The 104081-nt window shown below is 39.6% G+C and overlaps 1 protein-coding gene and 2 pseudogenes across 1 annotated transcript; 2 read left to right on the forward strand and 1 right to left on the reverse strand.

The window, feature by feature from the left end:
• The first annotated feature begins 15511 nt into the window (after positions 1-15511).
• Positions 15512-54220, forward strand: LOC118575188. Its single transcript, XM_036175843.1, is given in 12 exon segments — positions 15512-15538; positions 16436-16627; positions 17139-17558; positions 18023-18368; positions 18698-19570; positions 19612-20462; positions 20464-21090; positions 21240-21588; positions 21591-21895; positions 21898-22230; positions 22397-22942; positions 54119-54220. Coding segments are annotated over 12 exon segments (4971 nt in total).
• Positions 54221-54380: 160 nt separating this feature from the next.
• On the forward strand, positions 54381-57321 carry LOC118575189 (annotated as a pseudogene).
• An 11924-nt stretch (positions 57322-69245) lies between these two features.
• LOC118575190 lies at positions 69246-78184 on the reverse strand (annotated as a pseudogene).
• Positions 78185-104081: the final 25897 nt, after the last annotated feature.

Below are 104081 nucleotides of genomic sequence, written 5' to 3' on the forward strand. Positions count from 1 at the left end.
TATTTTTCCAAACCTAGTCTCAACTATTCTTGCTCATACAATCCCTCTTCTTTCTCTCCAATTAGACTCCTGGAGCTCCACCTGGGCCTTGGCCATGGATCTTTGCATCTGCTTCCCTCAGTCATTGGATGAGATTTCTAGCATGACAATTAGGGTGTTTGACTCCCATCACCAGAGTAGGTCAGTTTTTAAGCTTTATCAGGTGAAGATTTTTTATTAAATTTAAATTCTTTGTGAGCAATATGTATATTTTTTGTGTTAGACTTTATCAGATTTTAATTTTGTTTTATTACCTTATTTTTTGGGGGGATCAAAGTGTATATTTTGGATATCAGACTTTATCTAATGAGAATATTTGTTTTATTCAATTTTTTTTCGTTCATTATTTATATTTTAAATATTAGCCCTTTATTGGGATGAGAATTTTGTTTTTATCTAATTTATTTTTTAATATGTTATATTTTTAATTAGACTCTACACATGAAGAATTTTTGTTTTTTCTTTTTCTGATTTTCTGTGTTCCACTCTGTATATTTGGATATTAGACCTTAATATTGTGAGAATTTTTGTTTTATTTCTCGATTTCTTGGTTTATATGTATATTTTGGATATTCGACCTTTATCAGATGAAAAAATTTGTTTAATTTTTTCTATTCAATATTTATATTTTTTGTAAGACATTTGTTGGAGGAAATTTTTGTTTATTTCTTTGGTTTCTTGGGTTCAAATAGGACATTTGGATATTAGACCTTTATCAGATAGAAATTTTGTATTATTTAATCTGATTTTAGTGCTCAATAATGTATTTTTTGATATTAGTCTTTATCAGGTGAAACTTTTGTTTTATCTGTCTAATATTTTGGGATAATGTATATACTTGGGATATTGGACATTATTAGTAAGAATTTTGTGTTTATTTTATTTTTTGTGTTCAATTTGTATATTTTTGGTATTGGATCTTTATCAGATGAGAATTTTCGTGTTATTTATCTGATTCCTTGGGATCAATATGTTTATTTTGGATGTTAGAACTTTATCAGGTGAGAAAATTTGTTAATTCGTTTTCTTGTGTTCAATGTATATGTGTATACACACACACACACACACACACACACACCACACACACACATATATATATATATATATATATATATATATATATATATATATATATCGGTCATTGGATTATAATCAAATGAGAATTTTTTAATTCAAGTTCTTGTGTACAATATGTATGTATTTATATTTGACCTTTAACACATAAGAAATTTGTTTCCTGATTTCTTTTGTTCAGTATGTGTACTTCGGATATTAGACCTTTATCAGAAGAGACTTTTTGTTTTATTTACCTTAGTATGTTCAATATGTATATTTTGGACAATAGACCTCTATCAGATGAGAGTTTTACTTTATTTATCTGATTTTCTTGTGTTCAATATGTATATTTTGTATATTAGACCTTTATTAGGTGAGAATTTGTATTTAACTTAATATTTTGTGTTCAATATGTATGTTTTCTATATGAATTTTATCATATCTAAAAAAAGGTCTAATATCCAAAATAGACATTGAATATAATTAGATAAATTAAACAAAATTTCTCTACTGATACATATCTAATATCCAAAATATACATATTGAACCCAAAATATGAGATAAATAAAAAAATTCTTATCCTTTAAAGGTCTAATATTCAAAATATACATATTGAACATAAGAAACTAGATAAATATGACAAACATTCTCATCTGATAAAGGTCTAATATCCAAAATATAAATCATGGTTGCTAGAAACCAGATAGATGAAACAAATATTCTCACCTGATAAATGTTTAATACCCAAAATATAAATATTAAACTTAAGAAATCAAATAAATAAAACAAAATTCTCATCTGATAAAGGTATAATATCAAAAATATTCTTATTGAACACAAAAAATTAGAAAAAACAGAATTCCAAAAACTAGGCCTATTATCTATCCAAAATATACATTATGAACACATGAAATCAGATAAAACAAACAAAAATTTTCTTTGAAAGATGTCTAATATCCAATATAGACATAGTAAATATAATTAGATAAATAGAACAAAAATTTTCATCTGATAAATTTGTAATATCTAAAGTTACATATTAAAATCAAGAAATTAGAAAACTAAAACAAAAATTTTCTTCAGATACAGGAGTAATATTAAAAATATACATATAGTACATGAGAAATCAGATAAATAAAATGAATAAAACAAAAATGCTGATCTGATATAAGTATATTATCAAAAATTACACTTATTGAACACAAGAAATTAAATGAAACAAAATTCTCATGTGATAAAAATTCTAATTTCCAAAATACACAGATTTAATCCAAGAAATCAGATAAATAAACAAAAATTCTGCTCTGATAAAGTCTAATTTCAAAAACAAGACAAGACATTAGCTATATAAAACAAAATTCCCATCTGATATAGGTCTTATATCCAAAATATACACACTGAACAAAAGAAAGTAAATGAAACAAAAATTCTCAACTGATAAAAGACTACATCCTAAATATAAACACTGAAAACTAGAAATCAGCTGAAAAATAAAAAAATTCTAATCTGACAAAGGACTAAAATCCCAACTATACTCATTGTACCAAAGAAACCATATAAATAAAAAAATTCTCATGTGATAAAAGTCTAATGTCCAAAAAATTCATATTGAACATCATTACATAAATAAAAAATTCTCATCTGATAAATGTCTAATATCAAATATATACATATGGAACCCAAGAAATTAAGAAAATAAAATATTTTTATCTGATAAATGTCTAATATCAAAACCATCCTACTTCACAAATGAGACTCTCTGAAATGTTTGGATATTACACTTTTATTTGTTAGAGTATTTGTTTAATTCATCTAATTTCTTGTTTTCAATGGGAAGATTTGTGATATTAGGCTTTATCAGGTGTGAATTTTTACTTTATTTATTTTTGAGTGTTCATTAAATATATTTTTAAAATTAGACATTTACTAGATGACAATTTTTTGTTTTATTTATGTAATTACTTGTGTTCAATATGTATCTTTTGGATATTAATCCTTTATCAGATGAGAACTTTTATTAATTTATTTAAATTCTTTTGTTCCCTATGTATATTTCTATATTAGACCTTTATCAGGTGTTTTATTAAATTTCTTGTGCACAGTATGTATGTGTTTGTTATTAGACATTTATCAGATGAGAATTTTTGTATTATTTACCTTAGCCTGTTCAATATCTATGTATTGGACATTAGACCTTTATCAGATGAAATTCTTTTATTTACATGATTTCTTGTGTTCAATGTATATATTTGGGATATTCAACTTTTATCAGATGACAATTTTTGTTTACTTATATGATTTCTTGTGTTCAATATGTATATTTTCAATATTAGAGTGTAACTGGTGAAAATTTGGTTTTACCTTATTTCTTGTGATCAATATGTATATTTTGGGTATTAGGCCTGTATCTGATGAGAATTTTTGTTATATTTAATTTCTTGTGTTTAATAAGTATATTTTTTATTATACCTTTGTTTTATTTTTTTAATTATGTTCAAATTGTATAGTTTGGTTATTAGACCTTTATGAGATGAGAAATTTTAGTTTGCTTTTCTGTTTTTTTGTGTTCAATGTGTATATTTTGGATCGTAGAATTTATCAGATGAGAATTTTTCTTTTATTTTCTAATTATGTTCAAAATGAATATATTGGATATTATACCTTCATTAGATGAAAATTTTGTTTTATTTATCAAATTTCTTGTGTTCAATGTGTATACTTTGTTTATTATATTAGACCTTTACCAGGTGAGAATTTTTGTTTTATTTATCTGATTTCTTATATTTAGTAGGTATATTTTGGATATTCCAATTTTATCAGATGAGAATTTTTGTTTTATTTAATTTTTTTCAAGCTTTGTTTATTTATTATGTATACAGTATAATGCCTGCATGTGTCCCTGCAGGTGAGAAGGGAGCACTAGATATCATTACAAGTGGTCGTGATCCACCATGTGTTGCTGGGAATTGAACTCAGGACCTCAGGAAGAGCAGTCAGTGCTCTTAACCACTGAGCCATCTCTTCAGCACTTATTAACTTTTTTATGTTCAAAAAGTATATTTTTGATATTGACCTGTATCACAGGAGGATTTAGTTTTCTTTTTCTGATTTCTTGTGTTCAATATGTATATTCTGGATATTAGAAATTTTTCAGGTGAGAAATTATGTTTTCAATATGAATATATTTGACAGTTGATCTTTATTACATGAGATTTTTTTGTTTTTCTGATTACTTGTGTTTAGTTTGAATACTTTGGATATTAGACGTTTACCAGTTGAGAATTGTTGTATTTTCTTTTTATTTCTAGTGTGCAATAAGTACATTTTGTATATAGAAGTTTTTCAGGTGAAAATTTTTGTTTTATTTAATTTTTCATGTTCAGTCTATATATTTAGGATATTTAAACTTTATCAAATGAGAATTTTTGTTTTATTTAATTTCTATTGCTCAATAAGTATGTTTTACATATTTGACCATTATCAGATGAAAATTTTCTGTACTTTTCCTGATTTCTTGTGTTCCAGATGTATATATTAGATATTAGACCTTCATCATGTGAGAATTTTTGTTTTGTTTATCTAATTTCTTGTGTTCAATAAATATATTCAAACTTTATCACATGAGAATTGTTTTGTGTTTTTGTTTATTTGTATGTGTGTTCAATGTGAATGTTTTTGATATTAGATGTTTATTAGATGATAAATTTGGTTATATTTATCTGATTTCTTGATTTCAATATATATATTCTTGATATTATACCTTTAATATGTGAAAAAATTTGTTTTGTTTATCTAATTATGTTTAATACATATATTTTGGATATTAGACCTCCATGAGATAAGTGTTTTGGTATTATTTATCTGATTTCTTGTGTTCCATATGTATATTTTGGATATGACTTTTATCAAATGAGAATGTGTTTTATTTATATGATATCTTGGGTTCAATGTGTATATTTGAGATACTAGACCATTATCTGATCATAATTTCTGTTTTATTTATCTGATTTCTTATGTTCAGTAAGTATATTCTGAATATTAGAACTTTATTACGTGAGAATTTTTGTTCTGTTTTTCTGATTTCTTGTATTAAATATATATAATTTGGATACTATACCTTTATAAGATGAGAATTTTGTTCCATTTATCTCATTTCTTGGGATTAAAGTGTTTATTTTGGATATTAGAACTTAAAAATTGAGAATTTTTGTCTGTTTAATTGAATTCTAGTGTTCATATATTTTTTATATTAGACCTTTATGAGAGCATAATTTTTAATTTATGTAGTTTCTTGTTTTGGGTATTTTATTTGCATTTTTCATCCTTTTTGTTGTTATTCATTACATTTTTATTTTACTTTTCCATCAGCCATGGGTTCCCTGGTCCATCCCACTCCTGTTCCTACCCACACCTTCCCAAGCCCCTCCCATCCAATCCCATCTCCTCCAGGGACAATCCTGGGGATTCAATTCAATGTGGTGGATTCATTACAGGCAGGTCCAGTCCCCTCCTTCCAGGCGGAGCAATGTGTCACAGTGTAAGCCCAAGGTTCCAAACAGCCAGCTCATGCGTTAAGGACAGGTCCCAGTCCCACAGCCTGGGTGCCTGCCAAACAGTTCAAGCTATTCAATTGTCTCACTTATCCAGAGGCACTGATCCAGCTGGGGGCACCACAGCCTTTGGTTCATAATTCATGTGCTTCCATTCGTTTGGTTATTTGTCCCTGTGATTTTCCAAACTTGGTCTCAATAATTCATGCTCTTACATCCCCTCCTCTTTCTTGACAATTGCACTGCTGGAGCTCCACCTGGGGCCTGGCTGACATTCTCTGCATCCACTTACATCAGTTATTGGATGAGAGTTCCAGCATGCCCATTAGGGTGTTTGATCATCTGATCACCAGACTAGGTCAGATCAGGATTTCTCTCAACCATTGCTAGCAGTCTACAGAGGACATATCATTGTGGATTTCTGGGGAACTCTCAAGCACTCTGCCTCTTCCTGTTCTCATGTGGTCTTCATTTATCATGGTCTGTTATTTCTCGTTCTCCCTTTCTGCTCTTGATCCAGCTGGGATCTCCTGCTCCCCTGAGCTTTCTTGCCCTCAAATCTTGCCCTTCATTACTCCCACTGTCGTCCAGGTTGTTCATGTAGATCTCATCCATTTCTCTGTCATTGGGTGATCCCTGTGTCTTTCCTAGGGTCCCGTTTTCTAGGTAGCCTCCCTGGAGTTGTGTAGCAGTCTAGTCATCTTTGTTTTACATCTAGTATTATCCTATGAGTGAGTATATACCATGTTTGTCTTTCTGAGTCTGGGTTACCTCACTCAGGATGATTTTTTCTAGATCCATTCATTTGCCTGCAAACCTCATGATGCCATTGTTTTTCTGTGCAGAGTAGTACTCCACTGTGTATATGTACCATATTTTCCTTATCCATTCTTCAGTAGAAGGACATCTAGGTTGTTTCCAGGTGCTGGCTATTACAAAGAATGCTGATACGAACATAGCTGAGCAAATGCCCTTGTGGTATGATTGAGCATTCCTTGGGTATATGCCCAAGAGTGCTACAGCTGGGTCTTGGGGGAGAAGGATTCCCAATTTTGTAAGGAAGCGCCATATTGATTTCCAAAGTGGCTGTACAAACTTGCATTTCCACCAGCAGTGGAGGAGAGTTCCCCTTGTTCCACATCCTCTCCTGCATAAGCTGTCTTCTGTGCTTTTGATCTTAGCCGTTCTGACAGATGTAAGGTGGTATCTCAGAGTCATCTTGATTTGCATTTTCTGGATAATTAGGGATGTTGAGCAATTCCTTAAATGTCTTTCAGCCATTTATACTTCCTCTGTTGTGACTTCCCTATTTAGTTCTATAGCCCATTTCTTAATTGGACTGTTGGGCATTTTGATGTCTAATTTTTAATTTGTGTGGTTTCTTGTTTTGAGTAAGTACTTTTTTATTATTAGACGTTTATCAGACTAGAATTTTAGTTTCATATAATTTCTTGTGTTCAATATGTATGTTTAGGATATTAGGATTTTATCAGATGAGAATTTTTATTTATCATTTTTCTTGTGATCAACGTATATATTTTGGATATTGGATTTTAGCTGCAGAAAATTTTTCTTTCATGTAATTTTTTTGTTCAGTAAGTATGTTGTTGATATTTGAACATTATCACATCAGATTTTTTTTTATGATATGCTGGTTTAATATGTATATTTTTATATTAGGTCTTTATCAATTGAGAAATTTTATTTTATTTAATTTCTTTTGATCAGTAAGTATTTTTTTATATTAGATTTTTATCACATGAGAATTTTTGTTTTATTTGAATTCTTGTGTTTAAAATGTGTATTTTGAGTATTAGATTTTTATTAGAGAAAAATTATTTTTTATTTAAATTTTTGTAAGCAGTACATATGTTATGGATATTAGATTTTATCAGATGATAATTTGTTTCATTAACCTAATAATGTTCTATATGTATATTTTTGATATTAGACATTATTTCTCTGATTTCTTGGGTCCTTTATGTATATTTTAGATAGTAGATATTTATCTGATGATAATTTTTGCTTTATTTATATCATTTCTTGTGTTCTATATGTAATATACAGATCTTAGACCTTTATCAGAGGAGAATTGTTGTTTTATTTATCTGATTTCTTGTCTTTACTCTGTATATTACCAATAATAGACCTTTATCTAATGAGAATTTTGGTATATTTATTTGATTTCTTGAGTTCAACATGTATATTTTTGATATTATAACTTTATAAAATGAGAATTTTTTTCTTTATCTGCTTTCTTGCCTGCAATATGTGTTGTGGATATTAGAAATTTATCAAGTGATATTTTGTGTTTTATTTGTCTAGTTCCTTGGGTTTAATATCTATTTTGTATTTGTTCATCTTAGTTTCTTGTTTCAATAACTATATTTTTGGTACTTGATTTTATCACATGAGAATTTTGTTTTCTTTTTATTATTTCATTTTATTTTATTTTATTTTTTTCTTTTTTATTATACTGTGTTTTAATTTTAAACATCAGCCATGAGTTCGGCTGTCCTCCCCCCTCCCGCCCCCACCTCCACCTTAACCTCAGACCCTCCCCTCCATTCCCATTTCCTCCAGGACCAAGACATCCCTGGGGATTCATTTAAACCTGGTGGATTCAGTACAGGCAGGTCCTGTCCCCTCCTTCTAGACTGAGCAAAATGTCTCTGTGTAAGCCCAAGGTTCCAAACAGCCAGCTCATGCACTAAGGACAGGTCCTGGTCCCACAGACTGGGTGCCTCTCAAACAGTTCAAGCTATTCAATTGTCTCACTTATCCAGAGGGCCTGATCTAGCTGAGGGTTCGTGAGCCCTTGATTCACAATTTATGTGCTTCCATTCATTTGGCTATTTGTCTCTGTGCTTTTTGCAATCTTGGATTCAACAATTCACGCTTTTGCAGACCCTCCTCTTTCATGACAGTTGGACACCTGGAGCTCCACCAGAGGCCTGGCTGAGGATCTCTGCATCCACTTCCATCAGTTATTGAATGAGAGTTCCAAGACGGCTGTTAGGGTGTTTAGTCTTCTGATCTCCAGACTAGGTCAGATCAGGCTTTCTCTCGACCATTGCCAGCAGTCTACAGAGGGTATATCATTGTGGATTTCTGGGGAACTCTCAAGCACTCTGCTTATTCCTGTTCTCATGTGGTCTTCATTTATCATGGTCTGTTATTCCTTGTTCTCCCTTTCTGTTCTTGATCCAGCTGGGATCTCCTGCTCCCCTAAGCTTTCTTTTCCTCAGATCTTGCCCTTCATTACTCCCACTGTCGTCCAGGTTGTTCATGTAGATCTCATTCATTTCTCTATCATTGGGTGATCCCTGTGTCTTTCCTAGGGTCCCGTTTTCTAGGTAGCCTCCCTGGAGTTGTGAGTAGCAGTCTAGTCATCTTTGTTTTACATCTAGTATCCTCCTATGAGTGAGTACATACCATGTTTGTCTTTCTGAGTCTGGGTTACCTCACTCAGGATGATTTTTTCTAGATCCATCCATGTGCCTGCAAACCTCATGATGTCATTGTTTTTCTGTGCTGAGTAGTACTCCATTGTGAATATGTACCATATTTTCCTTATCCATTCTTCAGTAGAAGAACATCTAGGTTGTTTCCAGGTTCTGGCTATTACAAAGAATGCTGATATGAACATAGCTGAGCAAATGCCCTTGTGGTATGATTGAGCATTCCTTGGGTGTATGCCCAAGAGTGCTACAGCTGGGTCTTGGGGGAGAAGCATTCCCAATTTTCTAAGGAAGCGCCATATTGATTTCCAAAGTGGATGTAGAAGCTTGCATTCCCAACAGCAGTGGAGGAGAGTTCCCCTTGCTCCACATTCTCTCCAGCATAAGCTGTCTTCTGTGTTTTTGATCTTAGCCATTCTGACAGGTGTAAGTTGGTATCTCAGAGTCATTTTGATTTGCATTTTCTGGATAATTAGGGATGTTGAGCAATTCCTTAAATGTCTTTCACCCATTTGAACTTCCTCTGTGGAGAATTCTCTGTTTAGTTCTATAGCCCATTTCTTAATTGGACTGTTGGGCATTTTGATGTCTAATTTCTTGAGTTCTTTATATATTCTGAATATCAGCACTCTGTCAGATGAAGGGTTGGTGAAGACCTTTTCCCATTCTGTAGGCTGTCGCTTTGTCTTGTTGACCATGTCCTTTGCCCTACAAAAGCTTCTCAGTTTCAACAGGTCCCATTGATTCATTGTTTCTCTCAGTGTCTGTGCTACTGGTGTTATATTCAGAAAGTGATCTCTGGTGCCAATGCATTCAAAAGTACTTCCTACTTTCTCTTCTATCAGGTTCAGAGTAACTGGATTTATGTTGAGGTCTTTGATCCACTTGGACTTAAGTTTTGTGCATGGTGACAGATATGGATCTATTTGCAGCCTTCTACACATTGACATCCAGTTATGCAAGCACCATTTATTGAAGATGCTCTCTTTTTTCCATTTTCCATTTTTGGCTTCTTTGTCAAAAATTATATGTTCATTGGTGTGCAGGTTAATGTCAGGGTCTTCAATTCAATTCCATTGGTCCACATTGATACAAAGATTTGGTTCCTGGAGAAGATCAACAAGAGAGACAAGCCCTTATCCAAACTAACCAAAAGACAGAGAGAGAGCATCCAAATTAACAAAATCAGAAATGAAAAGGGGAACATAACAATAGACAATGAGGAAATACAGAGAATCATCTGGTCATACTTCAAAAACCTCTACTTCACAAAACTGAAAAATCTAAGAGAAATGGATAATTTTCTGGATAGGTACCACATACCTAAGTTAAATCAAGACCAGATAAACCATTTAAGTAGTGCAATAACCCCTAAGGAAATAGAATCAATCATTAAATGTCTCCCAACCAAAAAAAGCCAAGGACCAGATGGTTTCACTGCAGAATTCTACCAGATCTTCAAAGAAGACTCTTTAAATTGTTCCACACAATATAAGCAGAAGTCATATTACCAAACTCCTTCTATGAGGCTACAATTACCCTGATTCCTAAACCAAACAAATATGCAACAAAGAAAGAGAACTACAGACCGATCTCCCTCATGAACATTGATGTAAAAATACTCAATAAAATTCTGGCAAACACACTCCAAGAACACATCAAAACAATTATCCATCATGATCAAATAGGCTTCATCCCAGGGATGCAAGGGTGGTTCAACAGAGCTATAAGTCAAGATAAGGAGATTAAGGGGATATAAATTGGAAAGGAAGAAATCAAGCTCTCCCTATTTGGAGATGACATGATCATATATGTGAGTAACCCCAAAAATTCAACCAAGGAACTGATACAGCTTATAAAAACATTCAGCAACATAGCAAGATACAAGATCAACTCAAATAAATCAGTACCCTCCTATATAAAATAGACGAACAGTCTGAGAAGGAAATCAGAGATACATCACCCTTTACAATAGCCACAAATAATATAAAATACCTTGGGGTTACTCTAACTAAGCATGTGAAGGACCTATATGACAAGAACATTAAGTCCCTGAAAAAAGAAATTGAAGAAGATGTCAGAAAATGGAAAGATCACCCATGCTCATGGATAGGCAGGATTAACGTAGTAAAAATGGCGATCTTATCAAAAGCAATCTACAGATTCACCGCATTTACCAACAAATTACCAACACAATTCTTCACAAATCTGGAAAGAATAATACTCAACTTCATATGGAAAAACAAAAAACCCAGGATAGCTAAAAGAATCCTGTACAATAAAACAACCTCTGGAGGCATCATGATTCCCGACCTCAAGCTCTAATATAGAGCTACTGTCACAAAAACAGCTTGGTACTGTGATAAAAACCGACATGTGGACCTTTTTATGATTTCTTGTGTTCAATATATATATTGTTGATATTAGACCTTTAGCAAATGAGAATATTTGTTTTATTTACCTAATTATGTGCAATATGTATATTTTTGATATTAACATTTTATTAGATGAGAATTTTTTTTTTAATTTTATGTGTTCAATAATTATATTGTTGATATTAGACCTATAGCAGATGAGATTTTTTTGTTTTATTTACTTAATTGTGTTCAATATGTGTATTTTTGATATGAGAACTTTTTGGGAATTTTTATTTATCTGTGTAGCTAGAGTTTTCCTGCCTGGCCCACAGTCAGGACAAATCTCTCTTACCCTCCAGTCCCACAGTTGCTCAGACCCAACCAAGAAAGCACACAGAAACTTGTATTGCTTAGAAACTGTATGACCATGGCAGGCTGCTTGTTATCTACCTTTTCTATCTTAAATTAACCCATTTCTGTTAGTCTATACTTTGCCACATGGCTTGTGGCTTACCAGTGTCTTTACATGTTGCTTTTCATGGCGGCTGCTGGCTGTGTCTCTCTCCAGCCTGCCTTCTACCTCCCAGAATTCTCTTCCCTCTTGTCCCACCTATACTTCCTGCCTGGCCACTGGCCAATCAGAACTTTATTTACACAGAGTGATATCCACAGCATATCTGATTTATTGGCTCCAACATGTATACTGTTGATATTACTTAGCCCTTAATCAGATGAGAATTTTTTTATGTATCTGATTTCTTGTGTTCAATACATATATTTTTCATATTATACCTTTATCTGATGACAATTTTTGTTTATTTGTCTGTTTTCATTATATAATTTTGGATACTAGACCTTTATCAGAAAAGAATTTGTGTTTTTTAAAATTTATTTTGTTCAATATGTATAGTATATTTTTTGTTTCATTATCATATAAGAATTTTTGTTTTATTTATCTGATTTCTTGTTCACTCTATATATTGTGAGTCATAGACCTTTATCAGATCAGATTTTTTTCCTTTAGTTATCTGATTTCTTGTTTTCAATGTATATTTTCGATATTAGGCCTTTATCAGATAAGAATTTTTATTTCAAATTTTATTTTTTACAGATATTTGTGTTTCAATTTTACATATCATTCATGGGTTCCCCTGTCCTCCTCCTTCCCGCCAATGCCCCCCATTCCCATCTCATCTAGGGCAAAGACACCCCTGGTTATTCAATTCAACCTGGTAGATTCAGTACAGGCAAGTCCAGACCCTTCCTTCCAGGCTGAGCAAAGTCTCCCCACATAAGCCCCAGGTACCAAACAGCCAGCTCATGCACTAAGGAGAGGTCCGTGTCCCACTGCCTGGGTGCTTCCCATACAGTTCAAGCTATTCAATTGTCTCACTTATCCAGAAGGCCTGATCCAGTTGGGGGGCTCCACAGCTTCTGCTTCAAAATACATGTGTTTCCATTAGTTTGGCTATTTGTCCTTGACTTTTTCCAATCTTGGTCTCAAAAATTCTCGCTCGTACAATCCCTTCTCTTTCTCACCAATTGGACTCCTGGAGCTCCACCTGGGGCCTGGGCAAGGATCTCTGTACCCACTTCCATCAGTTATTGGATGATAGTTCCAGCATTACCATTAGGGTGTTTTGCCTTTCGATCAAAAGACTAGGTCAGTTTGGGCTTTCTGTCAAACATTGCCAGCACTCTACAGTGGAGGTAACATTGTGAATTTCTGGGGGCCTCTCTAGCATTGTGCTTCTTCCTGTTCTCATGTGGTCTTCATTTATAATGGCCTGTTATTATTTTTCTCCCTTTCTGTTCTTGATCCAGCTGGGATCTCTGGCTCCCTTAAGCTCTCAATCCCTCGAACATTGCCTTCATTACCCCCACTCATGTCCAGGTTGTTCATGTAGATCTCACCCAGTTCTCTGTCATTGGGAAATCCCTGTGTCTTTCATAGTGCCCTGTTTTCTAGGTAGCTTCTCTGGAGTTGTGAGTAGCAATCTAGTCATCTTTGTTTTACATCTAGTAACTTCGAAAGAGTGAGTACATACCATTTTTTGTCTCTATGAGTCTGGGTTACCTCTCTCAGGACGTTTTTTTTTTTTTTCTAGATCCATCCATTTGCCTGCAAACTTCATGATGTCATTGTTTTCTCTGCTGAATACTACTCCATTATTTATATGTACCATATTTTCTTTATCCATTCTTCAGTTGAAGGGCATCTAGGTTGTTTCCAGGTCCTGTCTATTACAAAGAATGCTGATATGAACATAGCTGAGCAAATGCCCTTGTGGTATGATTGAGCATTCCTTGGGTATATGCCCAAGAGTGCTACAGCTGGTTCTTGGGGGAGAAGGACTCCCAATTTTCTAAGAAAGCGCCATATTGATTTCCAAAGTGGCTGTACAAGCTTGCATTCCCACCAGCAATGGAGGAGAGTTCTCCTTGCTCCACATCCTCTCCAGCACAAGCTGTCTTCAGTGTTTTTGTTCTTAACCATTCTGACAGGTATTTGATGGTATCTCAGAGCCATTTTGGTTTGCATTTCCCTGATGCCTAAGGATGTTGAGCAAATCCTTCAATGTCTTTCAGCAATTTGTGCTTCTTCTGTTGAGAAATCTCTGTTTATTTCTATAACCCATTTCTTAATTGGACTGTTGGGTATTTTGATGTCTTCAGGTTTTTTTATATATGTATTCTGTATATCAGCCCTCTGCCAGATGCGGGGTTTGTGAAGAGCTTTTCCCATTCTGTATGATGTTGCTATGTCTTGTTGATCATGTCCTTTGCTCTATAAAAGCTTCTCAGTTTCAACAGGTCCTATTGATTGATTGTTTCCCTCAGTGTCTGTGCTACTGGTGTTATATTTAGAAAGTGATCTCTAGTGCCAATGCATTCAAGACTACTTCCTACTTTCTCTTCTATCAGTTTTAGAGTAACTGCATTTATGTTGAGGTCTTTGATCCACTTGGACTTAATTTTTGTGCATGGTGACTGATATGGATCTACTTGCAGCCTTCTACATGTTGACATCCAGTTATACCTGAACCATTTGTTGAAGATGCTTTCTTTTTTCCATTGTACAGTTTTGGCTTATTTCTTTTTTTATTTTTATTTTATTCTTCTGTCATACAATACATCCCAACTGCAGGTTTTCCTCCCTCCACTCATCTGAGTCCTTTCCATTGCTCCATTCTTCACCAGATCCACTCCTCCTCCACTTCTCTTCAGAATAGAGCAGATATCGCTGTGTTATCAACCAAACCCTGCACAACAAGTGACAATAAGACTATGGAGGAACCCTCATATCAAGCAAGTTAGTAGGAGTTAAAGTATTTCAAAAGCAAGCAAAGGAGTCAGATATACAACCCCGCTTCCTTTGTTAGGAGTTGAACAAAAACACCAATCTATACAATGGTAACACATATTCAGAGGAACAAATGTGGACCCATACAGGAAGTAAATGGTATTTCAATCACTGTGATCCCGTGTGAGCTCTGCTTAGTAGATTCTCTGGGCTATGTTCTCTTCTTTCTTTTTAGTTAGGAAGTTTTTTTTTGAAAATCCTCTTTGGGATTTGAGCTGAGATTTTCCTCCTTCTATTCCTATTATTCCTATGCTTGGTCTTTTAATAGTGTTCCAAGTTTCCTGGATCTTATGTTTCAGGAAAGCTTTCAACTTAACATTTTCTTTCATTAATATAGCCATATCTTCTATCTTATCTTTAAATCCTGAAACTCTCTATTCCATGTCTTCTATTTTCATGGTGACGCTCGGCTCTGTAGTTCCTGTCTGAATACCTACCTAGGTTTTCATTTCTAGAATTTTTTCAGTTTGTATTTTTTAATTGCTTCTATTTCCATTATTAGGTGTTGAAGAGATCATTCATTACCATCAACTGTTTGTTTGTTTTTGGCTTCCTTTAAGGGATTTGTTAATTTTTTCCAATATTACATTTATAGTTTCTCTGCTTTCTTTAAAGGGATTCATTTACTTCCTCTTTAAGAATTCCTCTCTTCTTTATAATGTTTGTCTTAATTGTCCTTCAACTATGATGGAATACCCAGATCTTGCTGTAGTAAGATAGCATGAGTCTGGTAGTGACATATTACTACAGCTCTTGTTGATTATGTTCTTAGCTGGTGTCAAATTATCTGGATTTGAGGCGATTGAGGGTCTTGGTGCTGATTTTTCAGTGTGTCTTTTTGGTAGGGTTTTTTTTTTTAATTTCAAGACAGGGTTTCTCTGTGTAGCTTTATGCCTTTCCTGGAACTCACTTGGTAGCTCAGGCTAACCTGGAACTCACAGAGATCCACCTGGCTCTGCCACCCAAGTGCTGGGTTTAAAGGCATGCACAACCACCGCCCAGCCTTGGATGAGTGTTTTATTCCTTGGTTTCTATTTGTTCTTTGTTCTTCTTATCTTTGTAGTCTATGATTGAACATGGATTCTCATCCCAAGTTGGGGCCCTGAAATCTTGCAGTGTTACCTTTGTTCTAGCAGAGACTATCTGCCCAAGTTTTGGGATGATAAAAGGGAAGAGAGGAGGTGTTAGGGACCAAGATGTCAGGAACCAAACATGAACCATGGAAAGTATTAGCTAAACCAAAGAACAGCTCATAAGCCCCTTCCCAGAGCAGTAACCAGAGGCCTCCCAAGATAAGAGAACATCCCACAGTCAGGTGCCATGACAACTGAACGTAAAGAGCATTCCATGGTCAGGTAGCCTAGCAACAGAATATACTGCCCCTGACCAGTGACCTTAGCAGACATCTCGCAGTTGCACTATCTGCCTCACACGTCTTGCACCCCTTCCATGTTCTACATGCCCCTTTTCCCTTTCCCTCCTTCCTGCCCCTTCCCCCCTTATGCTATATAAGCCTTGTGGAGAAAAATAAAGATTGGCGGCTTGATCAGAATTCTGTCTTGCTGTCCATCTCTTTGTGTCGCCCTGTCTTTTCATTCTCTCCCACAGGTGGGTGGCCCCGTTGACACCCTGCTGGCTGAGGCATCTGGCGCCCAACGTGCGACTCGACCCTTGCCTCGTCGGGAGTTGAACGTCCTTCTCCAGGAAAGTCCAGACGTCTGGTGGAGATTTAAAGCGATCACCCGTCGAGACCACCCGACTCGGCGTCCTGGTGATCTGGGGGAAAGCGAGAAGGACGAGGTGAGTCTGAGCTATAGACTTCGCCATGGGACAGGGAACTTCTTCTCATGACTTGTTCGTAAAGTGTGTTAAAGATGCCCTCCAGACAGGAGGGATAAGGGTTCGTAAAAAAGACCTCAACAAATTCTTTAGTCACTTAGAGGACTGTTGTCCTTGGTTCCCCCAAGAAGGAACAATTGATGAAAACTGTTGGAAAAAGGTGGGCGACTGCCTTAGAGACCACTACCGAGCCTTTGGCCCAGATAAAGTCCCTGTGATAACCTTTTCCTATTGGAACCTTGTTAATGATATTCTCAGGATCCAAAGGACCTCCCCCTCCCCTGACATTGAGTTGGTTATTTCTCAGGGAGAAAAAGTCATGAAAGAACAGTCTCGCCCCCCCTCTCATGCTGATTCACATCCTCCCCACTCCCCCCGACCCCCTTCATGAGCACCCTCTATACAGGAGATTAAAAATATGGAAGAAGGAGTCCAATCACCCCCACCTCAGACTATTTACCCCTCCCTCCAGGGTCTTGATCCGGCCCCCCTTAACGCTGGCGATGAGGCCAGTCTAAAAAAGGAGGCTGCCAACTTGACCCCCTTAACCTCCCTCCCACAAAAGCCACCCCCAACAAAGATAACATATAATCTTACTCAGCCCCCTCCTTATTATGCCTCCCTCACTGCCCCCTTCTGTGCCCCAGTCATTAAGGCCCCTGCAGGTTCACTGCCAGTGCTCCCAATGCCGACCCCCGATGATCCAGAAATCCCCCCTAATCTCATAACAGAGTTACAGTGCCTACAGGGCACACTTCCGGCCCGTAGACAACACCTGGCCCTTCTAAAGGAATTATGCTCCCTTGATCAGGAGCTCTCTGACCTCGCCCTGGGCGCTCCAAATTCTTGGCCACCGCCCATCCCCTCGCTTAAAAAACCTCGGCCACAGCCAGTCTTGGCTTTTCCCATTACCTGAAGCCAGGCGAGTGGATCGGATCCACCAAATCTGCCGAGACAGAGGAGTTGCCTCCCCTTGAAGAGGAGGAGGGAGAGACCCCTCACGAAGAGGAGCCCCTGGTTACAGGCTCTGGGGCCGATCAGGGGCCCCCACCCGGGCAGTCTTACCAAAAACTTAGCTTTCACCTTGTTGAGCGACTTAAATCAGCCTGTGCTCAGTATGGCCCCACCGCTCCCTTTACCCTTGCAATTCTTGAAAACCAGAGTGAGGCTTGGCTTACACCAAATGATTGGTATTTTTTGGCCCGTGCTGCCCTGTCTAGGGGAGATTTTGTCTTATGGAAAACTGACTTTTCAGAAAACTGCCGTGAGACGGCCCAGCGCAACACTGATAACCCTTCCTCATAACATTGGACCATTAATAAACTTCTTGGCAAAACTCCTTATGACAAAAACGAGGTTCAAGCCACTTTTCCACCCAGCTTATTGGCCCAGATTCAGGTTGCTGGCCTTCGAGCCTGGAAGCGGCTTCCCCCAAAAGGCTCTGCTACCACCTCATTGGCCAAGTTGCATCAAGGACCAGATGAGCCCTATAGTGATTTTATATCTCGTCTAAATGACGCTGCTGAGCGCCTCCTGGGCTTAGGAGAAAGTGAGAGTACATTTGTTAAACACCTCGCCTTTGAAAATGCAAACTCAGCCTGTCAGGAGGTCCTTCGCCCCTACAGAGATAGGGCTCCCCTTTCTGAATACATCCGCCTTTGTGCGGGAGTTGGCTCTGCCCACGCCATCAGTCTGGCTATTGGTGCAGCCCTAAAGTCAATGGGCACCTAAGAATTAAGATTCCAACAAGGTCGCCTTTGTTTCTCCTGTAAACAACCGGGACATTTTGCAAGGGAATGCCCCAAGGAGATCCCTGCCACCTCAGGGGGCACAGCCACAGTGCCCCAGCTTGGCGTCACCACTGGGCCACTACCAACCACCCTATGTCCTAGATGTGGCCATGGTTTTCATTGGGCGAGGGAATGTAAATCTAAAACCGATGCTCATGGTCGCCCGCTCCCTCCCCGCCTGCTCCCTCCCCGCCTGTCAGGAAACTTTCTTCAGGGCCAGCCCCTGACCCCTCTGCTCCAGGGAGTGCTCCATGGGGCTTCGAAGGCCACTCCCCAACTGTCTGCTCCCTCCAACGGGAAACTCCAGGCAGCGCAGGACTGGACCTCTGTGCCACCACCAACACAATACTAGATCCATTACAGGGCCCCCAGGTCATCCCTACTGGGATTTGGGGCCCCCTGGCCCCAGATACCCATGCCCTTATCCTTGGCTGTGCCTTGTCCACCTTAAAAGGTGTCCAGATCTACCCCGGAATTATTGATAATGACTATACAGGAGAGATTAAGATTTTGGCCTTTGCACTCCAGGGTCTTGGTGCCAACTCCCGTGGCACCTGCCTTGCTTGCCTGGTTACTTTCCCTGCGCTTTTCTCTGACAACCCCATTCAGTCCACCCAGCCCCGAGGAGCTGCTCAGATTGGCTCATCAGAGGCTTATTGGGTTCAGCCTATTTCTCACTCTCAACCCACACTTACCCTTAAACTAGATGGTAAAAAATTCCAGGGGATTTTGGATACTGGCGCTGATGCCACTGTAATCTCCCAAGACCATTGGCCCACCTCTTGGCCCCTTACGCCCTCCCTCACAGACCTCAAGGGCATAGGTCAATACAGTAACACCCTCCAATCCTCTAAAGTCCTGGCCTGGACAGATGAAGAGGGTAATCAGGGTACTGTCACCCCCTTTGTGGTCCCTGGGCTCCCTGTCAACCTTTGGGGTTGAGATATTCTCTCCCAAATGAAGGTCATCCTCTGTAGCCCAAATGAGGTGGTTACCCAACAAATGTTACGCATGGGCTTCATCCCAGGAAAGGGTCTCAGTAAACTTCAACAGGGCCAAACCCAACCCGTCACTTCCACTAATAAAACAGATAGACTCGGTCTTGGCTTTGAGGGTTTTTAATTGAGGCCACTGCTCCCCCTGTACACCATGCAGATAAAATCACTTGGCTTACCCAAGAACCTGTATGGGTAGACCAGTGGCCTCTGCCACAAGAAAAACTACAGGAGGCAGAGATGTTGGTGTAGGAACAGCTCGCTGCCGGTCATATTGAACCATCCAGTTCCCCCTGGAATACGCCCATCTTTGTCATAAAGAAAAAATCTGGAAGATGGAGACTCCTCCAAGACCTGCGAGCCATTAATAAGGTTATGCAGCCCATGGGCGCCCTCCAACCAGGCATGCCCTCACCCATCACCATTCCGGAGGCCTATCATAAAATGGTTATTGATTTAAAAGATTGCTTCTTTACCATTCCCCTACACCCTGATGATCGAGCTTATTTTGCCTTTAGCCTCCCTCGGGTTAATTTTCAGGGCCCCATGCTCCATTTTCATTTGTGTGTCTTACCCCAGGGGATGGCAAATAGCCCGACTCTCTGCCAAAAGTTCGTGTCCCAGGCAGTCGATCCCATACGCCAAAAATGGCCCTTTACTTATATCTTGCATTACACGGATGACCTTCTTTTGGCCGCCCCTAGCTCCTCCATTCTAGAAGCAACTTTCCAAGATCTGTCACAGGCTCTTTGTGCTGCTGGCTTACAGCTTGCCCCTGATAAGATCCAGTGCTCTGAGCCCTTCAGTTATCTGGGACTTGAATTACATGCCAATCGAGTCTTGGTCCCGCGCATCCAGCTGCGCACAGATAACCTTACCACCCTTAATGATTTTCAAGAACTTCTTGGGGACATTCAATGGCTTTGGCCATACCTAAAACTCCCTACTGCTGATCTTCTACCCCTCTATGACATTCTTCGGGGCCCCAGCGAGCCCACCTCCCCCCCATCAATTGACCCCAGCTGCTCACAAGGCTCTATCTTTAATCACCAAGGCCATTTCCTCCCAAGCCTCTTTTCAGATTGATTATTCCCTCCCGCTGGTTTTTGTTGTCTTATCCACTCCCCATGTGCCCACAGGGGTCCTTTGGCAGAGTTCCCCTTCTACCTTAAGGGCCCAGGATAAACTTAAGGGTCATTCCCTCTTATGGATTCACATGCCTGCCAGTCATACTAAGGTCATTTCCACCTATCCCCAACTTGTTTCTTTCCTAATCATGCGTGGCCGCCAGACCTCACGTCAGATTTTTGGTAAGGACCCTGATTCCATCTTAACCCCCTACACCCGCGAACAAACTCGATTTTTGTTTCAGACACTGGATTGTTGGGGTGTTGCCTTTTCAGGGTTCCTGGGCCTTCTTGACAATCACCTTCCTGATGACCCAGTCCTTCATTTTGCATCCACTCATCCCTTTATTTTCCCAAAAGTCATTTCCCCTAGCCCCTTGCCTGAGGCCCCAACCATTTTTACAGATGGGTCAGCCAATGGCACTGCGGCTTATGCCTTTCAAGGTCACTCGTTTCCCTTCCCTTCACCCTTTCGTTCAGCTCAGCTGGTTGAACTTTTTGCTGTTTTACAGGTTTTTCAGAATTTCCATGATTCCCCCCTTAACATTTACACTGATAGTGCATATATCACTCATTCGATACCCCTTCTTGATACAGCCCCCTTCATTAAGCCCACCTCTAATGCCACTCCCTTTTTCGCTCAAATTCAACAAAAACTTAGAGAACGCTGCCATGCTGTTTTCATTGGCCACATTCATGCTCACGGGGAGCTTCCTGGACCCCTCACGGAGGAAATGCTTTGGCAGATAAAGCCACTCGACAGGTTTTTCCAGTGCTGCAGGAGCCCATCCTGTTGGCTTCTCACGCCCACCGCCTCCACCATCGTAATGCCAAAACCCTTCGATTAAAGTTCAAAATCACAAAAGAACAAACTATTACTAGAGACATAGTAAAACAATGCCCTTCTTGTGTAGTTTCCCATCCTGTCCCCCATGTTGGAGTTAATCCCCGAGGGCTCTTGCCTAATATGATCTGGCAAATGGATGTTACACATGTTCCCGACTTTGGTAGACAAAATATCTCCATGTTTCTGTTGATACATTCAGCGGTTTTATTTTTGCCTCCCCTCATACTGGTGAGGCCATCAAGGATGTTATTGCTCACCTCCTGGTCTGCTTTTCTACTTTGGGTGTCCCAAAACACATAAAAATGGACAATGGCCTGGCCTACACCAGTGGAGGACTTAAACAGTTCCTCCAACAATTTGAGATCTCTCACACTGTTGGTATTCCTTATAACCCTCAAGGTCAGGGCATTGTAGAATGAGCCCACCAGACCTTAAAAACATGGCTCTCTCGATTAAAGATGACCGAGCTTTCCTTTGTCTCCCCCCAGACTGCCTGTGCCATGCTCTCTTTGTCCTTAACTTCCTCACCCTGGATGGTGAAGGTCGATCAGTGGCTGACCGTCATTGGCACCCCTCAGCAGATGCCAGTCACCCTTTGGCCATGTGGCGAGACCCCCTTACAGGCGTTTGGAATGGTCCAGATCCTGTACTTATCTGGGGCCATGGCTCTGCTTGCATCCTTGATCAGGCACATGATGCCCCACGCTGGCTCCCTGAGCGCCTGGTCCGATCTGTAAATTTACCTAACATTCCCAGGGGACAGGCTGCTCCCCCTGAGGACTCTCCTTCTCTTTCAGATGCTAAAGCTACCATCAAAGACTGAGACCTCAAAGAGATGGAGATCACCCATAAAGCTGCCCATTGTGAGTCAGCTGGCTACCTGGGGTCTCATACTCCTCCTCCTGAGCCACAGCCTCTCTAGCCCATCACAAAACACCAATCGCCACCAGCCCCTAAACCATACCTGGCAGGTGCTGAAGGAGCGACAGGATGTCATCTGGCAAACCTCCCTAGTCACGCCTGGCCCTTGGTGGCCAGACCTGTTTCTGGACCTCTGTAAGCTCGCATCAGGCTCTACGGCCCTTTGGGGTCTAGAAAACGACTCCCCGCCTCCCCACACACTGCCTAACCGCCCCCTACAGGCCCATGCCCCGCCTGGATGTAGTAACGCCTTCCATCGCTCCCGCCTCATTAGGCCCACCCTCTATGTCTGCCCTGGTTACCATCGTCCCCGCTTGAGTCATTACACCTGTGGTGGTCGCCCTGAGCGCCATTGCAAGGCCTGGGGCTGTGAAACCACTGGTGATACATACTGGGGCCCTTCCTTGTCCTGGGACCTTATAATTGTTAGGGCCAATTACTCCACCCTAAGAATCCCTGGACTATTAGACCTGAGTGCATTAATTCATGGTGTCATCCTCTTAGGATCCGATTTACTGACCCCAGAAAGAAGGCTACCAATTGGGAGCAGGGCTATGAATGGGGCCTCTTACTCTACCAAGATGGCCATAATTCAGGTGTCATCTTCTTCATCAAACTTTTAAAACAGCCTGTTAATTCCCCTAATGCTGTTGCCATAAGTCCCAACTCTTTTCTTGGCAACAATGATTTTCCTACAACCAATAAATCTCAGACATCCATGGGTTTTTCTCCCACGTTCCCACCTCCCCCACCAACTACCAAAGATATGATTACCACCCTTATCGCAAAAACCTACCAGGTACTTAATACCTCCAAGCCTGATTTGGTTGACTCCTGCTGGCTTTGCTATCATTCTGCCCCACCATTTTATGAAGGAGTGGCTGTTGATTTAGATTTCTCCCTAACCACTGACCCACATGATTGTCTCTGGCAACAGCCACCCACATCTTGCCTTACACTCTCCCAAGTTATGGGCTCAGGCCACTGCCTTGTCACCCAAGGCGCTATCATTTCCCCTGTTTATCAACCACTTTGCAATGTCACAGACAACCTAAGTACTTCCTCCCCCATCGCTCGAAAAGGGAGCCTGTGACTGCAGTCACTTTAGCCATCCTCCTGGGGGTGGGGGCTGCAGGGGCCGGTACGGGCATAGCCTCCCTGGTCTTATCTAACCAACATTATTCAGAGCTTAGAATTTCCATAGATGAAGATATAGCACAGCTTGAGCTAGGCATTTCCACCCTTGAATCCTCCCTCACCTCCCTTTCAGAGGTAGTTCTCCAAAACCGCCAAGGGCTTGACCTCCTCTTTTTACAGCAAGGAGGCCTCTGTGCCGCTCTTAAGGAAGAATGTTGCTTCTATACTGATCACACAGGAGTAGAAAGAGATAGCATGGCTAAGGTCCATGAAGGCTTAGGGGATTGAGGGTGCAGGTGGGACTGCAGAAGGCAGGGAGACTAAAGTGCTCCACCATCCTGGGTGCCTTGGATGACATGCTCTATTGCACGGTGGTTATGCAGACCCTATACTCTTCCCTCCCGGATTAAAACCTGCCCCCTGTAAAAAAACTGCATAGTTCCAGCTTCCTTCAGGACAAAAGAACTCAAACTCAACAGGGATGGAGCCTCTGTCACCCCTCCCCCGTCATGGCAAAAGATTTGGACCTCCTTTCTTTGTTTTGCTATATGTATAGAAGGGGGAGATGTTAGGGACCAAGATATCAGGAACCAAACATGAACCATGGAAAGTATTAGCTAAACCAAAGAACAGCTCATAAGCCCCTTCCCAGAGCAGTAACCAGAGGCCTCCCAAGATAAGAGAACATCCCACAGTCAGGTGCCATGACAACTGAACGTAAAGAGCATTCCATGGTCAGGTAGCCTAGCAACAGAATATACTGCCCCTGACCAGTGACCTTAGCAGACATCTCGCAGTTGCACTATCTGCCTCACACGTCTTGCTCCCCTTCCATGTTCTACATGCCCCTTTTCCCTTTCCCTCCTTCCTGCCCCTTCCCCCCTTATGCTATATAAGCCTTGTGGAGAAAAATAAAGATTGGCGGCTTGATCAGAATTCTGTCTTGCTGTCCATCTCTTTGTGTCGCCCTGTCTTTTCATTCTCTCCCACAGGTGGGTGGCCCCGTTGACACCCCGCTGGCCGGGGCAAGGAGGAAGTTTGGGGATATGGATAAGGGAGCACTGAGAAAGTAGGAGAGGTCTTTGGGTGGGAGGCCTACATAGACCTCTGGCATATTGTGTAGCCTTTGTTAGAGAAAGGATTCAACCCAAGTTGGAGGCAACAACACAGAGAAGAAGAAAGAAGTAGGATTGAGGATAGTGTTGGGGGATTATTGAAAGACTGCTGATGTCCAAAAGTGAGCAGGTTATTTGGATTTCTGGTGGCTGGAATGGCCTCTGGTCCTGCACGTGTTCTTTATTTCAAGGGGTATACCAGTTTTTCTGGATTGTATGGCTGCATTTGAGCAGAATATATTAATCCGATGTGGGGTTGAGGACATGACTTTGGGAGTGACAGCTGTAAGGTGGATGGGGGATTATGTCTTTGGAGAAGTGGGGGTTGTGGAAGTTTCATGGGCTGGTGGCCTGGTTACCTGATTTTTCTGGCTGGTGTGACATGTACATGAGCAGGGGATGTCTGCTTTTCTTGGGCCTTGAACACAGGGAGTATATCCTGTGCCATTGTATGTTGGATATGCTTTATTTGTTTCTTGATTTTTACTAGATGTGACAGTCAAGAGATTGTCTTCAGTGCCATAAGAGACTTTGGATATTTGAGCTTTTTGAGGCTCTTACAGTTTATGAGGATCATTGAACTTAGACTAAATACATTTTCATGTTTCCTTTTCTCTTGGTATTCATTATTCTCTCATTCAATACATGCTAACTTCAGCTTCCCCTTTCTCCACTCTTTCTAGTCAACCTCCCAAATACTCATTCCTCTAAATTCACTGCTACTCTGTTTTCCTTCAGGAAATAGTAGGCCTCCCAGTGATATCAACCAAACACATCATTACAAGGTGCAATAAATCTAGGCAAAAACCTCATATCAAGGCTGGGCAAGTAACCCAATAAGAGGAAAAGTGTCCCAAAAGCAAGCAAAGGAGCCAGACACCAGGACTCCGGTTAGTAGTCTCACAAACATGCCAAGCTAAACATCCATAGCATGCATGCAGAAGACCTGGCACTGAGCCCTGCATGATTCAAAATTGACACTTCTGTTTCTCTGAACCCCTATTACCTTGCTTTGTTGATCCTGTGGGCCAAGTTCTCCTTTTTTTCCTCAACCTTTCTGTATCCTGCCATATTTATTCCCTCCTTCCACAGGATTCTTAGAGTTTATTCTCAAGTTTGGTTAGGGATCTCTGCACGTGCTCTCATCATCTACTGCAAGAAGCCTGTCTGATGACAATTAGGCTAGGACCAAATCTTTGATTATAACAGAATATATTTATAGATCATCTCACTGTATTTTCCTTGGTGAGTTGTACTGTGAAGAAATTATATAATGTCCTGGAAATTTTAACCAAAACCAAAAGTGTAAATTAGTACCACTTAAAGTGCATTGATGATTATTAAATTCTCACAAAACCATACATCTCTATTTCAGGTTGGTGAATGCGTTTGCAAGGCACTCTTTTAAGAACAATGCCAAAAAATAATTCTTTAAAGGATATCACTATTAAAATCTTGAGAGCTATGCTATATAACTGTCAGTCTTTTTATTTCATAACATTCCTATTATAAAAGTTACACGCAGTGAAGAGGTAATAAGTATATTGTCAAAACTTACTATTAAGCAAATAGTCCATAGTAAAGCTACTGTAATTCATATACCTGTTACTGTGCTGTTTAGTGAGTGGGGCAGTTAGAGCCAAAAGTCAAGGAATGTCATTGAGGAAATACCTTATTCCCTATACCACAAGTCTATGAGGACAGAAAGTCAAGCAAAATTCAATGAGGAAATCTTTTATTTGTTATTCTTCTTTTACTAGTTATATCATATGTCATTCTGGAGACAAGCCATATGAGCATAGAGATATGGAAGACATAACACACCTCATTCTCATAACATTGAGAAGATATGTAGCAGTCCGCACATTGACTATACTTGTTGAATTTGATTCAAGTATACAAGCAATTGATTTTTTAGCTTCATTGTGAAGGCATTAACAAACTCACACTACAGAGAATTCCTATGAGTACTAGGACTGCATACATAAAACATGGGTGTAAAATCCTCTTTACAATTAGACAAAATTGAAAATTTAATTCATACAGATATAAAGAGTCAACAGTGTAATGATTATGGTAAAGGTTTGACATGTGTTGGCAGGCATGAAAGTCAAACTGGAGAGAAGACACCTTTGATATATACTGAAAGTGGTAAAAACTGTTGTATATGAGAGTCATCTTCAAAGGCATGAAAGTGTACCTATGGGAAAGTAACACGGTCAGTGTAATCAGTGTCTTAAAGCCTTTTCACATCACTGTAATCTTCAAAGGCATAAAACAACACATACAGGAGAGAAACCCTACATAGGTAATCAATGCGGTAAAGCTATTGTACACCACAATCATCTTCAAATTCATAAAAGTACACATGCTGGAGAAAAACCCTATGAATGAAATCAGTGTGGTAGAGCCTTTGCTTAACATGCTCATCTTCAAAGTCATAAAGCCTTTGTACAACATGGTCATCTTCAGTGTCTTAAAAGAACAGATACAGCAGAGAAACACTATGAATGTGATCAATGTGCTAAAGCTTTTGAACATCACCAAAATCTTCAAATGCATAAAAGAAGACATCCTGGAGATAAATCCTATGAATGTAATCAATGTTGTAAAGTCTATGCTAATCACAGTTTTCTTCAAATACATAAAAGAAGACATGCTGGACCAAAAATGTATGAGCACAGTTAATGTGGTAAAGATTTTTGTCTTCACAGTCATCTTCAAATGCATGAAAGATCACATACTGTAGAGAAACCCCATGAATTTAATCAATGTGGTGATGTCATTTCACACATAGTACTATTCAAATGCATGAAACAACACCTACTGGAGAGAAACCCTGCGAATGTAATCAGTATGATAAAACATTTGTGTGTATCAGTAGTCTTTGAAATCATTAGAAAAAGTCTTACAGCAGAGAAAGAATAAAATATAGTCAGTGTCATACAGTTTTCCTATTTATACATGAATAAACCTATTTCTGTACAGTCAATCTCTTAAAGCTTTTGAATATTACAATAGTCTTTTCGTACCTGAAGAAGTACTGAGGGCTTATTATTATAAAGTATTTGGTAAGATCCATATCCAAAACACTTGCATTCAGTTACACAAAGGGTGTTCCTTCTGTAAAAAACAATTTGACAATGTCAGCAATCTGTTGATGCATTATGATGCCCATTTTTAAAATGTTTGCCCCTGTAAAATCATGGAATAAGTAAATTTAGAAGATTGTGTAAAACACAGCCAAAGAGACACATCAGAAAAACGAAAGCAGAGTCAGTGAAAAACATTCAATTTGGCACTGAAACCAGAGCCAAAGAAATACCCTCTACCTATGACCAATTGTGGACAAAGCTAACCTAATCTCTGAGAATGAGCTTGAAATCCAGCCAATATATGTTCTCAAAATCATTTCCCTGGAAATCTCTACCTCTTTGATGCTCCATATAAGCCCCGTGTTTCCTTCAGCTGGCAGTTGCCCTTTCTCACACTGACACAGGCAGCTACTATTCAGAATCCTCTACCCTATATATATCACTTGAATTAGATTTAGGTGAAGATCTTATGCCAGAGCAGAGCAGAATGTCTGCTAGGAAACTCTCTAGTGGAGTCGCGCAAAGGAGCCAGGGGCATCTCTGCTGGGAGACTCACTAGTGGAGTCGAGCAGAGAAGCAATTGACATCTCTGCTGGGAAACTTGCTAGTGGAGTGGAACAGAGAAATAATGGATAGCTCTACTGGTAAATTATCTTAGGGGAGTGGAGCAGAGTAGCAAAGGGCACCTTTGCTGGAAATCTCTCTTAGCTGAGTGAAGTACAGCTAAGCAATACTATCTCTGTTTTAGAGAGGAGCAGGTTTGCCACATCCTTCAAGTAAACCATCCCACATTGGGATAAATTTTCAGAACTAGGCTAATTTCTAACAGTCAGTATTCCTATCCCCTCACAGCTTTCGGTATTCAGATTCCCTTCACAGCTATTTTTTTGAGAGCTGTAGTATCCTGTAAACATTTCCCCCACAGCTTCAGCTATACCCTGACATCCCAACAGCCAGGATAACTTTCTCCTCTCAATTGTATTTATCCAGGATGCCTTCCACTCCAAACTATAGGTGTTGCCTAACTTTTGATACTCAGGAAAATTTTCCTTCCAGACCTAAACACTTCCACTATGAATTTAAATAATACAGTAGTATTTTTAGATTTTGTACTCCTCTTTAATTACATGAAATAACAAATTCAGGTGTAAAATTATATGGGTTTGGATTAGTTGCTTTTCTCTTCTTGTTGTATAATGTCTATGTCAACTTATAATGAGTTTTATTTGGCCCCACAAGAATACAGGATCACCATGTGAGACATGGCAGCTAAATTGAGATCCTTACCCTGCACAGGAGCAGAGTGGAAACTGAAACTAATGTGTGAATGGAAATTATCAAATCCTTCCCCCAGTGACACATTTCCTCAGCAGAATGCATTTCCTAAACCTACCCAAATGGTACCACCAACTGAAAAGGATGTGTCTGATTTCATGTGTACATGCTTGCTTTCTGATACTTGATCCAATTCACACTGAAGAAAATCTCAGTAAACCTTTAAATTTCTTAATACCTGTGATAGAGGAATGCATGCTTACAAATGAAAAGTTTCATCAGTGTAAAATAGTTTTTCTAAGGAGTTGTTTTAATTTTAATTATGTGATATCAGTTTATGTTCTTGGGGTATGTGAATTTGCATGCTAGTTTCTGAAAATGTTAGGCTGTTGGATCTTCTTGTAGAAAGAACTAAAGGAAGTTGTCAAAATCAAGTCTTATTGCTGGGAATGAACTTTCCTTAACTGCCCAACCATATCTCTAGCCACATAAATATTTTAAAGCCTATTTATATCATGCTAAAGTCAGGAAATAGGGACAAACTCATACAAGAGAAAAATTTTATTCATGTAAACAAATTGGTACAGATTTTAGACATCTCAGTTGTCTTCTGCTTAAGGAAAAAATCTTGGCTGGGCAGTGGTGGCTCATGCCTTTAATCCCAGCACTGGAGAGGCAGATCTCTGTGAGTTTGAGGCCAGCCTGGTCTACCAAGTGAGTTCCAGGAAAGGCACAAAGCTATACAGGGAAACCCTGTCTTGAAAAACCAAAAAAAGGAAAAAAATATTACTTCATTTTCTTTTCATCCTAGCCTTGAAGGAAGTAATTAGTTACTATGTTTAGTGAAGACTGATGGGGGAGATCAATGCATTTTCATTTCTATTTTGAAACCTTCAAGTTGGATACCAAAGTGTGCTATATATGTGGCAAATTCATTTAGTTAAATTTATTTTTATTGACTTTTTATTCATTCTGTAGCTTTTGTTTATGTTCCATTGTGTTTTCATTTAGTGATGTGTAGCTTTCTACTGTAAAACATAAAATGGGAAGCCAGTCATCTTACTAGTCTATTGTTTATTTGAATATCAGGCAATGCATGATCATACTTTCTGAGAAAGAGTGTCTGTGAAAGGGTGGTGGGTTGTGGTGTTTGGTTTATATTTCATGTTTTTACAAATTCCCTTGAGATTTAGTTGTTCATATTAAGCCTGGCATTGGTTTCAGTAATGATTCAAGGAGACATTTAAAGTCATGATCCTCATGTGTCTACCTCCAGAGTAGTCCAAGAGTAGAAAATCTAATCCCAATATATGATGTTTTGTCAACACAACAATGTAAAATTTAAAAGGCTTAATAGAAAAGAATATAAGAAATATTAAATCTTTTATGTGTGTATTCAAGGAAGGATTTTCATGTATCTACTACAAATGTAATAATGTAGGATGATCAGCAATATGTTGTTTATCTTATATAATTAGGGCAGAGCTGTTGTGAGCAGGTTGAGGTGTCCAGGATACCTCACTCCCAGGGTAAAACTGTTTCCTTGCAGTTACAGCCATCAGAGCTGTCCTAAAGAGCTCCAGGTGTCTAGGACACCTTCAGGGCAGAGCTGTTGTTCTGAGGAGGGCAAGGTGTGTGGTATACCATGCAATAAAAGGCTAAACTGTCTTATTGAATTTCCAGCCATCAGATCTGTCCTAAGCAGCTCAAGGGGTTGCCTATCTCCCCAGGTTGTCAGGACACCTATGTGCAGAGTTGCTGCAACAAATTTACTTACATTGTTGATGCCGAAATACGGGACCAAACCCACAGAGTTGCATACAAATTACTTACAGCTATTCTGACCCTAGGCCGGCAGAGGTAGGCTGCTTAGATGATATGAGGTGGAGCTGAATGAACTCTCTCAGTAGTCTTGCTGAAATAGCAGCCTAAGAATTTCCCAAGTGTCTACTGCACAGGTGTGTACCTTCTAGAATCTGTGAAGGTATTTCTGGTGCCTTCAAAAACAAATTCTCAATGATGGTACCTATCACAATGGAGACCAAAAAACATCATGAATAGTTTTGAGAATGGGACTGAATATCATAGCAGCTTTATAAAGTCCCCAAGGGTATATTTATGTGTCACTAAAGTAAGTACACTAGCAGAACTATAATGTTCAAAGTGTTGCTCCCAATTTTCACCAACTGTGAGATATGGAATTGCTCAAGCACAATCACAGATCCCTGATTTCAGGGACTAGGGTGAGATACATGCACAAACACATAGACAAAATGCATAACACATACCCATGTATGTGAGAAACAGAAAGACAAAGAAAGAGGTACTTAGAGAGGCAGAGAAAGAGAGACTGAGGGGAGTGGGAGAACTCTATCACTTTGTTGCTGAACATATGCATGCAGGTGTGTCCTCTCTGAGAGGAACAAAAAGAGCAGGATTCAGTCACAGTCCCTGTATCCACACATTTTGAAGTGTGACCAGGCCTCTCCAACTGCTGCTTGGAGAATCAAACACCCAAGGCCTTTCCAAGCAAGTAACAAAACTATCAACTCAAATGCACAGCAACTAACATCTCACATTAGCCAACACTTGATAGCATGGATTCTGGGAACTCCTATACTACTGCCTCAATCCATGAGTACTATGACTCCTGCCACAGGCTCTGTTTTTGTTTCTTTTTAGAGGAAGCAGAATAGTCTTTGTCCTCATGTCATTCCTGTCCATGTTTGAGGTTCTTCTACCTTTGGAAAGAATTCATAGACACGATTTTGGGCAAAAGCATACCATAAAGATGCAGCCTACAAGAAATACTGACCTTATACAAAATGAATTAATGATGCCAGAGTGGGCCTGAGATTGAAACCACAGGGTATGAAAGAATGAATGCCTATTCTTCATGCTTTCTTCTGTGATAAAGATCAGGTAATCTCACTGCTAATTTCTTTCAATTGTAATTTTCTGTATCTGACAGGACAGTCTTTACACCTTCTGCTTCAACTGCATCTTGGTGAGGAACGTTTTGTGGGATTGTGGCTCCCTGGTGCTCCATGTGGGTAGATGTACACAAATTAACTTGCAGTATGACAAGGCAAAGAGGATGGACAGACCACCCTGTGTCCTAATCAAATGTGTGAGAATTCTTGTTTAACAATGACTCAGTGACACCCCAAATTATTTGTCCCATGCTTCAGATGCCCCCTCTGGAGAAGTCAGCTATCACCTCTATTTGAAGGGAAGTGGTTATCTCAGCTATCTGATTCTCTGTGTCCTCAGAGCACATGCTCCGAGTAACCAAGTAGAGAGAGTCATGAGAAAATTGCCATAGTTCACAATCAACTCTGTCATTTAGAGTTTGCTCAAATATCTTGACAGGTCTCTCTAACCATATAACTATTAATGGAGAAGACATATAAGGGCAGAACATGGTCACCAGACTCAATAAGTCACTTCATAGACAACCTAGGACACACAGAGCAGCTGGGAAGTTCCCAAAGTTAGCCAGTGTGGTTGAAATACAGTGATGTCCTGCCTTGAAATGGGCACACCTCATTAATCCCTCCTGCTGTAATGCTGGTCTCATGTTCACTCCTCAATTCCTAACCTCCAATAGGAAAAAAACTAAGAGTTCCCAGCATAATGCTTTGACCTTACCAGTTCCTGACCTTTGGGGTAAAACAATCAAAATCTTGGAGTTCTTGAGTTTCAGGAGCCATGACACACAGAGATGTTATGTTGGTTCCCAGAGATTGCAGTTTTCTGTGACTCATTATTGGAAGTTTCAGTTGAAGATCACTTGCTCAAAGAAGCTTCTCTTTTCCTGCACAGAACTCATTACCCAATTCTCTTGACCATTTCTTTCTTGATGTTTTACTCTGAAGCTGAAGGTCAGCTTTCTTCTGCAACTCTCTGTTCTCTATACTCTCTCCATTTTCTTTTTGAATTAGACTCTTCAGTATGACAACATGTTCATCAGTAAATGGTGAAGACATTGAATAAACTTCCCAAGGGCAGTTGGTATTGCCGCAACATAGGGGACATCACAGAGGATGCCAGGGATCTTCAGGATACAATAGAATGTCCATAGAAGAACTACTTCCTACTTTCTCTTCTATCAGGTTCTGAGTAACGGGATTTACGTTCAGGCCTTTGATCCACTTGGATTTTGTGCACAGTGACAGATATGGATCTATTTGCAGCCTTCTACACATTGACATCCAGTTATGCCAGCACCATTTGTTGTAGATGCTTTCTTTTTTCCATTGTACATTTTTGGCTTCTTTGTCAAAAATTACATGTTCATAGGTGTGTGGGTTAATGTCAGGGTCTTCAGTTCGATTCCATTGGTCCACATGTTGGTTTTTATGCCAGTACCAAGCTGTTTTTATTACAGTAGCTCTATAGTAGAGCTTTAGGTTGGGGATCATGATGTGTCCAGAGGTTGTTTTATTGTACAGGATTCTTTTGGCTCTCCTGGGTTTTTTTGTTTTTCCATATGAAGTTGAGTATTATTCTCTCCAGGTCTGTGAAGAATTGTGTTGGTAATTTGATGGGGATTGTGTTGAATCTGTAGATTGCTTTTGGTAAGTTCGCCATTTCTACTATGTTAATCCTGCCTATCCATGATGTTGGGAGATCTTTCCATTTCTGATATCTTCTTCAATTAATTTTTTCAGGGACTTAAAGTTCTGGTCATATAGGTCCTTTGCATGCTTAGTTAGAGTAACCCCAATGTATTTTATATGATTTGTGGCTATTGTAAAGGGTGATGTACCTCTGATTTCATTCTCAACCTGTTTGTCTATTGTATATAGGAGGGCTCCTGATTTTTTTGAATTGATCTTGTATCCTGCTATGTTGCTGAAGGTGTTTCTAAGCTATATCAGTTCCTTGGTTGAATTTTTGTGGGCACTCATGTATATTATCATGTCATCTACAAATAGGGAAAGCTTGAGTTCTTCCTTTCCAATTAGTATCCCCTTGATCTCCTTATGTTGTTTTAGGGAAAGACAGCTTAGGGGAACAGGAGATCCCAGCTGGATCAAGAACAGAAAGGGAGAAAAAGGAATTACAGACCATGATAAATGAAGACCACATGAGAACAGGAAGAAACAAAGTGCTAGAGCGGTCCCCAGAAATCCACAATGATACATCCTTTGTAGACTACTGGCAATGGTTGAGAGAAAGGCTGATATGACCTAGTCTGGTGATCAGATGGCAAAACACCCTAACAGCCTTACTAGAACTCTCATCCAATAACTGATGGAAGTTGATGCAGAGATCCTCAGCCTGGACTCAGATTGAGCACCAAGTGTCCAATTGTCGAGAAAGAGAAGGGATTGTATGAGCAAGAATTGTTGAGACCAAGGTTGGAAAAGCACAGAGAGAAATAGCCAAAGTAATAGAAACACATGAATTATGAACTAAAAATTGTGGAGCCCCCAACTGCATCAGGCCCTCTGGATAAGTGAGACAATTGAATAGATTGAACTGTTTGGGAGGCACCCAGGCAGTGGGACCTGGACCTATCCTCAGTGCATGAGCTGGCTGTTTGGAACCTTAGGCCTACACAGGGTCATGTTGCTCAACCTAGAAGGAGGGGACTAGACCTGCCTGTACTGAATCCACCAGGTTTAATTGAATTCCCAGGGAAGTCTTGGCCATGGAGGAAATGGGAATGGAGGGATGGGCTGGTTGGAATTTGGGAGATAGTGTGGGAGGGGGAGGACAGGGGAACCCATGGCTGATGTGTAAAATTAAAACAAAAATATAATAAATAAAAAAGGAGAAAAAATGTACTGGTGAAAAAAATTATATTATGTCCTGGAAAATTTAAACAAAAGCAATAGTGTAAATAAGTACCACTTAAAGTGCATTGATGATTATTATATTCTCACAAAACCATACACCACTATTTCTGATTGGTGAACTGCATATACAAGGCTTTCTTTTAAGAACAATATCAAAGAAACAATTCCTCAAAAGATATTACTATTAAAATCATAGTACCATGAGAGCTCTGCTATAGAACTGTCAGTCTTTTTATTTCATACCATTCCTATTACAAAAGTTACACACAGTGAAGAGGTGATAAGTACATTGTCAAAGCTTTCTATTAAGCAAGTAGTCCATAGTAAAGCTAGTGTATCTCATGTCCTTGTTGTGACTGTGCTTTTTAGTGAGTGAGGCAGTTAGATTCAAAAGTCAAGGGATGTTATCATCGTGGAAATACCTTATTCCCTATACCACAAGTCTATGAGGACAGAAAGTCAAACAAAATTCAATGTGGAAATCTTTTATTTGTTATTCTTCCTTTACTAGTTATATTATATGTCACTCTGGAGACAAGCCATATGAGCATAGGGATATGGAAGACATAACATACCTCATTCTCATTACAATCAGAAGATATGTAGCAGTCCCCACATTGACCATACTTGTTGAATTTGATTCAAGTATACAAATAATTTATTTTCTAGCTACAGTGTTAATACAGTAACCAACTCACACTACAGAGTAAACCCTATGAGTACTAGGACAGCATAAATAAAACATGGGTGTAAAAACAAGCATGAAATCTTAAGATCTGATTCCTCTCTACAATTAGACAAAATAGCAAATTTAATTCGAACATATATAAAGAGTCAACAGTGTAATGATTAAGGCAAAGATTTTATATGTGCCTGGTGGCGTGAAAGTCAAACTGGAGATAAGAAACCTTTCATATATACTGAATGTGGTAAAACCGTTGTATATGAGAGTCATCTCCAAAAGAATGAAAGTACACCCATGGGAAAGAAACACTTTCAATGTTTTTATTTAGTGATATGTATTTTTCTTCTGTAATACATAGAATGGGAAGCCCTTCATCTTACTATTCTATTGTTTATTTAAATATCAAGCAATGTATGATCATACATTCTGAGTAAGAGTGTCTGTGAAAGGGTAGTGGGTTGTGGTGTTTGGTTTTGATTTCATGTTTTCACAAATTCCCTTGAGATTTCATTGTTCATATTAAGCCCGGCATTAATTTCAGTAACAATTCAAGGATTTATTTGAAGTCATGTTCCTCATGTGTTTACCTCCAGAATAGTCCAAGTGTAGAAAATTTAATCCCAATGTATGTTGTTTTGTCAACACAACAATGTTAATTTTAAAACGCATAATAGAAAAGAATATAAAAAACATTAAATCGTTTATGTGTGTATCCAAGGCAGTATTTTCATATATCTGCTAGAAATGTAATAAAGTAGGATGATCAGCAATCTGTTGTTTATCTTATACAATCAGGTGTGAGCAGTTGTGAGCAGCTTGAGGTGTCCAGGATACCTCACCCTCCAGGACTGTTCTGTCTCCTTGCAGTTCCAGCCATCAGAGCTGTCCTAAACATCTCTAGTGTGCAGGACACATTCAGGGCAGAGCTGCTGTTCTGAGGAGCTCAAGGTGTGTAGTATACCTCGCCCTCTAAGGCGAAACTTTCTTCTTGCAGTTTCAGCAATCAGAGCTGTCCTAAGCAGCTCAAGGTGTTGCCTGACTCCCCAGGTAGTCAGGACATCTTTCTCCAGTGTTGTTGCAACAAATTTCCTTACATTGTTGGTGTTGAAATACAGGACCAAACCCACAGAATTGCAAACAATTTACTTACAACTATTCTGACCCTAGGCCAGCAGAGGTAGGCTGTTTAGATGATATAAAGTGGAGTTTGCTGAAATAGCAGTCTAAGAATTTCCCTAGTGTCTACTCCACAGGTGTTTGTCTTCTACAATCTGAAGGTATTTCTGGTGCCTTCAAAAACAAAATCTCAATGATGGAACCTATCACAATGGAGACGAAAATAACATCATGAATAGTTTTGAGAATGGGACTCAATATCATGGCAGATTTATAAACTCCCCAATGGTATATCTATGTGTCCCTAAAGTAAGTACACTGGCAGAACTATAATGTTCAAAGTGTTGCTCCTAATTTTCACCAACTGTGAGATATGGAATTGCTCAAGCCCACTCACAGATCCCTGATTTCAGGGACTAGGATGAGATACATGCACAAACACATAGACAAAATACACAATACATACCCATGTGTGTGAGAGACAGAAAGACAAAGAAAGAGGTGCTTAGCGAGACAGAGATAGAGAGACTAAGTAAGAGTGGGAGAACTCTATCACTTTGTGGCTGAACATATGCATGCAGGTGTTTCCTCTCAGAGAGGAACAAAAAGAGCAGGGATTAGTCTCAGTCCCTGTATCTACACATTTATATGTGTGACCAGGCCACTCCAACTGCTGCTTGGAGAATCAAACACCCAAGGCCTTTCCAAGCAAGTAACAAAACAATCAACTCGAACTTACAAATATAAACATCTCAAACTTGCCAGCATTTGATAGAATGCATTCAGGGAACTCCTATAGTACTGCCTCAATCCATGAGAACTATGACTCCTGCCACTGGCTCTGTTTTTGTTTCTTTTTAGAGGAAGCAGAATTGACTTTTTCCTAACGTCATTCCTGTCCACATTTGAGGTTCTTCTACATTTGGAAAGAATTTAGAGACATGATTTTGGGCAAAAGCATACCATAAAGATGCAGCCTACAAAAAACACAGACCTTATATAAAATGAATTAATGATGACAGAGTGGACCTGAGATTGAAACCACAGGGTTTGAAAGAATGAAAACTTATTCTTAATATTCTCTTCTGTGATAAAGATCAGGCGATCTCCCTGCTAATTTCTTTCAATGGTAATTTTCTGAAGCTGACTGGTCAGTCTCTGCACCTTCTGCTTCATCTGCATCTTGGTGAGGAAGATTTGGTGGGATGGTGGCTCCATGGTGTTCCTTGTGGGTAAATTAAGACAAATTAACTTGCAGTATGACAAGGCAAAGTGAATGGTCAGAACACTCTGAGTCCTAATCAAATGTTTGAGAAAGTTTGTTTACCAATAACTTAGTGACACCCCAAATTATTTGTCCCATGCTTTACTTACCCCCTCTGGGAGTCAGCCATCACCTCTATTTGAAGGGAAGTGGTGATCTCAGCTATTTGATTCTCTCTGTCCTCATAGCACATGCTCCAAGTAACCAAGGAGAGAGAGTCAGGAGCAAATTGCCATAGTTCACAATCACCCCAGTCATTAAGAGGTTGCTCCAATATCTGGACATGTCACTCTAGCCATATAACTATTAAAGGAGAAAACATATAAGGGCAGAACATGGTCACCAGACTCAACAAGTTACCTCACTGACAACCTAGAACAAACAGAGCAGCTGGGAAGTTCCTGAAGTTAACCTGTGTGGTTGAAGCACAGTGGTGGTCTACCTTGAAATTGGCACACTTCATTAATCCCTCCTGCTTGAATGTTGGTCTCATGTTCACTCCTCAATACCTATTCTCCAAAAGGAATGAAATCCAAGAGTTTCCAGCATAAATCTTTGGCCTTAACAGTTCCTGACCTTTGAGGCAAAACAATTAATATTCTGGAATCCTTGAATGTCAAGAGCCATGATAAACAGGGAAGTTCTGTTGGTTCCCAGAGACCCCAACTTTTTGTGCCCCATTAGTGGAAGATTCAGCTCAAGCCCACTTCCTCCAAGAAACTTCCTTTTTTCTGCATAGAACTCATTACACAATCCTCTCGACCATTTGTTTCTTGATGTTTTACTCTGAGGCTGAAGGTCAGCTTTCTTCTGTCACTCTCTGGTCCTTCTATCCTCTCCATTCTCTTTCTGAACTAGACTCTTCAGCATGCCATCATGTTCATCGGTAAATTGTGAAGATATTGAATAAACTTCCCAAGGATTATTGGTGTTGTCACAACATAGTTTACATCACAGAGGTTGCCGGGGCTCTCTGGGATACAAAAGAATGTCCAGGGAAGAGCTGCAGATGTCTTGGGAACTGACATTGCTTCATTGCTATTGAGCTTTCCTCATAATAAACTAGATGTCAAGCTGACCTTTGCAGGAGCCTCTGCTGGGATACAAGGGATGCCCTTCAGCACCCCCTTCATCCAAAGCCAGAAATCTCTCTCTGATTGGACATCCTTTGGTTCTTTCCATGTGTGGAGCTGAATGTTTATCTCCCACTGAAATTTTATGTACACAAGTAATAATATCATAGAAATTTATATATGCTATAGTTCATAATATGTTCCTGCATCTCTTTATCTCCTTATCCACAAGTCATTATTGAATTAATGATGACTGATAAGGACACTTGTTTAATAATTTACTGGTAAGGAGTCTACAGGAAATAGCTAGGCAGAGTTACACTAGAGGAAGAGGCTGGAAGAGCCTAGGAACAAGTACCCATAGGAGTGTGATACAGTCATGGAGCTCTGTGGGCCTAAAATCTGTGTCATTAGCATGTGGGTAGTGGGTGATTTACTCTTTGTTAAGTAGCTCAAAGTGGTCTAGTGTTACTGGGTAGTATAGGTGGCCAGACAGCTGCAGTCTTCCACATTGAAGATGAGTTTCCTATAGAGCAAAGAATATTCAAGAAAATCCTTTGCATGCCCCTTCATATGTAGTAATATAGACACTAGGATTCCACTTGACACTCTAGATCAATGGTTATTAATTTTTCAATACCCTGAAACATTAAATTGCTTTAACAGTAGTTCCTCATGTTGTCATTAACCCAAAACATAACAGTTTTATTGCTTCTTAACTTTAATTTTGCTACTGTTGTGAATCATACTTCAAATATCTGATATGCAACCCCCAATGGCGTGGTGACCCACAGGCTGAGGACCACACATTGGTATGCAGACAGAAATCTACTCAAATCCTGGCAGTGATGCTGGGGCAGTGTGATTCTTAGTATTTATTATCAGAATTAATGAAACTAGTCACCTGGGAAGAGGGACCCTCAATGAGGAATGATATAGATAAGATTTACTTTGAACATGACTCTGTGGGATTTTATTAATTGTTAATTGAGATAAGATTCCCTAAAATGGGCAGAATCATTTCATTGTCTGCCACCTGTACTGTGTAAGTATAAAGAACCTTGAGCATAAGCATTATGAAACAGGCAGCATGGGTTAATTGTTTATCTCTCCTCTTTCTCCTCTTGGCAGTGGACGTAATATGATTATCTGAGTTCATACCTTGATTTCCCAAAAATGGAACTATTACCTGGATTTGTGGGCTATGATCAATTTTTCCCATTCTTAGTTGCTGTGCCTGGTAATTCAATGTAATAGAGATGTTAAGAAAGCACTCTATGACAGAATGGTTTTCACAAGTCAGTGAGATGTGTATTTCATGAAATGCTCATCTCTGTCTCAGAAGAAGAGATCCTACATCCTCCTGAACCCAACCTGTATTTACATGCCAGTTTTTCAAAGACACAGAGACACCCATAGACTCACAAACGACTGTACCCAGTCAACAAATGTCCCCTGATATTGTCTTGCCATATCAAGTACTATACTAAATTCTTTCAATGTGTTATATTCAACAAGTGTCACTTCAATGAATGTATTTTTCTTTGAATTTCCTGACCATGAACCTTTTCTGCTATGGGGAGTTGGATCTAAATTCATTGCCTTGACTATGAATTTCAATCTTATGCTATGAACTTCCTTGAAGGTCAGAAGAAGCTCCTTGAAGCTGAGAGCAAAGTAGCACCTTAAATTTCAGGAGTGTGGGGGTGTAAGTAATGACTGCAAATGTGTCCCACTAAATACCTCAGCTTGGAGATTAACTCCAGGGCTGATGTTCACACATCCCTGTGAAAGCTTCTTGGTTTCCCTCTAACTTCTGTGCCTCTTCATTAAGATTTCTGTAAACAGATCTTTGACAAATTTCCTCCTTCAAAAGTAAATAGACCATATCAGATGTGAAAAGTCACTTTGATTTTCTCCTTAACAGGCTCTTTTGAGCTACATCTGAGGCTATCCAAGAATAATAATGTCTTAGGCTAGGAACTGATATAATCACAGGTGCAGGTTTAGAATGCAGGTCTGAGGAACACAGTGCAAATCAAGGGCAGGACAGCAGGCACACCCAGGAAATTATTGGTTATATCTTTGGCAGTTTAGCCTCTCATCATGTCAGTTTCTTCTACCTAGAAAAAGAGGGTTTGGATGCACCTTGGAGATGTGTGCTGTTACTAGGCATGACTTATAAAATCACTTCCTTTGTAAGTGGGACTTTGTTTGTTTGAATTTGGGGGTGGGGTGGGGTTGATGAGCTAGCATTTATATGAGCTAAGCTGCACACCTCTTTCTGGTGAACACCTCTTTCTGGGAACAAAGGAATCTGATCCTAAACTTACAAAAAATGCTGAAAACAATGCTTTAGAGCAGAGAATTGCTTCACTTGATTGAAAAAAAATTAACACTTCTCTTCATGACTGTTCCCAAATATTGTGCATGGCTCCTGTCCTTTGCCATTTGGAAAGACTCACCAGCTAGCTATTCTTTATTGTTTAACCACTTTCAGATGCTAAAAGCAAAGAAGATGGAGAGAAAAGGTTGAAATGACCATGTTTGATCCTAAATATACAGTTGTGTTTGCCTGTTCCAATCTCAGAATTCTAAGCCTCATCTGGCTAATCTAATAACAAATAAATTCCACCTGTGCCATTTGGTGTATTTTAATAGAAGCACATAAATGATTTTGGTTACTTACTAGAATTCATGTAGTGTATATTGAGTCCAACTATTAATATTTTCTTTTCTATCTTGCTGTTCTTAATTGGATGGTTTGCTTGTTTGGGTGGAATTGAACTGCCCCAATTAAAATGTGGATCCATTTAAAAAAAATAATAAACTACTGTAACAGAATATGTCTGGGAGCTACAAAAGTTTTTCCATTGAAAAAAATCAGTATTTAAGGGGATAGTGTTACACGCTGGGGGCAGAAATCAGTTAGCAAAGCTTGTAAAAACAGATTTTTTTAGCACTTTGATGAGAGCAGCACTGTATTTTTTGTTTATTTTTTAAAATTTTATAAATAATTTAATTTTACATATCAGCATATATTCCCTTGTCCTTCCTCCTCCCATCCACCTCCTCTCCCCTCATTTCACTCCCCACCCTGTTCCCATCTCCTCCAGGGCAAGGACTCCCCTTGGGTTTCAGCTCAGTCTTGTAGATTCTGTGTGGCAGGTCAGGTACCCTCCTCCATTACCCAGGCAGAGCAAAGTATCCCAACATAGTTCCCAGGCTCCAAAAAGCCAGCTCATGCACTAAGGGCAGGTCCCAGTCCCATTGCCTGGGTATCTCCCAAACAATTCAAGCTAATCAACTGTCTCACTTATCCAGAGGGCCTGATCCAGTTAGGGGCGTCTCAGCTATTGGTTCATAGTTCATGTGTTTCCATTAGTTTGGCTATTTGTCCCTGAGCATTTTCCAATCTTGGTCTCAATAATTCTCACTCATCCATCCCTCCTCTTTCTCGCCAATTGGACCCCTGGATCTCCAGCTTGAGCCTGGCCATGGAACTATGCATCTGCTTCCCTCAGTCATTGGATGATATTCCTAGCATGACATTTAGGGTGTTTGGACATGTGATCACCAGACTAGGTCAAGTTTGGGCTTTGTTTCTACCATTGCCAGTAGTCTACATTGGGGGTATCTTGGTCTTCATTTATCCTGGTCTCTTATTCCTTGTTCTCCCTTTCTTTTCTTGATCCAGCTGGGATCTCCTAGTCCTCTAAGCTCTCTTTTCCTGAAACCTTGCCCTTCATTAACCCCACCTACATCCTGGTTGTTCATGTAGATCTCTTCCATTTCTCTGTCATTGGGGCGATCCCTGTGTCTTTCTTAGGGTCCTGTTTTCTAGGTGGCCTCCCTGGAGTTGTGAGTATAAGTCTAGTCATCTTTTGTCCTTCTGAGTCTGGGTTACCTCACTCAGGATGATTTTTACTAGATCCATCCATTTGCCTTCAAACCTCATGATTTTCTCTGCTGAGTAGTACTCCGTGTGTGTGTGTGTGTGTGTGTGTGTGTATGTATTAAACATTAGACATTAAATATGAAAATCTTACATAATTGAGAACTAATATCCAATATATCCATATTGAACACAAGAAATCAAATAGATAAAACAAAAAACAAAATATCTCTTCAGATAAATGTCTAATATCCAAAATATACATATGGATCACAAGAAATAAAGTAAATTATATAAAAATTCCCTTTTGATAACAGTTTAATATTCATAATATACATATTGAACACAAGAAATCAGAAAAACAAAACAAAATTTCTAATATAAAAATATACTTATGACAACAAGAAATCAGATAAATTAAAAAAAATTTCTCATCAGATTTAGGTGTAATAACCAAAATATACATTTTGAACAAAATATACCTATTAAATAAAACAAAAAAACCTCATATCATAAAGGTCCAATATCCATATAATATATATTGAACACAAGAAATCAAATAAATAACACAAAAATTCTCATCTGATATAGGTCAAATATTCAAAATACACATATTGAACTTAATTAGATAAATAACACAAAAAATCCCATATGATAAAGGACTAATAGCAAAAATACACACATTGTACTGAAGAAATCAGAGAACACAAAAATTCTGATCTGATAAAGGTCTAATATCTAAAATATACATTTTGAACACAATTAGCTAAATAAAACAAAAGTTTTAATGTGATAAAGATCTCCTATCAAAAATATGCATATGGTCCCATTTTCTGGCCATTTGGCAGGCTCTGCAAGAAGATTCCCCTTTTTCAAGACTGCAGGCAGTCTGTACTATCTCCACACCCTGCCCCCACAGCCATCTGTGTGAGACTCCAGCCACTTCCTGAGACGCAGAGGGTAGCCCTCATCTCCCATCCCACCCCAGAGCTCCCATATATACAAGATATGGAGATCCCAGCCACTTCCTGAGACTCAAAGATCAGCCTGAGCTTCCATCTGCCCAGGAACTCCCAACTGGACCATAGGTGAGTGCCTGGGATCATACACAGAGAGGCCTGCCCCTAGGTCCCAGCCCTGGGCACCAGCCATTCTAGAAGAAGACCAGCCCAACTTGGCCCCAGGTTCTGGCCATTGGGCAGCACACCCCAACCCCACCAGGAAGGTTGCACTTCTCCAAGACACCCAGCAGACCCTACAATCCCCACACCCTTCCCCCACACCAATTGACTGGGAACCCCAGCCACTTCCTGAGACTTAGAAACCAGCCCCCAGCTTCCATCCTGCCCCAGAACTCCCATCTGGACCAGAGGTGAGTGACTGGGGTCATAGCTAGAGAGGCCCCATGTCTAGGTCCCATCCCTGGGTACCAGCCATCTGGGAAGAAGTTTCCAACTTGGGCCAAGTTTCTGGCCATTTGGAGGGACCTGCAGGAAGGATACCTTTTCCCAGACTGCAGGCAGACCCTGCAAACTCCACAACCTGCCCCAACCATATCTACCTGAGACCCCCGCCACTTCCTGAGACTCAAAGATTGGCCCCAAACTGCCATCCACCAAGGAACACCAATCAGGACCAGAGCTTCCATCCTGCCCCAGAACTCCCATCTGGACTAGAAACCCCAGCTCCAATCCTGCCAGCACTCCCATCTAGACAAAATCTCCCATCCTCTCTAGAGCTTCCAACTGGACCACAGAGAGGCTCCCTAAATCTGTCAGCTCTGTCTGGACAAAGTGTGCTGATAAGACCAAGAATGAATCCTCAAGGAGATGGACAGATGTCAAGGCAGAAGTAAATACAACAAAATAATGAGCAATACAGCATCACCAGAACCTAGCCCTCCTCCAACAGCAGACCTGAATATCACAGAATGGAAGAAACAGAAGAAAACAACCTTATAAACACCATCATGAAGAGGCTAAAGCCTTATAAAGAAGAAATCAAAAATGAAGAGGAGGAACAGACAAACAAAAAATGGGAAGAATGCTATAAAAATCTAGAGGAAAGGACAAATAAAGGAGAAAACAATAAGTGCCTGAAAGAAAATCATGAAAAAGCAATGAAAGAGATTAGGGAAACAGTCCAAGATCTGAAAAGCAAAATAGAAAAAAATGAAGAAGACACAAGCAGAGGGAATGCTGGAAATAGAAAATCTGAGTAAACAAACAGGAACTTCAGATGCAAGTATTACCAACAGAATGCAAGAGATGGAAGACAGGATCTCTGGTGTTGAAGATATGGTAGAAGAAATAGATTCTTCAGACAAAGAAAACACTAAAAGCAACAAAGTCATGACCCAAAATGTCCAAACACTTTGGGACACATGAAAAGACCAAAACTATGAATAATAAGGATAGAGGAAGGAGAAGATTAACAACTCAAAGGCACATAAAATGTATTTAAAAGGATCATAGAAGAAAACTTCCCCAATTTAAAGAAATGTATATGAAGATACAAGAACACCAAACAGACTAGATCCTCAAAAAAAGTCCACTCACCACATAATAATTAAACAACTAAACATACAGAATAAAGAAAGAATATTAAAAGCAGCAAAGGAAAAAAGGCCAAGAGACTTATAAAGGCAAACCCATCAGAATAACACCCAATTTCTCAATGGAGACATTGAAAGCCAGAAGGACCTGGACAGATATAATGCAGACACTAAGAGATCATGGATACCAGCCTAGACTTCTATACCCAGAAAAACATTCAATCATCATAGATGGAGTGAACAAGACAGTCCAAGACAAAGCCAGATTTAAACAATACTTATCCACAAACCAAGCCCTAAAGAAAGCACTGTAAGGAAAATTCCAACCTAAGGAATTCAGATACACCCTTGAAAACACAGGCATTAGATAACACTACAGCAGTAAACTCCAAAGAAGAAAAGTACACACAAACAAACACCAAAAACAAAAACAAAAACAAACAAACAAACCAAAACAGGAATGAACAATCACTGTTCATTAATATCCCTTAATATAAATGGAATTAATTCCCCTATAAAAGGACACAGACTAACATAATGCATACAAAAGCAGTACCCATCTTTCTACTGCATACAATAAACACACCTTAAATTCAAAGATAGACACCTCCTAAGCATAAAAGTTTGGGAAAAGACTTTCCATTCAAATGGTCTTATGAAGCCAGTAGGTGTAGCCATCCTCTTATCCAGCAAAATAATCTTCAAACTAAAATCAATCAAAAGAGATCATGAAAGACATTATATACTCATCACAGGAAAGATCCACCAAGATGAAGTTTCCATTCTGAACATTTATACCCCAAACACAAGGGCAATCACATATTTAAAAGAAACATTACTAAAGCTTAAATCACATATAAAATCCCACACATTAATAGTGGGAGACTTCAACACCCCACTTTTGTAGTTAGAGTTTTCCTGCCTGGCCCAGTCAGGACAAATCTCTCTTACCCGCCAGTCCCACAGTCACTCAGACCCAACCAAGAAAGCACATAGAAACTTATATTGCTTATAAACTGTATGGCCGTGGCAGGCTGCTTGTTATCTACCTTTTCTATCTTAAATTAACCCATTTCTGTTAATCTATACTTTGCCACATGGCTTGTGGCTTACCAGTGTCTTCACATGTTGCTTCTCATGGCGGCGGCTGGCGGTGTCTCCCTCCAGCCTTTTACTTCCCAGAATTCTCTTCTCTCTTGTCCCGCTATCCTTCCTGCCTGGCCACTGGCCAATCAGAACTTTATTTACACAGAGTGATATCCACAGCACACTTTCACCTCCGGACAGATCTGTCAAATTGAAATTTATCAGAGAAATAAAGGACTTAAATGATGTTATGACTCAAATGGACTTAATCGATATATACAGAACATTCCATCTAAACATCAAAGATTATACCTTCTTCTCAGTACCCCATGGAACCTTCTCTAAAATCAACCACATACTTGACCACAAAGCAAATCTTAACAGATACAAAACAATTGGAATAACCTCCTGCATTCTATCAGACCACCATGGTTTAATGTTAGATTTCAAAAACAACAAAAACTACAGAAAACTAAAAATCTCATGGAAACTGAATAATGCTCGACTGAATCATCAATGGCTAAAGGAAGAAATAAATAAAGAAATTAAAGACTTCTTAGAGATCAATGAAAATTATTACACTACATTCCCAAACTTGTGGAACACTATGAAAACAGTGCTAAGAGAAAATACATAGCACTATATGTCCACATAAAGAAGTTGGAGAAATCTCACACTAGTGACTTAACAGCACACCTGAAAGCTCTAGAACAGGAAGAAGCAAATTCTCACAGGAAGAATAGATTCCAGGGAATTATCAAATTGACAGCTGAAGTCAATAAAATAGAAACAAAGAGAACAATACAAAAATTAATGAAACAAAGAGTTTGTTCGTTGAGAAAATCAACAAGATAGACAAGCCCTAACCTAAACTAATCAAAAGACAAAGAGATAGCATCCAGAATCATGAAATCAGAAATGAAAAGGGGGACATAACAACAGACAATGAGAAAATACAGAGAATCATCAAGTCATACTTCAAAAATCTCTTCTCCACAAAACTGGAAAATCTAAAAGAAATAGATTTTTGGTTGTGAGCCTAGCCTTTAACTGCTGAGCCATCTGCCCTTCAACTGAAGAATGGATAAAGAAAATATGGAACATATACACAATGGAATACTGCTCAGCAGAGAAAAACAATGATATCCTGAGATTTGCAGGCAAACGGATGGATCTAGAAAAAAATAATCCTGAGTGAGATAACCCATGTCCCAGAAGGACAAAAATGGTATGTACTCACTCATAGGAGGATACTAGATGTAAAACAAAGATGACTAGACTGCTACACAACTCCAGGGAGGCTACCTAGGAAACAAGACCCTAGGAAAGACCCAGGGATCACCCAATGACAGAGAAATGGATGAGATCTACATGAACAACCTAGATGACAGTGGGAGTAATGAAGGGCAAGATTTGAGGGAAAGAAAGCTTAGTAGAGAAGGAGATGCCAGCTGGATCAAGAACAGAAAAGGAGAATGAGGAATAACAGACCATGATAAATGAAGACCACATGAGAACAAGAATAGGCAGAGTACTCAAGAGGTCCCCAGAAACCCACAATGATATATCCTCTGTAGACTGCTGGCAATGGTCGAGAGAAAGCCTGATCTGACCTAGTCTGGTGATCAGATGACTGAACACCCTAACAGTCATCTTGGAACTCTCATCCAATAACAGATGGAAGTGGATGCAGAGATCCAAGGCCAGGCCCCAGGTGGAGCTCCAGGGGTCTAAATGTGGAGAAGGAAGGGGGACTGCAAGAGCGTGAATTGTTGAATCCACGATTGCAAAAAGCACAGCAACAAATAGCCAATGGAATGGAAGTACATGAATTCTGAACCAACGGCTGTAGAGCCCCCAGCTGGATCAGGACCTCTGGATAAGTGAGACAATTGAATAGCTTGATGTGTTTGGTAGGCATGCAGGCTTTGGGACCGGGACCTGTCCTTGGTGCATGAGCTGGCTGTTTGGAACCTTGGGCTTACACAGGGACACAAGCTCAGCCTGGAAAGAGGTGACTGGACCTGCCTGTACTGAATCCACCAGGTTTAAATGAGTCCCCAGGGGTGTCTTGGTCCTGGAGGACATGGGAATGGAGGGGAGGGGCTGGGGGGAAGGTGGTGGTGAGTGCAGGAGAGGGGAGGACATGAGAACCCATGGCTGATGTATAAAATTAAAACACATAATAATAATAAAAAAAACTTAAAAAAAAACAAAGAAATGGATAATTTTCTGGATAGGTACCACATTCCTAATGTAATTCAAGACCTGATAAACCATTTTAATAGTCCAATAACCTCTAACAAAATAGAATCAGCCATTACAAGTCTCCCAACCAAAAAAAGCCCATGACCAGATGGTTTCAGTGCAGAATTCTACCAGATCATCAAAGAAGACTTAATACCAATACTCTTTAAATTGTTCCATACAATAGAAACAGAAGGAATCATACCAAAAGCAATCTACACATTCAACACGATCCCCATCAAATTACCAACAAAATTCTTCACAGACCTGGAGAGAATAATACTAAACTTCATATGGAAAAACAAAAAACCCAGGATAGCCAAAAGAATCCTGTCCAAAGAAAAACAACCTCTGGAGGCATCATGATCCGTGACCTCAAGCTATACTATACAGCTACCATAATAAAACAGCTTGGTACTGGCATAAAAACTGATATGTGGACCAATGGAATCAAATTGAAGACCCTGACATTAACCTGCACACCTATGAACATACAATTTTTTGACATGAAGCCAAAAGAGGACGCTGAGAAAGACACAGGAATTGCCCAGCAACAGATAAATGGATGAGATCTACATGAGCAAACTGTATGTGACTTGCGGGTGTTAGGAAGTGCAATGGTCAGGGGAAAGATAGCTTAGGGGAGCAAGAGGTCTCAGCTGGATAGGGACAGAAGAAAAAAACACTGAAAGAGATACCATGATAACTGAAGACCCCATGGGAATACAAAGAAGCAAAGTGTAGAGAGGTCCCCAGAAATCCAAAAAGATACTGCCACAATAGACTGCTGACAATGGTAGAGAGAAAGTCCAAACTGACTTACTCTGGTGATTGTATTGCCAAACACCCAAACTGTCATGATAGAATGCTGTGGATATTGCTCTGTATAAATAAAATGTTGTTTGGCCAGTGGCCAGGCAGGAAGTATAGGTAGGACAAGAGAGAAGAGAATTCTGGGAACTGGAAGGCTGGGGGAAAAGATATGGCCAGCTGCTGCCATGACAAGATGTAAGGTACTGGTAAGCCATGAGCCAAGTATCAAAGTATAGATTAATAGAAATGGGCTAAATATAAGAGTAAGAGCTAGACAATGGTAGGCCTGAACTAATGGCTAAGCAGTTTAAATAATATGAATGTTTGTGTGTTTATATTATAAGTGGGATGTTGTACTAATAGGACTTGGCAGGGGCTGGAGAGAAGATCTCCAGCTACAAATGGTGCCCAACATGTTGGCTAGAGCTTCCACTGAAACCCTGAGAAAGAAGATTCTAAAACAGAGCTAAAAACAGCTTTCTAGTTGTTTCTCTCAAGTTATAGGCAGCCTGCTGGTTTGAGCTACTGGAGGGTTCCTGGTGTGTGCCTCTGAACTGCAGTGTGGCGGGAATGAGGAGTCCACAAGCAGCACTTTACTCTGCTGCATGGTGGATTTAGACTTTGCTAGTTAAAAAAAAAAAGGGTTCTGGCCTATGTACTGCTTTGATAGAACTGCTTCTGATAGTTGACGGTACACATGGCTCCAGATCCAGAACTGGCAGGAAACTGTACCACCACCACAATGGGAAGCTGAGGTGGGCAGAGCCAGCAGCCACAGTGGCATTTCAGTCTTACAAAGATGGATATTACACAGAGAATCTGGTTTATGTTTTCTTTGGGATTTTTAACCACAGAAAAAGATTGGATCATAAAAGCTGTTGAGTTAAATAAATGTGCAAATTTTAAAGGTACCATGACTTCAAAATTAGAATATAAGGATATGTTGCTTTGGAAAAGAGTCTCTGCTTTTGTTTCCACAGAAAGGCAGAGGCTATGGGTTTGTTCCAGATTAAGATACATCAGGTTTGATCAGCCTGAAAGGTCTCCAATGACACCATGGCCCAGATGATCCAACATCCAAAATGGTTTCTAGGCAACTGGCTCAGAGCTTTACACTAACAGACTACTCCTTTATGTCCCCATAAGATACAGCACCCCCGTCCAGCAGGAAGTAGCAAGAGAAACTACACCCACATTTCCAAAATTATCAAACTGGCGTTGGAGATGGTATTGGCTCACTCCTTTTCTAAACCCAAACATATTGCTAAAAGAAAAGGGTAAGAGATTTTTGTGTCCCAAATCAGAAGAGCCCTCTGGTGTGGGACAGAAAAAAACAGTATTTTTATTTAAAGCAGGTTGATTATAAATGTAATCTCTTTCTAAAGAAGAAAAGGGGATATGATATAGATACAATAGGGGAAAAAAGGTAGATTAAGAAACTTACTTCTAAAGAGAAACAACTTGTTTAAAATGCCAGAAATTCTACAGGACACTGAGAGAAGTGACTGACAGACTCTAGCCCTGTGGGCTGAAGACAAATGCCCCAGCTTTACAAAGGAACATTAGTTGACTGTCCAGGCTGCCAGCTGAGTCTGTCTACCCTGCAATACTCCTGAAAGTTACTTGCATCCATCCTTCTCCCATTTCTCAGATAATAAAATATCCTTCTGAGGTCTTTGATGTGGGTGAAGACTAGATAGTTATAATTTCCTCAGTTATGATAAAAGATAAGTTAGATATAAAAACCTTAGACTCACAAATATAGGATAGATAAAATATTTTGTTTAATTTTGTCAAAACAAATAGACTAGATATTGTAACTACAATTCTTGCTTCATAATTGTTTTGTAATATGTAATTTTATTATGTAAAAGTTAAAACCTTCCTTTAAAAAAAATAAAAGGGGAAGTACTGTGGATATCGCTTTGTATAAATAAGGTGCTGTTTGGCCAGTGGCCAGGCAGGAAGTATAGGCGGGACAAGAGAGAAGAGAATTCTGGGAACTGGAAGGCTGCGGGAGAGACACTGCCAGTCGCTGCCATGAGAAGCAACATATAAAGACACCGGCAAGCCACAACCCATGTGGCAAAGTATAGACTAACAGAAATGGGTTAATTTAAGATAGAACAAGTAGGTAACAATAAGCCTGCCATGGCCATACAGTTTCTAAACAATGTAACTTTCTGTGTGTTTACTTGGTTGGTTCTGAGTGTCTATGGGCCTGGCAGGTGAGAGACATTTGTCTTGACTGAGGGCCAGACAGGAAAATTCTAACTACAATAGAACTCTCATTCATCTGATGGAAGCAGATGCAGAGATCCACCAAGCCCCAGGTGGAGTTTCAGGAGTCAAGTTGGTGAGAGAGAAGAGGATTATATGAGCAAGAGATATTGAGACCATGGTTGGAAAAGGCACAGGGACAAATAGCCAAAGTAGTGGAAACACATGAACTATGAAACAATAGCTGAGGAGCCCCCAACTGCATCGGACCTCTGGATAAGTAAGACAGTTGATTAGCTTGAACTGTTTGGGAGGCCTACAGGCAGTGGGACTAGGACATGTCCTTTTTGCCTGAGCTGGCTTTTTGGAGCCTGGGGCCTATGCAGGGACACTTTGCTCAGCCTGGGTGAAGGGAAGAGGGTACTGGACATCCATTGACTGAATCTGCCAGTCTGAGCTGAATCCTCAGGGGAGTCCTTACCCTGGAGGAGATGGGAATGGGGGTGGAGAGGGGAGAGGGCAGGGGTACAGCTGGAGGGAAGACCAGGGAATTAGGATTCATAACAGTAGCAAAATTAAAGTTAAGAAGCAATGAAACAATTAGTGTTCATCACATCATGAGCAACTACTGTTAATACAATTTAAAGGGTCAGAGTATTGGACAAATTAAGAACAATTCATCTGGACTGTCCTGTGGAACCATTTTGTCTATGTTCCTATATATGAATGGGCTTGCAAAGGATTTTCCTGAATATCCTTTGCTTTATAGGAAACTCATGTTCTGTGTGGAAGACTCCAGCTGCTGGACACCTTTATTACCCAGTAACAGCAGAACACTTTGAGCTACTCAACAGTGAGTACAACAACCACTATACACATGCTGATAACACAGATTTTTGTCACACTGAGCTGCATGACCATATCACACTCCTATGTGTACTTGTTCCTTGGCTGTGTCAGCCTCTTCCTCTAGTATAATGACTTTTTACCAGTAAAGAATTTAAAAAGTATCCTTCTCAGTCAGCATTAAGACTAAAATGTGTTGTGGCTAAGGAGATAAGGAGATGCAGAAACTTATGATGTATTATAGCATATATAAATTTCTATGATATTTTTACCTTGTGTACATAAAATTTCAATAGGAGATAAACATTCAGCTCCACACATGGAAAGAACTAAAGGGTGTCCAATCAATTAGACAGAGATCTCTGGCTTTGGATAAAAGGGGTTCTGAAGGGTTTCCCTTGTATCCCAGTAAAGGCTCCTGCAAAGGTCAGCTTGACTTCTAGTGTATTATGAGGAAAGCTCATTAGCAGGGAAGCAATGTCAGTTCCCATGGCATATGCAGCTTTCCCCTGGACATTCTTTTGTATCCTGGAGAGCTGTGGCATCCTCTGTGATATCACCTACGTTGTGGCAACACCAACTGCCCTTAGGAAGTCTATTCAACGTCATCACCATTTACTGATGAACATGTTGGCATACTGAAGAGTCTAATTCAGAAAGAGAATGGAGAGGGTAGAGAGAACAGAGAGTGGCAGAATAAAGCTGACCTTCAGCCTCAGAGTAAAACATCAAGAAATAAATGGTCATGCGAATTTGTAATGAGTTATGTGCAGGAAAAGAGAAGCTTCTTGGAGCATGTGGTCTTGAACTGAATCTTCCAATAATGGGTCACAGAATGCTGCAGTCTCTGGGAACCAACAGAACATCCCTGCGTGTCATGGCTCTTGAAATCCAAGGATTCCAAGAAATTAATGGTTTACATCACAGGTCAGGAACTGGTAAGGCACAAACTTTATGAAGGGAACTCTTGGCTTTTGTTGCTTTTGGAGGATAGGCACTGAGGAATGAACATGAGACCAACATTAAATCATTATGGATTAATGAGGTGTGCCCCTTTCAAGGCTGAACATCACTGTACTTCAAGCACACTGGCTAACTTTAGGTACTTCCCAGCTGCACTGTGTGTCCTGCATTGTTAGTGAGGTGACTTATTTAGTCTGGTGACCATGTTCTACTCTTATATGTCTTCTCCATTAATAGTTATATGATTAGAGTAATCTATCAAGATATTTGGGCAACCTCTAAATGACTGGAGTGATTGTAAACTATGGCAGTTTTTTTCTGACTCTCTCTCCTTTGTGTCTTGCTGTATTTGTTTTGACAAGAGAGAACTAGATAGCTGAGATAACCACTATCCTTTCAAATAGAGGAGACAGCTGACTTCCCCAGAGTGGGCATCTGAAGCATGGGACAAAATAATTTGGGGTGTCACTGAGTCATTGTTAAATAAGTTTTCTCAAACATTTGATTAGGACACAAGATGGTCTGTCCATCCTTTTTGCCTTGTCATACTGAAAGTTAATTGGTGTTCATTTACCAACAAGGAGCACCAGGGAGCCACCATCCCACAAAACCTTTCTCACCAAGATGCAGTTGAAGCAGAATGTGCAGAGAATGTCCAGTCAGCTACAGCAAATGACCATTGAAAGAAATTAGCAAAAACATTATGTGAGGAACAAAGATGTACCTCATGAGTGGAGTTGTGTTCTCTGGTAGCAGGAGTCTGGGTTCAGCAGCTAGGTGGGAGCTGGTACTGGAGAAGCAGTGAGGTACACAATGTTCAGACATTGGCTGACTCTCCTTGCCATGTCTCATGAGATCCTTTCTCCACCAGTGGGCTTACTGTCCAATGAGGATGTTGTAGTCTCCCCAATGTTTGAATCAACAGTTGCAGGTCTGAAGTCTGTGATCTGAAAGGACCTTTTGTCAGATTGCTCTGTCATCACCTCTCTGGAGGACAAACAGGCTCCAATTGAGGACACTGTAGAGAGAGAGTGAATGTTAGCCGGGAGGTGGTGGCCCACCCCTTTAATCCCAGCACTCGGGAGGCAGAGCCAGGTGAATCTCTGTGAGATCGAGGCCAGCTTGGTCTCCAAAGCGAATTCCAGGAAAAGGCGCAAAGACAGAAACCCTGTCTCAAGAGAGAGAGACAGAAGAGAGAGAACTCTGTCTCGAAAAAGATAAAGAGAGAGAGTGAAAGTATACCTTCGAATCGGACCCTTCTTAACTTCTGAGTTGGACTGGAAGGAAGATCAGGGCTGTGTCCATATTGAGACTACAGAAACTCTTATGCTGCAAGAGCCCAAAGACTCCCTTGCCTTGAAGAGCAACGAGAGGGGAATTGTTCAGGGCACCCACAAATTTACCTTTTCCCAGATATTTGGGCCAAAAGTGGGGCAAGCATCCTTCTTCAACCTGATGGTGAAGGAGATGGTAAAGGATGTACTCAAATGGCAGAACTGGTTCATATACACATATCGAGTCACCAACTCAGGGAAAGCCCACACAATTCAAGGTACCACTAAGGATGGGGGTTCCTGTCCCAGTCTGGGTCACATCTTTAATAGTCTCTAATGTCATCTTCATCCGACACCTGATCTGAAGCCCTTGCTCTCCAATGAGGTAATCTGGCTAGACAGCAAGCAGATTCACCATGATGAAATGAGGAAGCTGTCCTTGCTAACTGGAGGTCTCCAAGAGGAGGAGCTTTCCACCTCTTTGAAGAAACGTGTCCATCTAGACAGTTGGATAGGTGCCAGCACCAGCTCTGACAGTGGCATTGCTGGGCTCTCTTCCACCAGTCAGCTCACCAGCAGTAGCCAGCTGGATGAAACAAGTACTTCATGGGCACAACCAGATACTGCCTCAGTAAGTGTCCCAGCAGACAATCCCTTCTTTGTCTGGATCTCCTTCTTTGAGAATTACAATGAATTGCTTTATGACCTGTTAGAAACACCTAGCCATCAGCATCAGAGACAGACATTGTGGCTGTGAGAGGATCAAAATGGCAATCCTTATGTGAAAGACCTCAACTGGGTTCATGTTTGAGATGTTGAGGAAGCCTGGAAACTCTTGAAAGTGGGCCATCACAACCAGGTTTGCCAGCACCCACCTGAACCAGAACTCTAGTTGCAGTCACAGCATGTTCTCAATCAGAATCTTGCACCTTCAAGGAGAAGGGGATATAGTGCCCAATATCAGTGAACTGCCACTCTGTGACTTGGCTGGCTCAGAGTGCTGCAAAGATCAATAGAGTGGTAAACGGCTAAAAGAAGTAGGAAACATTAACACTTCTCTGCATACCCTGGGCTGCTGTATTGCTGCCCTGTGACAAAATCATCAGAACAGGTCAAAGCAAAACCTGATTCCTTTCTGTGACAGCAAGTTGACTAATGTGTTCCAAGGCTTTCTCACAGCTAGAGGCCTTTCATTTATGATTGTCAATGTGAATCCCTGTGCCTCTACCTATGATGAGACTCTTCATATGGCCAAGTTCTCAGCCCTTGCCAGCCAGCTTGTGCATGACCCACCTATGCTTTTGGGAATCCCATCCCTGCATTCATTCATCAAGGAGCATAGTCTTCAGGTATCCTCTGGCTTAAAGAAAGAGGGCACAGCTGACTTGGGCCTTGATGACCATCCTGAAAATGAAGCTGACATCTCCATGTATGGCAAGGAGGAGCTCCTGCAGGTGGTGAAAGCAATGAAAACACTGCTTTTGAAAGAATAACAGGCGAAGGTGCAGTTGGGGATGCAGCTCCATGAGGAAATTTTCTATGAGATGATAGAGCAGATGCAGCAGCAGGAGCAGTGGTACAGTGAGCATTGGGAAAACCAGAAGGAACTGTTGGAAGAGATGTATGAAGAGAAGCTAAAGATCCTGAAGGAATTACAGACAAGTTTCTACAAAGAAGAGATTCAGGAACATGATGGAAAAATAGAAGAGCTAGAAACTCTCTTTCAGGAAGCCAAACTCAGCCAGAGGCTCAACAGCCAGGGTCTGGACTGTCCCTAGTACAGTGGTCACAAAGGCTGGAAGCTTGTACCTCCACTCAGCATCTCCAGGAAACTAAAGCTAAACTAGAGCAATGCAAAGCAGAACTATGCTCCACCACTGAAGAGCTGCAGAAGTATCAGCAAATGTTAGAACCACCACCAAAAGCCAAGCCCTTCATCACTGATATGGATAAGAAATTAGAGGAGGGCCAGAAGAATATAAGTATGCTATGGACTGAACTTCAGAAACTAGAGTAGTCTCTCCAGTCAGCAGAAAGGGCCTGCTGCCATAGCACAGGGGCAGGAAAGCTTCAGCAAGCCTTGACCACCTGTGATGACATCCTCATCAAACAGAACCAGACCCTGGCTGAGCTACAGAATAACATGATGCTAGTGAAACTAAACCTTCAGAAAAAGGCAGCCTGCATTGCTGAGCAGTATCACACCATGCTGAAACTCCAACGCCAGGCTTCTTCTGCTAAAAAGTGGCTGGAAAGAAACCAGGAAAACCAGCAACCAAATCATCAAGCCCCAGGAAAAAAACCATTCCTTCAAAACTTACTTCTCCGAACAACCACCTGCCAAAGCTCAAGAGACAGTGGCCCTTATAGTTGGATCTTGTGCTCATGGCACTCTCCTTTTACTCAGATCTCCATTTGGCAAAAAAACAAAACAAAACAAAAAAACTAAAGTTGCAGGGATTATGATGCACTCTTGTTGCCCTAAGGTTGGTCAGCTGATCAGCTTATAAGTCTCTTAAGTTTCAGCATATATATATTATATATATATTATAGTCACACATATAATCTAGGTTTTTTCATGCACAAATATTATTATACTGAATAAAGAAAAAGAAAGAAAGAAATTAGCATTGAGATCTTCTGATCTTTACCACAGAAGAGAGCATGAAGAATAGGTTTTCATTCTTTCAAACTCAGTGGTTTCAATATTAGGTCCACTCTGTCATCATAAATTCATTTTATATAAGGTTTGTGTTTCTGGTAGGCTGCATCTTCATGGTATGCTTTTACGCAAATTCATGTCTCTGAATTCTTCCCAAAGTTATAACCTTAAATGTGAACAAGAATGACATGAGGACAAAGACTATTCTGCTTCCTCTAAAAAGAAACAAAAATGGAGCCTGTGTCATGAGTCATAGTACACATAGGCTGAGGCAGTAGTATGTGAGTTTCCAGAATGCATTCTATCAGTTGCTGGCTAGTGTGAGATGTTAGTTGCTATGAGTTTCACTTGATTGTTTTGTTACTTGCTTAAAAAGGCCTTGTGTTTGATTCTCCAAGAAGCAGTTGGGGAGGCCTAGTCACACATCAAAATGTGTGGATACAGGGACTGAGACTGATCCCTGCTCCTTTTGTTCTGCTCTGAGAGGACTATTCTGCACGCATTTGTTCAGCCACAAATTGATAGAGTTCTCCCACTCTCACTCAGTCTCTTTCTCTGTCTTTGTAAGTACATCTTTCTTTGTGTCTCTGTCTCTAACACACATGTGTATGGGTTGTGTATTTTGTCTATGTGTTTGTGCAAGTATCTCCCCCTAGTCCCTACAATCAGGAGTCTGTTATTGGGCATGACCAGTTCTCTGTCTCACAGTTGGTGAAAATTTGTAGCACCACATTGAACATTATATTTCTGCAAGTGTACTTACTTTAGTGACACATAGATTATACCCCTGGGGAGTTTGCAAATCTACCATGATGTTGAGTCCCATCCTCAAAACTGTTCATGATGTTATTTTGGTCTTCATTGTGAGAGGTACCATCATTGAGAATTTGTTTTTGAAGACAGGAGAAACATCTTCACAGATTCTAGAGGTTACAAACCTGTGGAGTAGACATGAGGGAAATTCTTAGACTGCTATTTCAGCAAGCCTACTGAGAAAGATCATGAAGCTCCACCTCATATCATCTAAACAGCATACCTCTGCTGGCCAAGGGTCATAGTAGCTGTAAGTAAACTGTTTTCAACTCTGTGGTTTTGGTCCTGGGTTTTGGCATCAACAATGTAAGTAAATTTGTTGCAACAACTCTAGGGAAATGTGTCCTGACTACATTGAGAGTCAAGAAACACCTTGAGCTGCTTAGGACAGCTCTGATGGCTGGAACTGCAAGGAGACCGTTGAGCCTTGGACGGCAAGGTATACCACACACCTTGTGCTGCTCAGAACAGCAGCTTTGCCCTGAAAGTGTCCTGCACACCTAGAGCTGTTTAGGACAGCTCTGATGGCTGGAAAAGTAAGGAAAGTGTTCAGCCCTGGAGAGTGAGTTTTCCTGGACACCTCAAGCTGATCACAACAGCTCTCCCCTGTTATGTAAGATAAACAACAGATTGCTGATCATCCTACTTTATTACATTTCTAGTAGATACATGAAAATACCACCTTGAATACACAATAAACAATTTAATGTGTCTTGAATTCCTTTCTATTAAGCATTTTAAAATTAACATTGTTGTATTGACAAAACACCATACATTGGGAGTGGATTTTCTACTTTTTGACTACTCTGGAGGTAGACACATGAGGATCATGAGTTTAAATTTATCCTTCAATCATTACTGAAATCAATGCCATGCTTAACATGATCAACAAAATTCCAAGGGAATTTGTGAAAACATGAAATCAAAACCAAACACCACAACCCACCACCCTTTCACAGACACTCTGTCTCAGAATTTATGATCATACATTGCCTGATATTTAAATAAACAATAGAATGGCAAGATGATGGGCTTCCCATTCTATGTATTACAACAGAAAAATACATATCACTAAATAAAAATACCATGGAAGATTAAAAAAAGCCACAGAAGGAAAATAAACACCATAAAAATAAATTTAATTAAGTGAATTTGCCACACATATAGCACACCTTGGTATCTAACTCAAAGGTTTCAAAATAGAAATGAAAATACATTGATCTCCCCCATCAGTCTTGACTCAATTTAGTAAGTAATTTAATTCCTTCAAAGCCATAATGAAAAGAAAATGGAATAAGATTTTTTTTCTTTAAGCTGAAGACAACTGTGATGTCTAAAATCTCTACCAAGTTGTTTAAGTGAATACAATTATTCTCTTTTATTAGTTTTTCCCTATTTCATGACTTTAGCATGATATAAATAGGCTTTAAAATACTTTTGTGGCTAGAGATATGGTTGGGCAGTTAAGGAAAGTTCATTCCCATAATAAGACTTGGTTTTGACAACTTCCTTTAGTTCTTGCTATAATAAGATCCAAGAGCCTAACATTTTCAAAAACTAGCATGCAAATTCATATACCCCAGAAACATGTACTGACATCACATAATTAAAATTAAAACAACTCTTTAGAAAAACGATTTTTCACTTATGAAACTTTATCATTGTAAGCATGCATTCCTATAACACAGGTATTTAGACATTTAAAGGTTTACAAATATTTTCTTCATTGTGAATTGGTTCATGAAACAGAAAGCAATCATGTATACTTGAAGTCAGAGAAATCCTTTTCAGTTGGTGGTATCCTTTGTAAAGATTTAGGAAATGTTGTTCTGCTGAGGAAATATGTTACTGGGGGAAGGATTTGATAATTTACATCTACACATCATTTTCACTTCCCACTCTCTGCTTCCTGTTGCAGGCTAAGGATGTGAGCTCTCAATTTAGCTGCCATGTCTGACATTTGTTGCCATGCCACTTACATGGTGATCCTGCATCCTTCTGGGGCCAAATAAAACTCATAAGTTGACAAAGTTATATAACAAGAACAGAAAAAGAACTAATACAAAGCAATAGTTTTATACCTGAATTAGTTGTTTCATGTAATTAAAGAGGAGTACAAAATCTAAAATACTACAGTATTATTTAAATTCATAGTGGAAGTGTTTAGGTCTGGAAGGAAAAGTTCCCTGAGTATCAAATTTAGGCAACCCCTATAGTTTGGAGTGGAAGGTATCCTGGATAGATACAATTGAGAGGAAAAAGATATCCTGGCAGTTGGGATGTCAGGCTATAGCTGAAGCTGTGGAGGAAATGTTTCCAAGATACCATTGCTCTCAAAAAATAGCTGTGAAAGGAAGATGGATATCTAAACCTGTGAGGTGATAGGATTTCTGTATATTAGAATGTTAGGCTAGTCCTGAAAGTTTGTCCCAGTATGGGATGGTTTACTTGAAAGATGTGGCAAACCTTCTCCTCTCTAAAACAGAGCCACTACAGCTTAGTTATGCTACACCCAGCTAAGAGATTTACAGCAAAGTTGTCCTTTGGTGCTCTGCTCCACTCCTCTAAGAGAATTTCCCAGCAGAGGTGTCCATTATTTCTCTGTTCCACACCACTAGCAAGTTTCCCAGCAGAGATGTCAATTGCTTCTCTTCTCAACTCCACTAGTGAGTTTCCCAGCAGAGATGGCAATGGCTCTTTGCTTGACTCCACTAGAGAATTTCCCAGCAGAGATTCTGATCTGCTCTGGCAAAAGATCTTCACCCAAACCTAATTCAAGTGATTTATATAGGGGAGAGGAATCCAGAACAGTAGCTGCATGTGTCAGTGTGAGAAAGGGCAACTGCCAGCTGAGGGAAACACAGGGCTTATATGGGGCTTCATAGTGGTGTAGATTTCCAAGGAAAAGATTTTGAGGATAGGTAGTGGTTGGATTTCAATCTCAAGCTCAGAGATTGGGAGGCTACCATGCAAAGTGATTGGTTTGTTGTGTGCACAGGGATTGGTTGGTTTTTCTGCTCATGAATTCATTAGCTTTGTGCTCAGATGCTCAAAGGTAGAGAGTATTTCTTTGTTTCTGGTTTCAGTGCCAAATTGAATGTTTTTAACTAGCTCTGGTTTCAGTTCCCAGGTGTGTTTCTTTGGCTGGGTTTTACCCTACACACACGGTTTTATAAATTACTAAATTTAATTATTCCATGATTTCACAGGGTCAAACATTGTAAAAATGGGCATCATAATGCATCAACAGATAGCTGACATTGTCAAATTGTTTATTAATTATTATTATTATTATTATTATTATTATTATTATTATTAATTTTTATTACTATTATATGTTTTAATTTTATTCATCAGCCATGGGTTCCCATGTCCTCCCCTATCCCGCTCCCACCCCAACATTACCCCAAGTCCCTCCCCTCCATTCTCATGTCCTCCAGGACCAAGACACCCCTGGGGACTCATTTAAACCTAGTGAATTCAGTCCAGACAGGTCCAGTGCCCTCCTTCCAGGCTGAGCATGTGTCTCTGTGTAAGCCCAAGGTTCCAAACAGCCAGCTCATGCACCAAGGACAGGTCCAGGTCCCACAGCCTGGGAGATCCCCAAACAGATTCAATTGTCTCACTTATCCAGACGGCCTGATCCAGTTGGGGGCTCCACAGCCATTGGTTCATAATTCATGAGATTCCATTTGATTGGCTATTTGTCCGTGTGCTTTTTCCAATCTTGGATTCAACAATTCATGCTGTTGCAGTCCCTCCTCCTTCTTGACAGTTGAACACCTGGAGTTCCACCTGGGGCCTGGCCAAGAATCTCTGCATCCACTTCCATCAGTTACTGGATGAGAGTTCCAAGACAACTGCTAGGGTGTTTAGTCATCTGATCACCAGACTAGGTCAGATCAGGCCCTCCCTCAATCACTGCCAGCAGTCTGAAGAGGATGTAACATTGTGGAATTTCTGGGGACCTCTAGAGCACTCTGCCTGTTCCTGTTCTCATGTGGTCTTCATTTATCATGGTCTGTTATTCCTCATTCTCCCTTTCTGTTCTTGTCTCCCATTCTGTTCTTGATACAGCTGGGATCTCCTGTTCCCCTAAGCTTTCTTTCCCTCAAATCTTGCCCTTCATTACTCCCACTGTCGTCTAGGTTGTTCATGTAGATCTCATCCTTTTCTCTGTCATTGGGTGATCCCTGGGTCTTTCCTAGGGTCCCATTTTCTAGGTAGCCTCCTTGGAATTATTTAGCAGTCTAGTCCTCATTGTTTTATACCTAGTATCCTCCTATGAGTGAATACTTACCATGTTTGTCCTTCTCAGTCTGGGTTGCCTCACTCAGGATGATTTTTTTCTAGATCAATGCATTTGCCTGCAAACCTCATGATGTCATTGTTTTTCTCTGCTGAGTAGTACACAATGTGTGTATATGTACCATATTTTCTTTATCCATTCTTCACTTGAACGGCATCTAAGTTTTTTCCAGGTTCTGGCTATTACAAACAATGCTGATATGAACATAGATGAGCAAATGCCCTTGTGGTATGTTTGAGCATTCCTTAGATATATCCCCAAGAGTACTACAGCTGGGTCTTGGGGGAGAAGGATTCCCAATTTTCTAAGGAAGTGCCATATTGATTTCCAAAGTGGATGTAGAAGCTTGCATTCCACCAGCAGTGGAGGAGAGTTCCCCTTGCTCCACTACCTCTCCAGCATAAGCTGTCTTCTGTGTTTTTGATCTTAGCCATTCTGACAGGTGTAAGGTGGTATCTTAGAGTCATTTTGATTTGCATTTCCCAGATAATTAGGGATGTAGAGCAATTCCTTAAATGTCTTTCAGCCATTTAAACTTCCTCTGTGGAGAATACTCTGTTTAGTTCTATAACCCATTTCTTAATTGGAGTTTTGGGCATTTTGATGTCTAATTTCTTGAGTTCTTTATATATTCTGAATATCAGCCCTCTGTCAGATGCAGGGTTGGTGAATACCTTTTCCCATTCTGTAGGCTGTTGCTTTGTCTTGTTGATGGTATCCTTTGCTCTAAAAAAGCTTTTCAGTTTCAAGAGGTCCCATTGATTAATTGTTTCTCTCAGTGTCTGTGCTACTGGTGTTATATTTAGAAAGTAATCTCTGGTGCCAATGCATTCAAGAGTGCTTCCTACTTTCTCTCTATCAGGTTCAGAGTAACTGGATTCATGTTGAGGTCTTTGATCCACTTAGACTTAAGTTTTGTGCATCGTGACAGATATGGACTTATTTGCAGCCTTCTACACATTGACATCCAGTTATGCTAGCACCATTTGTTGAAGATGCTTCCTTTTTTCCATTTTCCATTTTTAGCTTCTTTGTCAAAAATTATATGTTCATAGGTGTGCAGGTTAATGTCAGGGTCTTCAATTCGATTCCATTGGTCCACATGTCAGTTTTTATGCCAGTTCCATCTGATTTTATTATGGTAGCTCTATAGTAGAGCTTGAGGTCAGGGATTGTGATGCCTCCAGAGGTTGTTTTCTTGGACAGGATTCTTTTGGCTATCCTGGGTTTTTTCTCCATATGAAGTTGAGTATTATTCTTTCCAGACATGAGAAGAATTGTGTTGGTAATTTGATGGGAATTGCATTGAATCTGTAGATTGCTTTTGGTAAGATTGCCATTTTTACTATGTTAATCCTGCCTATCCATGAGCATGGGAGATCTTTCCATTTTCTGACATCTTCTTCAATTTATTTTTTCAGGTACTTAAAGTTCTTGTCATATAGGTCCTTCACATGCTTAGTTAGTGTAACCCCAAGGTATTTTATATTATTTGTGGCTATTGTAAAGGGTGATGTATCTCTGATTTCCTTCTCAGTCTGTTTGTCTATTGTATATGGGAGGGTACTGTTTTTTTTAATTGATCTTTTATCCTGCAATGTTGCTGAAGGTTTTTATTAGCTGTAACAGTTCCTTGCTTGAATTTTTGGGGTCACTCATTTATACTATCATGTCATCTGCAAATATGGCGACCTTAACTTCTTCCTTTCCAATTTGCATCCCCTTAATCTCTTTGTGTTGTCTTATAGCTCTGGCTAGAACTTGAAGTACTATATTGAATAAATAGGGGGAGAGGGGATAGCCTTGCCTTGTTCCTGATTTTAGTGGTATTGCTTTGAGTTTCTCTCCATTTAATTTGATGTTGGCTGTTGGCTTGCTGTAGATTGCGTTTAATATGTTTAGGTATGTTCCCTGTATTCCTGATTGCACCAAGACCTTTACCATGAAGGGGTGTTGGATTTTGACAAATGCCTTTTCTGCATCTAGTGAGATGATCATGTGCTTTTTTCTTTGTGTTTGTTTATATGGTGTATTACATTGATTGACTTTCATTTGTTAAAATACCATTGGATCACAGGGATGAAGCCTCCTTTATCAGGGTGGATAATTGTTTTGATGTGTTCTTGGAGTCTGTTTGCCAGAATTTTATTGAGTATTTTTGCATCAATGTTCATGAGGGAGATTGGTCTGTAGTTCTCTTTCTTTGTTGTGTCTTTGTTTGGTTTAGGAATCAGGGTAATTGTAGCCTCATAGAAGGAGTTTGGTAATATTCCTTCTGCTTCTATTGTTTGGAACAAATTAAAGAGTATTGGTATTATGTCTTATTTGAAGATCTGGTAGAATTCTGCAGTGAAACCATCCAGTCCTTGGTTTTTTTTGGTTGGGAGACTTTTAATGACTGATTGTATTTCCTTAGGGGTTATTGAACTTTTTAAATGGTTTTTCTGGTCTTGATGTATCTTAGGTATTTGGTACCTATCCAGAAAATTATCCATTTCTTTTAGATTTTCCACTTTTGTGGAGTAGAGGTTTTTGAACTATGACCTGATGATTCTCTGTATTTCCTCATTGTCTGTTGTTATGTCCCCCTTTTCATTTTTGATTTTGTTAATTTGGATGCTCTCTCTCTGTCTTTTGGTTAGTTTGAATAAGGGTGTGTCTATCTTGTTATGTTCCTTATACATAACATCATGAAGAGGCTAGAGCCTTATATAGAAGAAATCAAAAATAAACTAGAGGAACAGACAAAAAATGGGAAGAACGCTATAAAAAAACTAGAGGAAAGGACAATTAAAGCAGAAGAAAACAATAAGTCCTTGAAAGAAAATCATGAAAAACCAAGGGAGACAATCCAAGACCTGAAGAGGGAAATAAAAAAAATGAAGAAGACACTAGCAGAAGGAATGCTGGAAATAGGAAATCTGGGTAAACACACAGGAACTTCAGATGCAAGTATAACCAACAGAATGCAAGAGATGGAAGAGAGGATCTCTGGTGTTGAAGATACAGTAGAAGAAATAGATTCATCAGCCAAAGAAAACACTAAAACCAACAAAGTCATGAACCAAAATGTCCAAGAAATTTGGGACACCATGAAAAGACCAAACTTTCAAATAATAGGGATAGAGGAAGGATAATACCAACTCAAAGGCACAGAAAATATATTTAACAAGATCATAGAAGAAAACTTTCCCAACTTAAAGAATGAAATACGTATGAAGATACAAGAAGCCTATAGAATACCAAACAGACTAGACCCCCCAAAAAGTCCCCTCACCACAGAATAATTAAACAACTAAACATACAGAATAAAGAAAGAATATTAAGGGCAGCAAAGGAAAAAGGCCAAATGACTTATAATGGCAAACCCTTCAGAATAACACCCGATTTCTGGATGGAGACTTTGAAAGCCAGAAGGACCTGGACAGATATAATGCAGACACTAAGAGACCATGGATGCCAGCCTAGACTAATATACCCAGCAAAACTTTCAATCATCATAGATGGAGTGAACAAGACCTTCTAAGACAAAATCAGATTTAAATAATACTTATCCACAAACCCAGCCCTACAGAAAGTAATAGAAGGAAAATTCCAACCTAAGGAAGGCAGGTACACCCATGCAAACACAGGCAATAGATAACACCACAGCAGTAAACCCCAAAGAAGAGAAGTACACACACACTACCACCAAAAAAATAAAAATAACAACAGGAATGAACAATCACTGGTAATTAATATCCCTTAATATCAATGGTCTTCATTCACCTATAGAAAGACACAGACTAACTGAATCAATATGAAAACAGGACCCATCTTTCTGCTGCATACAAGAAACACACCTCAAATTCAAAGACAGACACCTCCTAAGAATAAAAGGCTGGGAAAGGACTGTCCAATCAAATGTTCTTAAGAAGCAAGCTGGTGTAGCCATCCTACTAATATCCAGCAAAATAGACTTCAATCTAAAATCAATCAAAAGAGATGATGAAGGACATTACATACTTATCGCAGGAAAGATCCACCAAGATGAAGTCTCAATTCTGAACATTTATACCCCAAACACAAGGGCACCCACATATGTAAAAGAAACATTTCTAAAGCTTAAGTCACATATAAAACCACACACATTAATAGTGGGAGACTTCAACACCCCACTTTCACCTCCAGACAGATCTGCCAAATTGAAACTTAACAGAAAAATAATGGTCTTAACTGATGTTATGGCTGCAATGGACTTAATTGATAGCTACAGAACATACCACCCAAACAAAAAAGAATATACCTTCTTCTCAGCACCCCTTGGAACCTTCTCTAAAATCGACCACATACTTGGCCACAAAGCAAATCTCAACAGATACAAAACAATTGGAATAACCCCCCGTGTTCTATCAGACCATCATAGTTTAAAGTTAGATCTCAATAACAGAAAAAACTACAGAAATCCTATAATATCATGGAAACTGAATAATGCTCAGCTGAATCACCAATGGGTTAAGGAAGAAATAAAGAAAGAAATTAACGACTTCCTAGAGATCAATGAAAATGAATACACCACATACCCAAACTCATGGGATACTATGAAAGCAGCGCAAAGAGGGAAATTCATAGCACTGAATGCCCACATAAAGAAGCTGGAGAAATCTCATGCTAGTGACTTGACAGCACACCTGAAAGCCCTTGAACAGGAAGAAGCAAAGTCTCCAAGGAGGAACAGATGCCAGGAAATTATCAAATTGAGAGCTGAAATCAATAAAATAGAAATAAAGAGAACAATACAAAGGATTAATGAAACAAAGAGTTGGTTCTTTGAGATGATCAACTAGATAGACAAATTGATTTTTATAGAAGGAACACCCTTTGTGTAACTGAATAGAAGTGTTTTGGATATGAATATCACCAAATACTTTATAATAATAAGCCCTCAGTACTTTTTGCAGGTACTAAAATACTATAGTAATATGAAAAGTTTTTAAGAGATTGACTGCACAGAAATAGGTTTATTTATGTATACAGAGCAAACCTGTATGACACTGACTATATTTTAGGGTTTCTCTGCACTATGACTTTTTCTAATGATTTCAAAGACTACTGATACACTGTAGTTAGAGTTTTCCTGCCTGGCCCACAGTCAGGACAAATCTCTCTTACCCGCCAGTCCCACAGTCACTCAGACCCAAACAAGTAAACACACAGAAACTTATATTGCTTATAAACTGTATGGCTGTGGCAGGCTGCTTGTTATCTACCTTTTCTATCTTAAATTAACCCATTTTTGTTAATCTATACTTTGCCACATGGCTCGTGGCTTACCAGTGTCTTTACATGTTGCTTCTCATGGCGGCGGCTGGTGGTGTCTCCCCAGCCTTCTACTTCCCAGAATTCTCTTCTCTCTTGTCCCGCCTATACTTCCTGCCTGGCCACTGGCCAATCAGAACTTTATTTACACAGAGCAATATCCACAGCAATACACACAAAGGGTTTATCACACTGATTACATTCACAAGGTTTCTCTCCAGTAGGTGTTCTTTCATGCGTTTGAAGAGTAATGTGTGTGAAAAAACCTCACCACATTGATTAAATTCATGAGGTTTCTCTCCATTATGTGATCCTTCATTAATTTGAAGAGGACTGTGATGACAAAATCTTTACCACAATAATTATGCTCATATGTTATTGCTCCAGCATGCCTTCTTTTTATCTATTTGAAGAGTACTGTGATGAGCATAGACTTTACCACGTTGAATACATTCATAGGGTTTATCTCTTGGATGTCTTATTTTATGTCTTTGAAGAGTGTTGTGATAAGCATAGGCCTCAACACATTGATTACATTCATAGAGTTTATCTCCAGTATGTGTTCTTTTTTGCATTTGAAGAGTATGGTGATGTGCAAAGACTTTACCATATTGATTACATTCATAGTGTTTCTGTCTTGTATGTGTTCTTTATTACTTGAAGATGGCCATGTTGTGCAAAGGCACTACCGCATTGAATACATTCATAGGGATTCTCATCATTGTGGGATCTTGTGTGCCTTTGAAGGTGACTGAATCATGCAAAGGCTTTTCCACACAGATTACATTCATAAGGTTTCTCTCCTGTATGTGATTTTTATGACATTGAAGATGACCATGTTGTACAAAGGCTTTACCACACTGATTACATTCATAGGGTTTCCCTCCAGTATGTGTTCTTTTATGCCTTAGAAATGACTGAATCATACAAATGCTTTACCACACTGATTACATTCATAGGGTTTTTCTCCAGTATGTGTTCTTTCATGCATTTGAAGAGTTTGGTGATATGCAAAGGCTTTTCCACATTGATTACATTAATAAGGTTTCTCTCTGGTATGTGTTCTTAAATGCCTTTTAACTGACCATGGTTTGCAAAGGCTTTACCACATTGAATACATTCATAGGGTTTCTCTCTAGTATGGGTTCTCTCATGTTTTTGAAGAGTACTGTGTTTTGCAAAGACTATATCACACTGATTTCATTCATAGAGCTTTGCACCAATATGTGTTCTTTCATGGTTTTGAAGAGTACTGTGTTGTGCAAAGGCTTTAGCACACTGATTACATTCATAAAGTTTCTCTGGAGTATGTGTTCCTTTATGCATTTGAAAACTTCTGTGCCAAGCAAAGGCTATACCACAGTGATTACATTCATAGTGTTTCTTTCCAGTATGTGTTCTTTTATGCCTTTGAAGATTACTGTAATGTGAAAAGGCTTTAACACACTGATTACATTGAAAGTGTTTCTTTCCTATAGGTGTACTTTCATGCCTTTGAAGATGACTCTCATATACAACAGTTTTACCACATTCAGTATATATGAAAGGTTTCTTCTCTTCAGTTTGTCTTTCATGCCTGCAAACACATGTCAAACCTTTACCATAATCACTACACTGTTGACTCTTCATATCTGTATGAAATAAATTTTCAATTTTGTCTAATTATAAAGAAGAATCAGATATTAAGATTTCATCATTGTTTTTATACTCATGTTTTATTTATGCTGTCCTAGTACTCATAGGGATTCTCTGTAGTGTGAGTTTGTTAATGCATTAACAATGAAGGTAGAAAATAAATTATTTGTATAATTGAATCAAATTCAACAAGTATACTCAATGTGGGGACTGCTACAAATCTTCTTATTGTTATGAGAATGAGGTATGTTATGCCTTCCATATCCCATGTTGATAAGCTTGTCTCCAGAATGACATATGATATAACTAGTAAAGGAAGAATAACAAATAAAAGATTTGTACATTGAATTTGGTTTGACTTTCTGTCCTCATATACTTGTGGTATAGGGAATAAGGTATCTCCACAACGACACCCCTTGACTTTGGACTCTCACTGCCCCACTCACTAAACTGCACAGTCACAACAAGGACATGAGTTACACTAGCATTACTATGGACTATTTGCTTAATAGAAAACTTTGACAATGTACTTATCACCTCTTCACTGTGTGTAACTTTTGTAATAGGAATGGTATGAAATAAAATGACTGACAGTTCTATAGCAGAGCTCTCATGGTGCTATAATTTTAATAGTAACATCTTTTGATGAATTGTTTCTTTCACATTGTTCTTAAAAGAATGCCTTGCAAATGAAAAACACCAACCTGAAATAGAGGTGTATGTTTTGTGAGAATATTACAATAATCAATGAACTTTAAGTGGTACTTATTTACACTATTGCATTTGTTTAAAATTTCCAGGACATAATATAATTTCTTCACAAGATTTTATCTCCTTTTTAAATTTATTATATTTGTGTTTTAATTTTACACATCAGCCATGGCTTCCCCTGTCGTCACCCCTCCTACACCCTATCTCACCTTCCAACAGGTCCCTTGCCTCCATTCCCATCTCCTCCAGGACTAAGACTCCCCTGGGGATTCATCTAAACCTAGTGGATTCAGTACAGACAGGTCCACTCCTCTCCTTTCAGGCTGAGCAATGTGTCCCTCTGTAATTCCAAGGTTCCAAAGAGCCAGCTCATGCACTAAGGATAGGCCCGTGTCTAACTGTCTGGGTGACTCCCCAAAAATTCAAGCTATTGAATTGTCTCACTTATCCAGAGGGCCTGATCCAGTTGGGGGCTCCACAGAGTTTGGTTCATAATACATGTTGTTCTTTTACTTTGGCTATTTGTCACTGTGCTTTTCCAATCTTGGTCTCAACAATTCACACTCTTACATTCCCTCCTCCTTATCAACAATTGGACTGCTGGAGATCCACCTGGTTGTGGCCAAGGATCTCTTCATACACTTCCATCAATTATTGGATGAGAGTTCCAGCACCACAGTAAGGGTGTTTGGCCATGTGATGACCAGACTAGGTCTTATCAGGGTTTCTATAGACTATTGCCAGTAGTCTACAGTGGATATATCATTCTGGATTTCTGGGGACCTCTCTAGCACTTTGCTTCTTCCTGTTCTCATGCAGTCTTCATTTATCATGGTCTTTTATTCCTTGTTCTACCTTTCTGTTCTTGCTCTATGTGGTATCTCCTGCTCCCCTAAGCTCTCTTTCCCTAAGACAACATAAGGAAAATAAGGGGATAAAAATTGGAAAGGAAGAATTCAAGCTTTCCCTATTGGCAGATGACATGATAGTATATATCAGTGACCCCAAAAATTCAACCAAGGAACTGATACAGCTTATAAATACCTCAACAACATAGCAAGATACAAGATCAACTAAAAAAAATTAGTAGCTCTACTATATACAATAGTCAAACAGGCTGAGAAGGAATTCAGAGATACATCACCCTTTACGATAGCCACAAATGATATAAAATAACTTGGGGTTGCTCTAACTAAGCATGTGAAAGACCTATATGACAAGAACTTTAAGTCTCTGAAAAAAGAAATTGAAGAAGATGTCAGAAAATGGAAAGACCTCCCATGCTCATGGATAGGCAGGATTAACATAGTAAAAATGGTGATCTTACCAAAAGCAATCTACAGATTCAATGCAATGCCCATCAAGTTACCAACACAATTCTTCACAGACCCAGAAAGAAAAATACACAACTTCATATGGAAAAAAAAAAAACAAGGATAGCCAAAAGTATCATGTATAATGAAACTACCTCTGGAGGCATCACAATCCCCGACCTCAAGCTACTGTAATAAACCCAGCTTCTTAATGGCATAAAAACCAACAAGTGTACCAATGGAATCGAATTGAAGACCCTGACATTGATCCACACACATAATGAACATATTATTTTTAACAAAGAAGCCAAAAATGTACAATGGAAAAAAGAAAGCATCTGAGAGGTGAGTGCCTGAGGTTATAGTCAGAGAGGCAACTGCCACTGGGCACCATCCTGTGAGGATCTACCCAACTTGGCCCCAATTTCTGGCCAATCGGTGGGCCCTGTTGGAAGGCTCCCCTTTTCCCAAGACTGCAGGCAGACCCTGCAGTCTCCATCCCCTGCCCCCACTCTCATTTGCCAGAGTGGCATTTCCCAGCCACTTCCTGAGACTCAGAGACCAGCCCCCAGTTCCCAACTGCCCCGGAATTCCCATCTGGACCAGAGACCAGAGAGATCCTCTGGTGGACACTACAACCTCAATGCCTTGCCCCCACACCCATCTGCTGGAGATCCCAGCCACTTCCGGAGACTTTGAGACCAGTGTCCAGTATTCCATCCTGTCTCAGATCTCCCATCTGGACCAGAGAGCCCCCAGCTCCCATCTGGCCCAGAACTCCCATCTGGACCAGAGCTTCCATCCTGTCCTGGAACTCCCATCTGGACAAGAGGAGCTCCCATCTGGACAGGATAAGGAGATCACAGGGATTTCCTAAGACTCAGAGTCCAGCCCCTCCCCCCCAGCTCCAATCTTGCTAGGACTGTCATCTGGACCAGAGCTCCCATCTGGGCAGAGCTTCCATCTGGACCAGAGAGAAGCTCCCTAAATCTGTCAGCTCTGTCTGGACCAAGTACACTGATAAGACCAAGAACGAACTCAAGAGGAGATGGGCAGAAATCAAGGCAGAAGTACATACAACAAAATTAAGAGCAATACAGCAACACCAGAACCTAGCCCTTCTCCAACAGCTAGACATGAACATCACAGAATGCAAGAAGAAGAAAAGAAGAAGAAGAAGAAGAAGAAGAAGAAGAAGAAGAAGAAGAAGAAGAAGAAGAGAAGAAAACAACCATATAAGTAACATCCTGAAGAAGGCTAGAGCCCTATATAGAAGAAATCAAAAATAAAGTGGAGGAATAAATAAACAAAAAATGGGAAGAACATTATATAAAACTAGAGGAAAGGACAATTAAAGCAAGAAGAAAACAATAAGTCCCTGAAATAAAATCAGTAAAAAACAAGGGAAACAGTCCAAGACCTGAAGAGGGAAATAGAAAAAATGAAGACACTAGCAGAAGGAATGCTGGAAATAGAAAATCTGAGTAAACAAACAGGAACCTCAGATGCAAGTATAACCAACAAAATGCACGAGATGGAAGAGAGGATCTCTGGTGTTGAAGATACGGTAGAAGAAATAGATTCATCAGTCAAAGAAAACACTAAAACCAACAAAGTCATGACCCAAAATGTCCAAGAAATCTGGGAAACCATGAAAAGGCCAAACATAAAAATATTAGGGATCGAGGAAGGAGAAGAATACCAACTCAAAGGCACAGAAAATATATTTAACAAGCTCATAGAAGAAAACTTTCCCACCTAAAAGAATGATATGCCTAAGAAGATACAAGAAGCCTATAGAACACCAAACAGAGTAGAACCCCCAAAAAAGTCCCCTTGCCACATAATAATTAAAAAACTAAACATACAGAATAAAGAAAGAATATTGAGGGCAGCAAAGGAAAAAGGCCAAGTGACTTCTAAAGGCAAACCCATCAGAATAACATCTGATTTCTCAATGGAGATGTTGAAAGCCAGAAGGACCTGTACAGACACAATGCAGACACTAAGAGGCCATGGATGCCAGCCTAGACTAATATACCCAGCAAAATTCTCAATCATTATAGATGGAGAGAACAAGACCTTCCAAGACAAAACCAGATTTAAACAATACTTATCCACAAACCCAGCCCTTTAGAAACCACTAGAAGGAAAATTCCAACCTAAGTAAGGCAGATACACCCATGAAAACACAGGCAATAGATAACACCACAGCAGTAAACCCCAAAGAAGAGAAGTACACACACACTACCAATAAATAATAAAAATAATAACAAAAACAAACAATCAGTGGTCATTAATATCCCTTAATATCAATGGACTTCATTCACCTATAGAAAGACATAGACTAACAGAATGGATACGAAAACAGGATCCATCTTTCTGCTGCATACAAGAAACAAAACTCAAATTCAAAGACAGACACCTCCTAGAATAAAAGCCTGGGAAAAGACTTTTGAATCAAATGGTCTTAAGAAACAAGCTGGTATAGCCAACTTAATATCCAGCGAAATGGACTTCAAATTAAAATCAATCAAAAGAGATGATGAAGGACATTACATACTCATTGCAGGAAAGATCCACCAAGATGAAGTCTCAATTCTGAACAATTATGCCCCAAACACAAGGGCACCCACTTAGGTAAAAGAAACATTATTAAAGCTTAAATCACATATAAAACCCAACACATTAATAGTGGAAAACTTCAACACAGCACTTTCACCTCTGGACAGATCTGCCAAATTGAAACTTAACAGATACATAATGGACTTAAGTGATGTTATGGCTCAAATGGACTTAATCTATAGCTACAGAACATTCCACCTGAACAAAAAAGAATATACCTTGTTCTCAGCACACCATGGAACCTCCTCTAAAATGGACCACATACTTGGCCACAAAGCAAATCTCAACATATACAAAACAATTAGAATAACCTCCTGTGTTCTATTGGGCCACCATGGTTTAAAGTTAGATTTCAACAACAGAAAAAACTACAGAAATCCTACAATCTCTTGGAAACTGAATAATGCTCAACTGAATCACCAATGGGTTAAGGAAGAAATAAAGAAAGAAATTAAAGACTTCCTAGACAACAACGAAAATGAATACACCACATAACCAAACTTAGGGGACACTATGAAAGCAGTGCTAAGAAGGAAATTCATAACACTAAATGTCCACATAAATAAGCTGGAGAAATCTCACGCTAACACACCTGAAAGCCCTTGAACAGGAAGAAGCAAAGTCTCCCAGGAGGAACAGATGCCAGGAAATTATCAAATTGAGAGCTGAAATCGATAAAATATAAATAAATAAAAAGAACAATACAAAGGATTATTGAAGCAAAGAGTTGGTTCCTTGAGAAGATCAACAACAGAGACAAGCCCTTATACAAACTAACCAAAAGACAGAGAGAGAGCATCCAAATTAACAAAATCAGAAATGAAAAGGAGGACATAACAACAGACAATGAGGAAATCCAGAGAATCATCAGGTCATACTTCAAAAACCTCTACTCCACAAAAGTGAAAAATCTAAAAGAAATGGATAATTTTCTGGATAGGTACCATATACCTAAGATAAATCAAGACCAGATAAACCATTTAAATAGTCCAATAAACCCTAAGAAAATAGAATCAGTCATTAAAAGTCTCCCAACCAAAAAAAGCCAAGGACTGGATGGTTTCACTGCAGAATTCTACCAGATCTTCAAAGAAGACTTAATACCAATACTCTTTAAATTGTTCCAAACAATAGAAGCAGAAGGTATATTACCAAACTCCTTCTATGAGGCTACAATTACCCTGATTCCTAAACCAAACAAAGATGCAACAAAGAAAGAGAACTACAGACCGATCTCCCTCATGAACATTGATGCAAAAATACTCAATAAAATTCTGGCAAACAGACTCCAAGAACACATCAAAACAATTATCCACCATGATCAAGTATGCTTCATCCCAGGGATGCAAGGGTGGTTCAACATACGAAAGTCCGTCAATGTAATACACCATACATACAAACTCAAAGAAAAAACCACATGATCAACTCACTAGATGCTGAAAAGGCATTTGACAAAATCCAACACCTCTTCATGAAAAAGGTCTTGTAGCAATCAGGTACAAAGGGAACATACCTTAACATAATAAAGGCAATCTACAGCAAGCCAACAGCCAACATCAAACGAAATGGAGAGAAATTCAAAGCAATACCACTAAAATCAGGAACAAGGCAAGGCTATCCCCTCTCCCCATACTTATTCAATGTAGTACTTGAAGTTCTAGCCAGAGCTATAAGACAAGATAAGGAGATTAAGGGAATACAAATTGGAAAGGAAGAAGTCAAGCTCTCCCTATTGGCAGATGACATGATAATAAACATGAGTGACCCAAAACATTCAACCAAGGAACTTATACAGCTAATAAAAACCTTCAGCAACATAGCAGGATTCAAGATCAACTTAAAAATATCAGTAGCCCTCCTATATACAATAGACAGACTAAGAAGGAATTCAGAGATACATCACCCTTTACAATAGCCACAAATGATATAAAATACATTGGGGTTACTCTAACTAAGCATGTGAAGGACCTATATGACAAGAACTTTAAGTACCTGAAAAAAGAAATTGAAGAAGATGTCACAAAATGGAAAGACCTCCCATGCTCAAGTATAGGAAGGATTAACATATTAAAAATGACAATCTTACCAAAAGCAATCTACAGATTCAATGCAATCCCCATCAAATTACCAACACAATTCTTCACAGATCTGGAAAGCATAGCACTCAACTTCATATGAAAAAACAAAAAACCCAGGAAAGCCAAAAGAATCCTGTACAAAAAAAACAACCTCTGGAGGCATCAGGATCCCTGACGTCAAGCTCTACTATAGAGCTACCATAATAAAAACAGCTTGGTACTCCCATAAAAACTGACATGTGGACCAATGGAATCGAATTGAAGACCCTTACTTTAACCTGCACACCTATGAATTTATAATTTTTGACAAAGAAGCCAAAAATGTACTAGGGAAAAAGGAAAGCATCTTCAACAAACGGTGCTGGCATAACAGGATGTCAGTGTGTAGAAGGCTGCAAATAGATCCATGTCTGTCACTGTGCACAAAACTTAAGTCCAAGTGGATCAAAGTCCTCAACATAAATCCAGTTACTCTGAACCTGATTCTATAGAAACTATGAAGTAGTCTTGAATGCCTTGGTACCAGAGATTACTTCCTAAATATAACACCAGTAGCACAGACACTGAGAGAAACAATCAATCAATGGGATGTCTTGAAACTGAGAAGCTTTTGTAGAGCAAAGGACACAGTCAACAAAACAAAGCCACAGCCTACAGAATGGGAAAAGGTCTTCACCAACCCCACATCTGACAGAGGGTTGATATTCAGAATATGTAAAGAACTCAAGAAATTAGACCTCAAAATACCCAACAGTCCAATTTGAAATGGGCTATAGAGCTAAACAGAGAATTGTCAACAGAGGAAACTCAAATGGCTGAAAGACATTTAAGGAATTGCTCAACATCCCTAATTATCCTGGAAATGCAAATCAAATTGACTCTGAAAGACCATGTTACACCTGTCAGAATGGCTAAGATCAAAAACACTGAAGACAGCTTATGCTGGAGAGGATGTGGAGCAAGGGGAACTCTCCTCCACTGCTGGTGGAATTGCAAGCTTATACAGCCACTTTGGAAATCAATATGGCACTTTCTTAAAAAATTGGTACTCCATCTCTCCCAAGACCCAGCTATACCACTCTTGGACATATGCCCAAGGAATGCTCAATCATACCACAAGGGCATTTGCTCAGCTATGTTCATATCAGCATTGTTTGTAGTAACCAGAACCTGGAAACAACCCAGATGCCCTTCAACTAAAGAATGGATAAAGAAATTATGGTACATATACACAATGGAGAACTACACAGCAGAGAAAACAATGACATCATGCAGTTTGCAGACAAATGGATGGATCTAGAAAAAAATCATCCTGAGTGAGGTAACCCAGACTTAGAAGGACAAACAGGGTATTACTCACTCATAGGAGGATGCAAGATGTAAAACAATGAGGACTAGACTGCTACACAACTCCAGGGAGGCTACCTGGAAAATGGGACCCAAGGAAAGAGACAGGGCTCGCCCAATGACAGTAAAATGGATGAAATCTACACGAACAACCTTGATGGCACAAGCATATTTTTATCAGCTTGCACAAGAAAATTTTCTTACATCCCTTCTAGAATTTTGAAAACCTTTTTCAATATTATGATTTTCCCAACAGTATCCTAAAATTGATTACCAGAAAATTTATATTATTGAAAGCATTGTAAAATTTTGGTTACTATCTTCAGTGATTCTTAGAAACATGCCTGATTTATTCACCTCACCTGTCTTTATCAATCAAATTACACAGGAACTTCCAAAACCACGAAACAGTTGTCCACTTATTTTAAAATGTCAAGGGAAATACACTGTATTACCTATAATAGTGAGGTTCCTGTAAGTCTCAATCATCACATCTTTGTAGAGATTCTTCTGGGAAGGATCCAGCAAAGTCCACTCTTCCCAGGTGAAGTTGACATGCACATCATCATAGGTAACTGCATTCTAAAACATCCCATGCATGTGTACAACAGAAAGCATGATACTGACAACAGTGTAAATGTATACTTTTTTGACAGTTTATTCATACAATTCTGGTGCTCCCTATCTTACTCCATGACATAGCTGTTATAATGTAATCACCAAGTCACTTTAGAAGAAAACTGAATAGGGTGTTCACCTCTGTCAATTCTGTAGCCTTTGAAAGGGTTATCACCTTGCAAGAGAAATGACAACTAAAAACATACAGAGACAAGTAAGCAAATCAACAGTACAGAGTACACATGAGATAACATGTTTGAACTAACTACAAAGAATAAATAAGATGGACAACCTGGGTGTATTTCGCTCATGACTTTCATCCCAACAATCCAAAGTCAGGTGCCTCTGAGTTGAATGCCAGAATAGTCTATATAATCAGGAGAGAGAGAGAGAGAGAGAGAGAGAGAGAGAGAGAGAGAGAGAGAGAGAGAGAGAAGCTAGATGAGCAATTGTCCTTGTGGTAAGATTGAGGAGCATCATTGTGTATATGCCCAAAAGTGGTATAACTGGATCTTGAGGTAGGGTGACCCCAAATTTTTTAGGATATCATATTGATTTCTTTGGTGCGTGTACAAACTTGATCTTGTGACAGCAATGAATTCCCTTGCTCCATGCCCTTGCCAACATTAGCTGTCACTTGTGTTATTCATCTTAACCATTCTAACAAGTATAAGATGAAAGCTCAAAGTAGTTTTGATATGCATTTGCCTGATGGCTAAGGATGTTGAACATTTCTTCAATGTTTCTCAGCCAGTTTAAATTCTTCACCTGAGTATTCTGTTTAGAGTTATACAACATTATGATTGCATTCTTTGGTTTGTTGTTTAGTTTCTAGAGCTCTTTTTTTCTTTTGTGAGAAAACCCAGAAGCACATAGACAAACATGTTTTACTCACTTATCCATGAAAATTAGCTGTTAAGTAAAGTATAATCACAATAAACATAGTAAATGATGGTACAATCCAGAGATGCATAGAGGCTAAGTATCAAGAGCAGCTCTAGGTTATGTGCATGAATCTCATGGGGAGAAGTATATAGAATAGATTTTGTGGGTGTACTGGAGGCAGTAGAGATAGGAACAGGATTGGTCAGGTGAGTTAGGAAGGGACAGAAGAGAAGACAGGGAGAGATAACTAGAATAAGGAGATTTAAGCAGGAGACATGCATACAGTGCAGTGCAAACTTCATGGAACCTACAAGGGTGACTCTAGTGAGGACTCCTAGTAATCAATAATTCAGAGGTTTGCTGGGTAGTGTTAGCACATATCTGTAATCCCAGTACTCAGGAGGCAGATGCAGACAGATCTCTGTGAGTTTGAGGCCAGCTTTCTCTACAAAGTGAGTTATAGGACAGCCTTCAAAAGCTACACAGAGAAAAAACAAACAAACAAAAAGAATACAGAGCCTGACCAACCATGTTATGTAACCACCCAATGTTCCCAGTGGTAGCATTGGGACACCAAACCAGACACAAAACATTTAGCTGACAATTGTCCTGCCTGAAAGATATGCTGGAGGAATGGTGGCTCAGAGTGTCTAACCAATGAATTACTAGTCTAAATTGATGCTCAAGCTATCATAGGAAGCCCATGCCTAACAATGCCTAGGTGGAGAGGAACCGGAATAGGATGGTTCAGAAAACTAGGAAAGAACCAAGTACAACTCACCAAGGAATAAATATTGCAGGATACAGAAGGGTTGAGGAATAAACATTAACTTGGCCTACAGAATCAATAAAAAAATAAAGTTAATTTTGTTATACTGTGTGTATATTTCTATGCTGTTTAAGGTATTATGTTTGTACAGCTCATTTAACATTGTAATGGATAATTAAAAAATAGATTAATCTGTGATAATCATACTCATAGCCATGTGAAGTCTTCTAGGTATGCATAGATATATTTCACGTAGATACGTAATCTTCAAATACTTCAAAGACCTACAGAACATGACATTTAAAATATTTTTTAAAAATTTAGACTTTCTGGACAGTGAGAAATGTCTCCTCTTGGCAGCACCAATTTACTTTGGAGAGGAGGATGGGCATCAGAGACACTTCATATGGAGTTTATCTTCAATTGACAAACATAGCCATTTGGGCAAGAAACTGTCCTTGCCTGGACTGCTTGATTGACTGAACATGCCAGACCCATAGAAAGGTGACCACTGAAATTTGCTTGGAAAAATGGTCCTCTGCTTCACAGAGGAAACTGCCAGACATTCTACAGGACACTAAGAACAGTAACCAAGAGACTCTAGCTTTGTGAGCTGAAGACAGATGCCCCAACTTTACAAAGGAACATTAGGTAACTGTGAAGACTGCCAGCTGTCTCTGTCTACCCTGCAAGACTCCCAAAAGTTGCTTACATCCTTCCCCCATTTCTCAGGTAATATTATATCCTTCTGAGGTCTTTGATGTGGTTAAAGACTTGATTGTTATAATTTCCTCAGTTATGATAAAAGATAAGTTAGATATAAAACCTTAGACTCACAAATATAAGATAGATAGGATATCTTCCTTAATATTGTAACTGTAATTCTTGCTTAATAATTGTTTTGTTATATGTAATTTTCCTATGTAAAAGTTAAAAACATCCTTTAAAAAAAAAGAAAAGGGGAAGTGCTGTGACTATAGCTCTGTATAAATAAAACACTGATTGGCCAGTAGCCAAGTAGGAAGTATAGGCAGGACTAAGAGCGAGGAGAATTGGGAGAAGAGGAAGGCAGGGGAGAGAGAGACACTTCCAGCCACCACCATGAAAAGGAAGATGTAAGGTACTGGTATGCCACAAGCCACATAGCAAAGTATAGATTAATAGAAATGGGCTAAATATAAGAGTAAGAGCTAGACAGTGGTAGGCCTGAGATAATAGCCAAGCAGTATAAATAATATAAGTGTCTCTGTGTTTATTTTATAAGTGGGTTTTTGGAGTAACAGGGCTTGGTGGGGGTTGAACCGAAGGTCTCCAGGTACATCATCCTGTTATTCTAATGCCTCACTAAATAAGTTTGAAGCCCACCAGGTGAGACAAAATGACTCAGACCTGTAATCATAGTATTTAGAAATTAGAGGTAGAAATTTCAGAATTTCAAAGGCATCCAAAGTGAACATGGTCAATTGAGTATGGTGTGAAGCCCATGGAACCAAGGGAGACTGTGACTGGTTCAAGGCTGTGTCCTTCATCTTCTCTACAGCTCTAGAGCTAAAGGACCATAGCTCCAGGAAGTGTGTGCACTGCAGTGGGAAAGAAGATAGGCAGTTAACTACTGGAATAACCACTATGAAATTGGACCTGATTGTGGCAGGGTTACTGATTTGTAATTTCTCATCATATATTATTTCAAATCATGTGAATGAAAGCAGGCCAGATTAGTGGGCATACAATTTGGAATTTCTAACTAGTGGACTCTCCTTTGCAGATGTATTTAATCCTATTTTGCACTTTTAAGTCAGCTCAAAGAGCTGAGACACAGGTCATTGATTGTAGATGTGTGTGTCAGGTGACAAAGCTCAGCAGCTAACATAAAACATAGTGACATCAAACAGTTGGTTTTAAAGCAAGTCCTCTACCAGGGAATGGCCTGCTCCTAATCAAAGTCAGGATAGCTGTGTGTTTTTCAATTATATTTATATTTTTAAAATATCAATGAATAGTTTTACTTTTTAAATTTGATTTTCTTGAATTGTATCATTCCTCTAATTTCTTGTTTGTTTTATTCTATGAATTTCCCAGTCATTAAGGATTTATTTGCAATTTTCTAGATGTTGGTTTTTTTTGTTTGTTTGTTTTTTGTTTGGTATTTTTTTTAAGTTATCATAAAACAGCATTTTATTTTGTAGTTAAAGTATAAACGAGTCTGTTTCCAGAATGCATTTAAGGTCTCCAGGTTGGAAGTTAGTAAAAACAATTGGCCTCCTGCTTTATAGTAAGATTGGCAGACACTCGCTTCCAAACTTCACACTTGGGGAGTGACTGGACTATCATGTTAGAGGTTTTCCTGCTACCTGGGGAAGCCAGCTGCTGTAAAATAGTTCTTGTTCTGGATCCTATGTGTATGCTGTGCTCAGAAGAGGTCAAAGAGGGGCTAGTGTATCCTGTGCTAAGTTACACCCATATGCACATGTAATCATTCCCAGGTAGAGGTCCTGCTCATGGTGATTGGCAGGGCTGGATGTTTCCTGAGACTTTCTCAGGAGAAACCTGGGAGCATGCTGGTGGTCATCATTTCAAGGTTGATATGACCACAGGCTCAGGACGAAGTTCTCAGGCTCCAGAGAATAAGTGTGTTTCTAAGGTAACAACATCAAGTGCATGGTAGAATCTAAGGCTAGTCCAATGTCGCTGGTCCTGCTGGTGTACAGCTCCATGACTGTCTCACTGTGACTCCCTTACCGTGAGTTCATGAAATGCCTTCACCAGCCAAAGATCAGCTCTCCACTCAGCTAGGGTTTTCTCTGGTCCTCAGTGTTCCTGGGAAAATACAGTGAGACAGGAAGTAGATGGCAACTTCCTGATAGTAAATAAAAAACGGGAGGAAACATTCTGCAACTGAATTTTGATAAAGGTGACTTAACATAGTATGTATGTCCCATCAGCTTAGGAAAATAAGGGGAATGAACTGGACACACACTTCTAGGAAGGTGGACATTGCCCCACCCCCAATTCCAGAGATCATTTCTTCCAGTGGCTGTCAAACTTCCTAATGCTGTGACCCTTTAACACAGTTCCTCATGTTGTTGGGACCCCAAACATAAGATTCTTTTCATTGCTACTTCATGACTGTAATTTTGCCACAGTTATGAGTTGTTATATAAATATCTGTGTTTTCTGATGGTCTTAGGTGACCTCTGTGAATGGGTCCTTTGATGCCAAAGGTGTCTCAACCCCCAGGTTGGGACATGCTATTTTAGTCAAAGCCAAGAGCCTAGTTTCTGAGACTATAATGTGTCTTCCTGAGATGCTGTGTTCAAGGATGCCCTGTCCCATTTCCACCAAGGCAGAGGTACTCAGAAACTCTGTGCCTATTCCTGCTGCCCAGCATGAAGTTTCTGAACCATCATTGATACAAAAACGTTTCACTGTTCAACTGAAAACCATTACATCAAAAGTATTTTTGTACCATCTAGCCAAGAAGTGATATGAAAACTAGTCTAAAAACAGTGTCTTCTATTACATCATGCCAAAAGCTTCCCAGACCCTTCTTCATTGATTGGCTGGCTTCAGCTTTAAAGTCACAATTAGATTTTCTTCTGTTGATTTCCATTGCTCACACAAAGAGAGATTTGAATATACTTAGGGAAACTGACAAATTTAAATCTGAAAAGTCAAGGCCAGCTGTCTTCCTTGCAAGAGATGCAGAATGTATTCCCAGTATTGGGCAGCTGTGTCTGTTTTCAGTCTCTGATAGTAAATAGTTGCTTCCCTTTCAGATGAAAATACACCATCACAGTTGCTTCCAATGTGGTGTAACCTGATGGTGACATCAGAAGCTACACTGTCTCCTCACTGTTGTCTCCAGGAAGTTTCCCCAGCTGCAGCATCCCATAGCTCCCATGGCTCCAGTTCAGAGATTCAGTTCATTATCATCATGGTGGGACATGCCACTGTGCAGGCAGACATGGTGCCAGAGAAGTAGCTGAGAGTCCTACATTTTTCAGCCAACAGGAAGTGATCTCTTTTTTGTTTTTTCTAATTGGAAAACTTTCTTCTGTAGCTCAGGCTTTCCTCACACAATGTAATTGAGAATTGCTTTGATTCTTTATTCCTGACTGTGCTGTTGAGGACTGGGAAGACAGTCCTGCCACTGCTATTTTGAGTCTTGACTGGTCAGTGAGAAGGAAAACTAGACCAGTGAAGGAGTTTCTTCCAAACTTTCTGGCATTTTGTGGGGAACTTACAAGTGAAGAGGGACCTGTGCAATAATTGAGTTCACAGACCAACTTTAATCAGGTTTTGACACATTAAAGAAAAAGATGAGCAAAAAAGTTGGTGAAATCTCTCATGCTGTAAAAGTAGATGACATTAGTAAAGAATACTGAAGTAATCAATGTTAGATAATCAATAACTGTCCTGACTGCCCAAGACAAAGCTATCAAGAATCTAGATAAAGAACATAAAAACAAATTACTGTAGTTAATTCCAGATGAACCAAAATAGAAAATCTGAATACAATGGTGTGATCCTGATTAACCAGACTGTTATTTTCCAGGTTTAAGATGCTTAACCTGAGAGAAAAGCTATGAGTACCCCTTGTTGGACTCTAATACAAATCTCTGGTCTCTGGAGCACATGGCTATAAAGCCTGTTTTAATTTCTTAACACAATTTGGGGGATATCATTTCATCATCTTCACCATCTATTTTCTGCCTCTAAGCACAAATGTGTCAGGCATTCTAGGCTGGTCCTTTCCTGCTCAGTGAGAATGCAAAAGTAACTGGGCAATGAAAGTTTTAGTTCATTCTAGGGTTTTCAATGTGAAGGGGCATTGCAGATGTGTGGGTGTAAGAACAGGAATTCATTGTCTACATATTACAACCAGTGGTGTTCACAGTGCAGAAAGGGAGGGTTGGGAAGGAGCCATAAATTTTTCCACTTTTTCCCGGGTGGTGGTGGCACACACCTTTAATCCCAGCACTGGGAGGCAGAGGCAGGTGAATCTCTGTGAGTTCAAGGCCATCCTGGGCTACAGTGTGACATCCAGGAAAGGTGCAAAGCTACACAGAGAAATCCTGTCTTGAAAAACAAAACAAAACAAAAATTCCACTTTTCTCTGTAGTTTGGGTTGCCAATGTGCAATCAACTAATCAATTATCAGTGATTGATAAATGTACTGAGTGATCATTTCTTGGACTCCACTGACTAGGTGCCTTGTCCAGGAGATTGACATATCCTCACTGAAATGTGGATTCTGTACCCAGGACAAAGATCCTATTCTCCTGACCAAGGTCCCTTTTAATTCGCCTTCATTACTACTTTTAACTTTGCTCCTTCATAAAGCATGTAGAATCACTCATCATCAGAAAACAGAGTTCCCAAAACACTTTTGGCATCTTTGTTTTTTGTCACACATGAAATCCTCAGAATCCCAGTGACATTTCCTTCTGGCTTTTAGTTAAGATAGCAACTTCTTACTCTCCTTTGGGGTTTCTTTTTACCCTAAATTGTCTAGTTGATTTTTACCTCAAGTTGTTATCAGACCTCCCTCTCAAGGTTTAAGCCTAACTGCCTTTATGGGATGGGGCAGTGACTGATCTGTTTTCTCCCAAATGAATTAATTATCAGGTGGAAAGTAATGGGATACCCTTCCAGAGGGCCACTTGTCAAGACCAAACTCTCAATAATAGATAGAAAAGGAATTCCTTTACTGGTGTCCCAGAAAGGCCTCTAACATGCTATTCAAGAGGCCATTACAGGGTCACAACCTACGTTGAGTCCTGGTGTGCCATGAAGGTATCATAATTATACAACAGCTGCATTTCCAGCCTTTTTGAAAAGGTGTTTTGCAACAAATGTTCCTATACTGATAGAGGTGGATTTGAACCCTCTCTGTAGCCTCACAGGGCATTGCCCTTTTTATCCTTCTGACTAATTACCCCAAATTCTCAGATTACAGACCTGCAACACCGCAGAGTTCTAAAATTTCCAGTTTGAGTCATATAGTGGGCTGTCCATTACAGTAACAGCAAAAAGATTTATGTGTGCAGCATGGCTTCTCCTTCAGATCAGAAAAGTAGGAACAGTATACTGTGTATACTGCAGGGGGAAACAAACTAGAAAATACCTAGCTCAGAGGATAATAATTCAGGCATTGAACTTCGGGGATCTCCTTTACAAAGAATGACTTATGGTACATGGTGAGTGACTTTCTTTGTAATTTTTCTATATGTATTATTTTTTTCCTTGTGAATAAAGACAGAAAGAATTGGTGGGTTATACAGTTTAGAGAGGATAGCTTGAACTACTAAGTATTCTGTTTCAAATCAGAGAACTCTCCTATGCAAATATTTGCAATCATGATTGACAATATGACAGCTGAGAGATTTGAGACACAGGCCATTGACTGTAATTCCTGACAATACTTACTGGATAACATTTAACATTGGACAAAATCATACAGTCTCATATTAATGGCATTACCGGAAAGTTATTCATTCATTCATTCATTCATTTATTTATTTATTTATATGTTTAATCATATCAGTTTAGAGTAGTGCTTATCAACATTGGGTGTAATGACTTCCTTTTGGGGGACTAAATGACCCTATCAGAGGACTGGCCTAAGACCATCAGAAAGAATGGATATGTATATTATAATTCATAACAGTAGCAATGATACAGCTATGAACTAGCACTGAAAATAGATTTATAGATGGGGAACACCACATCATGATGAACTGTATTAAAAAGTCACAGCATGTGGAAGGTTGAGAACAACTGTTTTAGATCAATATCTCTTGTAGCTCAGGCTTGCTTAACACTATACAATTGAGAATTACTTTGAAGACCTAATTATTTCTGTGTTGCCCAGTGCTACAATGACAGTCTTGAAACTCCTACTACGCTGGGCCTTGACTGCTTTATGGGAAGGAAAAATAGACCAATGAATGAGTATTCTCCAACTTAACTAGATTAAATTGTGAATTTACAAATAAAATGGGACCTATGTAAGAATTGAGTTCACTGACCAACTGTAAAACAGGTTTAGTCACAGCATAGAAAGGGATGGAAAAGAAAGAGCTTGAAAGCTTTCCAGCTGTGACAGTAGTTTACATTAGCAATGAGTAACAAGATTATCAATCGCTAAATGCTCTGTTTGGCCATTTCTTAGGTCCACATACAAGGCAATCAAGAATCTCGATAAAGAACTGAACATATCATGAAACCAAACTGCTGTAGTTACACCAGTTAAACCAAAGTAGTAGAACTGGATAAAAAGGTGTAGTCATGCTGGGCAGTGGTGGTGCATGCCTGTAATCCGAGAACTTGGGAGGCAGAGGCAGGTGGATCTCTGTGAGTTCAAGGCCAGCTTGGTCTACAGAGCTAGTCCAGGACAGGCTCCAAAGCTACAGAGAAACCCTATCTCAGAGAAAAGGTGTGGTCATTCCTAATGTAACTGTTTTTTCCATGTTTAATATGTATACCTTCAGAGAATTAATGTGAGTAGGACTTGGTATGTTCTAATACAAATCCCTAGTCTCTGGAGCACATGGCCATAAAACCTGTTTCAACTTTTTAGCAGATTTTTTTTGGATTAAAACTATGTCATTTCCCCTATCTCTTAAATGCCTCCAAGCCTGTGTCATAGACCCTTCATTGTGTTCTATCCCATTGCCTCTTTTTGTTTAACAATAGTTACACTTTGAATGTTACTTCTGTTTGGCTGAAGGACCTCTCAGCTCTGAAGTAAAGTGTTGTCTGCACTGGACATTGAATGTGTAATGGAATGTGCACACATAGGAGCCTGTGCCTTAGAAGAGTAATAGGGAGTTCACTGGGAGAATGGAAGATTTCATTAAACTACAAATTTCTCATATTAGGATCATGTCTGACTTTAGTGTGGAAGGGCAAATTTGAGACGTTGTATGCTGTCTGAGTTATTTGAGTTCTGCTCACCCAGTAGGGTAACTGCTAATGTCCTGAAGCCCAGCTGGGTGGTCCTAGCTAATGAGGGACTCTGGGAAGGCGTAGCAACCAGGACTACCAGTTGGAGGAAGCTTAGAGTTTCTTTCCAGGATTCTCCTTTTGTTCTGCTGTATGGATCTGTGAGGATAACTACAAATCATGCCATGGTAAGTGTGGGGGCCACTTCCCCAGACTACAAAGTGGAGGTTGCCTGAGCTGTCAGAGCTGTTTGAACTGAGATGTACCATGAGGCCTTTGACCTCTGAGCTTTGTTAAATATGGATTCCCTAGGGAGGGGAGGCTCTGCCATCCTGGCATGGGGGAATATTTGCTTGTAATATCACCGCCTAGTGTTATATAATTGAGAATGGCATTGAACTCCCAATCCTGCCTCTGTTACCCAGTGCTAGGTAGACAGTCACACAACTCCTACCAGTGTGGGATTTGACTGGACAGTGTAAAGGAAATATAGACCAGTTAATGAGTAACCTCCAATCTCTCTGGCTTTTATTGGGGATTTATCAATTAAGAGGTACCTGTGCAAGAGTTGAGTTTGTTGACCAACTTTGAAGCTGGTAGAGTCACAGTACAGAAAGGGAGAGGCAGGATAGTGGTTGAGAGGTTTCCTACTTCATCAGTAGTTGAGATTAGCAAAGTGTAATTACATAATCAATTTCAGATGCTCCATAAATATCTTGATAGACCATTTCTTGGGGTTCACTGACCAGTGCAATCAAGAATCTGGATACAGGATTGAACTTATTGTAAAACAGAGTTGCTATATTTACAATAGTTCAACCAAAATATTTCTGGGTAAAATGTTGTGGCCCTGCCTAACAGGAGTGTTATTCTTTGGTTTTAGATATACACTTTGAGATAAAAGTTTTGAGAGATCTTTGATGTACTGTAATATAAATCCCTAGTCTCTGGAGCCCATGAATATAAAGCCTGTTTTAAATTTTCAAAATATTTTTTTGGAAATTATATCTATATCATATTCACATTCTATGTCCTGTCTCCAAGCCCTACCATGATTTCATTGCTTTCTAATTCATGGCCTGTTTTTCTTTAACAACAGTTACACAGTAACTTATACAACAGTTACTCTGTGAAATTGCAGTACGTTTGGCTGTAGGACCCACAGCTACAAGGCAATGAGTCAGCTGCCCTGCATAATGAGTGTGTGGTAGAATGTGCACAGAAAGAACACCATGATTTAGATTAGAAACAGGATGTTTTCTATGTGAAGGATTCTTTCCTTAATTATGTCATCAACCTGCAAAGGCAGCCCAGCCTAAAAAAGCTGGTTGGGCCCTCTGTGTGCCCACTTTCCATTTTCTATACTCTCTCTTCTCTCCATGTGGTCCTTTCTCTCTTTCTCTCCCTCTCTGTCTCTTTCCCTCTCCCCGTCTCTCCCTCTCTCTCAATAAAGCTCTAAAAATATAACTATGGTACACTGAGTCTTCCATCCAGCACTCTCCTGTTCTGGCATGGCTGCCACTAGCACCTGGACAGCCAACAGCACCACCAATGCCTTAACCAACACTGTAGGGGAGTGGAAGAATGTCTACTAAAATAGAAACTTTCTTGACTAGAGACTTGTTTACTGGCTGGGAGGGCTACCTAGAAAATGGGACTCTAGGAAAGACACAGGGATTGCCCAATGACAGAGAAATGGATGAGATCTACATGAACAACCTGGATGACAGTGGGAGTAATGAAAGGCAAGGTTCGAGGGAAAGAAAGCTTAGTGGAGCAGAAGATCCCAGCTGGATCAAGAACAGAAGGGGAGAACAAGGAATAACATGAGAACAGGAATAGTCAGAGTGCTGGAGTGTTCCCCAGAAATCCACAATGATACATCCTCTATAGACTGTTGGCAATGGTCCAGAGAAATCCTGATCTGACCTAGTCTGGATATCAGATGGTCAAACAACCTAAAGGTTGTGCTGGAACTCTCATCCAATAACTGATGGAAGTGGATGCAGAGATCCTTGGCCAGGCCCCAGGTGGAGCTCCAGGAGTCCAATTGTGGAGAAAGAGGAGGGACTGTAAGAGTGTGAATTGTTGAGACCCAGACTTGAAAAGCACAGGGACAAATAGCCAATCGAATGGAAGCACATGAATTATGAGCCAGGGACAGTGGATCTCCCAACTGGTTCAGGTCCTCTCGATAAATGAGACAATTGAATAACTTGAACTGTTTGGGCAACACCCAGGCAGTGAGACCCAGACCTGTCCTTAGTGCATGAGCTGGTTGTTTGGAACCTTGGGCTTACACAGGGACACTTTGCTCAGCCTGGAAGGAGGGGACTGGACCTGCCTGTACTGAAAACTCCAGGTTGGAATGAATCCCCAGGGGAGTCTTGGCCCTGGAGGAGATGGGAATGGAGGGGAGGGGATGGGGGAAGGTGGGGTGGGTGGGAGGGGGAGGACAGGGGCAACCCATGGCTGATGTGTAACATTAAAACACAAATATAATAAATAAAATTGTTCATTCTTGTTTGGCCATGTGACTTTTATCTGAGCTAATAATTCTACCTCAATCCTCCATCACCTGTTATGTAAAATTTGTTTTGTTCTGAGTCAATAGAATGCCATTTGGCCTTTGAAGGGAAGAAGGTTCAGAGCTTCATTTGCACAAGAAAAAAAGCAATGTATTTACACATCCTAGGAGACAGGCATTGTCTCTGTAAGGATGTTACCTAGTTCACATCAGGAGTAGGTCTGAGAAGCTTACAGTGTTTGCCATTATGGCCTAAGAGTATGAGCAGACAAGAAATTGATAGCAGAAAACAGCAGTTATATTAAATGCTGAGTAACATCAAGAGTTCCCTGAAGGGTTTTTTGATCCTTCTAGGTATAGATTTATCATATACAACTGAGTCTCTATTTCATAGTCTTGTGGCCTGCAGCAACAACCCTAAATTTCATCATAGAACCTATATCCAGTAACTGATGGAAGCAGATGCAGAGTTCTACATCTAAGTACTGGGCAAAATCCTGGAGTCCAGTCAAAGAAAGGGTGTGTTATTAGATGAGCACTGGGGTCAAGATAATGAGAGGATGCCTTGCTCAGTCTTGAAACAGTGTGGGAGGGGGTTAGTCCCTGTCTGAACTTGATATGCCAGGATTCATTGACTCCCCATGTGAGGCTTTACCCTCTCTGACAAGTGGATAGCAGATGCAGTTGGGGTGAATCAGAGGAAGGGAGAGAGGGGGAACTGTGGATGGTATGTAAAATGAAAAAATAAAATACAATAAAATAATGAAAATTAATCTAGAACATCTGCTCACTGAGATATGATAACTGCTGGCTCTGGCTGCTGACAACTTGCCACAAAGACTGACTTCAGAAAACTGTCACACTCAGTAGTGAAAAAATATCCAACTTAGAAAATAATTGAATAGACAAGTCAGCACTGACATGACAATTTAATGACCATCAAGCAGGGCTATGTGGACGGTCTGAGCTGTTGGTCCACAAGTCTGAAGACATGGGTTTGAACCTCCATCATGTACATAAAAACAAATTCTGGAAAGGCATGGGATCCTCAAACCCAGGAAAGTGATAAGGAATACTAAAAAATCCTGAGAGGTGGTAGTCCAGTGATACCTGGTCACAAAAATAAGACACTCTCATTTGGCCAGACAAAAGACAATGTGAGTAGCATGTCTTCAGGATATCCCTGCAATACACTAGCTTATTGATCCCCTTGTTGCAAGCTTGAGCTCCTAGCTAGGAGTGTTCTCCCTGCTCTTGAGAACTAGGAGAAGAGAATGTGCCAAACAAGGTGAATAACACCAGCAAGCCCTCAGATGGGTTGGGGCCTTAGAATTCCCCACCTCTTTGACATGCTGGCACACAGTTTCTCAAGAATTTGAAAGTGTAGGTTTGCTTGAAATGGTAGGCAGGGCAGCTTAAAGAGGAACTTCTGGTAGGTTGTCAGTTGTCCATGTTTTCAGCATCCAGGACTAGAAATGCAAGTCAAGGTCCATCTGAGTTCTCACAGAGGCTCTGAGTAGATACAGGAGCCTAGAATGCATATGGGATTTTTGTTGGGGTCCTCAGGGTTCAAAGGCAAGATGAAGCCTGGGGGTGTGCGAACACCCATCAGGGCAAGGCCAGAGAACCTGTCTTACCAGTGATATCTTTGGTCATGTAGTTTTCTCTGTGCATTTGCAGCATGTGACTCAGTGGGAGTCTTCTAGAAGAGGTGCCTTAAGTTTCCTGCAAAACTCTCTGCTTATTTTTCCTCCTCTTCAAAGTGACTGGATTGGCCATTGTCAGCTTGAAAAAGTAACCCCTCTTATTAAATTTCATGTCTCTTGTGCATACCCTTTGGTATTATGCAGCTCTAACTTTTGTGGTACCTGACCTACATTCCTGGGCATGAAACTAGCCTCATCCATGCATGCAGGATAAGATTTCCACAATGGAGCCACACCCCTATTCAGGAATCAATTATACTTCTTGAACAAAGAACAAACCTCTAACTTTGACTTCCTTGTTGGGCAAAACTATCTCTCAAGTTTAGCCAGTGAGAAGATAGATCAGGTGGAGACTCAGGACTCCTGGTTTGACTCCCATCCTGACAAAAGACCATGAACATGTACATTCCCTACCTTCATCACTCTAGAATGGCAATTGCTGTATGAGTCCAACATCTTACCAAGCAAGAACTGGTTTGCCATGTGTTTGGCTGCCAAAATCTCTGTGTGAATCCAAGAGACAGTTACTGTCCCTTTACATGAAAAGTACCCTGGCCAGCAGGGTTTTCAATGGCTATGTGAAGGGAGGGCCAGTGGATGAGAGGCACAAGAGACACAAAAGATTGAGAGCAAGACAGGATGTCTGATCAACCTCCAAAATTATATTTTCCTCTTAAGGCATATATAAGTGGGGGCAAAGGGGGGCACAAGCAGGGAGGGAACTTTAATCATGGGTTGTTGAGCCAGAAGGAAATGTTGCTATGGGGATTATCTATCTATTCTTACCTAAATGCCTATCTGCAGTGAAGCTACCTGATTTCTGAGAAGAGGTCTTGATATTTATATTAAGAGGTTCTGGTGCTATGGATACTTAAGCAAAGGCCATGATCTTGGAAAAGAGGATAGAAGCCCTAATAGGGTGGCATATTTGTCAATATTCACTTAGGCTTATGGGTCCCATCAGAAAAGAATGAAATTTCTCACTGGCAGTCCTTCACAGTTTCAGGTCGCTTGGGTTACCACAGAAACAAAGTTGGGGACATGAAGAATGAGGCTTGGGATGAGGGGAGTCTGAGTTTACTCAGAATAGGTGGATGGCCCCTGGCCAAACCTAGAAAGCTGTGTTACTGATGAACCCAGAGTGATAAAAGCAGAGACCCCATGACCCTGCTCTTTGGGACACATGCTGTGGTACCTGTTTTATTTATTTATGTTTTGGCTCATATGTCTTTTCAGTCACTCTCCATGAAAAGATTCTTGTTCTTAATTCCCAAAATTGATTCAGGCAGGTGCTTGCTTTGCACATGAATCTCTAGACATTTTAGTACCAGAAAGATTGGCTGGGAGATTAGTCTAATGTTCTAGCTCTTTTTGCATGCAAGCCACAAGAATCCCCAGCACACCAATAGAGCTAAATGACTAGTCCTTGAACCACAACCCTCTACAATAGCCTTGAAATATGACATCTCCTGTGAGGTCTTCCTTTACTCCTTGGTCTACATTGTCCATGCTCTGATGATGTAGTATGTCTGACTTGTATCATCACAAGGGTGGGGCCCAAAGAAGTTGTCAGGCTGTGGCATGTTGAGTGTGCTACATGGAATGGAACCAATGTGAAAATAGATGCTGTGTGTTGTTGTGAGCCCCTCTTCCAGTGTAACAATCCAAGAATTTTAGCAGCTGGATTTTTCTTGTGTCTTACAAGGTCTGCAGACACTCAGAAACTAACTAAAAACACTTAGAGGCTTACATTAATTTAAACTGATTGGCCATTAGCTCAGGCCTACCAACTATTACACTTAAACTTGGCCCCTTTCTGATCATCTATATGTCACCACACATTTCGTGACTTTACCTGAGTGCCTATACATGCTGCTCCTTGGATGGCAGGCTGGCTTCCCCTGACTAAGCCTTCTTCCTCCCAGAACTCTCCTTCTCTGTTTATCACACCTATACTTCCTGCCTGGCTACTGGCCAGTCAGTGTTTTATTAATGCAGTGCACAAAAGCAGTATCTCACAGCACTTCCCTTTGACAGCATCAATCTGATTCAAAGAGAATGTTGGGCTTCTGAGACAATTCCATTTTGAAGTTTGTCTTCTTTTAGGCACAAAAATTGCCTATTAGACAAGAAAATGCCCTTGCCTTGACTATTAACAGTATGAATATTGTCCCTTTGGTGTGACCAGGAAACAAGGAAAAGTGAACATTGACCCCTGCCATGACAAGGTAGGATAGTCTTTCAAAAAAAACTGCTCATAAAAGTAGTCTGACAGATTTTCTAGGCCTGTAGACAATTTTAATGCACCAATGATACTGGGAAATTCCAGGTGACTGTCTAGGCTGGCAGCTGTCTCTGTCTACTCTTGCAAGACTCCTGAAAGTTGCTGTATCCTTCTCTTGTTTCTCAGGTATTATTGTATTCCTTGTCATGTCTTTGATGGAATTGGAGAATGACGGTCATAATTACAATCTTCTTGCATCTTAGCTGGAACATATTAAGTGTTAGTTTCAGGTCCTGCAAGGTAGGACATCTTTTAGAAGGACTTTTGTAAAGTTCCAGATACCTATGTCTAAGAATTTTATGGATTTTAATATGTGTTTCTTGTTTGGTATTCTTCTTGTAGGTATAGTTTCATTTTGTATAGCTCATTATCCCTTATTCCTCCAAGACACAATTTTGCAATCTCCTCTATTGTAAATAGTATTATTATTAGATTAGAATCTTCTTATTTAGACAAAAGGGAGAAGATATAGTGGACAGCTGTTCCAGCATTAGCCTTGAAACACTCCCCCTTGAGTGATAACAGGTAACTGGAACACCTGGCGGTGATATGCCCCTGGGGCTGGCCTGCCCCTGGGGACTGGTTGCGAGGGTGCCCTGTAAGATTCAGGATGGAAATATCTGTGGCCTCTTTTGAATTTTTGATGATCTTAGAATCTGGATGGGAAACCAAGTCAGAGTTCTGTGCTAGATGGAACCTCACCTCTGTTGGATCCTGTAACCAAGCCCTATTGGTTATAAATTATCTCAGAAATATATCTCTCTTGATTACCAAATAAATTACATGGAATTTCCTCATTAATTATAGTAATAGATTTTCTTCAGGATTTGTTTATTTCCAGGGATTTTTCTTTCCTCTCCACCATCCTGACCTAATATCCCAACAGCCTATTTCATGTCATTGGTTATGAATCTTGAGGTGGGGAAGAGCCATTCCTTTGCAATATGCCTTAAACACCCCACACAAGAAAAAAGTTTGTAGTGAAGCATTGCTAGATCTCTGGCTTTAGAAGGAAGAGATGCTGAAGTTTCCCCTGTAATTTAGAAGTGGCTTCTAGGAAAGACAACTTGAAGTGAGGTAGTTAGCAAGTAGGCAAAGCTGTAATAATAGCAGTCCAATACAATTCTATTGTCCTGGAGAGACCTATCTTCGCCTATGATATTATCAGTGTTGTGGTGATACCAGCAGACTCTGGGGCACTTATTTAGTCCCTTTATGGTTCACCTATAGACATGGTAGCAAGATGAAGCAAGCTGCTTGGAAAAGGGAATAGAGAGACCAGAGAGAGGCAAAAGGAAACTTGCCTTTGGTCCCAGTTTAAGAATGCAAGAAATACATCTTCCATGGGAAGCCACATTGAGCCTTGGTAGGAGATGGAGTGTTTCCTGGAGGAGGTAGGCTTGAACTGCGCCTTCAAGGTGTAGGGCTCCAGAAATGGGAGTTTCTGGGAAGCAATAAGCCTATTCTGATTCTTTGAGTTCCTACAGAACAGACACAGAACCAAGGAGTTCTGATGCTTACTTTGACAAAGATCTAAAATTGTCCAGGCAACATATTCTATAAGTCTTTGAAATGTTTGAAGATTACCTAACTGGATGAAATATACATTGACATACCTAAAAACTTAATTAACTCACATCAATATAGGTTTGATTATCCTACATGACTATTATCTGTATTTCTTAATTATATAATACAATTTGAATGAGTTGCATAAATATAATACCTTAAACAAGAGTAGATATATATACAATATAACAAAATTAGCATTAAATATGTATTAATAAACTAAAATCTATAACAAAGTAAAATATTTTAAACAAGTTGTTGCTCTTTAAAATAGATTAAATAAGCTACCCTTTATCCTATCATATCTACACTATCTCCCTTTTTTTGAAAGAGATTGCATTTATAATCAACCCCCTTTAAATAAAAATGGAATACGGAGAGATAACTGTATTTTGCCATTTGGTATAGGACTGAAGAATCTATAGATTTTTGTGTGGATATGAACCACTGCCATGCTAAGGGAAGACAATAACCTACAGGTATACCAAAAGGAGACGAGTTAACAAACTGTTGGACACCTAGACAAAAGACAATGATATAAGTATCAAAAGTGGTTTTGTCTGTACATTCTGGTTTTTCTTTTTCTCTTCTTTTTTTTCTTTTTTAAAAATTTTTTCCTTTATTATAATCTGTTTTAAATTTTATACATCAGCCATGGGTTCCACTGTCTTCCCCCCTCCCACCCCCACATTCCCCCCAACCATTCCCCAGTATTCCCATGTCCTCCAGGATCAAGGCACCCCTGGGGATTCATTTAAACCTGGTGGATTCAGTACAGGCAGGTCCTGTCACCTCCTTCCAGACTGAGCAAAGTGTCCCCAGTGTAAGCCCAAGGTTTCAAACAGCCAGCACATGTACTAAGGACAGATCCTGGTCCCCCAACCTGGGTGCCTCCCAAACAGATCAAGCAATTCAATTGTCTCACTTGTCCAAATTGCTGGATCCAGCTGGGGGCTTCAAGCCTTTGATTCATAATTCATGTGCTTCCATTCATTTGGCTATGTGTCCCTGTGCTTTTTCCAATCTTAGATCCAATAATTTATGCTCTTGCAGACACGCCTCTTTCTCTACAGTTGGACACCTGGAGCTCCAACTGGGGCCTGGCTGAGGATCTCTGCATCCACTTCCATCAGTTATTGGATGAGAGTTCCAAGACGACTGTTAGGGTGTTTAGTCATCTGATCACCAGACTAGGTAAAATCAAGCTTTCTCTCGACCATTGCCAGCAGACTACAGATGATATATCATTGGGGGTTTCTGGGGACCTCTGGAGCACTCTGCCTATTCCTATTCTCATGTGGTCTTCATTTATCGTGGTCTGTTATTCCTCGTCCCTCCTTTCTGTTCTTGATCCAGCTGGGATCTCCTGCTCCCCTGAGCTTTCTTGCCCTCAAATCTTGCCCTTCATTACTCCCACTGTCGTCCAGGTTGTTCATGTAGATCTCATCCATTTCTCTGTCATTGGGCAATCCCTGTGTCTTTCCTAGAGTCCCATTTTCTAGATAGCCTCTCTGGAGTTGTGTAGCAGTCTAGTCATCTTTGTTTTACATCTAGTATCCTCCTATGAGTGAGTACATACTGTGTTTGTGCTTCTTAGTCTAGGTTACCTCACTCAGGATGATTTTTTCTAGATCCATCCATTTGCCTGCAAACCTCAGGATGTCATTGTTTTTCTCTGCTGAGTAGTACTCCATTGTGTATATGTACCATATTTTCTTTATCCATTCTTCAGTTGAAGGGCATCTAGGTTGTTTCCAAGTTCTGGCTATTGCAAACAAAGCTGATACAAACATAGCTGAGCAAATGCCCTTGTGGTATGATTGAGCATTCCTTGGGTATATGCCCAAGAGTGCTACAGCTGGGTCTTGGGGGAGATGGATTCCCAATTTTCTAAGGAAGCACCATATTGATGTCCAAAGTGGCTGTACAAGCTTGCATTCCCACCAGCAGAGGAGGAGAGTTCCCCTTGCTCCACATCCTCTCCAGCATAAGCTGTCTTCTGTGCTTTTGATCTTAGCCATTCTGACAGATGTAAGGTGGTATCTCAGAGTCATTTTGATTTGCATTTCCTGGATAATTAGGGATGTTGAGCAATTCCTTAAATGTATTTCAGCCATTTGAACTTCCTCTGTGGAGAATTCTCTGTTTATTTCTATAGCCCATTTCTTAATTGGACTGTTGGGCATTTTCACGTCTAATTACTTGAGTTCTTTATATATTCTGGATATCAGCCCGCTGTCAGATGTGGGGTTGGTGAAGACCTTTTCTCATTCTGTAGGCTGTCGCTCTGTCTTGTTGACCATGTCCTTTGCTGTACAAAAGCATCTCAGTTTCAACAGGTCCCATTGATTGATTGTTTCTCTCAGTGTCTGTGCTACTGGTGTTATATTTAGAAAGTGATCTCCAGTGCCAATGCATTCAAGAGTACTTCCTACTTTCTCTACTATCAGATTCAGAGTAGCTGGATTTATGTTGAGGTCTTTGATCCTCTTGGATTGAAGTTTTGTGCATGGTGACAGATATGGATCTATTTGGAGCCTTCTACACATTGACATTCTTTATTTCTTCCTTAACCCATTGGTGATTCATTTGAGCATTATTCAGTTTCCATGAGATTGTAGGATTTCTGTAGTTTTTTCTGTTTTTGAAATCTTACTTTAAACCATGGTGGTCTGATAGAACACAGGAGGTTATTCCAATTGTATTGTATCTTTTGAGATTTGCTTTGTGGCCAAGTATGTGGTTGATTTCAGAGAAGGTTCCAAGGGGTGCTGAGAAGAAGGTATATTCTTTTTTGTTTGGGTGGAATGTTCTGTAGATATAGATTAAGTCCATTTGATCCACAGCATCAGATAACTCCATTATTTCTCTGTTAAGTTTCAATTTGGCCAATCTGTCCAGAGCTGAAAGTGGGGTGTTGAAGTCTCCCACTATTAATGTGTGGGGTTTTATATGTGATTTAAGCTGTAGTAATATTTCTTTTACATATGTGGGTGCCCTTATGTTTGGAGCATAAATGTTCAGAATTGAAACTTCATCTTGGTGGATCTTTCCTGTGATGTGTATGTAATGTCCTTCATCATCTCTTTTAATTGATTTTAGTTTGAAGTCTTTTTTGCTGGATATTAGGATGGCTACACCAGCTTGCTTCTGAACACCATTTGATTGGAAAATCTTTTCCCAGCCTTTTATTCTTAGGAGGTGTCTGTCTTTGAATTTGAGTTGTGTTTCTTGTATGCAGCAGAAAGGTGGGTCCTGTTTTCATATCCATTCTGTTAGTCTGTGTCTTTTTATAGGTGAATTAAGTCCATTGATATTAAGGGATATTAATAACCAGTGATTGTTCGTTCCTGTTGTTATTTTTATTTTTTGGTGGTAGTGTGTGTGTACTTCTCTTCTTTGGGGTTTACTGCTGTGGTGTTATCTATTGCCTGTATTTTTATGGGTGTATCTGCCTTCCTTAGGTTGGAATTTTCCTTCTTGTGCTTTCTGTAGGGCTGGGTTTGTGGATAAGTATTGTTCAAGTCTGGTTTTGTCTTGGAAGATCTTGTTCACTCCATCTATGATGATTCAAAGGTTTGCTAGGTATATTATTCTAGTCTGGCATCCATGGTCTCTTAGTGTCTGCATTATATCTGACCAGGTCCTTCTGGCTTTCAAAGTCTCCATTGAGAAATCAGGTTTTATTCTGATGGGTTTGCCTTTATAAGTCACTTGGCTTTTTCCTTTGCTGCCCTTAGTATTCTTTCTTTATTCTGTACGTTTAGCTGTTTAATTATTATGTGTTGAGGGGACTTTTGGGGGGGTCTAGTCTGTTTGGTGTTCTATAGGCTTCTTGTATCTTCATAGGCATTGCGTTCTTTAAGGTGGGAAATTTTTCTTCTATGATCTTGTTAAATATATTTTCTGTGCTTTTGAGTTGGTATTCTTCTCCTTCCTCTATCCCTATTATTTGTAGGTTTGGTCTTTTCATCGTGTCCCAATTTTCTTGGACATTTTGGGTCATGTTTTTGTTGGTTTTAGTGTTTACTTTGACTGATGAATCTATTTCTTCTACCGTATCTTAACACCAGAGATCCTCTCTTCCATCTCTTGCATTTGTTGGTTATACTTGCATCTGAAGTTCATGTTTGTTTACTCAGATTTTCTATTTCCAACATTCCTTCTGCCAGTGTCTTCTTCACTTTTTCTATTTCCCTCTTCAGGTCTTGGATTGTCTCCCTTACTTTTTCATGATTTTCATTCAAGTATTTATTGTTTTCTTCTGCTTTAATTGTCCTTTCCTCTAGTTTTTTATACCGTTCTTCCTATTTTTTGTTCATCTGTTCCTCTACTTTATTTTTTATTTCTTCTATATAAGGCTCTAGCCTCTTCATGATGTTACTTATAAGGTTGTTTTCTTCTTCTTCTTCTTCTTCTTCTTCTTCTTCTTCTTCTTCTTCTTCTTCTTCTTCTTCTTCCATTCCATGATGTTCAGATCTAGCTGTTGGAGAAGGGCTAGGTTCTGGTGATGCTGTATTGCTCTTTGTTTTGTTGTATGTACTTCTGCCTTGATGTCTGCCCATTTCCTCTTGTGTTCATTCTTGTTCTTACCAGTGTACTTGTTCCAGAGAAAGTTGACAGATTTAGGGTGCCTCTTTCTGGTCCAGATGGGAGTTCTGTGCCAGATGGGATCGCTGGTCCAGATGAGAGTGCTGGCCAGATAGTAGCTCGGGGGCTGGACTCTGAGTCTCGGGAAATCCCTGGGGTCTCCTTATTTTGTCCAGATGGGAGCTCCTCTTGTCCAGATGGGAGTTCCTGTGGTCTCTGGTCCAGATGTGAGTTCCAGGGCAGAATGGAAGCTTGGGGCTGGTCTCTGATTCTCAGGAAGTTGCTGGGGTCTCCAGCAGATGGGTGTGGGGGCAGGGTGTGGAGACTACAGTGTATGCCTGCAGTCTTGGAAAAGGGGAGCCTTCCCCCAGGGCCTGCTGATTGGCAGGAAACTGGGGCCAAGTTGGTCAGGTCCTCCCGGAGTGGCCTGTGTCCAGCAGTGGGACCCAGGTGCAGTTTCCTCTCTGACTATAACCCCAGCACTCACCTCTGGTCCAGATTGGAGTTCCAGGGCAGGATGGAAGCTGGGGCCTTGTCTCAGAGTTTCAGGAAGTAGCTAGGGGTCTGGGGCAAATGGCTGTGGGGGCAGGGTGTGGAGACTGCAGTGTCTGCCTACAGTCTTAGAAAAGGGGAGCCTTACCGCAGGCCCTGCCAATTGGCAGGAAACTGGGGCCAAGTTGGTCAAATCCTCCTGCAGTGGCCTGTGTCCAGCGGTGGGACCCAGGCTCAGTTGCCTCACTGCTAAATGGATGTTTTACTATTACTAGGGCATGGATTTGAATAGAAAATAAATTTGGCATATTATATGAATGAATTATTTATAGGTCCTTAATGAATACTATAATACTACAGACAGTATTTCACATATTACTGCTTCTAATCACCTATTCGGGATGTGGTTTTCCATTTAACTTCAAGTATATTAAACTAAAATTATGTTTTAAAGAGTGAATCTCAGATTAACTTTTTGCTTATGTCTGTTTGTGTGTCTAATGTAGTTGTGAAATCTCATCCCTGCTGACATATTCCTATAAGGAAGTGTTCTAACAAGAAATATAAATTTACTGGAGATGGTCTACTGAACTGCATTGCTCTAAGAAAATTGCACATGAAATGTCAGCAAATGATGAAAGGCTGACATTTTTCTTATGTTTCTCTTATTTCAGTCCATTATGGTGAGATCATGTCTACAAAATTTTATTCATTGCCTGGAAATTGTATGAACAAAGAGACTAACTACAACTCTGGTTAGATCACAATTGTATCATCAACTGGTTAGGGCCTTCCTGTGCTTACAACCTCTCAAAAATGGAGCTTCTGAACACAGTTCATAAAGGTTCACCTATTTAACAGTTGAGTCTCTGTCAGAAGTTCTGGATCCCCACCAAACAATTGGCCATGTTAACCAATTAATAATGTTGGTAATGAGCAAGAAAACCTGTTTCAACTCTGTGTTTGGAAATTATTTTTTCTGTAATTATAACTTATGTATTAGGTAAACAGTTGTTGTGCTCTTTCTTTAGGAAGACTTTTTTTCCATTCTGTGTAATCCTTGGTTGCCTATTGTATTTTGTGTAAAGTTGAGGACTTGTGGGCTTTACCTTGCTCTTCTTGGCATGACAATCACTGCTGTGTTTATTCAGATCATGTTTAGGAAGCTATGTTACTGTTAATAAATGACTATAACTTCAACTTTACAGGAGAAAAAAAATTCAGAGCAAAGTCACTGAGCCTCTGGCTGATGCATCTTTCTGTTACCAATTCTACAATATTCTCTATGACTTAGGTCCAATCATTATTTTGCAAATATGTCCATTGTGCCTGTGATCTCCCTGTATGATAATTAATTAGCTGAGGTTTTCTGTAGAGGACTTCATCTATTGGAAATAGAAATTTATTTATTGATATGTGTAGCCTACACTGACAAGTAAGTATAAGCCCAAATGTTTATTGATTAACAGGGTTGGTTCTGGTTCAAATTATTGGTATTTGCAGGTATTCCTCTAATAACCACAACTTTATTGGCATTGCACAGATAAATAAGCTTCTAGTACCAAGACTGGTTTCTCTCTTTTTAAGCAGATATTTAGTTCAATTAAAATGTAGCTTGCTGGGGGATGTCTTTCTATAGGCTGTGAGTATATTTTGTTCCCATTGGTTGATAAATTAAGTGCTTTGGCCTAAGGCAAGGCAGCTTAGAGGCAGACAGAAAATCCAATGAGAGAAGCAGAAAGGAAAAAGAAAGAGTCTGGAGAGACACCAGCCTGCTGACCAAGGGAAAACATGCCAACAGACTGGTAAGCCACAGAACATATGGCAAAACATAGATTAATAGAAATGGATTAATTCCAGATATAAGAGATAGCTAGTGAGTGGGCTGCCATAGACCATACAGTTTGTAAATAATAATATATGTTTACTTGGGTCCAAGCAGATCTGGGACCATGAGTGGAAGAGATTTTGTAGAATCATGGAGACCTAGGCAAGACTGGAGAAAACTTCTGACTGCATTTGGCACCCAGATGTAGTAGCAAGAATTTCCAAAAATAGATTCTAAAATGTATCTAAAAATAACTTCCTAGTTTTATCTCTCAGTCAAGTTGTGGAATACAAGTTTGGGCTACAGTATGGTGGATTCACATCATGTTGTCTAGAGCATGGTATGGTGGATTCCCACCATGGAACACAGTCATATCTCCAAGCTGCACAGCATGATATGTGGTAGATTTAACTTTTGCTAGTATAGATGAAATAAATTTCTGAGTTACATGCTCCTCGATAGAGACATTGACCCACTGCCTCTAGAGTCAGCAGAGAGCATGGCTTCCAGAGCTGGCAGTAAATTATCTCCACCATGTTGGGTACCTGATATTGTTGGAGTCAGTAACCAAGGCTGCTGATTTTCATTCTAGCCATGCAGTTTAACAGTTTGAAATCTCTCCTGGTCAGAGAAGAATTATAGATTCACAATAAGATAGATTCTGATGGATTAAAATTCTAAAATATTCACAATGTATGTAAAAATGTACATAGGCTTGGGAGAGAAAAAGGAATATGAAGTTATATAATAATACATAGGTTTTAAAAATAAAATATTTAAAGAGACAGTAAATATAGTATAAAATAGGGTATGTAAAGATGGAAATCATATACAGAGTCTAGATTATATACTCTTTAGAATTTTTAACTACAGAAAGACTTTTGATTGTAAAGGCTGACAGGGTAAGTCAGTATATACATTTTAAAGGTAACTTGACTTCAAAATTTGTGTGTAGGTTTATGTTGCTTTTGAAAAAGGGGTTCTGCTTTTGTTTGCACAGAAGATAAGAACCTATGGATTGCTTCCAAGCTAATATGGTTTGATCAAGGAAAAAACCCTTGAGAGGTCTTCAGATGATCTAACGTCCAAAATCAGCTTCAAAGCAACTAGCTAAAACAATCCATTCTCACAGACCAAAGGGAATATTTAACTAAATTCTTAATTTTCTGAGGATTGCCATAAGATTACTAGTGCCCCCCAAACAACAGGAAATAGTATGAGAAGCTATGCCCAAATTCCCAAAATAGTATTTATAAATGTTTAT

Source organism: Onychomys torridus, unplaced genomic scaffold (genome assembly GCF_903995425.1).
Source record: "Onychomys torridus unplaced genomic scaffold, mOncTor1.1, whole genome shotgun sequence".
Classification (NCBI taxonomy): domain Eukaryota; kingdom Metazoa; phylum Chordata; class Mammalia; order Rodentia; family Cricetidae; genus Onychomys; species Onychomys torridus.